General features: G+C 35.5%; 6 protein-coding genes and 1 non-coding gene across 8 annotated transcripts in view; 1 reads left to right on the forward strand and 6 right to left on the reverse strand.

Moving 5' to 3' along the window:
* Positions 1–15,139: 15,139 nt before the first annotated feature.
* Positions 15,140–22,424, reverse strand: LOC136808940 (coiled-coil domain-containing protein 122-like). The gene is made up of 8 exons (XM_067065502.1): positions 22,172–22,424; positions 20,640–20,713; positions 20,074–20,089; positions 18,155–18,222; positions 17,437–17,692; positions 17,071–17,180; positions 16,544–16,600; positions 15,140–15,359 (listed from the first exon to the last, which is right to left on the reverse strand). The coding sequence occupies exons 1-8, from the start codon at positions 22,311–22,313 to the stop codon at positions 15,237–15,239; spliced, it is 846 nt and encodes a 281-aa protein (XP_066921603.1). The 5' UTR covers positions 22,314–22,424; the 3' UTR covers positions 15,140–15,236.
* Positions 22,425–31,655: 9,231 nt separating this feature from the next.
* Positions 31,656–77,196, reverse strand: LOC136808942 (receptor for retinol uptake stra6-like). Of its 2 annotated transcripts, none has more exons than XM_067065505.1 (20): positions 77,112–77,196; positions 72,922–73,231; positions 72,506–72,596; positions 72,166–72,251; positions 70,733–70,893; positions 70,317–70,437; positions 69,885–69,963; positions 69,357–69,485; positions 68,657–68,763; positions 68,344–68,453; positions 58,613–58,674; positions 50,760–50,901; positions 49,749–49,824; positions 39,358–39,445; positions 38,870–38,918; positions 38,508–38,625; positions 37,808–37,906; positions 35,672–35,835; positions 34,292–34,426; positions 31,656–32,737 (listed from the first exon to the last, which is right to left on the reverse strand). In XM_067065505.1, the coding sequence occupies exons 2-20, from the start codon at positions 73,206–73,208 to the stop codon at positions 31,881–31,883; spliced, it is 2,961 nt and encodes a 986-aa protein (XP_066921606.1). In that variant the 5' UTR covers positions 73,209–73,231; positions 77,112–77,196; the 3' UTR covers positions 31,656–31,880. The 2 variants fall into 2 exon arrangements, with proteins under 2 accessions (XP_066921606.1, XP_066921605.1); XM_067065504.1 differs by having other exon boundaries at positions 31,730–32,737; positions 72,922–73,235.
* On the reverse strand, positions 59,721–59,839 carry LOC136808965 (5S ribosomal RNA). Its single transcript, XR_010846934.1, has one exon. It is a non-coding gene; the product is annotated as a 5S ribosomal RNA (ribosomal RNA).
* Positions 77,197–80,583: 3,387 nt separating the features above from the next.
* On the reverse strand, positions 80,584–87,197 carry LOC136808944 (large ribosomal subunit protein bL20-like). The gene is made up of 5 exons (XM_067065507.1): positions 87,020–87,197; positions 82,623–82,733; positions 81,848–81,925; positions 81,133–81,198; positions 80,584–80,773 (listed from the first exon to the last, which is right to left on the reverse strand). The coding sequence occupies exons 1-5, from the start codon at positions 87,101–87,103 to the stop codon at positions 80,714–80,716; spliced, it is 399 nt and encodes a 132-aa protein (XP_066921608.1). The 5' UTR covers positions 87,104–87,197; the 3' UTR covers positions 80,584–80,713.
* Positions 87,198–87,362: 165 nt separating this feature from the next.
* LOC136808943 (ciliary microtubule associated protein 1A-like) lies at positions 87,363–90,348 on the forward strand. Its single transcript, XM_067065506.1, has 6 exons — positions 87,363–87,502; positions 88,568–88,678; positions 88,948–89,061; positions 89,250–89,360; positions 89,531–89,764; positions 90,031–90,348. Exons 1-6 carry the CDS (start codon positions 87,457–87,459, stop codon positions 90,165–90,167), a joined length of 753 nt encoding a protein of 250 aa, XP_066921607.1. The 5' UTR covers positions 87,363–87,456; the 3' UTR covers positions 90,168–90,348.
* Positions 90,349–91,500: 1,152 nt separating this feature from the next.
* On the reverse strand, positions 91,501–105,567 carry LOC136808960 (carboxypeptidase B-like). The gene is made up of 9 exons (XM_067065533.1): positions 105,460–105,567; positions 97,380–97,458; positions 95,153–95,425; positions 94,730–94,831; positions 94,282–94,398; positions 93,664–93,868; positions 93,034–93,236; positions 92,700–92,784; positions 91,501–92,352 (listed from the first exon to the last, which is right to left on the reverse strand). Exons 1-9 carry the CDS (start codon positions 105,540–105,542, stop codon positions 91,859–91,861), a joined length of 1,641 nt encoding a protein of 546 aa, XP_066921634.1. The 5' UTR covers positions 105,543–105,567; the 3' UTR covers positions 91,501–91,858.
* Positions 105,568–132,170: 26,603 nt separating this feature from the next.
* LOC136808945 (cilia- and flagella-associated protein 53-like) overlaps positions 132,171–144,179 on the reverse strand; it is a 15,208-nt gene continuing 3,199 nt past the window's right edge. Inside the window, exons 2-11 of the mRNA XM_067065508.1 lie at positions 137,370–137,489; positions 136,897–137,006; positions 136,271–136,444; positions 135,783–136,005; positions 135,303–135,383; positions 134,883–135,002; positions 134,158–134,256; positions 133,553–133,769; positions 132,849–133,066; positions 132,171–132,431 (exon numbers count right to left, since the gene is read on the reverse strand). Coding sequence (XP_066921609.1) covers positions 132,315–132,431; positions 132,849–133,066; positions 133,553–133,769; positions 134,158–134,256; positions 134,883–135,002; positions 135,303–135,383; positions 135,783–136,005; positions 136,271–136,444; positions 136,897–137,006; positions 137,370–137,489 — 1,479 coding nt within the window. The 3' untranslated portion in view covers positions 132,171–132,314. The remainder of the gene's footprint in view (positions 132,432–132,848; positions 133,067–133,552; positions 133,770–134,157; positions 134,257–134,882; positions 135,003–135,302; positions 135,384–135,782; positions 136,006–136,270; positions 136,445–136,896; positions 137,007–137,369; positions 137,490–144,179) is intronic.

Raw genomic sequence — 144,179 nt, forward strand, 5'->3', positions numbered from 1 at the left:
GAAATAAAATTTTACATTCATGACTTAATGTTTTATACGGAAGCACTCAAAATACACGTTTTTTCTTTTATTAGAACCCAGTTTATAAGAACATTGAGGCTGAAATTCTTCGAAAAATTAAGAACATCGTAAGAACATGCCCAGCCTCAGTTTGGAAAAAAATGACAAGAAACTATATAGTAGAGGGCATTTTGTAAAATCGCTCGACTGTTTTGTTAGAAGCACTTGTTATACATTTTTGGAAAGCTAAGGGGTAGGGGAATCGAAATTACTATGTTTCCAATTTTTTTCGGACACTTTGGTGTGATTTTCGGACAAATATGACGGTCTCAGGCAAAAATCATAGGGTTAAAAATTAATGAAAATTTTAGCTCGAGAAAACGGAGACCTGTTGTATATTTTTGGAAAGCTCTCAAAAAATTAGGATTAGAGATATATTGCAAGTATAGGTGATTTCAGTACCTAACTCGAGATATTGAGCTTCAAAAAGCGCAAAAACTGGACAAAATAGCTGTTTCTGGCTGAAAAACACGGTTTTCAAGGGTTAATATCTCGAGTTAGGTACAGAAATCACCTATACTTGCAATATATCTCTAATCTTAATTATTTGAGAGCTTTCCAAAAATATACAACAGGTCTCTTTTTTCTCGAGCTAAAATTTTCATTAATTTTTAACCCTATGATTTTTGCCTGAGACCGTCATATTTGTCCGAAAATCACACCAAAGTGTCCGAAAAAAAATTGGAAACATAGTAATTTCGATTCCCCTACCCCTTAGCTTTCCAAAAATGTATAACAAGTGCTTCTAACAAAACAGTCAAGCGATTCCAAAAAATCGAACAAAATTCCCCCTACTAATAATTTTTTCCTCTTTTCAAGCAGTTTTAACCGAACTTAGGGACGGATTTTCTAATACCGAGAGTCAAATATTGTCCAATTTTTACCAGTTTTAAGTTCTCTTTTTTTGCATGATATTGCCGATTTAGAGTAGTCTGAAAAATTAAGAACGCATTTAAGAACATTTTATGCTGAAAACTGCGAAAAAAATAAGCACATCCAGGCTCAGCCAAATTTTAGGTGTTCTAATAAAAAAAGAAAAACGTGTAGCCCGGGTGTTTGGCACTAGTTTAATTGTGTAAAATTAGTGTCAAACACCCGGTCTTTCATGGGCGCTTCCTAATAAAACATTCCGTCGAGAATATCACGAATTTCAATCATTGTGACCTTGGTTTAGTTTGATTTCGCAAACCTACGATGTCTGTGAGTTTTCGCGAAATCGAAAAAATTTAATCTCGTGTCAACTTATCCGGTCAAGTTATAACATTACTTAGAATAGAAACACCATGGACGGAACAAAGAGCAAAACCGTCAAACTGTACATATTACACTTGTTGGGCACACTGTTTGACGAAGATTCTTTAACCGGCGTATCATCAAAAATTTCTTCACGTGTCGGATTCAAACACAATTTATCTCGACGCCTTCGAACACTGCGGCAAAATTTCTCTTCCTTTTTACTACCAGCACACTCACAAGTTTCTAATGTTCGCCCGACGGGATCATCATGAAGCTCTCTCTCTGCATCAAGGCATCGGAATGTACATTTATAGCCTGTAAACATGTCTTGACATTTTTCGAACCAGTTTTTATATTTTTGAAAACATTGTTTGTTTTGTTTACATTTCTGTGTCTCCAGATCACAGTTTAGTTTATATTTTAACGTTTGATTCATACAACGAAAGGTACGTTGTTGAAACCATATACAATCTAAATTATCCTTACAGTCACAGAAGAACAGATTTTTCCTTAAGCGATCGTGTAGAGTATTCAAATGTGTATGACATTTAGGTTTACATTCGGGCTCCTCGTTCTCGATCAAAAGCAAATTATCACATCTATTCATGAATTGTATTCGCCTCAAACGACAAATTTGCGGACCAGATGCACCGGGTGGTTTCTGTAGCAACGCGTAAACATCTTCACATGATTTTCCTTGCAAAGCACGAACGCATTTGCCTTGCATTGTGGGAACAGGGTATTGAGCTGAGAATAACAAAACAGCAAATGCTTTTGTGAACCAGTGAATCTCCATAACTTGGTAACAGTAGATTCGTCAATTATTTAGTTTAAATTTTTAGTTTACCTAAAAAAGATATAGGTATGTAAATTTCGAAGATTAAAAATTGAATTAACAAAAAAAAAAGAAATACCGTGGCAATATAATATAATAATATCGAAATAAGTCACTTCGCTCGTAACGATCTGCTAATCTGAAAATTCACTCACATACATATTTAGGTCTTTAAAATAGGGCTTTTACAATGCAGAAAAAATTTAGCCAAATTTGAGTAAATTTTGTCAGATAATGGTCCCTGTACTTTATTCTCTCATTTCGTACCTTACAGTGAATTTTGGGTTTCCATTAGATTGATAGAAATAATCTTTAAGACAAGAATCGTTTTCTTAAAAGGTTAAACAACCTAGAGTACAAAAAGGGTTGACAACTATCCCCGTCTTCTTACTTGGACTAAGTCCAATAACTTGTCATTTGATTTTGCATAAAAAACCAAACAGAAGTATCTTTTTTGACGGTTATTCAATTTTTACTTTTAAAAACTTCCATGAAGATGACATTTTGCGGTATTTTCTGTTGACACTGATGCCATGCAGCAAGGCACGTAATGTTGATCAAATTCTTAATATCTTGGTATCAATTTTACACACTTTTTTATAAGAAAATTAGGCTCAATTTTGGCCAAAAACTCACTTGCATCGGGTGCCTGAGTCCGCACAAAAAAAATATGATTATTTTTCTTATATATGGCCAAAGCCTGAGAGCAGATTATGAACTCAGCCTCACACTTCAAAAGTGGAAAATGCTGATTTTTAGCCTTAAGTGATATGTCAATACAGTGAGAATAATAGGATAATAGTGAGGAGCATTTTCAGAACATTCAAACCTACAGCACGAAAATAAGAACAGACACAGACACTGGCTCTAATAAAAAGTCGTGTGTCCCCTTTTATATTTCGCATAAATTCAAAATGTCGCTTAATTAATCCACCAGGAAGAAAAATTCAGGACAGTTAAAAATATTACCTAAACTGAGACCACGCTCACACGCTACGTTCTGTTTCGCTCCGAAACGAAACGATTTCGAAACACTGTGTGAACGTCAAATTTGGAAACGTCAAAAAAGACGTTAAAAAGTAAAACATATCGAAACGGTTTCGCTTCACTGTTTTTATCAGAACGGAACTGCTCCGTTTTCTTGCTCCAAAACGTTCTGAAATGAGTATGAACACTTCCTATCCGTAACAAATACCATAGCGGAGCGAAACAAAACCGTGGTGTCTGAACATGGTCTGATAGTCCATCTTAGAGATCAAAATCAAATTCACTTTCCAAAAACAACTAACTAGTATACAAAAATTTCTGTTTTCGCTAACTTGATGCCAACAATAATATACAAAGGAAATGCCTTATTTCATAAGTGGAAATTTTTTTTGCAAAATAAACATAACCACTTTATGCGATAGACGCAAATTGCATAAATTTAGGGTCGAATAATTTTGGTTTTCCTTTCTCCTTTGAACACTTATGAATTAAGAGTGTCTCTTTCTCGTAACCTAAAGAGCGTTTCTTTACATAGTAAAAGAAAGTGTTGCGTAATCTGGTAGACATCAATATAAAAATTGAAATTATCCTCTTTCTCAGAAGGTCCCATCTGCACCCAGAGGGTGGTGCCCCTTGCTGGGGGTGTTCCGCCAAAGTCCCTTAATGGTCCTAAAAATCCCAAATTTTCTACTTTTTTCCCAAAATTTCCAAACGAGGGATTATCTTTTCTACTTCAGTGTTTTTGCAACCCTACGTGGGAATCATGGAGGTGAAAATTGTTGGTCAGGGTCTAGCGGCATATATTCGTACCCCTTTTTGCCCAAGTACCCGGGTCGGCTTCACTTACTACACTCCTGTGGCACAGACCCGTGGGGACCTACTCCAATGAAAAAATTTTCTCAAAATTTCCTCCTCAGTAGGAAGAATATCCTACAATTTCATCCCCACTTGGAAATCGACTTGGATCTAATTAATCCCCTTTGAAATTCAATGGAAAGATTTCACTTTAAACCCATTCCCACTAGATTTTTGAATCCGCTCACTTTCCACTCGGCAAGAAATTATAAAACCTTGCTATGCTCGGAAAATTTGATCAAATTGGACCAATCGATCACAATGTTTTGAAATGTTCAGTCTTCTTATAACTTAACCAACGAAATTTCAATTATTCTTAACCACCTGTTTGTCTCTCACTTAGTTGAACATATGAAATGATACTTAAAGTTTATCTGGGGTTCGTCTTTTTATGAGGCTGAAATTTGTTTACGTCAACAATTTTTTGATAATGATAATTGCAACATATAATTAAAAACCGTTAATCTTACAACCCACAATTTTTCAAAGAAAGAAAAAATTCAAAAATTAAAATTTATTTTAGTCGTAAGCAAAAAGGTCAATTAAAGGGATCAAATTTTTTGGAAATGTTTCAATAATTAGATAATTGCCGTCTAGAATGGTAAAATAAGGTTGTCTACTTTCTCTCTAATTCGATCTTCGTGGGAGCAAAAGTTTATTTCGAACTAAAAAATAATGAAGCCTGATTTAACCTCCATTTAAGACTGGGTCCCAAAAGTGTCAAAACAGCCACGTGACAGACATTTCTTTTGTTCCAATCAAATTATGATTTCTCAAAAATTATTCCTCTGTAATTTCACAGACAGCCGAAATTATCTAGAAGAACTTTAGGTAAGGTCCTTTTATACTCGAGAGCTTTGGGCTTTTCCAGAAAAAAAAGGAGGATATAACAAAAAAAAAAAAAAAAAAACAAAGCAAAACAACCCCCCGGACAAACATCAGTTGAACCCCTGGACATTTAAAATTACCCTCAAACAGAGCAAAATACCCCCAAACAGAACAAGTTTTCCCCCGGACAAGGCAAATTTTGTATATTTTTCACTAGCCCCCCCCGGACACTATATCCTCCACCCCACATGTACGAACATTTTCTGGAAGAGCCCTTTATTATAAGCTTATTGTTCACCTATATATCTATAAGGTCCGTCAAAAGAAAAAAAATTAATTGCTCATCGTTGAGCCTTTCTTGTTCTATTGAGACAGGGGTGTAAGAGAATTGCAAAATAATTGCGGAACTATCTCATTTAGTTCAGGAAGGTAATTGAGACATACGAAGCCCATTAAAAACCGTTAATCCAGTTGACCGTAAAAAGGTACTTTATTTAATCCGCTTAAAAGACGAAAAAGAAATTTGCTTTTCAAAGCTTGCTGAGTCCATCATTTGAACGTTGTTTGAACGTCTTCTAAACGTCTCTGTGTATAATGGTGTTTGGTTTGTCTGGAAATGAAATTTTGTTGGAATTTTCGTATCACTGATCTTTGAGTGATTATAGCTAGTTTTTGCTAGCTCATTTTATCGTAAAAAATTTTTTTTCTGAATTGATAAAATAAAAGGACACCAAAATTACGGACATGATAACGATACATTGTATAGTTAATTTCTATAATTCAAACCTCTATAACTCGAATGTTTCCCTCCCCTTTGCAATTAGAGTTTTGAACACTACTCTACTGTAATTTTGAAACTAGCGGTAATTTAATCGACAGGTTACAGATCAAGTATTTTGTACCTTAAGTGAACTTAGAAACCTTTGCTTACAACCTATTCAAAATATTTGAGATGTAGTATAGTATCTTTAGGAAAAAGATTAAGAAAAATTTACTGTGACAATACCCCTTTTCAACCGTAGTCGCGCGGTCAGGCGCGTGCCACTTTATTATTTAATTTACCACCTTAAACTCGATCCAATCCTTTTTCTACACTTTTTTCTATTGTCTTTAGGTGCGAAAAAAAGACTGGGACGGTTTTAAGGTGGTAAAACGGACAAAAAAATACCCGCGCGGTAATTGGTGGCTACGGTCGAAAAAGTTTATATGCGTAAATTGACAGTGAAAACTATAGTCATCTAGTGAAAGATTGCAGTTTTTTCTCGTCATATTTTCCAATGCATGTTGAACCACTGAAAGAAGTATAAAGGCTCATAGAAACAATTTTATCAAATTATATACAGTACCTGAATTCAAATTCTAAAATAATCTCAAAACGTCAAGAAACCAACACTCCATTTTTAAATACAAGCTGCATCAAGTTATAGCATCTGTTTACATCCAGTTCCTCAGTGATTCTATTTTGAATACATAATCTCTCCTTTTTTTTCTTTACCCAACATTGTCTCACATTGCTTTCCTCTAGAACTGTTAGAAAATCTAAACAAAATCAAAACAAAAACGTAACATGAAAGTAAACTTGATGCCATGTTGACGAATGAGCACGCATAGTTGTTTATAAGAACTACTTCTTATTAGATACTACCCATACAACTTAACTGAGGGGACGAGAAAATTTGTTTGAGTGAAGGAGACATTCGAGTTATAGAGGTTCGAGTTAACGAGAGTCTACTATACTACGTCGTTTATGTGAGTTTATTGTTGACGATGACTTTCAATATTATCGAATAGTAGAATGTCGAATTATCCATAGAAAAGAATCCCCGCATAAGTACCCACCCTTTGTTTTCTCTACACCCCTTCCCTGCCATCAAAGTGTAGATACGTTTTATGGAACAGTAACAGCTATATAACATTGATTGCCCCCCCCCCCTAACCCAAATATAATATCGGGAAATATAGTTGCAAAATCGATCTTAATCGATCGGGGGAAAGCTTTATCACTTGCCTTAAAAATTAAACGGGGAAATTTCAGTCACTAGACAACAAAAAATCGAAATCGGGAAACGTCAAATCCCACTTAAGAGTCAAGTTTTTCAAATATCGGTACAGCTCCATCGACGAGCAAAAGAAGGCTAAATCTGCTTGGTCAATTAGGCTTTGAGGTTTTGTTTTTAAATAAGAATGATATATCGTTTGCTTACTCATAGATTTTAATTTACAAGCTTTTTGATATTAAGTTGACACGGATGTGGAGCAGGATTGGTCAGAAAGAGGAAAAGAAAAACATTTTTTGCTTATATCTGCAAAATATAACAATAGGCAGACACTAATGAAACAGGAAAAAGTAAAACATTTAATGAAATATTTTTACACACCTGCCTCACAGCCCAGGTGGAACGTTTTCTCACAGCGGGATAAAATTTCCAAAATCCCAAAGGGAATAGAAATTCTATTGGGACCAAATTTTCCTATGGGGTCGGGTCTGTGACATAGTGGTGTATTTTTAGGAAAACAGTGAAATATGCCTGTATTAGCGCAATTGTTCTTGTAGATAAACTTCCTTTCTGATAATATTTATGTTACGATTTTTTGAGTGACAGTAAAAAGTTCACTGCGTAAAAAAGTGAGTGTTGAAAAGTAGAAAAAGTAGAAAATAAACCTAACGGAGGAGTGTTTTCGAAACCATATTGGTAGTACTAAACTGGAAGTTTTCAAACTCCCCACCATGGTGTTAAAATGTGAGTGCTGATGTTGATGAGGCTGTCAAATTTGATCTTTAGTTTTCTTGGGTACATATATCATGTACACTGAGCCAACAGCTGGAGTGTTCAACTTCTATCCTTATTCCCTTATATGGAGCACTTAAACTCTCCATCCCATTTCAATCTTGGCGCGTGCCTACAGTAATCGTTTTCATGTAAAAACATGAAATTTTATTTTTGTATTTTTACCACTTGTTATCTTAAATTTCCACAAATATTTTGGCCAGGTCACACTTTTTGAACATTTTGACCAAAGCCTCTCAGGAAAATTTAAGTTCTGTTTCTCGAGGGTCTTCTCTGAAACTTATAGACAAGCTTATTAGTCAAAATTCCCAAAAAGTTAACCTTTTACAAGTAACTTTGGAAGTCTCCAACAAAGCCCTCAGTCCTTTTGTTTGCTTACAATTTTAATTTTAGAGGGAGGAACCGTCCGAGATTTTGGTATTGCGGGAATAGACTGTGTTCAGAATTCTTCCGAATTTCGGAAATCTTGCAAAATCTTTTCGGTTTTTCGGAATCGTGAAAGTTGTTCGTTTCAGAACCCATTTTTAAATTTCGGAATTTTGACAAAATGGATCAAAAGTAAACCCGAGTTGAGGAGAAGTACTTAGACAAAAATATGTGCTGGATATGTGCGGATGGCAAGGGTTGGTTTTTTAACATTCCAAAATCACCCTAAGGGTCACAAAAACAATTGACTGATTTTACGTCGCTTACAACCAATCAGCTATTGGGTCCATGATGTAATGTCAGAAGACATCGCAATGGTGTATATCATAAATAACATTCTTGGTTATCCACCGAGTTGACTTTTTTTTGTCTTACTTATTTTGCAATCTCAAACACCGGATATCTAAATGTGTTACAAAGTGTGGTCGGGATTTTAACAACCCTCTTCAAATTGCAGAATACAGGTCTTAAAGAACAAACCTAAGTTTTGTAACTTACATACACTTAAACTTGGCATTCCCCTCTTTTTTGTGGCTTTTTTGACTGAGCTAGCACGAGTATTTTTTTGATAAGCAAACTGGGATCAGCTGTTTGTTTGAAATGTTCAGAGCCGAATTTCAGCTATTGTGAATAATTTGTTTCTAGGCCTTGCATTTTGACTTTTTATGCATCCCTTTTTGCGGCTTTTTAAAAATACACGTCTTTTTTTTTTTAAGAAACACACTTTTAAGAAACATGAGGCTCAGAATGCCTAAAAACTAAGAAACATCTAAGAGACATGCTGTGGCTGAGAATGAGAAAATAACATTTTTTAATTCGGTTTTTTATAAGAACCTTCCAATCAAGGCTAATTATGTCAAAAAGTTTAGAAACATGTAAAAGGCCGATTTCTTAAAAAACATTGAGGCTGCTTGGTAAAACTAGTTTCTTAAAAAAAAAAAACGTGTAAGCTAGCTGAATGGAGATCTTTTTAATATAGGAAAATAATGCAGTACTGGGATCAACTGTTTGTTCGAAATATTTTGGATAATTTTCAAAAAGTGAATCAAATATTTTAGTTCCGACAAAAGGAGATGTTCCTAAGTTTTGGCATCCTTATGGTGAGAAACCTGTTCATACATCCGTAACATGAAATTTTAACCCTATTCAAACTAGGCTTTTAGGGGCGGCTCAGAACTAGGGGGGGGGGGCTTTTCCTGTACCACCCCTTAACTTTTGATCTAGTGGGTTTTTTTGGATGAAATTTGGCACACAAGTTCCTTGTAGTAACTTTTGACAAAAAATTTTTTTGATGACGTCACTTATCATGCCCAAAGTGAGCAAAAACCAAAAATTTCCTTTGTTTTTATAAATAGCTATTGTATTCCAACAAAGGTTTTAGAAAAAAGTTGCCTGAGTTCAAAATGCTTATTTTATCCTAAATATTCAATAAATTACGGTTTAAACGATATATTTGACATTAAAAATAAATTTGTATTGGAAAAGTGTCAATTTTTGTGACACCTTACTGTCAGAAATGTCATCATGTTCAAGGTGTGAAATTTTTGAGGTGTCAATTTTTTATTTATTTTGAAGCTAAATAAAAGTTAGAGCTATTACCAATAGTTTGACCTCCGCACAGAAAGAGCCCCCCCCCCCCCCTAGGCCGAATACACGCTTTTTTTTTATAAGAATGGTGTAAATCCATTTCATCATGGATATTCTTAACTTTTTTGGGAAAATCATCCTAAAATATTCTTACAACATTCTTAGGTTAGGATCCTAATTGACAATTTATAATTTAAAATGGTCTAAAAATGGCATTCTTAGCTTGAGTAGCAAAATTCTATGATGGTGATATTCTTAGCATATTCTTGATTTTTTGGCCATTTTCATCATGGACATTCTTATAAAGTGTATTCTTATTAAAAAAACGTGTAGGGTTTTAAAGGAATAAATTTAAAGAATAACCCAAGATATTCGAAACTGGAGTATAAAAGACCTCATCTATGCTCTGTGTTTGAGAAGCTCAAGTGAGATGTGAGTCCTTAGGTTTGCATTCGTGCAGGATTAACAAACAAGCGTTCAATTTCAAGCTCATGTAAATAATACGGTGTTTATTATAAATCCGATAATTCGTCAACACCGATTATTTATAGGTATTCCTTGCCTACGTAACTTGAAACATAACCGCGAGATTGAACTTTCGACCTTCGGTAGGATTGTGACAAGCAACAATTTCTGATCGTATTTAGAGTTTGGTAAATAAAACTCAAAACTTATACTCTTCCGCTTTCTACACACGAGCGGTAATTGTTTCCTGATTTTTTAATAAAATTCTACAAAGAAACCGCAAATCCTTTGAAATTCACAAAAAACTCTAAAAGACTTGAATTTCAGGCTAATTCTTTGAAATGAAGCTCTTAAAGAATAACCCAAGTTTCCTGGAAATTCGAAAGTTCAACCTTGAGATATCAACATTCCTGTCTCGGGCACACGGGATGAGTAAAGATATGATTTGTTTATAAAAACCTATAGATTTTTACTAATTCTTTTCAATAGACTGCCATTTCGGTGTCTGTACTGTAGCAGTATTGGTTTAAGAACAAATTAATATATTTTCCAAACTTCAATCCAACAAAACTTTTGGAGCAAAAGAAATATCAACCTTCTAAAATGCTCAAATAGTAAATACTCCAAAGTTACTTTCAAAGCTTAACCCTATTAATCCGAAACATGACATAAAAATCACTTAAAACTCTCTGCAAAATTTTAAAGTGCTGATAACTTCTAAACTATTTATTCAATAATTTTCAAATTTTGACACGTGATAGGCATTGATAATATCAATTTAAAAAATCAAAAAAAAATTTGAAAATGATGACGTCGATCAATTATGATGTCATCAAATTTTGAAAATTTTACTCATCTTCAGCATAGATTTTAAGAAGTAATCCTTATGGAAAATGAAAAACCAGCAATTATGTTAAAGGGCAGCTTTTTGTCTTTCAAAATCTTCAAACAGAATCTAAATGTCTTTATTGGTTCGACCGTGACAGATATTTGAGCTTTTTTCCGACAGGTGGAAAATTTGTGATGACGTCATCGCTTTTTGAATGACGTCATCAATTTTTTTTTACCTGGAAATTTGTGTCATGAACATCTGTCCATAGCTCCTCTAGATAAAAAATAATCGAGGGTGGTAGATTCTACTCCCCCCCTCCAAAAATCAAAAAAGCTTAGGGTAAATAGGGTTAAATATGCACTCGTTCTTTGCTACCATGTAGAAACCATGTCAGCTTAATTTGATTAATTTCCTTGGGACCAGTTTCCACACGGTTGCAAAAAAAGTGTGCAGATGAACTTTAATAGACCAATTTCGGCAAAATCCAGTTAGGCACTATCTTCAACCAAACCTCAAGCAAGCTGCCTGTTCGTAACTGACACAAATTTCACCCGCGAAACAAGAACAAATAAAAAACTATGGGCAGGTCCAAACGGGAAATATTTGAAGAATTTGAGCTATCAAGGTGTTACTAAATCATCCTGTACATATTCTTTCTACCATTTTGTAGCTAAATGGCTGATCGTGGGTGAAAATGATTTCACACAGAATCGGTCTATACAAGCTACCAAAATAACAAAACACATACTTCCAATCCAACAGAGAAAGAAAGAACTCAATAACATCCCAATTCATTTTTTTCAGTTCATGGCTACTAAGTGGAGCCACTCACCATATTCAATCAATTTTGCCTTATCATTACCGACTTTTTTGCGGTTTTAAAAATTCTTTAATTAGATTTGTTTTTAATTGTGTTTAACGATGAGAAAAAAAATCCTGATCGCAGTTTAACTACTGTTCCTTACTTCAGTATTGTACACTAAAATAACACAAAATTCTGAATTGGATTGAATTGGACATTTTGGAAGGTCTGAAATGCAAATGCAAGAGACAATCTTGGTGTCTGGAACTATTAGAAAAAAGTGGGAAAGGAGAAAAGTAGATTGCTTCATGATAACACACATCCTGCCTCAGACCCGATTGATACAACAATTATTAAAATCTTTTGACAAAAAAATTCCTTTATATATACCCAATAAATCTCATTCTTATCGGGAAATTGCATAAAATGACATCCTATAAATCGAGGGAGAAAATCAAACTTACCATGCCAGTGGCTCTCTTGAACTTATCTTAAATTTTGATTATCTTATATCTATTATTATGGGAATTATACAGTAATCTTTAAAATTCTCATTCCATCCCACTGAGCCAAAAATTTTCTATCAGGGCACTGGAGACAACGCTGTATTAAACGTTTCTGAAACCATCGATTCAGTGTCACTACATTCGATATTGGTCCTTATAATAAACAAAACGAACGAGACAGTATGCAATATTATGTGGTTTTATGCGGTGAAAGATCAAAGGAAATTTCGTGTGGGAATGAATAACCCTAAACTGACTGATAAAAGAGGAAGTTAGATGGATATCTTGAAATATGATATGTAAAGAGAAGCCAGTTAATGAGTCTTCAATAAAACTCTTTGTTCATTCATGCTTTGGGGTTGATGGAAACCATTGAGTTTGAAGCCCGAAGAAAGTAGAGAAGAATATTCTACCTTTCTCAGGTTAAAGTGAAGCCACGTTCAGAATGACGGATTGAATCTAGTGTTTCTTTTGTTTTCAAACGGCATACTTTTTGCAATACGGACGTAGGTGTGAAACTATATAGGGGTGCATAAGTTTCATACATTTCCGTTTCTTCTCTAGCTCTTTCGGGGCTTTAAACTCAATGATGAAGATCCGTCTCCAAACAATGTTTCCAATACTAAAAGAAGACAAAGGACATAAATGCATGTCTTCCAAAGCCCAAGGGAGGGGGCTAGAAAAAAATGTATGTGCCAAATTACATAGGGTCTAAAAATTGGACCATTATAGTACAGAGAAAATCATTTTGTATTCAAAAAATATCTTAGTACCTTTATCAACTCTGAGACTAATGGACATTTTAATCATCACTTAAAATGCCCTTACAATATATGCAAACTGCTAAAGCATTACAGAGAAAAAATCCAATGCAAACATTATTACACCACCATTGCTGCCACGTCAACAGAAAATCCTTTAGTTACAGTAATAGCATCTAATTTGATCTCACTTCAAATATCCTGTATATCTATATTATCTGGACACAAATCATTTCGCTGACATGTTACAGCCACAAATAAGACACGCTTGCCTTCCTTAGCACAGGAAAAAAATTTCGATTTCCAAGGTTGGAAATTTCAAGATTTCTTAGTTGGAAAATAGATAAAATCCAATGGAAAATTCAACCTGGAAACTTGGGACACTCTCCAAGGATGGAAATTTTGCATTTTCCATGGCCTGGAATTTTCAAAAATCCAGGTTGAAAAAAAGCCACAATCCAAAGTAAACAAACTTGGAATTTTCAAAAATCCAGGTTGAAAAAAGCCAAAATCCAAAAAGTGATGACAGAGATGTGGAAAAAAAGATACTAAACAAGGTTTTTTTTATTTTGTGAATATAGTAAAGTAAAGCCTAGCTCGATGGCTCCCGGTCAATCTCTCGTTAATGCACAGATACGTGGTTGATGTTAGATCACTCTCAGCAGGGCCATCATTTGAAACTATGACAAAACTTATCCATGTCACAAACTTCACTGCACAAACTGAATTGCTCAAACTCACTGCCCGACCGAATCCGAGTGCCTTCCGATTGACGCCCCCGCGAAAACTTCACTGCGACTGACAGCTTGACTGCTCACATTATAGCCTAATATCTAGGTTAGCTATACATCACGACAGTTCTGCGCGAAAAATCGCTTGTGGTTTTCTCAAAGGACATGCGCAGAAAATGGTACAAAAGCGTAATTTCCACATGGGTTTTTACCGTTTTCCAAACTGTTTGGAGAAACACACATTTCCAACGCAAAAAGACTAGTTTTCCAAGGAGGAGTCTCAATTTCACAAAAATGTTATTTCCACATGAATTTTTAACGTTTTCCAGACTGTTTGGAGAAACACAATTTCCGACGCAAAAAGACTAGTTTTTTAATCCGAAGTCTTAATCTTAAAAAAAATCCTATTTCCAACATCGATTTTTGACGCTTTTTTCAATTCCCAAACTGTTTGGAAAAATAAAAATGTCCCACCTAAAAAGTTATCTTTTCCAACCAGCCTTGGAAAATTGTCATTTCTACATTTTTTTTTTCACTTGATTTTTCAAGGGCATTGGTTTATTCTACAAAAATGGGTAATTAACGTTTTCCAAATCAGCTTAAGGTAATTGCTCAAATTTCCAACCTTCAATTATAAAACCATGATGACTATGAAACCATCTATGACTACTCGATCCATACCCCCTTGGCCTTTTGAGTTATGGAGACTCCCCTGTATCTTTAGAATAAGGCGAGAAGCACTACGTTGTTCTCTATTTCCTGCCAAAATGAGGGTAGGGAAGTTCTTATTGCTACAAGTCTATTAGTCTCGATCTAGCTTATAGTTACCATAAGTATCACAGCATATAAATATTACGCTGTGAAGAAAGAAAATCCCGATTCTATTCAACGCACACTCAGCGAGAACAGAAGTAACTATGGCAATCATCCAGGATCTTGGATGCAGCCGTACCAATCAAATCACGAACAAGAAACATATAAAAGATTCAACTAAATCTCAGAAAAAAACATACATATCTTTATGTGATTCGGAATTCATCAAAGTGGGTTAAGTTCGAGCATCTTCCTATTCTTTTTACTAGGGGTACTATCTTGGGGGAAGGGGAGGCGGTCGATGCTTCCCTTAAAATCTCAAGATTGACAAGTGCTATGAGCTTCAAATTTTGACCAGTGGATGGATCATTGTAGATGATTTGCAAAATTTTGACTAGAATGCAAATTAGTCTAAAATCAGATATTGACCGTTTCTGCATATTCATGACGTTATCTTTTATATGGAAACACCCGAAATATTCCATATTCCAACACACTTGATTTGAAAAAGACCGTCTAGTGCAAGTAGCTGTAGAAATTTCAGCTTTCAGTACAAACAATGGCACGTTTTCTAATTTTTCTGTCCGAGAAGCTTACAAGGGAGAAAAATAATCCAAGTCCGAATGTTTCATGATAAGCTCTTTCTTAAAAAAAGACTTTCGATACCTTTACAATTCAAGCGCTTTTCTTTCGAAACATTCCTGTCATCTTTCCTCGGCTCTATCAGAAGTTCTTCTTGGCTAGCTGTAGTCTCATTTCATTGTTTTGCTTCTCTATCGTCAAACTTTGTTGTTGAATTTCATTGATTTGTTGCTTCCAACGGCTTGTAGATGACGAATCACGTTTCTGAGAAAGAATAGTGATTTTATTAGGCTTCTGCTCATGCTCTAGCTAAAAGGTTTCTTATAGTATTTCTTAAGTATATCTATAGAGGTCTGCGATTCAGACTAATATAGTGTACACAGCAATGGCTTGAGAAATAATTAAGAAATTATATGTAACTTCCGGGTTTTTTTCTATCCAATTAAATCCCTGTAAAAAATCGTATTTTGGTCATTTTCGAAATTAGATCCACGCCATAATAAGGCTTCTTCTCTTCCTCTAGCGAAAAGGGTTCTTATATTCCTATCTATAGAGGTCTGCGATTCAGACTACCAGTTTATGTATGTGTGTTTCTCTTTGACGTAGACGGTTAGGTTCTGATTAGTCTAGTCCCTGATAAACTGAGGAATACAGTATACAAGTACTATAACCGTCCTCGATTTTGCGGGTTAAAACTGCGGGATGGTCCAGACGCTTTAGTCACTCTGCCGTCCTCAAAAGAGCAAATACATAACCTCACTATTATGAATAAAAAATTATTTCGAGTAATAAGACCACATTCAAAAAACTTAGTTGCCCCATGGTATCCAAAAAAGCATTTAAACTACACATGTTCTACACTATTTTTACCATCTCACAGCATATAGATAGAAATACTGTAATCTAACTGTTATGGTAAATCTAGAGGTTCAAACTTAACCCGAAGGAAAATGAGCAAATTCCATTAAGCCCAGGGGATACTATGATGCAAGCTGGCGAGTATGTTTCACTCACCAGAATTTTAACCCGTAAGGGAACTTCAAAGTTCCAAAAAGACAGATACCCATATCCTTTATTTACTTAGGTTCCTCCGGGTGGTTTTAGCTCACTTTTCAGGTGCCCCATTGAAGCATGGCGCCCCAACGAGTTAGGTCCCCTTGAGAAATTGCTTCGAGTTAGGTACCCCGATTCAGCCGATAATTTTTTTGAATTGACAACTTTTGTTCTTCTGTCATTCCTAAAATCTTAATGATTTTCGGGGTGGTTTGGGAATCACAAAATCATCAAAACAGCTAGGTACCCCCAATGAATAGGTAACCCCAAAGAATTGCAAAACATTAGTCCCTCTTAAACTCTTAACCTGGCCTAGAGGTGCCCTTCAGATTTCTTGGGGGGCTGACATTATGCCCCGGGTCAATCAATTGAGAGCCAAGAAGTGTTTTTCCTACCTGTATAGCTATATTTTCTTTTTCCATCATTTTGTAGTTGTGTTCTTCTTTATTTACCTGCAAAAACAAAGACAATTATCAAATTGGCATTGACAGTCAGTGCATGATTTCATGTTAATGTGTTTTAAAATTTTGATCTGAAGTAGACAATTTTATTTATTTCCTAAGATAGAATTGAAACCCTTTTGTTCAGCAGGTTTTAAAAAATAAGTTCGGTTGGGTGATGACAAACAAACATCTTTTAAGGTTAGACCTAATATTTTGGAATTTTCGAATACACGTTTTTTTTAATAAGAACAAACTATATAAGAGCATAGGGCTTCGATGACCAAAATCTTAAGAATATTTTGAGGCTTTGTGGACTCTAAAACGCCCAATTTCTTAGGAAAATGGACAAAAATGCCCAGAAAATGGCGAAAATAAGAATATGTTAAGAGCATTTTTAGGCTTAAAGATCAAAAAGTTAAGAACATCCAAAGGCTTCAAAAATTTTGGATGCTCTTATAAAAAAACGTGTATATCATTACCTGGTATTCAAGGTCGGTGATTTCTGCGTCAAGTTTTTCTTTGAATTTCTTGAGGTCACAAGTTGTTGTTTCGATTTCAAAACATGATTTCTCCAATGATTCCATATCCACTGAAATGAGATTATTAAATATTCATGACATAATGTTTTAATTGTAGTCAATTTAAAAGACCGCGTGCGTGTTCGGGTTTAAGAGAGACTCTTATTTAATAACTAAGGGTAAAAAGTCGAAAATTTTCTACGTCGCCCAACCATGGTGGGCGACACATTTTGGCCTTCGCACGCCGGGGGCCATGTTGCAGATCTGCCTGGAAGAAATGGAAAGGCTAGACCATGCAAGATTGATAATAAGTACCATGAAACTTACAATTTTCTTTCCCTTTTGCAAGTACAGTTTCCTTTTCAACCACATCTTTCTGCAGTTGACTCTCATCAAGATACGTTTGAACTGATGCTCCAAAAGTTGCCATTTTCGAACGATACTTTTTCAATATTTGGCGCTCCCCGATTGCGTTCCACTTGAAATTGGAGATGTGCTCGCGCAGTGTTCTTTTTTGGGATAACATAATTTTTATGTCTTGTTCTAGTTTAGTACATGTTGATCTTGTCTCTTCCACTCTTTCCTGGAAAAATACATAATTTCAACACAGTCACTTGAGCGAGCTTCGAAATCATATTGTCTTTAAAACTTGTACGTACAATTAACTCCTGGTTATTCGAACCCCTAAGTTTTCGATCAGGCTAACGTTATTTGGACTTCAGATAGATAGACCAGGAAACCTTGAAAAAAGTTGCGCGAATAGAACCCCGGGGGTGCACTGACCTTGACTGTCGACGGGGACGTGCCACTGGAGCTTGAAAAGTGGACCCCGTCATATAAGAATTTTCGGAAAATTAGGACCATTATATTCTTATTAACTTCCACCCTAAAAATTGTCTAAAATAACCATAAGTCGACCCTGTTAGATTCACATCTTGAAAATTAGTAAATTTTTAGGACCCTGGTGCCTAAAAAAGTGACCCTGACCAGCGGCACGTCCCCGTACCCAATTTTGCCTAGGTGCCCCCCCCGGAATATAACAAACCTGTATGAGGAAAATTTGTCTGTTGACTGATTCTACTTCTTTGACAACTGATTCAAATGAAGTTTCTCCTGAAAAAAAGAACCGTTTTCAAAATTGAAAGCTAGTGTGATTTTTAAGATAGAAACCCCCAGCAGATTAAAGTAAGACTAAAAGAATTTGGTGTCAGCAGTTTGAGAACCAGGGAGGGTAACTTAAGGTCAAGTTTTCAGCTAAGGTACACTGTAAAGGTTGAGAGGAAGAAAAGCGGTGATCCACTGCAAGGGTGTAAAAGATAAAAAAAAAAAGGTTGTTTCGGGAAAAATCCAACTATTATACCTCTTTGATTAGACTTTCAAAAAGATGCATTAAAAATTACAAAGTTTGATTTTTTGCTCAAATTAGCTGTAAGGGTTAGGCTGTACGCATCCGCTCTGATATGTTTTGATAAAGAGTGCGTATTGTGTATAAAATTCCGGTCTGAGAGTTACCCCAAGAGTTATTGGGGTAACTTGTTTCAAGGTTCACAAGTCATTTTTGTATTAGCATAGGGTCCTCCAGGGTTCAGGTACCCCCAAAAATTTAGGTACCCCCAATCATTTTGGTACCCCCAAAATTTTTGGAATTCTAAAGTAACCCCCCAACTTTGAGTTACCCCCTTTTTGATTTTTTTATTGTTAAAAATACAAAAAAGGATTTTTTGCTCTTTTGTCATTCCTGGGAAAATACTTACATGGCGGCCAGTACTTTATTTTCAACAAATTCAAGGGCGTCATTTTTGACTATAATTTTCCAGGGTTTCAAGGTATTTTTATATACCACAAACTTTCAAGGGTTTCTAGGGTTTTTAGTTGATCTTTGCTAGTTTTCAAAGATTTCAAGGAAATCTGTCGACAAAAGGAGAAAGGTTGAATTTTCAATTTTTGTGTAAAGGAGGGCCCTTAAATTGGTAATTTTACAACCACCCATTCTATCACCCAGACCTGCCAATCTCATATAATTCCAGTGGCACTTAACGGGTTAAAAGGTAACCCCCCTAAGAATGAGCGTGGAATATCCCCTTGAGTCTCAGGGGTTCCAAAAGTATGTTTTCTCATTTTTAAGTCACTGCGATGTTTGTACGCAATGGGGAAAATTTTGCATTTCTGAAAGTTAAAATGGCTGAAAATGGCCACAAAATTTGGCATTTCAAGGGTTTCAAGGGCATAAATCTTGCATTTAAAGGGTCCCCAAAATAATATTGACTTTTCAAGGGTGTTTCAAGGGTTTCAAGGAATTCAAGGGTGATGACTTCATACAAAACAACAGCCCCCGCCCCCACTAATGAAAATGCAGGTACCCCCAAACATATCAGGTACCCCCTAAATTTAAGAATACTTCCAGGTACCTGGCTTTTTTAACACTTTTTTTTAGGTACCCCCAAATCTCTGGGGGGGGTGGATCCTATGATTAGTAGCCTCTAGTACATGTTTTTTCTTTTATAAGCATAACGTTTATAAGCATATGCAGGCTCAGTTTTTGGTACCTAAACAATGGCTCTATTGTTTGAGAACAATAGAATGCTAAGCATAATGCGAGCCTGACATAGGCACAGACACTTGCTTATAAAAACATGTACTAACTAACCTCTTGAATTCAAAATTCAAATTAAATGAAATTTAAAGATCCCTCATGTAAAACAAGCTAACCAAGTTTCTAAAACTCAATAACACAAAGACGGGGGTAACGCTCGGGCAGGAATTTCATAAACGATACACATCCCCTATATTAAAGCATATCAGAGGGGATGCGTGCAACCTATCTAAGGGTCTGATTAGCATTCTAATATTTTTCTGACATATAATCGTTTTCTAATGTAGTCTTCCCAAATAGAGTCTATGACATAATATGAACAGATTATTGCCAAGATTTCCAGTAATCAGAAATTTGAAATCAATCCTTACCTTCTTTTAGCTGTACCTAAATCGAAAAAGAGGTTAATTATTAGAAAGCAAGCATACCGACGAGCAATGACCTAACACTAAATCACCAAGTTAACAAGAAAAAGGTAAGAAAGTTTTCAGATCTATCATGTTTAGAACTAGGACAATGTGGTTGAATACAGCATCTTCTAATGAGTTTGTTTGTCATATAATTTACTACTGTAATTTCTCGAATTTAGGGATTAAAGAGCACCCGCAGACCTACTGGGACCCCTTCCACAAGGAAAAATTTGCCATAATATCGCCCACAGTGGAAAATTATACTCTCATTTTTGTCTCTTAAATAATCAGATAAGCAAATCCTCAGTGCAAAATATTGTGCTATTTTTTTCTGGCTCGAAAACAATGGAATTAAAAGCCACGGCCACAAAAAGCATGGAAAATCTCCATCAATTTTCAATACGTTATTTTTACCCCCAGTGGCTGAAAAATTCCCGCCGGGTCTGTGAGAAGAAGGTGTTATAGAGACCATTGAAACAAAATTCTAAGTTGAAAAGCTACTATGAAAACTAAAACCGTAGTTGTACTTGTAGTTTTGCCAACGTTTTGCCTTTAGATTCCAACTCAGTTAATTGACATTTCTGGGCTTGTAAGACTTCACCTGATTCAAAAAAAGAACAAAAAATTAAGATAAAATGCTTCTTGGTATGGTTGCAGTACTGTAATGATGGTATAGCACTAATAATAGTGCTACTTCGTTAATGTTAAAATTGCATAAAAATACTTAAATATGGAGTATACGTGAAAAAAAAAACAAGGGGAATTATAGTGAGTTATTTGTGGGTAATTTTGTACAGTTAAGGCGTAACCCCGGGGGGGGGGGGGCAGCTGGGCAAAAGGACCGACGGGTATGTGCGGGTCCTAAGGGTACCTTTTCCAATATGTTTAAAGTGCACTGTAAGGGTCGGAAAAACTAGAGATGCACTGTAAGGGTAGAAATTCCAGAAAATTCTTGAAAAATCTAGGTATTTTGACCAAAAATGCTAGAATTTTGACCATTTTTTGCACGAAAGGGATCGAAAATTTGGGGGAAATGCACTTTAAGGGTACGATTTTCACTGATTTTTGCTGCACTGTAAGGGTGCAATTATAAAAGCCAATTTTTGGCCCGCACATACCGTCAGTCCGCAAACCGAGTGCCCCCCCCCCCGGGGGCGTAACCTCCTGAAATCAGATCGTGATTGCTCTCTTCCAACCACGCTGAAGCTCTCAAGGGTCAAAAGGGATGGGTGAAGAAAACAAAAAAATCTGACGAATAAGGGGCTACTAGAGTTGCGAGCTGACGGGGGGGGGGTGGTGCCACCCGACTTTCGAACTTTGGACCCTTACCGGGACTAAAAAGGAGAAAACAAAGGAAAATTTTGAGAATATTACGAAATCTGACCAATTTTGACCAAATTTCGATCTTTCAGGGGGTAAAAAGTTGCAATTTTTCCGACCCTTAGTGGGACTGAGATTTAATTTTCTGATTTTTCCGACCCTTAGCGGGACTTTGGAAATCCAAAAAAGGTACCCTTAAAGGCGGCACATAACCTCCATTGGCCTAATGACCCCCCCCCCTCCCCGGGCAAATAAGTAATCTCGAATTTGTAAGGAACACGCTCGTCTAATAGGACTGGGAATGACAACAAGGTTGCGTGATTAAAAAATAGTGCACCGTATCAGGAAAATTGAGTTTTTGACTTTCCACAAATTTGTTTGATTAATTATGGATATTTCGATTTGTGGAGTAAGGTTTATAAGGCATTTACCTGAAGGGATGAGAAAACTTGTTCAAGTTATGTAAGGAGGCATTCGAGTTATAAAGGTTTGAGTATTGTATTATTGATAACAGAAGTCGAATCTCCTGCGGTTTTCTATTATTTAGAAGCAAAATATTGAACATTTGCCCATCATGGGAAGGGGTGACCTCGAAAACCTGTTTCGGACGCTGCCTGGTCTATTAGAGATATAAAGAAAAAGAACAATAGTATTTAGAAGTACCCAAAAGAAAGTGTTTCTAGAGGAGAAAAGTCCTAATAATCAAACAATCCACCCAAAAAAACAACAAACAACAAACCTGTCAAAAGTGAAAGTGATTCGTCTTCAAAATCGTGGAAACTTTCTTCTCCACCTCCTAACAATTCGAAAAGTTCATTCGTTCTCTGAACATTTCCAAGTCGTGTAGGAGTTGGTGGCACACTGAAATCTAAATCGTCCATATTCTTTAGTTTCTTTATCAGTCGAGACTGTCTACCTGTCTAACAAAAAAAAATAGTTCAAGATTCTTCGAATCTTCGAATGTTTACATTTTGTTTTTATTTTTCCCGCCTAAAATTGAAAACATTCGAATTAGATAAAACGTTCGAATCTTCTTCAAAGGTCTGTCTACACGATGTGATGTTATCTACTTCCAGGTATTTTAAACGTTCGAAAAACTAAAAACGTTCGAATGTGGTTTTAAAGGTCTGTTACACAATTTCATGCAATCTACTTCCGGGTATTTTAGAAGATTCGAAGTCCCAGTTGTATTATATCGCCTTTCTTCCAACGTGTTCTTATTAAAGCCTGGGATACATTGGCGAGGTTATATTTCTTAGGAAGTATATCTATAGAGGTCTGCGATTCAGACTAATTTTCGCGGGGATTATATTTCACGGATTCGGGTGTCATCCGTTAAATTAAGTACCAATGAAAATTTAAAAATAAAAGGTACATCCGAAAAAGTTTTTTGAAGCCATCCTCGAAAATAAAAATTTCGTGGACGACATCAATTGTGAAATTTAATCTCCAAATTTATCCTATTAAAGTAGTTTTCAAATTGTACGTTCTCAAATTTCCATATCAATATTTTGGAAGAACAGTTCAATTTAATGAGGAGGTGAGGAATCATGACACATAATGCTTTTCGTTTGAAAACGTTTAGTAAAGCACGAATATCGGACGTTATAAGAAAAAGAAATAATGTCGTGATAACAGTCTAGACCAATTTGGCAAATTAACTTCAATATCAGTATCCTATTGGAGTTGACTTAATAAACTTGTTTTGTTTTGATGTATATTCAAATCACCAGAAACGAAGTGGATTTGTTGTGCGTATTGTGTCAGATTAATAAAGGAATTCCGGTGATGTGTAGGTGTTTTTTCATTAACTTGCGGGAAAGGTTATAAGTTCATCCTCTGCATGTTCTCCATCACGATATATGAACATTTAAAATTTCCTGAACGACAAGGAGGTTATTATCTGTTCAAAAACAAACAAAATCTACCTACTGGAATGTATTCGTAGAAATATGCTGTGCTCTGCATAACTCGAACCTTACAGGACCTTACAGAGAATGTTTGTGAGCTGAGGTTTAACATTATGCGATACAGGGGTGTCAGTATTATGGAGCATTTTTGGGCATGCATTTAGAGTTTGTAAATAATTTACAGTGTGTCCGAAATAAAAGAAGGAGAACATTATTTCTCGAAAACTTGTTAATTGCTTAAGGATTAATTTAGACGATGTTATCGTCCGTTACAGTGATAGTAAAGGCGGGAAAATATGGCGGTGTGGCGTTATGGCGGTATACGGAAAAAATCGGTGGGAGAGTTTCGAAGAAACGACTGGCAAACTCTACCAACTGTACAAACTCTTTTCGGCAAAAAACCCGTTTGCGAATTTTCTTCTGTTTGGGCTTTATTCTTAGATAGGAGTGTGATTATTTACGTGGGTCCCGTGCCCTCGTGGGTCCCGTGGGTCCCGTGCCCTCGTGGGTTCGTGCCCCCGTGGGTCCAAAAAAAAAACCCGTGGGTCCAAAAAAAAAACCCGTGGGTCCAAAAAAAAACCCCGTGGGTCCGAAAGAAAAACCCGTGGGTCCAAAAAAAAAACCCGTGGGTCCGAAAAAAAAACCCGTGGGTCCAAAAAAAAAACCCGTGGGTCCAAAAAAAAACCCCGTGGGTCCGAAAGAAAAACCCGTGGGTCCAAAAAAAAAACCCGTGGGTCCAAAAAAAAACCCCCTGGGTCCGAAAAAAAAACCCTGGGTCCAAAAAAATATATTTTCGCTAGCGATTTGCATGATGGATGGCGTGACCGGGGAGTTTTTTCAAGCGTGATGGCGCGATTCCGAATTTTTTTGGCTTGATTGCGTGATTGGAAGTTAGAACGTGATCACGATTTGACAAAATTTTGGAGCGTGATGCGTAATTAAACGAAATTTTGCTCTGTATGTATTGCCGATAATTGCGTGATGAACTTCTATTTGGTCATTTTTAGTGATGAGTGATTGAACTTGAAAATTAGCATGATCGCATGATTTGGGTCTGATTTTGGGTCTCTTCAAAGTTAATGAACTTTACTTTCGATTAAAGCAAAAATGAAGCAAGTCTTTTCAACAGTTAGAAATCGCCCTGCAACAAACTTTCTCATTTGTCAATTGCTAGAATCCGGAAACTTTCTCTTTCTGGCGGTATTGAAAGAGTTGATATTCGACTGTTTTGTCCTACCTTGAACTCGAGAAAAAGACTTTCGAACAATTAGTCTCCCGCAGACAATATCTAAACTAAAACCGACCCACAGTTTAAAACACACAAGCAAACAATAGAATGTTTCGAGACATTTATTTTTCCGGAACCAAACCAACCAATGAAATCCACGAAGTTTCGGGGTTTTTTGTTGGACCCACGGGATTTCTTTTTTGGACCCACGGGATTTTTTTGGACCCACGGGTTTGTTTTTTTGGACCCACGGGATTTTTTTTGGACCCACGGGTTTTTTTTTTGGACCCACGGGTTTTTTTTTTGGACCCACGGGTTTTTTTTTTGGACCCACGGGTTTTTTTTTTCGGACCCACGGGGTTTTTTTTTTCGGACCCACGGTTTTTTTTTTTTTTGGACCCACGGGTTTTTTTTTTTGGACCCACGGGTTTTTTTTTTGGACCCACGGGTTTTTTTTTTGGACCCACGGGGGCACGAACCCACGAGGGCACGGGACCCACGGGACCCACGAGGGCACGGGACCCACGTAAATAATCACACTCCTTAGATAGTGATTTGTAGGATTAATTGTCAATCGATTGAAAAAAAGAATTTCCACCGTGTATTATCATTCGCTCTAGCAAAGCGATTTAAAAAAGCAAAAAATAATGGAATTATATCTATATTAGATCCTTTTTTTTTGGACACCCTGTATTTATGACAAAAATGAAACTCCTATTTGTAAAAAATAGTAATGTTTTTTCTACCCAGGATCACTTTCAGAAACTGTAGTTTTGTGGCAGGGGGTAAAAGGATATATCGAATTCTCAAAAACCTTTCTTTTCATTTAAAAACGCTTTATTTTGTGAATTGAAAACATTGTTATTTACAGGTATGATTTCTATCAGTAAAAATTACGGAGTAAGTATAATAACCTAGATGATATATTGGACCAGCCAAATAACATCTTCTTTATTTCAATATAAGGTGGGGGGACTTGCCTTTTGTTGTTTAAAAAATTTCTACATAAATAAACAAATTAATATCATGTTATATTACAATTTCCTGTTTTCGTGAGAGCTTGTTGACAATGTCTGATTCGGAGTTTCTCTACATTATAATGATGTAAAACAATACCTTTTACTCGTCCTGAGGTGTGGTCATTGATGTTGAATGGGGATTTCCCCTAACAACTTTTGCATTAAATCAATTGAAAAAATATACAGAGCGAAAATCACCTCAAGGGAACTAATTTTCGAAAACAAATAAATCCGAAATAAACGTAAATAAATTTACAGAACGAATTTAAAGTCTAAATACCCTGAATTAAACACCCCTGTCTCACAGCCCCGATGGAACTTTTTTTCTCAGTGGGGATAAAAATTCCTTTTGAAATCCCAATAGAGATAGAAATTCCTTTCTTCCAAGGTTAAAAAAGTCAGTTGCGATGGTTTTGAAATAAAAGCTAATTTCCAAGTGGAGCTGAAATTCTAAGGTAATTTCTCACCGGGGACGAAATTTTTGTCAATCTTTCCAGTGGGGCTGGGCTCCAGTGGGTCTGTGACACAGGCGCATAATTAAAGTCAAATTTCTAAGAAGATTTCAATAGCAATCAGCAAATAGTATCGTTCTTGTGAATTTTCCGCTTGTGATCGTCCTCTACTAACGAGAAAAGGTTTTTTTTTCATAGGAAGTCTTAAATCCTTGAGGTTGACGGGCGGCTACTGCCTCTCATTCATTGCTCTCTAGATTGATTCTCGTACTCCTACATCCAGAGTTTCATTTTCCACTCAAGCAACTTCCGCGGGAACTTTTATTACTGCTTGTATAGATGGTCATCGTATTTGATGAGAGAACAGGTTTCATTTTTGAATAGTTTAATTTCCCGTTGCTACCGTTACTGGATGCTGATGATGGTTTTGTTTTGTTGACGATACTGGACGAGAGGGATGAAAATGATTTGTAAGAAAAGCTGGAACTCATTTTTGGTGTTTGTTTTTGTTGATTAGATCGGATTTGGTGTAGGTTTGATGCAGTTACGTGTGGTGTGCGTGATGTTAGATTCCTGGAAAAAAACGTGGGAACGATTACATTTCGATTTGATTGGCAGTTCAAATTGATTGGAATTTTCTGAAATTACTTTCTACTATCAATTTGAATGTGAAAACTGTGAGAGTGTCAAAAATGTATTGTTGAAAAAGAATTCCTAAAATATTTTATACCTAATGTCTAAGTTATCTAATGTCTAATTTCTAATAGCCTTTCAAATTTGGCCAAATAAAACTTAGCTGGATCAAAGTTCCTTGGCTAAATTTACATAATCATTTACAAGATAGATTTTGTTAAAAGTATATTCATGATAAAATTGGCCAAAAAATTAAGAATATGCTAAGAATATCACCATCATGGAATTTGGCAACAAAACCTGAGAATGCCATTTATAGAGCATTTTTATCTGTAAATTGCCAATTATCCCCCAATAAGGCTCAATTCTTTCACAAAAATGCCATTTTATGCTTCAGATATGCGTTTTTTGTTAAATCTAGTCTGAATTAGGATCCTAACCTAAATGTACCTAAGAATATTTTAAGGTGATTTCCCCTAAAAAGTCAAGAATATCCATCATGAAATGAAATAACGTGTAAGCGTGTGATTGGAACGAAAGCGCCGACGTCTCTTCAGCTTTGCTCTCTAAGTTTCAAATTTTTTCTTAGAATTTTAAGTAAAATATTGAGACCTATCGAATTAGAGAGAGTGTAATAAAATTAGAAAAATTAATACCACAGTTTTTAATGATTCACTTACCTTAATGATATATACTTGGTGAATCTTCCAAACAAATTATAATTGATGTTTAAAAAGTACGACTCGGCTGGATCTCTGATTAATGTTAACTGATTTTCTTTGTTCTTCAACATTAATCGTACAGCATTTTTATAAAACAAGTCAACCCACATATTTCCGGCCTTTTTGACATCATTTCCGATGGACGGTCTATCGAACAATCCGGAGCGAGCTTTCCCCAGTTACCGTGGTATGGAAATTGAGATCAACATAATTTTCGATGTAATTAAATACTTATTTAACACTACTTGTGATGTGATCATATTTATTGGGGCGTTTATTGTGGATAGCAGTCTACTTTAATTTCAGAAAAATTTAATCAATTCGCGAGAATAAAATTCGCTTGAAAAGTCTCAAATTCAAAAAAATTTATTTCACTGAAATACACTCTTTTTTTATAAGCATGCGAGAAAATCGGGTCGAGGCTAAGTATGCTTGGTAAAATCTCCTTTTCAGCCTTAATTTATGTTTATTTATATGCTTAGACTTCGATTTGTTAATTTCCTTGGTTTTATGAAAATTTCGAATTTTTTTAAAGAATGAAAGTTTTCTTTGTAATTTGGCACCGCAAGCGAAAATCTGTGGTCTAAAAAGCTAAAACAGCTTTTTAAGTATTCCTAAAAAGGTCACCCACAGTGATCTTTCATTGGAACTTTTGTAAAATCGGGATTATTTTGGCTAATATCCCTTGTATCTCCTTAAGTAGTGCTCATAAGGAGATGAAATTTGGTATATAAAGTCTCCTTATAGCAATGTAAAACCATAGAGGTATAAAGAAAGACAGGAGATGAATTTGTCGGTAATTGGTCGTTAAAGTCTTTTGATTTCTTTTATGTAATAAATCAAAAGAAATTCTAGGCTCGCCCGATGAAATACGACTTTTTAGTAGAACTTAAGTTTGCTCTGAACATTCTTATTATCAGCATTGAAGATTTCTAGCCTTCTAATATACGAGAATAAAATGAAATTTAGCTCCACGAAATAAGTTTGCGTTCAATTTTGTCATCCATTAAATTTTGTTTTGAAAAGATATTTTCTCCAGCCAGAAAATAAAAAGTTCTTTATAAGCACACACAATTTCAGACCCAACTTGTAGACAAAAGGTCGCTGGAGAATTTTGGAGGAAAGTATTAAGCAATAGAGTTCACCTTGAAGAAAATGTTGATCGAAAAATCTTGTCATTTGATGAAGGATTGCAAAGTTTACAGGCCCTTTTTTAGTCCAAATATTTTCTTACGCCGATGTCAGAAACAATGAATCTCGTCTCATCTTATTTCCGACACTTGAGTTAGCCAATAAGATTTCACCTATCAACAAAAGAGCTCATTAAAAATGCACGATATATGAGATTATGAGCATGCGTACCTCGTAATTTTTTTAATCGTAGGGCGAGCATGGTTACAATAGCATACTTCTCCTGTTTCTTTATACCTCCATGGTAAAACTAGGAAAATTTTTTTTCGATACATCAAACTGTTCACCAGTTATTGGGCACTTTCGTTTTCGAGAGATCCCTCTATCCCGTCCTCATCCCAGTTGAGATCCCTCTAAATCGGAATCACGATAATCCCGGATAGGAAAGTGCTAGAGACTTTAAATTTTCACATAATGTAATTATATTTGTCCTCTAAAGGATAAAAGAAAAAGAAAGCATTTCTTCTCAGTTAATTTCCTAAAATTTGGCTAAAACAAGGAAATTTGAATCCGATTAATCCAATCAAAGATCGCCGTGACCATTTTAGAAAAGCTGCACGATTTTTTTTGGATTTGAAGGTATGCTTGGCATTATGCTTATTTTTTTAAGGGGTTTGAGCCTTAGTATGTTTATAAACGTTATGCTTATGAAAAGGAGTGTAATGACCGAGAAGAACGTATCAATTTACTCGTTTTTTATAAGAACAAAATATATTAAAACATAAGATTTCGATGGCCAGAATATTAAGAAAGAGTTAAGAGATTTTTTAGGAAAATTGACCTAAATAATTTTAGGGAAAATTTCAAAATTTTGAGGTCGCCTAAAGCATATTTTAATTTCGATTTGAGAAGTACAAAAATTACAATAATTGCGAAAAATCTACAAAAGTGGAAATATATCCTAAAAATTGTGTGCGAATAATCTTAGAAATCGTTACTTTAAATAAAAATTACAATGTTCAACAAATAATTCGTAAAATTTCAAAGATTTTGGAAATTGTTGATATAATTTAACACAATATTCATTTTAAATTTATGACCGGTGATATGTGAGCGCTGTTTACCGCTGATTTGTGTCAAATCCGCCCGTCGATTAGTCTTTAACGGATATAGTCTAGATAACCACAATCTTCCTAGGGTAGATTCCTGTTTACTTCATTTGTCTGAGCAGGAATTTCGACTGATTTCTAAGCTACCGTGATTCTTTATGAATGACGTAATCTTTTCTACGGAAACACCCGAACACACCGGCCGGCACGTTTTATTGTAAGACTTTGGAACCAGTGGCTATATTTTTCGGATTAAATCATGATACTTTATAGCCAATACTTGACCTTTTTCTGACTTTCATTAAATGATTAAATGAACTTTCGATGGATGATATAAATCAATAATTGAACCGGTAAACTTTTAACTTGTTGTAGGGTAAAAGTGCAAAATCAGTATTACTAGTAACTCTTAAAGGTTTTGTTTTTAAATAAGACTGATATCGTTTGCTTACTTGTCAAATTTTAATTCACAAGCTTTTTCACATTGAATTGACGCGTATGTGGAGCAAGATTGTTCCAGAAATAGGAAAAGAAAAACCTTTTTTTGCTTATATCAGCATATTATAATAATAGGCAGACACCGCCCTTATATGTATCTGATATGAAACACTTATGTAAAAATAAAACCTTTAAAATTTCTTGAAGATCGTTTTTGAGATTATTACGCTAGATCCTCATTATTAAAGATTTTCTTTTGTTACTTTTGATCGGCTGCCAACCCGACTAGAAAAAGTAGTTAAGTCAACGGCGTTACAATCTTATGAAATGCGGTACTCTAAAGAAAATTAAAGGTCAAAAGGTGAAAAGTAAAAAATGCCAAGCTAATCATAGTTAATTTACGTGACGTTTCCTATGAAAGATAGTTGTGTCCCTTCCTGGATTATAAACAAGCGAAAATTTTTGATATTGAGGTATTTGTTTGTTTATTTACAGGGTGTGGGCGTTGTCCCAGAAATTCATGGAAAGTCAAATTCAATTCTATATAGGAGATCAGCCTCCTTCTCAAATACCAAACGAATACAAAGCATCAAAATGTCCATTCAACGTTCCATAGTAATCATATAGCGACATCAGATGAACGTTGTATGGACATGATGTGTTGTGTCTGTTCGGCATTTGAAGGTGTCTGATTATAGACGTTTGTTGAACATTATATTTACGAGTTGCGTCTGCTTGAAGGTTAAAGTACTCTTATAGCCGTTGTCGTTCTATCTCTCTACTTATTTCTAGCCTTATTGTTTGTTTGTCTGCCTACTAGTGTCTTCTAGTGGGAGTTTTCCCGGCGTTTTACTGACCAAATTTCCCTAGTATGATATTAATGTCTCCTTAAACTCGTCCCCAGTTCCTTTGCATTATAATTCTGATAGTCATCATGGAAGTACCACGCGCTCATCATTAAATCAAAATATGAAAAGTCTCCTGTTTTCATTAAGACAGGAGAAAACTTTCAGGCCAAACCATACTAATTCATTTTGCCATCAGTATATAAGAGAAGAAATTATAGGGTATATCTACAGGCTAGTTTTCATATTTTTTATTGTCCTTGGTAGGTGTACTCAGAAATCTACACGAAGCCCGGGGGGGGGGCATTGACCTTGACGACTGACGGTGACGTGCCGCTGGAGTTTGAAAAGTGGACAAATATGAATGCTAAATTTGGGACCCTTTCAAAACGAGAAATCGAAAAATTTTCCCATTTTAACCCTAAAAAGTGGCAAAAATGCCTTAAAGTAGACGAAAAAATTGAGAAATTTTCTAATTTCCACCCTGAGAATTGTCCAAAATGACCAAAATTGACTCTGTCAGGGGTACATCTTGAAAATTAGTAAATTTGGGACCCTGTCAGGGAAAAAAAGGGAGCCTGATCAGCGGCACGTCCCCGCACCTAATTTTGCCTAAGTGAACCCCCCCCTCCCCTGGGACAGGAAGAACTTCCTTAAATTCACCACACCTGCACTACTTTCTGGCAAATTAAGAGGGGGTCTTGTCACACCTCACAAGTAGTTTAATAAGCAGAGCGGTGGTTAAAATCGTCTTTCGGGTTTGGTGTGAGAGGAAATGGGCGGCATAAATCAAACTTAAACTGAAAATATACTTAATATAACTATTTCTCATTCACCTCCACCAAATGTCGGTTAAGTTCGCCTAGCAGATTATTGAAAGTGGTTGAATATAAATCAAAATCGTGTAAGTTAACCCTTACTGATCCATAATCATATTATTATTACCTTTAGCTAAGAAGTCTTATTCCTTAGCGCTGAAAGTTTCATTTGTGATACCATGTTTAACATTTTTAGCGTCCTCTATTTTCTGTGAAGGGTTTTTCCACTCTTCCGTTTTTATAGAATTTTCATTGTTTATAATTTGTTCTTGCTTTTTATCTCCAACATCGAATGTCTCAATTACATCATCATCAATCAATATTTTCGTTTCACTAACCACGATATTATCTCCATCATTTTCACTTCCATTATCTCCCAAATCATCAACTTTACTTTCTTTTATCTCCTCACGATGAAGCCTACTACTCAACCGTCGATAATTAACCAACTCAATATTATTACCATTCTCTTCTGTATTATCTCCCGAATAATCAACATCGTTTGTATTATCTCCATAATATTGTAGCACTTTTTCAGAAGTGTGATCCAAATCTTCAGGAACTGCGTGATGGAAGGAACGTTTCTTTTGTTGTTGGGCGTCTTTCAAAGAATAAATGACTTCCAAGACGGTTCCAGTTCTACGGTAACGGACATCTACTTTCTGATCGCCGACATAAAAATTTCCAGACATTTGGTTCTCATCCTCTACAACAACAACAGACTGGTCCCCGGCCTCTTTTTCGTCTTCCTTTTTAGCCTCCTCTTCAGGCCAGTACAGAGACGGATTCAAACGATTGAAAAAATCTAAATTGAATTTCCGCCTTTTGACTGCATTACGGAATCGGAACTTTAAAAGGGTCGGGTTTAATGATAAAGTTATGTAAAGATGCCATCGGATAAGAATCCGTTTCTTTCTTCGGATTTCGCGTTTAATGTCCGACATATCGGTTGTGTCCAGAAATCCAGCTGGCATTAACCCTCTCTTTGTTGTCCCGAAGTCTGGAAAATGAAAAAAAACGACGATTTAAAAAAAACTTTGCCATAGTAGAAGAAAACATTCGATTTGAAGATGCAAATGCTAACGCAATTTGAAATAAAGCAATAAGAAAATTATTCAATTTCATGATGAGGTTATATGCTTAGAAGATGGTTATAAATATATGAGTGGTTTAAAAAAGTGGTTTCGAGCCATTATTTCTAGCTAACTAGGCTAAAGTGAACAATTATTTTCAATAAAACCAAAAGTGATTTCTTTGCGAACACTTTCCATAAGAATTGATTCCTAAAGGCTTTAAGTTTTAAGCTTTAAGCTTTAAGTCTAATAAGTCAATTTTCAAAGCGCCATAAATCCAATTTTTACTAAAATGAAAGGAATTGCTCAAATCCTCTGATTTGAATTTGAGGAATATCTGGGGATTTCACATCCTCGATATTGGAAAACTGTCTGATGAACTCTTAAGGCTGAAGAAATGTTTCATAATAGTTATGGGCAAGTGACAAAATTGTTTAGTAAATTAGATTTAACCAGAGATATTTTTCCTTTATTTGACTGAATTTAGGATAGTATTTGATTTTCCTTGATAACAACTTTCATTAGCATTTGTGTGTAGGAGTTGGTTAAACCGACGGGATGCGAATCTAACCAACGTACGACATATATTATATCCTTTTCCTGAAGAAATGTTAATCGGATTAATCAAATTATTGGAATTCCTCGGTGGCTAACTTGTGTTCGTGAGTTTAACTTCCTGAGCCGATTAGCACAGACAACCTCGGGTTTCCGTCTGTGATTAATAGAAAGAACTGCCCTGGGTTTCCGGATAAAGTTCTCATCTGTAAAAACAAACAATCTCCCCGTCAGCAGTAATTAGCAATTATCAGTATCTTTTACATTTAGACGGGATCTGCCTAGAAAGCTACAAACAATCTGTCAGGGTGAAGCAAATCTTCATGTTGACTAGGAATTAGGCCAGGCAGAACCAGTTTGCTGTTTTAATTTCCTCGTAGGACAACGAATGATGCAGAGCCGAGAGGCTATTATGTCCAGCTGTAAGTTTTACCAAGCAAAAAAGCTATTATTGTATTTTTTGAGCCAATTTTTTTTGATTGAATCGTGAAAATTTAATTTCTGAAAAAGGAAAGAGAGAGAAAGAGAGAGGCATTATTGTCAAATCAAATCATGTGGCGCTGAAAGGGGAAAAAGTAGTTTCTATTTTTTGAGAATGCTGTAAACGTTTTTCTTTTTTAAGAAACTAGTTTCACCACGCAGCCTCAATGTTTCTTAAGAAATCGGCCTTTTGAGCCTTAAATGTTTCTAACATGTTTCTAAATTTTTTGGCATAATCAACCTCATGATTCTTTTGATTGGAAGGTTCTTAAAAAAACCGAATTAAAAAATGTTATTTTCTAATTCTCAGCCTCAGCATGTTTCTTAGATGTTTCTTAGTTTTTAGGCATTCTGAGCCTCATGTTTCTTAAAAGTGTGTTTCTTAAAAAAAAAACGTGTACAAGCAAAATGGTAGGAGATGAACAACGTGACAGTTGTTAACTTACAATTTTGGGGGTCACTACTTTGTTCATTGTTGATTTCTTTGCGAACACTTTCCATGAGAAGTCTGGTGAAACATTGAATGACTGGATTTGCATGTTGATGCTCCAACAGAATGTAACCCAAATATGCAGAATAACCTGAAATAAAGAATACACGTTTTTTATAAGAACAAACTAAATGAGAACATAAGGTTTCGATGGCCAAAATGTTAAGAACATGTTAAGAACATTTTTAGGCTTTAAGCTCAAAAAAATCCTAAGGCTTCAAAAATTTTGGATGTTCTTATAAAAAAAAGGGTGATGAAATACTTTATTCGCTAAATTGCACTCTTTTTTTTGCTACAATGTAGAAACCATGACAGCATGGAAACCATGTCTTCTTTGAGTGGGATAAACAAAAACCGCAAATTTAACGTTTTTCATTTTTTTTTTACTAATTTGGTAAATCAGTGGTCGAAAAACATTACTTTTATCCTGTTTACGCTTTAATATTCAAAAAAACTGCAAAAAAACCGCTAGCCATTATTATCATCAGTTGCCAGACCGCAAATTACCGGAAAGGGAAAAAGTCCGTGGGTTTTGACTCAGTTCCTTTTTGGAACAGAGGAATTTCATTTCCAATACATTGATTCCGATATGAAATTTTTAATGAGTCATTTGAAAATTCCGATCATCCATCACGACTGGCACACAACGTCTTTATGTCGTCCACCTAACGTTCATAACATTCACAAATAACGTTATACGAACGTTGAGAAAACGTTGTCAGGAATAGCCATTTCCCATCCCTGACTCGTCGACAGAGACATCAATCTCATCTTCCCCTTGTTATAATGATGAAAGTCTTTCGGATAAATTCACTTTCAGTGAATATTGTAGATAAAAACGACGTGATAGAGAAATTGAGAATAACTGTAGAAAGATTACCCCCTTGTAGGACACAATTTTGGGTAATTTAGTCAAATCCATGACATCTTTTTTGTAAAATTGCTGAAGTTTTTTGAGTGCATTTCAGTTACGTAGAAAAGAAACCCTCGACTTCCTCACACACAATTATACTCAAATTACCGTATTTCTTCGAAAAAAAACGCCCCCTTCTTTTAAACAGCCCTCAACCCTTGAATAAACGCCCCTCCTAAAATCCAAAAAATTATAAATGCCCCTCCCTGAAGGAAAGATTTTTCAATACATGCCCCCCCCTCAAATAAAAGCCTCCCCGATTGCCCCGCCCGTTTAGGACATGAGATAAGCGTTGATCAATGTTGTGTGCCAGCTGGGCACGAATGGAATTTTTTTTAATAGATAATGAAATATGTGTCTGGGAAACTTATGTAAAAATAAAACCTTTAATAGAATATTCAGGACAGAAAATAGAGTGCCTACCTGGATCAATAAGTTCAGCCGCTCTTGGTAAAGTGCTTTTTTGTAAACGTTGCAAAAAGATGATACCAAAAAGCATGCCGAAGATGATGCGAAGTAAACAAGACACCAAACCAAGGAAGATGTTGAAATAAAACATCGAATATGAGATGATATGGTACACACGTCTAGAATGGAAGAAGAAAAGATGGGTTTAATTAAACGATTGTTCTGTTATAAACCATGCCTGATACACGTTTTTTTTATAAAAACATCCGAAGGCTTCAAACATTTTGGATGTTCTTAACTTTTTGAGATTCAAGTCTAAAAATGTTCTTAAGATGTTCTTAATTTCACCTTTTGGTGAGGATTTTTGGGCAATTTTCTAAGAAATCGGGAGTCGAGATTCCAACAAGCGTTATGTTCTTACATAGTTTGTTCTTATAAAAAACGTGTGTGGGATACATTTTTCTCGTAAGAATAGGCGACATTTTAGTTCAGGCTCGGGTGTTCTTATTTTTTGCAGTGATTTCAGCCTCAAATTCTCAGTTTTCTCTGTTTTCTTTTTTTGCTTCTAAATCTTTACATTTCAATCCTTTAAAAATTCGAGGCATTAAAGTGCGAGTGTTGTTTTCTAAACGCATTTATTTTCTAGCAATTAGAGCCCCATCTTCATTGTTAAGGAAGAAGTATGCATGGTTACACATGTGAAAGGTGACTCAGAGACCGAAGTTGCAAAAACCGGAATCACGACAAATGTGACGTCATAAGTCTCAAATAATGACGTCATATAGGGGCTTTTTTAACTCGAAAAAGTTATTTACTACAGTCATGTAATGAATTTTTTTTAGTATTTTTTTTTCGAGTTGCGTAACTCGAAAACTAAAACCTGAAGAAAATTCGAGTTAAATGGATAAACATAATTAGCTTTCTCGAGTTACAAAATGATGAATATTTGTCGTTGTAACTCGGATTTTCGTAACTCGGGTTTTTCGAGCCTCTGCTCAATGGGAGGCGAAATGATGAAATATTATTCCTTCCTAAGATTCTTTCTTTTAAACGAAAATTAAGGATAGGAAAAGGCAGCAGTCCGGAGTCAGTGGGTTGTTTTAATATCACTTTGATATCATATCAAGGTCAAAGGTGACAATAATTTTGGCGAATAGGAAGAATCGAAAATACTGAGTAGTGATAAATGATAAAAATTAGCATCGGAAGCTTTGTTTTGGCGAGGCAATAGAATTAAATACTGATTCAGTACCAACTGAAACGCAACGTTTATTTAAAAGTTTTATGACGAGTTGGAGGTGTTGTGCCATTTGAGTCCTCTTCCAGAAACAGTAAAAAATGTCCGTAACCCCTTTGGTGGTTGATATGAACACTTGTGAACAAACAGTTCATAGATTGTAAAAGATTTGAATTCGCTGTCGCAATATTCGACGAGTTAAAGCGAGGGTGCTACTAATAACTTTAGGGCCGAATGATCAATTTTCGACAAAAGTTTACATATAAGTAAAGAGAAAGTTTTTTCATTGTTTCTTCATCAGTTTTTGAACGATTTGAGTTTGTTTTTTGTTCAGCTGGACGCTTTGACCTTTAGCGGCTGTATGGAAAAGTAAAGGGCTTCTATCATTTCATGAGGTCAGTAAGTCAAGAATGATATACCTTATAGCGGAAAAAATATGTCCTGTTTTTTGATGATTTACAGGGGTCATTGAATTTCTCTTTGACATGAATTTCAACATGTGAGCAAAAAGGACATTCTTCTTACAAGAACTAAAAAAATTTTGTGGAGGCTGGCCTCCTCTTATTCTGTTTTTTTCTTGGTCCTTCAAATTTTTCTCATTTCTAGAGCAAACTTGAGGCGTTTTTTACTCTTCCTGTCCTATTTTTACGGGCTCAATGTTGTTCATAAAGTGATCTTTTTGGTGTTTTTTGAGCCACACTGGTTTTATTAAATTGTTCTTATAATAGTAAATAGAGTCTTTCTGGAATACTTTCAGGTACCTAATAAACGGGGGCTTTAGAATAAGCGGGGAGGGAGCTGGATTATGAATGTCCTGGGTGGAAAATTTAATCGAAAAATTAATTAGCGGGGGGGGGGACCCTTATTAGGTACCTGAGAGTAGGAGAATCTTGATTTCAAAACTATGATGTTACCTGTTATCAACTTGAAGGGTCATTTTATCAAAGAGAAATAGTTTAGTGGCCATCACATACTGAATGAGAAAGACACCAATTGCTATCACTATTGTCGGCCTAAAAATGAAATAGTGAAAACAGATTAACAATGATACAGTTGCGTTCCATTATTCGACATTCTACTATTTGATACACTCAATTTTTTTGATAATATTGGCAGTCACCGTCAACAAGAAACTCTCCTAAACGACGTTCTACTGTTCAATACGCTTCTATTATTTGATAATATTGAAATTAACCGTCAACAAGAAACTCTCATATTCGACGCTCTACTATTCGATACGCTTCCTAATTTGATGAAAATCCAATGCCTTTTGTAAATCGAATTAGAGACTGTCAACTATGTTCTACTATGTAGTTAAAACAAAACGTCAATTTTTGACATCTATCCCAAAAATAACGCTAGAGGAACGTTGAAACAACGTAGTGTCCATGCCAAGTTAGGATACCTACCATCCTCGAATGTGAATTCTTGGTATGCGTTAGTCAAGATATGTTCTAACGGAAGCACCCGAAAAAGCTGGATTTTGAACACTGTGCTCTATTTTCAGTGACAGACATTGGTCGCATCCCGGATTTTTTCGGGTGTTTCTGTTAGAAAAAAATGACTTACACAATTCAAGAATAAAGTATGGCTTAACATATGATCTACACTCACCAGATGGAGAGCATAAGCTGTAAAAGCATGGTTAACCTTCCATCTCTGATCGCGAAGATTATCTGAGTGATCAAAATCCAATACGCAAAGAACAAGAGAAATGCTAACACTAAAAACCCTATAACAGAAAAGAAAAAAACTGTGTATAGGTCTTTGGTAAGTTTTCATAACATATCTTGTGAAAAATAGAAGAAAATTGACTGTTTGCCTTCTCCAATTCGATCCTCAAGGGTTCAGAAATTTCGAATAGCGGAGAATACTTTTAAAAGGCTTTGAAAGCTGAAGTAAAGTACTGTTTCGAATATCTGATAATGAAGGTTCCTATTCAATTATCGAATACGCGTCAAAAGATTGGTTCTTACCCCAGCAGGCATATGCAACTTGAAAACCAGCAAACTTCATACTAGCTACCTGAAATATATAAAATGAATTATGCGTGACGTTTCTTTTGTCTGATTCAAAGGGGGTCTGAGTAATCAACCGGGTCACAGACTTATGAGCCGCTAAGAGTCCTAATCTATACTTAGTCGGGACGTATATGGTGATTTGAACATTTTAGGTTACATATAACCTGGAGATCCATGCTATGATTTCTTCTTTTATATACTGATGGAGAAATGAATAGCATGATTTGGGCTATGAGTTTGAATTTCCCAACTTCAAATGACAGTTGAAAACACAGCCAATCAAATATTGTTATTTTTTCACTGGTCACACTTTCTTAGAAAAAAACGCAACTTTTTATAAACTTTGTTGTTATCTTAGTAAGTGAGGATTATAAAAATACAGGACGGGTCAGTCGGTTGAAAGGGTTAACGACGCTATCCGTACAGAAAATAAAAATGCTTACCATAAAAGAAGCTGAATTGAATTTCTTCTTTCGAAGAGGTCTTGGAAGGAAACTATAATCACCTTTTCGTAACATCAACATATGTTTCCTAAAAAGAATAGCCTTTATCTACGTGGGTATTTAAGTAGAAGGATCACGAAACAAAAATTTCGAGAGCATAGTAGCTAAATAATCCCTAATTATTCTCTACAGTAATACATAAAATCCTGCTGATATAAAAAATTAAAACAACGTAAAATTAATGTAAAATCCAAAAAGGGTCCCAAAAACCCAAATTTCGGCTTACTGTATTTTAAGAAATAAAATATTTCTACAAATAAAATATTTCTAATTTGTAATTTAAGAAATATTTTATTTCTTAAAATACGAAAATGAGAAATACCCTTATAACTTATCAATGGATGATCCAAATGACATAACACTCCACTGATGTAAGGCACAGGTATTGACAGTTTAGAACACAAAAAATTGACTTCATATGCTGACGTCAGCAAATTCTGCTAGAACATTACTTAAATTACGAAAATGAGAAATATAATGAACCCAAATGGTATCTGCACGAAATTTTGCTCACAAACTTGTATTGGTAGGAGGAGGGCTTCTGAAAAATTTCATCTCGTTTTGCTGACGTTAGCACTTTTTATAAGAATATTTCTTAAATTCGTAATTTGAGAAATAAAATATTTCTCAAAATACTAATTTAAGAAATATGCTCGTAACTTTTGATTGGAAGATGACAGCAAATTCAAATTTTGCAGTCTTGTACTACATCATACTCCGGAGTCTCGGTCCAAATTTGAAATCAATCCGATGACGTCATCGATTTATATGGCAAAATCATCATTTTCGACTTATGCAGCCAAACGTGTAAGCTTGGCCAAAAGCTAGAACGGCCATAAATTCTGAACTAGGAATAGCCAGTCGCCTAAATTTTGCTCACAAACTTGTATTAGTAGGAGGAGGGCTTCTGAAAAATTTCATCTCGTTTTGCTGACGTTAGCACTTTTTATAAGAATATTTCTTAAATTCGTAATTTGAGAAATAAAATATTTCTCAAAATACTAATTTAAGAAATATGCTCGTAACTTTTGATTGGAAGATGACAGCAAATTCAAATTTGCAGTCTTGTACTACATCATACTCCGGAGTCTCGGTCCAAATTTGAAATCAATCCGATGACGTCATCGATTTATATGGCAAAATCATCATTTTCGACTTATGCAGCCAAACGTGTAAGCTTGGCCAAAAGCTAGAACGGCCATAAATTCTGAACTAGGAATAGCCAGTCGCCTAAATTTTGCTCACAAACTTGTATTGGTAGGAGGAGGGCTTCTGAAAAAATTCATCTCGTTTTGCTGACGTTAGCACTTTTTATAAGAATATTTCTTAAATCATAATTTGAGAAATAAAATATTTCTCAAAATACTAATTTAAGAATATGCTCGTAACTTTTGATTGGAAGATGACAGCAAATTCAAATTTTGCAGTCTTGTACTACATCATACTCCGGAGTCTCGGTCCAAATTTGAAATCAATCCGATGACGTCATCGATTTATATGGCAAAATCATCATTTTCGACTTATGCAGCCAAACGTGTAAGCTTGGCCCAAAAGCTAGAACGGCCATAAATTCTGAACTAGGAATAGCCAGTCGCCTAAATTTTGCTCACAAAACTTGTATTGGTAGGAGGAGGGCTCCTGAAAAATTTCATCTCGTTTTGCTGACGTTAGCACTTTTTATAAGAATATTTCTTAAATTCGTAATTTGAGAAATAAAATATTTCTCAAAATACTAATTTAAGAAATATGCTCGTAACTTTTGATTGGAAGATGACAGCAAATTCAAATTTTGCAGTCTTGTACTACATCATACTCCGGGAGTCTCGGTCCAAATTTGAAATCAATCCGATGACGTCATCGATTTATATGGCAAAATCATCATTTTCGACTTATGCAGCCAAACGTGTAAGCTTGGCCAAAAGCTAGAACGGCCATAAATTCTGAACTAGGAATAGCCAGTCGCCTAAATTTTGCTCACAAAACTTGTATGGTAGGAGGAGGGCTTCTGAAAAAATTCATCTCGTTTTGCTGACGTTAGCATTTTTTACTTTTATAAGAGTATTTCTTAAATTCGTAATTTGAGAAATAAAATATTTCTCAAAATACTAATTTAAGAAATATGCTCGTAACTTTTGATTGGAAGATGACAGCAAATTCAAATTTTGCAGTCTTGTACTACATCATACTCCGGAGTCTCGGTCCAAATTTGAAATCAATCCGATGACGTCATCGATTTATATGGCAAAATCATCATTTTCGACTTATGCAAGCCAAAACGTGTAAGCTTGGCCAAAAGCTAGAACGGCCATAAATTCTGAACTAGGAATAGCCAGTCGCCTAAATTTTGCTCACAAACTTGTATTGGTAGGAGGAGGGCTTCTGAAAAAATTTCATCTCGTTTTGCTGACGTTAGCACTTTTTATAAGAATATTTCTTAAATTCGTAATTTGAGAAATAAAATATTTCTCAAAATACTAATTTAAGAAATATGCTCGTAACTTTTGATTGGAAGATGACAGCAAATTCAAATTTTGCAGTCTTGTACTACATCATACTCCGGAGTCTCGGTCCAAATTTGAAATCAATCCGATGACGTCATCGATTTATATGGCAAATCATCATTTTCGACTTATGCAGCCAAACGTGTAAGCTTGGCCAAAAGCTAGAACGGCCATAAATTCTGAACTAGGAATAGCCAGTCGCCTAAATTTTGCTCACAAACTTGTATTGGTAGGAGGAGGGCTCCTGAAAAATTTCATCTCGTTTTGCTGACGTTAGCACTTTTTATAAGAATATTTCTTAAATTCGTAATTTGAGAAATAAAATATTTCTCAAAATACTAATTTAAGAAATATGCTCGTAACTTTTGATTGGAAGATGACAGCAAATTCAAATTTTGCAGTCTTGTACTACATCATACTCCGGAGTCTCGGTCCAAATTTGAAATCAATCCGATGACGTCATCGATTTATATGGCAAATCATCATTTTCGACTTATGCGCCCAAACGTGTAAGCTTGGCCAAAAGCTAGAACGGCCATAAATTCTGAACTAGGAATAGCCCAGTCGCCTAAATTTTGCTCACAAACTTGTATTGGTAGGAGGAGGGCTTCTGAAAAATTTCATCTCGTTTTGCTGACGTTAGCACTTTTTATAAGAATATTTCTTAAATTCGTAATTTGAGAATAAAATATTTCTCAAATACTAATTTAAGAAATATGCTCGTAACTTTTGATTGGAAGATGACAGCAAATTCAAATTTTGCAGTCTTGTACTACATCATACTCCGGAGTCTCGGTCCAATTTGAAATCAATCCGATGACGTCATCGATTTATATGGCAAATCATCATTTTCGACTTATGCAGCCAAACGTGTAAGCTTGGCCAAAAGCTAGAACGGCCATAAATTCTGAACTAGGAATAGCCAGTCGCCTAAATTTTGCTCACAAACTTGTATTGGTAGGAGCAGGGCTTCTGAAAAATTTCATCTCGTTTTGCTGACGTTAGCACTTTTTATAAGAATATTTCTTAAATTCGTAATTTGAGAAATAAAATATTTCTCAAAATACTAGTTTAAGAAATATGCTCGTAACTTTTGATTGGAAAGATGACAGCAAAATTCAAATTTTGCAGTCTTGTACTACATCATACTCCGGAGTCTCGGTCCAAATTTGAAATCAATCCGATGACGTCATCGATTTATATGGCAAAATCATCATTTTCGACTTATGCAGCCAAACGTGTAAGCTTGGCCAAAAGCTAGAACGGCCATAAATTCTGAACTAGGTAGGAATAGCCAGTCGCCTAAATTTTGCTCACAAACTTGTATTGGTAGGAGGAGGGCTTCTGAAAAATTTCATCTCGTTTTGCTGACGTTAGCACTTTTTATAAGAATATTTCTTATAGAATATTTCTCAAAATACTAATTTAAGAAATATGCTCGTAACTTTTGATTGGAAGATGACAGCAAATTCAAATTTTGCAGTCTTGTACTACATCATACTCCGGAGTCTCGGTCCAAATTTGAAATCAATCCGATGACGTCATCGATTTATATGGCAAAATCATCATTTTCGACTTATGCAGCCAAACGTGTAAGCTTGGCCAAAAGCTAGAACGGCCATAAATTCTGAACTAGGAATAGCCAGTCGCCTAAATTTTGCTCACAAACTTGTATTAGTAGGAGGAGGGCTTCTGAAAAATTTCATCTCGTTTTGCTGACGTTAGCACTTTTATAAGAATATTTCTTAAATTCGTAATTTGAGAAAAAAATATTTCTCAAAATACTAATTTAAGAAATATGCTCGTAACTTTTGATTGGAAGATGACAGCAAATTCAAATTTTGCAGTCTTGTACTACATCATACTCCGGAGTCTCGGTCCAAATTTGAAATCAATCCGATGACGTCATCGATTTATATGGCAAAATCATCATTTTCGACTTATGCAGCCAAACGTGTAAGCTTGGCCAAAAGCTAGAACGGCCATAAATTCTGAACTAGGAATAGCCAGTCGCCTAAATTTTGCTCACAAACTTGTATTGGTAGGAGGAGGGCTTCTGAAAAATTTCATCTCGTTTTGCTGACGTTAGCACTTTTTATAAGAATATTTCTTAAATTCATAATTTGAGAAATAAAATATTTCTCAAAATACTAATTTAAGAAATATGCTCGTAACTTTTGATTGGAAGATGACAGCAAATTCAAATTTTGCAGTCTTGTACTACATCATACTCCGGAGTCTCGGTCCAAATTTGAAATCAATCCGATGACGTCATCGATTTATATGGCAAAATCATCATTTTCGACTTATGCAGCCAAACGTGTAAGCTTGGCCAAAAGCTAGAACGGCCATAAATTCTGAACTAGGAATAGCCAGTCCCTAAATTTTGCTCACAAACTTGTATTGGTAGGAGGAGGGCTCCTGAAAAATTTCATCTCGTTTTGCTGACGTTAGCACTTTTTATAAGAATATTTCTTAAATTCGTAATTTGAGAATAAAATATTTCTCAAAATACTAATTTAAGAAATATGCTCGTAACTTTTGATTGGAAGATGACAGCAAATTCAAATTTTGCAGTCTTGTACTACATCATACTCCGGAGTCTCGGTCCAAATTTGAAATCAATCCGATGACGTCATCGATTTATATGGCAAAATCATCATTTTCGACTTATGCAGCCAAACGTGTAAGCTTGGCCAAAAGCTAGAACGGCCATAAATTCTGAACTAGGAATAGCCAGTCGCCTAAATTTTGCTCACAAACTTGTATTGGTAGGAGGAGGGCTTCTGAAAAATTTCATCTCGTTTTGCTGACGTTAGCACTTTTTATAAGAATATTTCTTAAATTCGTAATTTGAGAAATAAAATATTTCTCAAAATACTAATTTAAGAAATATGCTCGTAACTTTTGATTGGAAGATGACCAGCAAATTCAAATTTTTGCAGTCTTGTACTACATCATACTCCGGAGTCTCGGTCCAAATTTGAAATCAATCCGATGACGTCCATCGATTATATGGCAAAATCATCATTTTCGACTTATGCAGCCAAACGTGTGTAAGCTTGGCCAAAAGCTAGAACGGCCATAAATTCTGAACTAGGAATAGCCAGTCGCCTAAATTTGCTCACAAACTTGTATTGGTAGGAGGAGGGCTTCTGAAAAATTTCATCTCGTTTTGCTGACGTTAGCACTTTTTATAAGATATTTCTTAAATTCGTAATTTGAGAAATAAAATATTTCTCAAAATACTAATTTAAGAAATATGCTCGTAACTTTTGATTGGAAGATGACAGCAAATTCAAATTTTGCAGTCTTGTACTACATCATACTCCGGAGTCTCGGTCCAAATTTGAAATCAATCCGATGACGTCATCGATTTATATGGCAAAATCATCATTTTCGACTTATGCAGCCAAACGTGTAAGCTTGGCCAAAAGCTAGAACGGCCATAAATTCTGAACTAGGAATAGCCAGTCGCCTAAATTTTGCTCACAAACTTGTATTGGTAGGAGGAGGGCTTCTGAAAAATTTCATCTCGTTTTGCTGACGTTAGCACTTTTTATAAGAATATTTCTTAAATTCGTAATTTGAGAAATAAAATATTTCTCAAAATACTAATTTAAGAAATATGCTCGTAACTTTTGATTGGAAGATGACAGCAAATTCAAATTTTGCAGTCTTGTACTACATCATACTCCGGAGTCTCGGTCCAAATTTGAAATCAATCCGATGACGTCATCGATTTATATGGCAAATCATCATTTTCGACTTATGCAGCCAAACGTGTAAGCTTGGCCAAAAGCTAGAACGGCCATAAATTCTGAACTAGGAATAGCCAGTCGCCTAAATTTTGCTCACAAACTTGTATTGGTAGGAGGAGGGCTTCTGAAAAATTTCATCTCGTTTTGCTGACGTTAGCACTTTTTATAAGAATATTTCTTAAATTCGTAATTTGAGAAATAAAAATATTTCTCAAAATACTAATTTAAGAAATATGCTCGTAACTTTTGATTGGAAGATGACAGCAAATTCAAATTTTGCAGTCTTGTACTACATCATACTCCGGAGTCTCGGTCCAAATTTGAAATCAATCCGATGACGTCATCGATTTATATGGCAAAATCATCATTTTCGACTTATGCAGCCAAACGTGTAAGCTTGGCCAAAAGCTAGAACGGCCATAAATTCTGAACTAGGAATAGCCAGTCGCCTAAATTTTGCTCACAAACTTGTATTGGTAGGAGCAGGGCTTCTGAAAAATTTCATCTCGTTTTGCTGACGTTAGCACTTTTTATAAGAATATTTCTTAAATTCGTAATTTGAGAAATAAAATATTTCTCAAAATACTAGTTTAAGAAATATGCTCGTAACTTTTGATTGGAAGATGACAGCAAATTCAAATTTTGCAGTCTTGTACTACATCATACTCCGGAGTCTCGGTCCAAATTTGAAATCAATCCGATGACGTCATCGATTTATATGGCAAAATCATCATTTTCGACTTATGCAGCCAAACGTGTAAGCTTGGCCAAAAGCTAGAACGGCCATAAATTCTGAACTAGGTAGGAATAGCCAGTCGCCTAAATTTTGCTCACAAACTTGTATTGGTAGGAGGAGGGCTTCTGAAAAATTTCATCTCGTTTTGCTGACGTTAGCACTTTTTATAAGAATATTTCTTAAATTCGTAATTTGAGAAATAGAATATTTCTCAAAATACTAATTTAAGAAATATGCTCGTAACTTTTGATTGGAAGATGACAGCAAATTCAAATTTTGCAGTCTTGTACTACATCATACTCCGGAGTCTCGGTCCAAAATTTGAAATCAATCCGATGACGTCATCGATTATATGGCAAAATCATCATTTTCGACTTATGCAGCCAAACGTGTAAGCTTGGCCAAAAGCTAGAACGCCCATAAATTCTGAAACTAGGAATAGCCAGTCGCCTAAATTTTGCTCACAAACTTGTATTGGTAGGAGGAGGCTTCTGAAAAATTTCATCTCGTTTTGCTGACGTTAGCACTTTTTATAAGAATATTTCTTAAATTCGTAATTTGAGAAATAAAATATTCTCAAAATACTATTTAAGAAATATGCTCGTAACTTTTGATTGGAAGATGACAGCAAATTCAAAATTTTGCAGTCTTGTACTACATCATACTCCGGAGTCTCGGTCCAAATTTGAAATCAATCCGATGACGTCATCGATTTATATGGCAAAATCATCATTTTCGACTTATGCAGCCAAACGTGTAAGCTTGGCCAAAGCTAGAACGGCCATAAATTCTGAACTAGGAATAGCCAGTCGCCTAAATTTTGCTCACAAACTTATTGGTAGGAGGAGGGTTTTCAAATTTGGACCGAAACCGAGTATGATGTAGTACAAGACTGCAAAATTTGAATTTGCTGTCATCTTCCAATCAAAGTTACGAGCATATTCTTAAATTAGTTTTTGAGAAATATTTTATTTCTCAAATTACGATTTAAGAAATATTCTTATAAAAAAGTCTAACGTCAGCAAAACGAGATGAAATTTTTCAGAAGCCCTCCTCCTACCAATACAAGTTTGTGAGCAAAATTTAGGCGACTGGCTTCCTAGTTCAGAATTTATGGCCGTTCTAGCTTTTGGCCAAGCTTACACGTTTGGCTGCATAAGTCGAAAAATGATGATTTTGCCCATATAATCGATGACGTCATCGGATTGATTTCAAATTTGGACCGAGACTCTGGAGTATGATGTAGTACAAGACTGCAAAATTTGAATTTGCTGTCATCTTCCAATCAAAAGTTACGAGCATATTTCTTAAACTAGATTTTGAGAAATATTTTATTTCTCAAATTACGAATTTAAGAATATTCTTTAAAAAAGTGCTAACGTCAGCAAACGCGATGAAAATTTTCAGAAGCCCTCCTCCTACCAATACAAGTTTGTGAGCAAAATTTAGGCGATGGCTATTCCTAGTTCAGAATTTATGGCCGTTCTAGCTTTTGCCAGCTTACACGTTTGGCTGCATAAGTCGAAAATGATGATTTTGCCATATAAATCGGATGACGTCATCGGATGATTTCAAATTTGGACCGAGACTCCGGAGTATGATTAGTTACAAGACTGCAAAAATTTGAATTTGCTGTCATCTTCCAATCAAAAGTTACGAGCATATTTCTTAAAATTAGTATTTTGAGAAATATTTTATTTCTCAAATTACGAATTTAAGAAATATTCTTATAAAAAGTGCTAACGTCAGCAAAACGAGATGAAATTTTCAGAAGAAGCCCTCCTCCTACCAATACAAGTTTGTGAGCAAAATTTAGGCGACTGGCTTTCCTAGTCAGAATTTATGGCCGTTCTAGCTTTTGGCCAAGCTTACACGTTTGGCTTGCATAAGCGAAAATGATGATTTTGCCTATAAATCGATGACGTCATCGGATTGGTTTCAAATTTGGCCCGAGACTCCGGAGTATGATGTAGTACAAGACTGCAAAAATTTGAATTTGCTTGTCATCTTCCAATCAAAAAGTTACGAGCATATTTCTTAAATTAGTATTTTGAGAAATATTTTATTTCTCAAATTACGAATTTAAGAATATTCTTATAAAAAGTGCTAACGTCAGCAAAACGAGATGAAATTTTTCAGAAGCCTCCCCTACCAATACAGTTTGTGAGCAAAATTTAGGCGACGGCTATCCTAGTTCAGGAATTTATGGCGTTCTAGCTTTTGGCCAAGTTACACGTTTGGCTGCATAAGTCGAAAATGATGATTTTGCCATATAATCGATGACGTCATGGATTGATTTCAAAATTTGGACCGAGACTCCGGAGTATGATGTAGTACAAGACTGCAAAATTTGAATTTGCTGTCATCTTCCAATCAAAAGTTACGAGCATATTTCTTAAATTTAGTATTTTGAGAAATTTTTATTTCTCAATTAACGAATTTAAGAAATATCTTATAAAAACGTGCTAACGTCAGCAAAACGAGTGACATTTTTCAGAAGCCCTCCTCCTACCAATACAAGTTTTGGGAGCCAAAATTTAGGCGACGGCTATTCCTAGGTCAGAATTTCTGGCGTTCTAGCTTTTGGCCAAGCTTACACGTTTGGCTGCATAAGTCGAAAATGATGATTTTGCCATATAAATCGATGACGTCATCGGATTGATTTCAAATTTGGACCGAGACTCCGGAGTATGATGTAGTACAAGACTGCAAAATTTGAATTTGCTGTCATCTTCCAATCAAAAGTTACGAGCATATTTCTTAAATTAGTATTTTGAGAAATATTTTATTTCTCAAATTACGAATTTAAGAAATATTCTTATAAAAAGTGCTAACGTCAGCAAAACGAGATGAAATTTTTCAGAAGCCTCCTCCTACCAATACAAGTTTGTGAGCAAAATTTCGTGCAGATACCATTTGGGTTCATATTTCTCATTTCGTAATTTAATTAATATTCTAGCAGAATTTGCTGACGGTCAGCATATGAAGTCAATTTTTGTGTTTCAACTGTCAATACCTGTGCCTTACATCAGTGGAGTGTTATGTCATTTGGATCATCCATTGATAAGTTATAAGGGTATTTCTCATTTTCGTATTTTAAGAAATAAAATATTTCTTAAATTACAAATTAGAAATATTTTATTTCTAGAAATATTTTATTTCTTAAAATACAGTAAGCCCAAATTTCTTTACTCAAAGATATACGGAAAACCTACCAGCAGCCCCCCCTGGGGAAGGGATTCTTACTCTCTTTATCCCTGGGTTACTTTATTAATCAAGGAAGATTACTTTGATCCTTCACTGTTTAGAAATACATATACAGTTTTAGCTTACCGATACCAGCTAATGGAGTTAGACATGACCAAAATACTGAAGACGAGAGCAGTGATCAAACCAAGCCACCATGATACTGAAAACAATCAAAACAAAATTAAATTGTTAAAATGTCTATCTACAGGGATTTAATGGCAAAAAGCTAACCCGGCTATGAAAATGTCATGAAAAGACTAATGGATGACTAGCTAGAAAGAAAAGCTGTCTCAAGAATAGCTGAATAAGATGATTGCAATATTCGAAGGAAAAAGTGACCCAACAAATTAATTGTAACTTGGTATGGCATTATGCTTTTCAAAATACCCACTGTTGAGGAGGTTCAACCCTTTGTGGCTGGAAAAGCTATAACAACCTGGAATTCCAGGAAATTTCAGGTTTAAACCCATCTGGAATTCTAAATTTTGAAGGATATAGTTATTTTTGACAAATTTTGTATATCTTTGTGGAATTCCGCCATATATCAACATGGGATCATCCCCCCCCCCAGGAAGATGGGGGGGATCAGATTTTGGTGCCAGGGGGGGAAGTGAAATTTTCAAGCTTGATGGGGGGAGAAAGGCGAATATGGGGTATATTCAGTCCTCTACCTAGTGGGGGGAGTAATAGGATAAATACAGACCTTCCTGGTGTGTTTGGGCATTCAGGCTTATGAGCCTGTCATTCTAGGGATTTTGAGAGTCTTTTTTTTGCTATAGTAGCTTGCGAATTGAGGCGAGTCTGGATCATCACTTCGCAACCCTTATACAATACGGCCAGGGGGATTTCCCAATTGGGGGGAGCACGAATTTTAAAGACAGGTGGGGGGGAAGGCCAGATGGGGGATTTTAGCTCTTATTAGGGGGGACCAAAAAGCTGGAGGACGCCATGATCAAACAAAACTTACCACCTTACCCCTGGGAACGGAAAAGAACCTCCTCGACAGGAGTGTACGGTTTCTTTTTGGAAAATCCCATTTCTAAAGTTTTTAATCAAAATTTAGTCTGGCGCCTAAAACTCCAACGTTCAACTTACAGCCAATAGCACTGATATATTTTTCGATGATACTGATTTCCAGACCGATCTCTCTTGCTCCTTTTTGAATGAAATCCAAATCAAATAAGAGATCGAACAATAGGAATACAACGTATCCATACATTGCAAAGAATATTGTAACCTGGAAAATATGACATAGATTAAAAGTTTTAGTGATACGGTAGTATTTATCGACCGCCGGAGGCGGTTTCTTTCATAGTGGTACGCTAATCTCGTTTTGCCTTGGCTCATTACTTTGTCTACCATTTACTTTCGGTTTTTTTAACTAGATTACCCAGGTGTTTCTCTTTTTTTTCCCTGAATGTCTTTTATTCGGAATTGAATAATCGAGACATGAAAAATGACTATATTGTAATCTGTTTTCAATGAATAATCTAAAACGTACTGGAGATGACATGTAGGCGTTAATAACGTGCGCGCGCTTTTTCGCGTGATGCGTGATGGAAGGCGGTCGTTTCAGTGTGGTTTAGATCCACACTGTGACCTAGTTTACGGGTAGGTAGAAAACCTGGCCCACCTCTCTGGCCCGGGCCATATGGCCTACCCTTGGCCTACCCTTTGGCCCACCTAACAACTCTAAAAAAGATTTGATTCTTATCATTCTGAAAATCTGCAAACAATTCTGAGGTTGGACTTTGGTTTTTCTGGCATTTAGAAAAACAACGAGACTGAAATAAACAAAAAAAAATAAAAAGTTTTGAGTCTGCATTTTATACGTACTAGTTATCGCATGACTTCGAGTGCAATACGAGAAATATTTTACGAGTTCCGAGATTTTTCCGTAATATTTTTCCGAGCCTTTAGGCGAGGAAAAATATCGGTAAAATTTCGGAACGAGTAAAATATCGAGTATTGCACGAGAAGTCATGTGATAACTAATTTATTGTCGACTCAAAAAAATTGTCCTGATATAAATTTCTTTTTGTTTTTGTTTTAAAACTTACTTCCGCCTTGCTTCTTTCTTCTGTGTAGTTTCGAATGTTTTTATTCGAAAATCTAATTCGAACGTTAGATTCGAACAATAAAACATTCGATATGTTCCCGCCGAAAATTCACACAAAAACAAACAGAGAAAGCAATTTCGATCATTTCGACCCAGAAGTTGTGTTTTGAGAGTTGTAGATTTTTCAGATATGTATTTGAAAATTTCTAGATTGATAATTCAAAATGCAGATGGTGTACAGTATTGTTTCGAAAGAGAAGAAACCCTTCATCATTGGATTAATCAGATTGATCTTATTGATAACATTCAGTCTTTTTCTATGTTTTTGTTTCGATGCATGAAAAAGAATAGCAGAGGAAAGGAGTTCCATATGATGGAAATGTATGCTTGTAATAATGGTTGAAGAACAACATATTTTCAAGAGCAAAACAATTTGGATATTTTCTTGATTATCGTCAAGCTTTAAATGTTTCGAATTTTAGAAGAAAGATGTAAAGATTGTTGAGTTGAAAATTCAAGGACGTATCTTGTCGAGAACGAGAATTAGGAGAAAACTTTTATAAAAAATCACTCGTCATTTGGTTTAATACAAGACATTTCACTTCCCTTGCTATTCCTTTGCTATATGTTATGAGAAATCTTATTGGCAAACATTCAAGAATCTCAAGTTTTTTTGTATGCATTGATAAAAAACTGTTTGGTTATCACACGGACGAATTTTATACCAAAAGCTGAAAATATTTGGGTGGTGTCAAGTAGTTTTTGCCCCCGCAAGGAGCGCAGCGACTGAGGAGGCATTCATAGCTTCACGCAATATATTGGACTGGAATCTCGATTTTTTGCGAATTGTTTTTGTTTTTGCGTCGTTATCGGCTTTCCGGCCAAATAAGTGTTCCGCAAAAATATGGCGGTAAATTATACAGCGGTAAATGTTATACATATTTTCATATTACGTTATATGCTATTACCATTATTGCGTATTACATTTTATTAGTTTTGATTTAGGATTGAAAACCCGAAGCGAGTGTTATAAATGCAAATTATAGAAAAAGTATAGTGATTACACCATAACACGAATTACAATATTACTTGTTCAAATCAAAACAAACAAAATGGCAGACTGGTTATGATGATGAGCTGATTCATTGACTGGAAAAAGTGTTTTGTATGTTAAATTTTGTTTCTTGTCTTTCAAACTGAATACTAAATATTGTAATTTAGTTAGAAGTTCATTTCAGCAATGATTTCAATTCTTTTCTGGAATCTTTAAAGAAGTTTGCTCAAGTTTTCAAATGTACATTTGATATTTTTGTTCAAACTGTAATTTATCTTTGTCTGTTATTATACTAATAACTAGCTTTATTGTTTATAGAGCTTCTTGAGCTTTAAAGACCATCATATGGTCGTAACTCGAGAAAGTCCTTCTTAACTTGGTAAAACAAGATACCGGCAAAGTACAAAAAAGTTGAATGTACACATAAGTAAAGTTGAATCCAAAAGTGGTTGAATGTGTTGAATGTCAATCGATGTTTTTTTTTTGGTCTTCAAAATAGATTTACCTCACTTAGAGTGTTTTCACTGTTTGTTCAGTGTGGTAAATCTATTTTAAAAACCTGAAAAAAGTTTGTTTACATTCGTTTAACTTTGCATGCGCACGTTCCACTTTTTCATGCAGTTGTGATAGGGGCTGTCCATATAGTACGTACGCAAAGATTCTCCAAAAATTTGATACCCCCTCCCCCCATGTACACAGAGAACAATAGAAATGATGTCATTTATACAATAGATGTACGCTTTTGCTAAACCCCCTCTCCCCCTTCACTGCGTACGTACTATATGGATGGCCCCATAGCCTAAATAACATACGCTCTAGGGGTTTGGTGAAATAGCTCCAATTCTACCTTTCCAAGTTAAGGCATTTAACGGTGGTTAGACTAGGCACACAGACAGTCATACAGGAACACCATAAAGTGAGAGTATATAGCTAAAAACTCAAAAATTCTAGTTTCCTGAAAGCCTGTCTCTTCATTGTCTGCGCTGCAATCATATCTTCAATCCTTTCAGCTTGGAGAAAAGATTGCATCATGAAAAAGTACTATGCACTTGAAAAAAAATTAGGCACATTTCAACTTTTCGACTGTACGTCTAAATGGACCACAATAACATTCCTTTATTTTTCTTTTGACTGCAATCACAGCGTACGCAAGTGGAGCCTGGGCCTTAACTAGGATTGGTCTATTTCAGATGGCGCAGAAATTTTTGATAAATTTTATACCTTAAAGGAAGAAATTTTGGCAGGAATTTAATTTGGCGGATGGCCAAAAAAGTTTTTTCAGAGGGATTTAATTTGGCGGATGGCGGAAAATTTCTTTTTTCCGCCATCCGCCAAATTAAATTCCCGCCAAATTAAAGATGGCCAAAATTTCTTCCTTTAAGGGGGCTATTGTTTACTAGGCAAAGTAGCAATAGAGAATTGTTGAAATATATACCAGCCAATGAAAAATAAACAAGCTATTTCTGATTGGTTACCTTGTTGAATTATTCAGCGCTATATATTTTGCCTACAATCTAAGATGTCTGCAGCATTATCGGAAAAGGTCTATTTAGTGAATGATCATGACATATATTGTTGTAAGAAAAAACAAACAAACAAGGAGATGTGAATGTCAGTAAGATAATGATACTATGATTTTCGAAATATGTTTTTGAGAAGCTTTTCAATATTTTCCTTGAATTTCATTAAATTGTCAAGCTGCATGAATTCTTCAAGTATTTTGTTAATGGAATATGATTTTTTTTCAACCGATAATTAAATCAATCAATTATTCCTGATTATTTTTTATGCTTTAATTTTTAAAGCATTAATAGCTTTGTAAGTGCATGAGATGACCTTTCTGTGGGGGCATTTAGTGAAAGCTATGACTAGTATAATTTCTTAGTTTATCAGATTTGATTTTAGTGTTATTGCCGCCCGTAGCGAGCTTGCGAGCGTAGGGTGGCCTACATAGCTTCACGCAAGGATATTGGACAGGAATCTCGATTTTTGCGTTTGTTTTGTAATCGATCTTCCGGTTAATTAGTGTTCCGTAATTATCCGGCAACGTTTATAGCTTACCAAACTAGCAAGTAGCTTTCGCTAAATGCGCGGCGGACGTTTTTCGTTATTCTTCCCTTCGGGGTTTTTTGTTTTTTTCTGTTGTGCGTTAATTTGTGGATTAAGTTTTCAAACGCAGGTAATTCTATGCACATTTTCGATGAACAATTATAGGCATCTACTTTATAAGAATCAAATCAATAACTCTTGATTGAAGGCAATATGCCTTTCGGTAATTAGTTCTCACAAAGTAAACAAAGGATGGCGAAAAAGATGAGCATATTTATTTTTATTATAGGCATGTGCTTTATAAGAATTAAATCAATAACTCTTGATTGAAGGCAATATATCTTTCGGTAATTAGTTCTTACAAAGTAAATAAAGGATGGCAAAAAAGATGAGCATATTTATTTTTATTATAAGTGTCTACTTTATAAGAATCAAATCAATTTCAGAATTTTTTGCGTTTTCACTGTGATTAATGTGAGCGATAACTTCTCATTTTGAGATGTGAGCGACCATCTATCCCATGTCATCTCAAAAGTAAAGTTGAAACCAAGCTTTCTTCCTCCAACTTAAATTTTATCGATAAAACGAATTTAAAATCTACACATGCGTAATTTTGCTTACTTAGGGATATTTCGATAGGAAGCTCTGCGGGGCATTCTTAGCGACAGCTACTTGCTAGTATATGTCGATAATGACCTTCATTTTTAAGGAAATATTTAGTTGCAATTTTGCGATTCTTGTTCCTAATAATTTTCGAAACATTCACTATAAAGCATTAAAAAGCTTTAATCAGCATTTAGTCGTTATAAGCATTTGTAGCGGGTGGCAGTTAGTGAAAGCTATGGCTAGTTTATGGAAGAACTCCAAAGTAAAAGTTAATCTGAAAATATTTTTGTTGCGTTTTTCCATTTGACTCCCAGTTTCTCCTAGTTCTTTTCGGCTGTTTTGTTTTGATTTTTCTCCTGCCGCTTACCCAGTCCCCCAAAAGTCAACGCGGTCATATTTCCATACTAGAGAAATATGAAATATCGCAAATATCTCGATGCTCTCGACCAATCAAAACGCTGATATTTTTTTAGGTCGGCAATAAACCTGACATAGATTAAGGGGACCCCCGGTAGAGGGTCTGGTTAAGTCCTGTACGGCGGGTGCCAACAACCCCCGTAGCGCTGTTTCTTCAACTTTTCAGGACTTCGGACCCCTTTATTCGGAATCTTCACCCAAAAAAACATAAAGTATCAAAACCTGGCGAAAAACTTTGACGTTGACCCGAACCCGACTCGAACTCGGGATCCCTAGTGCAAGAGCACAATGCGCTACCATTAGGCTGACTTCTGTTAATATAAATTAAAAATTTTAAGGGTCTTATCCCTTGGTCAGATAGACAAGACCTACGTTAAGAATATTTCACCCTCAATTTTGGCACTTTCTTAAGAATAATTGACCCTCTCATCCAAAGTACACTATTCTTATAAAAAAAAAGCGTTTAATTCTTAAAGCATTTAGAAGATTTGACCAATTGTTTGTCGTAAAACGGCTGATGCAATAACGCCAACGCGCTTTATGATGAAATCATAATGAAATTATAGCGCATCCCGACGCACACATATCATTATAACCTGGTTGTCCGAGAATAAAATCGGGGAAAAAAATGTTTGAAGGTGGGCCAAAGGGTGGGCCAAGGGTAGGCCATATGGCCCGGGCCAGAGAGGTGGGCCAGGTTTTCTACCTACCCCCTAGTTTACTCTTAGTGGAAATATTTTTGTAGGGATAAACATTTTTAATTTCGCCTTAGCGAAAGTATTACGATAGGCATGGTGTGATATCGGACGAAAATTTAGAAAACGAAAGTACTTGATACGGTGGTCAAACTCACTAAAATCAATTTACAAATTACACGCTCGTATAACCACGGAAGATCTTCGCAGGTTTTCTTTGGATTACGTCATTATATCTTTGCGTCTCTTTAGCTTCACAGTTTTGATTTTTATTTATTTTCTTATAAGCATATACTTTATAAGAATCAAATCAATAACTCTTGATAGACGGTGATATACCTTTCGGTAATTAGTTCTTAGAAAGTAAACAAGGGATGGGGCACAATATGAGCATATTTATTTTTCTTATAAGCATATACTTTATAAGAATCAAATCAATAACTCTTGATAGACGGTGATATACCTTTCGGTAATTAGTTCTTAGAAAGTAAACAAGGGATGGGGCACAATATGAGCATATTTATTTTTCTTATAAGCATTTACTTTATAAGAATCAAATCAATAACTCTTGATAGACGGTGATATACCTTTCGGTAATTAGTTCTTAGAAAGTAAACAAGGGATGGGGCACAATATGAGCATATTTATTTTTCTTATAAGCATTTACTTTATAAGAATCAAATCAATAACTCTTGATAGACGCTGATATACCTTCCGGTAATTAGTTCTTACAAAGTAAAAAAGGGTTGGTGTACAATATGAGCATATTTATTTTTCTTATAAGCATATACTTTATAAGAATCAAATCAATAACTCTTGATATACGGTGACAAACCTTTCGGTAATTAGTTCTTACAAAGTAAACAAGGGACGGCGCACAATATGAGCATATTAATTTTTCTTATAAGCATTTATTTTATAAGAATCAAATCAATAGCTCCTGAAAGATGGAGATATACCTTTCGGTAATTAGTTCTTACAAAGTAAACAAGGGACGGCGCACAATATGAGCATATTTATTTTTCTTATAAGCATATACTTTATAAGAATCAAATCAATAACTCTTGATAGACGGTGATATACCTTTCGGTAATTAGTTCTTACAAAGTAAACAAGGGATGGGGCGCAAAATGAGCATATTTATTTTTCTTATAAGCATTTACTTTATAAGAATCAAATCAATAACTCTTAATAGACGGTAATATACCTTTCGGTAATTAGTTCTTTCGGTAATTAGTTCTTACAAAGTAAACAAGGGATGGGGCACAAAATGAGCATATTTATTTTTCTTATAAGCATTTACTTTATAAGAATCAAATCAATAACTCTTAATAGACGGTAGTATACCTTTCGGTAATTAGTTCTTACAAAGTAAACAAGGGACGGCGCACAATATGAGCATATTTATTTTTCTTATAAGCATATACTTTATAAGAAAACTCTTGATAGACGGTGATATACCTTCCGGTAATTAGTTCTTACAAAGTAAACAAGGGTTGATGTACAATATGAGCATTTTTATTTTTCTTATAAGCATTTACTTTATAAGAATCAAATCAATAACTCTTGATAGATGGTGATAAACCTTTCGGTAATTAGTTCTTACAAAGTAAACAAGAGATGGCGTGTAATAATAGCATATCTATTTTTTATAAGCATATACTTTATGAGAGTTTTTAAAAATCAAACGACAATTGTTCTTAAATTGGTCTTATTTTTTTAGCGATTTTAAGCCTCGTTGTTCTTGTTGTAAAATTGTTTCATCAAGGCTCGATGTAAAGTAGATTTCAGATTAGCTTCATCTACTTCTTGTTTTCCCATGTAGTTCAAATTCTAGGCGAAATTTTCGACTTCAAGTCGTCTTGTTGTTGTTGTTAAGGGTCCAGCCCTGAGAAAGGCCAAAGAATTAAGCAACTTAGCTTTAGCAACCTATCCCTGAAACTGAGCAGCCAAAAATACCTGATCTGGCATTAAATGTGTATCAAAGATATATAAGGAAATGAAAACGTTGGACCTCGTCAACATGAAATAGCCTATTGGTTGACAAATAAGAACAAAAGAATCATACTTGGTACATTCCAATATAAGTGACCAACACTGAAGACATCATTCGTGTGGAATATTTGAATTCTGAAGAGAAGAAGAGAGGTAAATATTCAAAAAAATTTAGGCATAATGCCACGAAGTTAAAAAAACTAATATAATACCAATGACCAACTGGGTATGAGTATTTATGGTCATGAATGTAGGAGTGTAATTTATGACGCGCCTAATGTTGCAAAATCATATCATCTTGGCTTTCAATAAATTAGCTTTTGCTTCGATCAAAATGAAATTCTCGCTCAGGAAATGGAGTACTTTTTCGCTTAGAAAAACTAATTTTTTCGCTTAGATAAACTCACTTTATCAGCTTTAATAAACTCACTTTTTCCATTTAGATAAACTCACTTTTTTCGCTTAGATAATAACTTTTTTTTCGCTTTGATAGATTCACATTTTTTCGCTTCTGATTAACTCACTTTTTTCGCTTAGATAAACTCCCTTTTTTCGCTTAGATAAATTCCTTTTTTTCGCTTAGATAAATTCCTTTTTTTCGCTTTCATAAATTCATATTTTTTTCGCTTGGATAAACTCACTTTTATCGCTTTGATAAATTCACTTTTTTTGCTTTGATAAATTCTTTTTTTTTCGCTTAGATAAACTCACTTTTTTCGCTTTAATAAACCGACTATTTCATCGCTTTGATAAACTCGCATTTTTCGCGGTGGAGTGATGAAAATTGGCATGCTTTCCCCCTTCAATATACTTTACATTTCCAGAAAGTTTCAAACCGTGAGACCCACCCAGTTCGGCGCTAGGGGAGGGGGTCCTTTACGGTCCCGTGGCACCCTTCTGTCAACTTTTCAGGACTTTGGACCTATTTTTTCGGAATCTACACCCAAAACCTGGTCAAAAATTTCCAAGTAGACCTGAACCGGATCGGATTCGATCAGGGGATCCCCAGTGCGGGACTTTGGACCACTGGGCTAACTGCTGGCCAAGCGCTGGGGTGTGAGGGCTTGTTAATGAGCCCTAAAGGGTCTTTAGAGCATTCTTGAGGTGCAAAAGTAAAGCAGCACCACCCAAAAGCATAGCATAGCATTACTAGCATCACTAGAAGAAAAACCTCCACCTCCGCTCCACGCCACCAGTAGTTCCCAGGCGGTCCCCCTTTCAAGTACTATCCCGGCCTGACAATGCTTAACTTCCGTGATCTAACGAGAACGGGTGCTTTCATCGTGGTATGGACGTGGAGCATGCATGGCTATCTATACCTTGCTCGCAGCCGACTAAGCAGTCAGGCAAAGTTCTCCGGTGGGACCGACTAAATAGTCAGGCAAAGTTCCCCAGTGGGACCGATTGAGACCTCTACAGCTCTCCACAGCCCTTCAAACCCCTTCGGATACCCTCTGCCTTGCTCTCCCTCATAGCCAGCACCCTCCATCAGTCATCTAAAGCCTTTAAAAGGCTTGGAAAGGCGGAAAGGCTTGAAAATTGGTCAAAATTGGAAAAAAATGACCTTCTTTGGGTACCACCGCAGACGACCCCTGGGGGTCCCGGCCGGTGTTCCAGGGGGTCCGACTGGTGCCCACTGGTTAGGGGAGATGTGAGGGTACACGCCTGCACCAGTGTGGGTCCTTCAAAGTTCCTCAAAGTATCGTCCAAAGCCGGCAAAAGCCGGAGATTTAAAAAGTTAGTATTAACGGTTTTCCGGATTCGTTCCGGACTTTCGCCGGGCCTTCGGAAGGCCCAGCCGGGCTGGAATGGTCGAAGGCACCCTTCTGCTTTGCTCTCAGACCATTTTCAACCTTAAAGGGGAACTCAACAAATTTTGGATTTTTTTGTTTCTATCCTGAAATGGTTTGTTTCAACAACGACCTAATAAAATAGATAGACCAGTATCCTATTGAAATGATCCGCGTAAGAATGATAAAAAAATTAATGATTTTTTGCATCATTAAAATGTCATTCCGCGTGCAAAAGTATTTTTTTAAGATTAGCTATTGGTTGATATTGATCACATGACCTAAATTTTGTGAATATGTTCTTAATTTCAAGTCAAACTTTTAGGCTTAAAAATTAGTAAACATTGTTAAAATTATAACATTTGTATTTGGATAGTGTTTGTTAGAGATGCTTGTAAAAAGTCTAATTTCTTTGTAATATGACTTAAAAACGCGGACGGTGGAAAGACGGCAAGATGAGAGAATACAAAATGAATAGATAACAAAAGATTTTTAAGAGCCATTGTATGAAGTTCTTGGTCTATCTATTTTATTAAGTCGTTGGTTTCAACGATAAGTTTCAAAATTTCAAGGTTGCAACTCTCCTTTCACTCTAAAAATTTGTTTAATGAGCTTTTAAAAAGAGGCTCCCCTCTACTAAAGTGAAATTGTTTATCAAATAAAAAAGACGCACTTTCAGCTGTTTTATGACGTAGCTGTATTCAGAAAGAGGAAGATGCTTATCTTCTCAGGCTAAAAATCAGTGAAGACAGGCCCTTCAGTAGAGGGTTTGTGACTAAATTTTTGTGTTTCTTGTTGGATTTTTTATTGTTATTCAGCTAAATCACCCACAATTTACCAGGAATACTTTTCTATGCATTTATTTCTTATTTAAAACAGAACTAAAATATACTGTAGTCATGACTGAATTTGTTCTGTTTTCTGAATGCAGTGACGTCATAATCCAAAGAGAAGTCGATCTTTTTTTAAAAGAAAGGGGGTGATTTTTTAAACATATTTTTAACTGAAGTTAAGAGAGATTTTTCATGATTTTTATTTGAGAGATCGGACTTATAATACTTTCTTTCTCATTTTTATACTTAATATTACCAAAAATCAGTAAAAAAATAAAAATGTCAAATTTGTTGAGTTCCCCTTTAAGGAAAGCTTACAAGACTTTTTGGGGCCTCCAGACCATTGAGTTTCAAGCCCGAAGGGCTAGAGGTCAATCTCCTTGGTAGGATTTGAAGCCAACAAATCCTACCAAAGCTGCACGGCCTTGAGCGACCCGCCTGGTTTTTACACAAATGACAGATTGAAACTAAAATTTACCGCTTCATTTTGAAAAATATATCACTCGAAAACAAAGGAATTGCTAGATTCAATCCGTCATCAAAAATACGGCGCATATTTTAAGGCTTCAATTTTTCTTGCCTGAGAAAGGTTAGAGATTGACCTCTAGCCCTTCGGGCTTGAAACTCAATGCTCCAGACCAAGCTATGGTTACGGTAATCTTAAAAAGGGCATTTCCAGACTTTCCTGAGCCGGGAAAAGCCGGTATAGTGCCCCAAACGACCCAAATCGCCGGTCTTTATGCCCGGACATCTTTTCCACTTTTCGAGTTCATTATAACAAGCCTTGGGGGCCTTGCAGAAGCCCCCCGAGGGTTTCAGAAAGTCGCGAGTTCCGGAGGTTTTCCGGGGAGTTCCGGAGGGGTCTGAAAAGTTCGGAACACCCGGATTGGGTCGGGCCACATCCAAGGAAAGTGTGGTCCAAATATGAAGCATAAAGGACTAGTGGTTGGTGAACTACGGTCGATAGACCGTCTGACTACTTTGGCTTACTTGCCAATTCTATGCTCCACGCCCTACTTTGAGTGGCTGTAACGTCATTTTAAGGCTTTCAAATATAGACGTGAGTTTGTGGAAAAAGTGAGTTTATCTAAGCGAAAAAAATGAGTTTATCTAAGCGAAAAAATGTGAGTTTATCTAAGCAAAAAAAATGAGTTTATCTAAGCGAAAAAAATGAGTTTATCTAAGCGAAAAAAGTGAGTTTATCTAAGCGAAAAAAGTGAGTTTATCTAAGCGAAAAAAGTGAGTTTTTCTAAGCAAAAAAGTATTCCATTACTGAGCGAGAATTTCATTTTGATCGAAGCGAAAGCTAATTTATTGAAAGCCAAGATGACATAGTTTTGCAACATAAGGCGCGTCATAGTAATTTGCGCATTATTCGTAATAAGAATTTCTGCGTTTTCCAATAAATCAAGTTATCTCGATTAAATCGAGTGCAGATCGACAAAATAACTCTGATCTTTCTAAGGCCTCTCAAACCTCAGAGGGCTTTTCCAGGAAGGGGTACAACTACAATCGGTGACGAAATACTTGGCACAAAAAGGAAATCCACCGGGGTGTTTTGAAACCACAATCGATTTGCAAGTGCTCTAAAGTAGGTTCGAAGGGTAGAGTTTTAACGCTAGACCAAAGACTTCAGAGCTTAGGATCTGAGGATCCAAAAGTTCAAAAATGGTCCAGTAGGGCTTGAAATATAGCCTAGAAACCAAAAAATTCCTCCCAGATCGAAATAATCGTTGAAATCAAGTTGAAGGCCCGAAATTGACATTCTCGCTCGAACTTCAATTTTCGAAAAATGGTAAATTAGCCAAAAGTGCCAAAATGTTATGGTACTGATTGTAGTTAAAAATCTATTTCATCCGATCTCGAAATGTGTATAAAACATGAAGAATGCTGTCATGGGAACAGACAAACAGAAAAAGTATGTGCAAATATGCCGTAACCAGAAAAAAGTTTTAGGTTTTTGTTTGGCTTTATAATGTTTGTGTTTATAGAGTTCTTGCTTTGAGAGGTTTGGTTTTTATTTCATGTTATTTTTTGGAGTGGGGAGCAGGGAAAGTGAAATAATATAAAAAACAATACTTGAAAAATTTAGTAATTTTGGGCTGAAAAATGTATACTACAGTTTAAAAGCGATTATGAAGTAGTCTTTCTATATGAAAATGTTTTGGGAAACTTTTAACGTTTTGTTGTTTATATTTTCCTTCAAGAGAAAATAGTATATTTTATATCGAGTTAGATCATTTAATGTTTAATCCCTCGGATCTTGACCCTATCATTTCGCATTCTAGACGATCAACCTGATATAGTTCTATAATTATTCACAGCGTGTGCTCTGTAATAATAAATAATATGGTATAGAAGATGTAGTCGTGTGATTGTTGTTTTTGTATGCCAATTTTAGGCTTGTCTGACGTAAACAAGGCTTCTTAATTAATTTTAATTGCTTTCACAAGTTTGAACTGGTCATGCAGTAGGATTTGATTTAACCAAACTTATGCTCGGAGCTAAAAATCGCAGGTAGTATTAGAAGATAAATTTCTTATTGGATCCTATCAGTCTACCTGGGAAAAATACAATTTAAAAGTGAGCTGGCGGAAAGGATGTTCAGGATTTTGGGTTGTTAAAATTCATTGGTCATTTGATTGTTGTCATATTATATGATGTGGGAAAAGTTTTAGGTTTTTCTGAAATTTGATTAGCTTCTTCAGATATAAGATTTGTAGCTCAAATGCAGTACTGTAACTATGAAAGTTTTTTTCTTAAAGAAGTTTCGTGTCTCCGCACCCGACGATGTCATTTGTGTTACAATGTTTTCTTTTAACTTCCATCGATTCAAATCTTTACTTAAAAATAGAAATTTAAAGGTCAAGTTTTCGTGAACCACTTTGTCTTCCTGTTCTTATCTTACACGAGAGAAGCTCTTTTTATAAACATGGCTTTAGGTGGATTTTGAAATGGAAAGTAAAGATCCTGAGAGCCCTTTAAGGAACCGACATTTAGTTATAGAGTTTCAGTTTTACGAACCATCGAGTTTACAAATGTTGTTGACCTTGAATCTCCTCATCGGGGGAGGAACACAAAATAGAACGTTTACGTAATCCACTTGATACACTTTTCTTGATAAGAACGTCAAAATTTTTCGAAGTCTTCGAATGTTCTTAGCTGGTGGGTTTCAAGTCTAAAAAAGTTCTTAAAGTGTTCTGATTTTCAGTATTTCGAGATTATTTTGGTCTAATTTTCTAAGAATTGCACGTTTCAGAGTCTGTAAAGCCTTTAAATGTTCTTCATTTTTTTTAGTCAAGAAGACTCAAGCTCTTATATAATGTGTTCTTATATGATGAAAAAGGTTTAAAAAGTAGTCAAGGACTCTTTAACATATGTTTCTCTTTGTGTTTACTTTTGATTTGCTATATCCTGCTTTTGATATCACTCAAAACTGTTCAGTTTGTATTGCTAGTTTGAAGTCAAGTCTTGACCTAATGTGAAGCCTATAATGTGATGTTTGGATCATAAAAAACATTTCAGGGTAGTTTCCATTCAACGATGAATAAAAACTAAAAATTAAATACAATCTCTTTGAACAATGTGTAATATGTTTTTCATCGTTTTTCATGGTTTCAATGATGGTACTGAATGATGACCATTTGGTCGAATACAAATTTTTTGGAGAGGCGTTAAGAGAGAACTTGAAAGAGTACGTATACATAATTCAAAATAAAGCTTCTCTGTACTCTGAGATGGTACGAAATTTGTTCAGATTTTTTTGGACCAAACAGTATTTATAGTATTGTACAATCATGGTCGAAACATATTGAGATTTTAGCGTATTTTAACGTTTTTCAGAATTTAAAGTTCGGGCGAGAATGCTATTTTAGTACTTTCACTTTCTTTCATTGAATATTTCGATTTTCGAGGGATTTGGTGGCTTCTAGGCTATATTCCAAGCCTTATTTGAGCAAGTTTGTGCTTTTAAATCCTAAGATCCTTAGATGTTAATTCTTAAGTCTCATTTTAAAACTCAGAGATAAAATTCTACTTTCCAACTGTAGTTTAACGCGCTTAAAAATCATTTGTGTGTTTAAAATTTCACATGGAAATCCCCTTTGTCTCAAATGTTTTGTCCGTGATTGTAGTAAGAAGTAAGAAATACAAAGAAATTCTGTAATTTGTGGATCGCATTTAATTTTTTTTACTTCCCTAGTCGTTGCAAGCATTAGAGCAATTTCTATCTGACGTGCATAAGACTTAGATGTGAGTGAGCGCAGCGCGCCAGTTGGGTTCATCCCTCTAATGTCTTCCTGAATGATAATATGCTTTTGCGTGATCGAGTTTGTTTTTTTTTTTTCAAACGAATTAATCTATTCTACTAATTCTCATCTTATCAATGTTTAGGCCATCCGTTTCTTTTTTAATCTAATCAAAAAACTTTATTATAAAAAAAACTCTAATTGTAGTTATTATCATCACTCATTCATTTGTGAAGTCTTAGTCTGTTGCTATGGCTGATAAAAACTTTCTTACGTTATTCTCTACACATTCTGGTCTTATTAACGAGGTTCAGCCCTAGAGACATCAGTGTGAAATTTGAGCATTTGCTCGGGCTACGTTAGTTTTAAGAAGCTAACGAGGATTCCGTTTCAAAGTCAATGGTTATATATATTTTCTGTATCTTACACGGGAGGCATATTTTCCCTCTAATTGCAAATGACCTCTGACCTTTATAAACACTGGACCTGGCTATATCAGCCATTTTCAATCGGAGTTTTTCTGAAAGTAGTACCCACAAAGAAGTTATTGTAGTGTTAAAACTCTGGCAAACGTCAGACGGAGCCTATATATATAAAGGTCAGTGGACGGAGCTACATTTCAAGTGTTCAAGGAAAAGTAGTAGATCTAGTGCTCTCGATGTGGGTTTATTGTATTATGTATGTATTATTTAAAAAGATTTGCTTCAAAGTAGGAGTCTAATATACCAATATGCAACAGGTAGGAGGTTCGCAGGAAAACAGACATCGTTCAATTTCTCCACTTTTTTCGTTTCAGGTGACCACCAACAAGAGAAAAAACAACATCCAATAACCATGGACATTACTACCAAAGAAATCGCATTCGTGGTCAGCTTTACTATAATATTCTTAGTCGCAGTATGTGGAAACTCAATAGTTATCTACGTTTTCAGAGGTCGTCCAAGGATGATCAGCTCAATGGAATTAGCAATCTACTATCTAGCTATTATAGATCTTATAGCAAGTATATTCAATCCTGTCTTATACATATATTGGCATTTAGTTGGATTTCATAGTTGGCATTTTGGAGCATTTTTCTGCACGCTGTTCCCATCGATCATTACAGTTTCATTGACAATGTCTTTAGGATTGATTCTACTTATCACTATTGAACGATGCCGGCTATTGGTGAATCCATTTAATAAGATTTTCACCAAGAAACGAATGAGAATGTTGGTCTGTTTAGTGTTGGTGCTATCGATTTTAAACGAATTACCGTACATCGTTTATAATCGAGTACAAGAACAAGATCTGGTCGAGAATCGATGTTTTAACGAATCGAGGAATACGACTTTCAGTGCGGAACGGTCTTGTTCGATTCATTCAGATTCGAAGCCATTTAACCTCACCATTTTGAATGAGACTTTCCAATGCGTGCAAACGGAATGTCACAAATATTCCTTTTGTGCACCGTTGAATACCATCAATTACAAATACCCAAGAATCGTAACTCTCCTGTTACGAGATGTTATCTTTTTAAGCACGTTGGTCGTATCCAATATTCTGATTTACCGAGCGCTCAAAGACACGGAGCGCGTAGAAACCTTGAAACGGTTGAGCGCAACAACGGCCGACCCTGACCGGACCTTGAAAATGCTTTTCTTGAACGCCCTGGTATTCACTTTCCTGGTGTTACCGAAAGACCTTTACTTCATTGTTTACACACTGTCGAATTTCAATAAAGAGATTTTAGACCGTGACACGGGAACAACTATCAATTCAGCATTGAAGTTATTGCAACAGTGTAATTGTATTGTGAATATTTTCATCTATTCCAGACTTCATGCTTCCTTTCGTCATAAGATTAAACGAACGTTCACGAAAAAATGAAATTGCTTTGGAACTGTTTGATATGATGTAAATGTGAAATAACTTTTATACAGCGTAAGAAAGTCATAAGATATGGACAATGTTTATAGCTTTAATGTCTAGTCTCAATAACTTTGTCGGATAAAACAATTAATGCCATACATTTTGCTTTTAGTGAAGCTAAATTTCAATTTATGAAATACGGTATAGTCTCCATAACTTGAACGCACCCACGGGGAACATAAATTTCGAGATATAGAATAAGGTTATAATAGCATTGTTAACTGAAGGCACCATACTACTTATTCCAAATACGGAGAAATTCGAGTTATAGAGGTTAGAGTTAACCAGACCAGACCAGACCAGACCAGACCAGACCAGACCAGACCAGACCAGACCAGACCAGACCAGACCAGACCAGACCAGACCAGACCAGACCAGACCAGACCAGACCAGACCAGACCAGACCAGACCAGACCAGACCAGACCAGACCAGACCAGACCAGACTCCACCAGTGTACCTCAAGTTTTTTACACCAATATTTTTAAAAGGTTTTTTCGGTTGCCGGTTATTTTGATTAACGAATAAGTTCCTGAAAGGAGAGTTCTGCCAACATAATCTACAGCCAAGCTGAGAAGATCTTTTCCTATGTGAACGTCCCGTCCCGGGTACTAGGGTTGGCGAATGAGCGGTATGTGCGGACGGGACCTCCGAAAACCGACCCTTAGAGAGACTGATTTTTGCTGAAAAGGTGACCCTTAGAGAGACTTTTTGAATTTTTTTTTTCGATTTTTGAAAAAAGTCATACCCTTAGAGAGACTTTATTACAATTTTTTCTCTAAAAATCAAAAAATTTTCTTAAAATCCTGAATTTTCCGACCCTTAGAGAGACTAATTTAAAACTTTCTGATTTTCCGACCCTTAGAGAGACTTTGAAAGGTGAAAAAACCGACCCTTACCGTCCGCACATACCCATCATCCATTTTTGCTTAAGTGCCCCCCCCCCGGGTGAACGTTCTTAAAACTGTGTCGTATACACGTGACAAATCAAAACTTTAAAAAGAAGCAGATGAAATAGCTCTTACCAGGTTTGTACTGATACAAAGAATTTCGGAATCTCTCTTGTGCTTTTACAATTTGGTTCCTGAAGCCTTTCTCCTCGTCAATTTGTGCTTTCTTTTTCTCCAAGTGCTCTCTAAAATATAAACGTTAACACAGGAGGTTAGGCCATTACTGACTGACTGGTAGATAATAGAATGTGGGCCCTTGTAAGGTCAAGGGGCTATTGTAGGCCAACGCACCTCATATAATTGCCAATTAAAACTATTTGAATTATTATAAATTTCATTATTTTCCTTCTTAAAGAACGACTTAGAAAGATATTTTTAAAAAACTTACGGTATGGAATGGTTTTGTTTGGGGACTTTTTTCAATAAATTTTTGACATGGAGATACATGTATTCCGATTTCCAGTCTTCATCGTTAGCAAACATCCAATGCACGCTCTTATCGAACAAAAGAAAATGTTTGAAAATGTTTAAACTTTTATCTTACAGGTAGGCTACCTATTAAAACCTCATATCATCTAGTTGTAATAGGGTGACACAATCACAGGCACGGTTTGACCCCATCCACACTGTTAAAAAGATTGACCGAAAAACTACATCCGGTTAAAAAATCCATTATAAATTCTATCCTCATAGAAGAGCTTTCACCCAACTGGGAAATCCACTGCTGTTTTGTGAACGCTCACTGGAATCCTAGTTGATAACTACAGAATTCAAAATCCTCATAAATTTTAATATGTGGTTTTCTGTCTCTATTAACATTTGCTCCTTTCATATTATAAACCCTCCGCTAAACAAAATCCTCACTAAGACTTAAAATAGGTGTAAAAAACAAATTATATATACTTCGCCCAGACGTCTCCTGCGTTTTTTTGCTTTAGAGTTAATTCAAAATCCCCACAAATTTTAACATGCGATTTCCCGTCTTCATTACTATACTATTTACTTCATTCATATTAGAAACCCTTAGCCAGGTCACTAAGAATAGAAAAGGGATGTTACATAGGTATCAAAAAACAGAGCATACATACTTCGCCTAGAGCTCTCCTGTGTTTTCGTTGTTTGAGAGTCTTGATAAAAGTCCAGACGAACTTGACGAAGAGTAATAAGAGTGAGATGTACGTTGGATAATCCACCAAGGATAACAAGGTACCCACTACCTGTGCAAGATAGAAAAGGAAGTGGTGTTTTAAGATTTCCAGGATTTTTCAATAATGTAGTTTGAGCTTAAATTTTAACTCTCCAGCAAACCCAGATACTGAAGAATCGGGCAAGACGCAACTTCACTATATTATACTTCAATTTTCCAGCGCGCAGGTGGAAGTAAATAATGCGCAATCTTTTTGTAAAAAAGTAGACCACCGTTTGCCACCGGCATATTGTTCAATTGAAACAAACAACTTTAACATAGCGAGAAATGAGCAGGTCAAAGAGCGGTCTCGATCAAGCACAGTGTCAACGCCAACTGTAGATTACTTTAAAATGTTGAATTAATCTGCATTACCCAGGGATTTAGAAGCCTCATCTAGTATTCAATATACCATAACCGTAGACCTTACCTCTCCGTAGCCAACGAAAGCCCAAATCTTGAAACATGTTGTCATGAATTGAAAAGCACGGTATCCTTCTAGACAAATCCTGTATAACGGTAAAAAAAGTTTTTTAAGTAGCTCATATTTTCCGTAAAATTAAGCGTCTTACTTTGAAGCTTACAGGAGCTGATTACAGCGTCGAGTGAGAATTCGGAACGTCAAACAAGGATTAAAAGCTAGTTGCTGAAATCACGTTTCCAAAGCGACCATCGATATACAAACAAATGACCAGTTAAAAATTTACAAGACAACAGATTTTAAATCACCTATATACCGGTAACTCAAAATAAATGACGGAGTCTTTCTTTTGCCATTAACCTTTTTTCAGAATATTTGCTCTCCATAAAAGATTTTGAAACCTTTTGAGCTCAAACGGGAGTAAAGACCATTATTACTTACCAAATAAAAGTCAAGATAATTCCCAATATCGAACCCACAAGCCGATTCTTCATATTTTGGCAAACGAAAAAAGGATATGCCACGATAGAGATGAAAAATGCTGATAAAATCTTCACGAAAACTGAAAATACAGGGAAAATAAGTTTGGTCGTTATTAAAGGCCGTACTGAGAATTATAAAATTTCCATCCTTAAACTGTATAATTAGTCAAGAAATATTGAATGTTGAAAGGTTTTCGGATAATTCGTCAGCCATTGTTGGAAATAGCAAATTAATTGATGAGCAATTTAAATGGTTTTAAAAAATCGTATACACCGAAAAGGCTAAAGACAAGTCAGCAAATACGGTAAAAAACATACAGTGTCTGAAAACGCTGAAGATAAGCATAAATATCATTAAAAAGTAGAGAAGCTTACTTTGCGTCCACGCAGGCCAGTTCATGATCATAAAACCAAACTCGATTCCATAAATTCGATCATAGTTCGATAGCAGGACGTTCAAACAAAGTGTTGCCACTAGACCGAAGGATATTGCGAACCCCTTTCGATTCTCATAGCTGTCCAACATATTTAATGGTCTGTAAAATATGAAAGTGAAGTGATAAAATGTTATGATAATTTAAAGTCTGTCCTTCACTTAAGAGAATGAAGTTTCGGTTTCAAAAAGACTTCACATATTTGCCAGTACCTCGATATAGTAAAGAACCCTCCGATAGCTTTCACGATGGGTCCTACAACCAGGAAAGTAGGAGATGCATCGCTGAGAGACATTGTGACTTAGCAGATGTAGGCTACTAGACACGTACCATACCATGATATTCGAACGAACGAACGAACGAACGAACGAACGAACGAACGAACGAACGAACAAACGAACGAACGAACGAACGAACGAACGAACGAACGAACGAACGAACGAACGAACGAACGAACGAACGAACGAACGAACGAACGAACGAACGAACGAACGAACGAACGAACGAACGAACGAACGAACGAACGAACGAACGAACGAACGAACGAACGAACGAACGAACGAACGAACGAACGAACGAACGAACGAACGAACGAACGAACGAACGAACGAACGAACGAACGAACGAACGAACGAACGAACGAACGAACGAACGAACGAACGAACGAACGAACGAACGAACGAACGAACGAACGAACGAACGAACGAACGAACGAACGAACGAACGAACGAACGAACGAACGAACGAACGAACGAACGAACGAACGAACGAACGAACGAACGAACGAACGAACGAACGAACGAACGAACGAACGAAGGGAAAGCGTTGCAAAGGGCCACGACACATCACAATATATTTCTCATCTACCTACACTCTTTATATAAGTAGTGGTACCTAGTTCCCTTCGCAATAAACAAAAGTACATTAGCTATCGCTTGCTAATAAAATTGCAGTGACATTGGTCAACACTGGCCTCCAAAGCGAAAATCGAGAATGCTAAGCACAATACCACTAACACTAGCCAAGAAACCTGGCGACGAAAACCCGTTTGCTGAATCCGATTATTCCGATTAGGCAACACAACCCCCTGATAACATTGAATATCGAGTTTATGAATCAGAGGATATCGAGGGCGACGGTAAGTGAAATCTATACAAAACAAAGTCGATGGTTGATGTACGGCTCTATATCGCCTTTGCTCACCTAAACAGACGACGGTATTTTGGTGTTTTTACCGTCGTCGAGCAAAGTGGACAGTGATTTCGGAGACATGTCAACTTTGTTTTATAGCGTCCCCTCGATTTATCTCGAATACATAAACTCGCTAATGTAACAGTATTGGAGACTTATCACACATTACGCTAATCAACTTACATGACGGGTCCTGGATAGCCAAAACAACATCCAACCCACAAATTATGTCTTTTCCTTGTAAACATCATCACAATTATAAATGCCGACTGGAAAGAAAACGAAAATAATACTAAAACCAAGTTGAATCATACTTACCAGACTTAGAGTAGAACTGACATAAAACCTTGGGAGTCAGAAGCTCAAAAATGTTCCAATAAGGCTTAGAATATATCCAATGAAATATAGTAAAAGTAATAAAATCGTCATTCTCACCCGAACTTTCAAACTCTGAAAAACATTAAAATACTCAGAGTTCTCAATATATTTTGACCTTGCAAGCAAGTCATTGTGTTCTACTTACACCTATTATAAACATGACAGCAAAATTGATTCCACTTAAATCTTCATTGTGGCACACTAATGTAGTTGGTACTAAACGCTCCACGCCAAAACTGAAATGAAGAAAGATAATACGATAAACACGCTGACGGTATAAGCTAAAAGTCAGATGTAAGTGATACATTTTTTGATTAAGTGACTAAAAATTTATCCTAGATAAAATATACACCGACGCTAAGATAGATCTTGATAATTTTTCACCGATATGGAAGATTTTTATTGTGAAGAAAGGGCCCCCCCCCCTACATAATGCTGTCTCAAATTAGCGAGCTTTCTGAAAATAGACGGTCACAAAGCCATTTTTCAAGCAAACTTTTAAACAAAGCATTAAGACTTAATTTATGGACTTCCGATTAGCATAGAAAAGGAATTACTTACCATCTAGCCCGTATTCCATCCACTACAAATATGGACGACAACAGTCTAGTTTTCGGTATGTTTCTTTCTATATCTTCAAAACATTCCGCTGCGTTTTCAATAAAAGTCTCGATATGTTTTTTACCAAGTTTTGTAACTTTCTCAAGTTTTTCTAGTTGTTCTGGATTTGTTACAACTGCTAATAGTTCTTTAGCTAGAACTTCTGGTTCCAAATTACCACTGAAGATTCCCGAGGAAATGAGCGTTGTTAAGATGAGGGTGGCGTTGGCGGATGATAAAATGATCATGGCGGCGGGTCAAGTTGGGCGGTCTGTCTAGAAAAAGGGTAGAATTGGTTCTAATGAAATCTTAGAAATTCAGGTCAAAGTTTTCAAAGAATAATTTAACGTTACAGAGTACTGCCTTACAATACATCAAAATGGAAATATTTGTCAACAAGAAAAATAGCCCCCAAAAATCACAAATGTAAAGAAAAAGAAACTAACGAAGAAATTTTTGCTGGTGAAAAATAATTAAGAGAAAATACACAGTAGTTCATGGTGTAGTGCGAAAATTATAATCAAAAGTTGATTCATTATAGGATTTTCATTTTCCTTTTTAAGCTCACTGTTAATGTCTGAATATGAAACGTCTACACGATGGTATGGTAGAATCTTTTATAGGTTGTGGAGAGAAAATATCTGTAGACAATGATTTTTTATGTTTACAGGGAAACGGCATACCGGATAAGTGGGATGGGGGAACCCGGGAACCTAAAGTGGGAACCTAAATGACTACCTGAAAAGTGGGATGGGGGAACCCGGGAACCTAAAGTGGGAACCTAAATGAACACCTGAAAAGTGGGATGGGGGAACCTGGGAACCTAAAGTGGGAACCTAAATGAACACCTGAAAAGTGGGATGGGGGAACCTGGGAACCTAAAGTGGGAACCTAAATTTTTATTTTTATTTTTTTTTTTTTTTTTTTTTTTTTTTTATAGCAATATATTTCGCAGGTCTATTGACCTCTATGAAACAGAACTTTTGATTTTACATTTTATAAAGTTTTTTCTCCCTTTCTTTTATCAAACGCTCTTTGAAGACTTGTAAGGATGGTGCTTCAACAATATCTTCTTCTAGATCATTCCAAGGTTTCACACTTCTGTAAAAAAGAGAGTTGCTTTGGTAGCCTCTCATACCGTCATTAGCAAAGTTCCTTTGAAGCTCGTAATCATGCTGACGTCGTGGTCGTGTTCGAGGAGTAAATTTCTCTGATCTTATAGACTCGTCATAAATGTGGAGGTTCTTGAAAACTTCCACCATATCACCAACTTGCCGCCTGGTCTTTAGGCTAGGTAGATTGATGAGTCGTAGCCGATCTTCGTATGAGTAGTTTCTATAGCAACTAACTAGCCTTGTAGCTCTTCGTTGGACGCCCTCGATTGCATTGATATGTTTGATTAGCCTTGGAGATCATACTACATGTGCATATTCCAAATGGGGTCTGACAAATGCAATGAAAAGCGTTCGAAACATATCTGGTGAGAGAAATTCGAAGCTCCTGCTAATCAAGCCAACGATAGAGTTAGCTTTCTTGATTTTACTGAATATATGGGCTTCAAAGGTCAGGTCACTATCGATTATCACTCCTAGATCTTTTTCTTGGTCAACATGTTCTAGTACAGATCCTGCTATGGTATAGGGATGGACATATTTGATGTTCTAAAATTTACCCAGTGTTAAAATATGACACTTGTTCGGATGAAATTCTAAAAGCCAGTCCTTGGACCAAATTTTAAACCCTTAGAGTGCACTTATTCTCATTTTTGCTCATTTCCACCCTTACAGTGTACTTTGGGAAGCTTGGAAAAAAGGGCCGCACGTACGGTAGGTCGTTTACCTTGAGTCCCCCCCCCGTGGATCTATGCTTATGTGTATTGAAACGTGGCAAGCCGTGCAATATGTTCTACACGTTTTTTCTTTTATTAGAACCCAGTTTATAAGAACACTGGGGCTGAAATTCGTCGAAAAATTAAGAACATCGTAAGAACATACCCAGCCTCAGTTTGGAATAAAATGACAAGAAACTACAATTTTTTCCTCTTTTCAAGCAGTTTTAAACAAACTTAGGAATGGATTTTCTAAATCGAGGGTTAAATATTGTCCAAATTTTACCAATTTTAAGTGATCTTTATTTTGCATGATATTGTCGATTTAGAGTAGTCTGAAAATTTAAGAACGCATGTAAGAACATTTCAGGCTGAAAATTGCTAAAAAAATAAGCACATCCAGGCTCAGCCAAATTTTCGGTGTTGTAATAAAAAAAAAACGTGTATTTTACTATCAAACATTTTTAATTAATGAAGTGTATTCACACGCTGTACTGTTTGGTTGGTACAGAAAGAAAAACGAGCTAGAAACCGTTAAATGCCAAGCGACCCCAGCCCTGACCCGAAAATTGGAGCTTCTAATAAAAACAATGTGTATTGCATCAAGAGTGAACAAAAACTATATCGTAAATAATGTTTTACTAGATTCTGTATTCAAGCAAATTAGATCCGTGCAAAAGAAAGAAGAGGCTCTAAGTTATCCATCGAGCTATGAACGAACTTCTAATTCCTTCTAGATTTGAAGATATGACGGTTTAAAGTTTAAAGTTTAAAGTCAATTAAGTCAATTTACTAAAAAGAACCTTTCAAAAAGATGCACTATAAAACTGCTGATAAATAAACATGCTTTTTTGAGCTAATTGAATAAATAAATTCCCTTTGTTTTATTTTCAACATTATTGTTTGCGAACCGTAATGTAAAAAGTAAATAACGGGAGTTTCTAAACATCGACCAGAAATGGCGACCACGACCAGCGACCACGACCGGCGACCAGATAAGTTTGGGTTACCGAGTTTTTCCTCTTTCTCCACCTTAGAGTCTTTCTTCTATGATCATTTATTTATCGAATTGAAGAGTAAAGCTCACCCCTGTCTCACCTACAGTAATTATAAAGCCACGTGCAAAACGTGTAGAACAGCCATTTCAACGCTCTTGGAGCTTGAATGGGGTGTCAATTTCTATCCTTTTGTATTTTCGGCATCAAATTGATTAGTGGCAAATTTTTTGCTGAAATTCATTTAAGAAGCTTTATATTTGATCAGCAGATCATTATTTGTCAAAATAGGTCATTTTGACAATGTAAGGACAATAGAATAATTGATGAGATTGATATCTCTAAAACTGCCCTTCCCAGCTTTTGCCTACTGACAATTTCTATCTATTCATACTAAAGGCATCTCATTCAGCATAATTAAAATATTTGGTGTAATAAAGTTTACAGGCATCACACTTAATTGCCTTGTCGATATTTTTGTCAAAAAGTGTCACTTTGTCTAGAAAATGACTGGTAACGTCAAAGGTCACTTTTAGTATTCTAAGCTAGAGTAATTCTCAGCCACGTGCTCAGTGGTTCATTTGAAAGCCACACCAGGACTCGATGGGATGGATGTTCTCTACGGTGGAAAGAGCAGATAAACTCGATAACCCAAAATTATCTGGTCGCCGGTCGTGGTCGCTGGTCGTGGTCGCCATTTCTGGTCGATGTTTAGAAACTCCCGTAAATAACTGGTGTTCTTATTATGATAAAAGGTTTTTTCTTTCATTGCATATATCTTTCTTATCTTTATGTATTTGTTTTTAAAGAAAAATATTTCAATTCTATTAATAATTAAACAACTTAGGTTCCCACTTTAGGTTCCCGGGTTCCCCCATCCCACTTTTCAAGTTCCCACTTTAGGTTCCCGGGTTCCCCCATCCCACTTTTCAGGTAGTCATTTAGGTTCCCACTTTAGGTTCCCGGGTTCCCCCATCCCACTTATCCGGTATGCCCAGGGAAACAATGTTCGAGGTAGAAATTTATATAATGATTTATGGGCAGCCTTGACTTCTATCAAAAAGGCTTAGCAAAATACTGTTTCTGAGCCTCAATACACATTTTTTGTTGATAAAAACACCAAATGTTTTTTGAATTATTCGAGTTTTAGGCCTAAACATGTTCTTAATTTCACCATTCTGTGAGTGTTTTTGTGGAATTTTTTAAGAATTTGGGTGTTTCAGAGTCCACATAACCTGAAAATGTTCTTAACTTGTTCTTAATATTTGGGCCATTAAAGCGTTATATAGTTTGTTTTATTAAAAAACGTGCATGGTGGTTTACCTCACCTTATCAACAGCCTGCAACAGCCACGAATTAGGTTGTCTTCTCTTCAAATCCCCCAAACAATAAACTTCGGTTTCAAGTTATTCTCTAAGAAGAAAAAATTTATTACTTCAATAATAAGACTGACTAAACTTGCAAGTGATGGTGATAATCATAAGCTCTCGAGTAAAAACAACAAAACGTATAACATTGCACTTTAAAAAAATATACGCGTTTGATGTAAATTTAGGAAAAACTCAAAATAGATCGAAATACTGTAGCATTAAACGTTTTTAAGCCGGCGTCAGTCAGATCGTGTAAAAAATTTCCTATAAATCTCAAAAGTTGACATTTTCATGTTTAAATTGTTTATAGTTCAAACCTTATAAATCAAAGGTCATACAGAGATAGATACATACATTTAAGGGCCTATTTGAGATCTTAAAATAACAACAAAATTTACTAACAAAAAAGATCTGATTTTATTCATGTTTAAATGACATAGTAGATAATAGAGTTCGTATTCAAACTAAAAATCATCACAGCTTCAAAATTCTCTTAAATTTTAGAACGAAGAAATCTTAACGCTATAAATGAGCTTCAATAAAAGCGCCCCGACCACCCTCAAATAACACCCCCCCCCCCTGATAGGGGCAACACTCAATATCAACAAAGGGTGACACTAAAAGTGGAAAACGGTGTAGCTTTTTAAAAAATGTACCCTTACAAAAAAGCAAGCAACAAATAAAATCTTAAACACGATACGCATTAAAGTTGAAGATTTAGAAAAACACAACACAATTCATCATATTTATAGCACAGTGTATTTGACGAAAAAGCACTTTGTATCATCAACAAAATATAGTTGCTAAGTCTGTCTCATTTTACACGAAGTATTTTTCATGATGAAAGTTAAGAATTTGATGAAAATGTCAATAAAAAACTTTTAGCAAAATAAAAATACATCTTAACTAAATCTCAGTAAATATCAAATTTCTAAGATCAACACAGAGAAGGAGTGTCTTGAATAAGCCATAATAAGGTTCCTAAAATCATTACAATTACCTCCTTCATAGATGCAAAACAGCAATCACATGTCTAGTATTAAAATAGTCGGTCAATAAGACACCGGTAATATGAAATATTTAACTCAATACTGTAATCAATGTAGTATGTTTTGAAGACAGGCTCTAGTCTTCGTGATAGAAGATCCTAAGGATCATAAAATCTCGAAGCCATAATAAAGTTCCGAAGAGGGTGAAGTGCAAAACTCGATTTCGAGAAATGCTTCTTTGTTCAAATTTAAGTACATATTTTTTTATGAGAACATGTAAACATTTTGAAGCCTTCTTAATTTGACCATTTTTATGTGAACATATTTATGCAATTTCCTAAGAAGTTGGATAACTTATCGGCCCTTTTTACGCCAGCCCTTATTGGCGTTATTTTCAGACTCTTGGCGTAATAAGGGCCTTCGTTAAAAGGGCCGATGTAAAAAGGGCCAAAATTTTGCAAATTTTACTTGAAAGTGGCGTTAATTTTTCACCATTTTTCTCTACTTTAAAGGATTTTGGGTATACGATTCAAAGATAAAAAGTTACCCATTGTTTTACTCCACATCTAAAACTTCGCAAAAATGAATGATTTTCAATGGAATTTTCAACAGTTTACTACTGGAAAAATGATATTTTAATGTAAATTGAAGCATAAATAGCCATTCTAACAAATTTTGGCCTTATTTTACGGGCCCTAATTGGCGTAGTCCCAAAGTCAGGCTGTGGCGTAATAAGGGCCGGTGTTAAATTAGGCCGGCGTAAAAAGGGCCGATAAGGTATTTGAAAGTTCGCAAAGCCGTAAAATATTATCAATTTCTTGTTAATATTTGGGCCATTGATGCCTTCCAAGAAACACCTACTACAATAAAAAAAATCCATACACAACCGACTTCAATACCTTAACGGGGAGAAAAATGTGGGAGTTTTATTTAGTCGGGGAAAAATTTCGTCACCTAGAGGCATTTTCGTCACTTTTCCCCGACGAAAATTTCAAATTCGTCACTTTCCCCCGACTAAACTATCCAAAAGAAAAGGTTTCCTTCACTAGCTCGAAAATGAATTTTGTAATTCGACGTTTTATTAAAGCACTAATTTCGGTAAATAAAGGTGTAAAAAAATTAGATTTGAATTTTGGTTGCGGTATAAAATTTCGGGTAAATGTTTTGGTCGGAACAAAAAGTCGGGTACAAGTTCTGGTCGGGTGATAAAATATCGGGGAAATATTTTGTCGGGGAAAATTTTCGTCACTTCCCCGCAACATTTTTTTCCCCGATAAAGGTAATTGGACATGGTGTTCAACCCTATGGGAACCTCTAACAGGCTCCACCAAATGTTTTGTTATCTTTTGAACATTGCCATTTTTTCAAAGAATCTTCCATCCATTTTCGAATTTATTTCTGATTTAAAGGGTCTGAATATCAAAATCTGATTAATTTAAGTATCCTATATGTAGAGGGCGATTGCACTACCCCGAAACACAGAAAGTACAAGTAAAGAACTTACCGAGTGCCTCTTTTTCTATCGTGTTTGATTTCAGGATAGTGTGTCAATCAATGAAAGAGGGTTAATCTAAAAATAAATGGAATTGCAGCACGATGTTAATCAAAAATGAAAACTGCTGACTGCTGACAAAAAGTGACGGATGAATCACTATGTGCATTCAACTCGAGATATGTTTTGCAATCAAATTACGTAGGTGTTAAGCAATAGGAGGATTTTTAAAAGAAGGCACTTTGAGACGTCAAATAATAACAAAATAACATTTCTTGGGAAATACCTTGACGTTATTTCGATACATTAGCAATAGTGTTATTTTATACCATACAATCGAAAGATGCCTACCTACCTTGTATATTTGTATTTCCTGAATATGGTTGGCAACTGTTTCAAATTATACATAAATTTTCAGCCAAGGAAAAACTGCAAAAATATTTATTTTCTAAGGATGAGGCATTCGAGTATGCAGTTAGTTCGGCACTTGATAAAAGAGATATAGAACCTAAACATAGGAATGTATTGTACCTTTAAAGAGAAGAAATTTATGCGGGAAGAAATTTTGGTGCAATTTTGGTGCAATTTAGCGGAATTTATTTTGGTGATTTAATAAAATTTCGAAATTTGACGAGAATTAATTTTGGCGAACGACCCATTTTTTGTTGAATATCTAAGCTTAAAAAGGACGAAAAAGGGGTTTCTAGGAGAAATAGAGATCAGTGTGAAAGAAATTTAAATTTGGCGAGAATTAATTTTGGCGAATGGCCTATAAATCAAAATTTGGCGGGAATAAATTTTGGCGGGTTTGGCAAATTTTAATTTCTTCTCTTAAGGCACTTTTAAATCCGGTACTAATAACTGAAAGACAAAATCGAGTCAAGACCTCTTTTTAAGATAATAAATTTAGAGTTAAAGTGACAAAGTGTAAGAACTGACAAACAGAAGATTGAAAATTAGAAATCTGGCATTTTTCAAACGAAAAAAAAATACAAAATATATACAAAACAGATCTAGATAAAATTTAAAAAAGAAAAACACTGAATTAAATACAGATACCGAGAGTCAAGATTTGCATATCAGTCAAGAACAGCAAGTAAGCCATCTTCTTTTCTCTTCTTCGCAAGATGAGCTAAAGACTGAAATAAAAATACAAAAGAATTTCATGACCAAAAAATAGGAACATGTTTTTTATAAAAAACGTCTGTTTGAAGCCTTCGGGTGTTCTTAACTATTTGAGTTTTAATCAAGTCATTTGCACCACCAAGTCAATATGTTAGAATCAAATTCATAATTGAAAGCAAGTTGAAAGCACTTTCCTGGAAAACCGTTATTTCCTCCTCTAGTATAGCAGCCAGACGGGAAATTCCAGGAGCAGGAAGAGATTCGAAAAGAGATCAGGACCCTACAATGTAAACTTTGTATATAGCAATTATAATGGTGATTATAGATTCAATCAATTAAAACCTCCTGAATAATCAAAACGAAAAAAACGTACCTGGAAAGTCCTAGGTTCGTGGATTGCAAGCTCAGAAAGCACTTTGCGATTTAACAACACATCATTCTGTATTGAATAAAAAACAAAGAATACACCATTATGGAACCATCCTGGGTGGACTTGGAACAAAGGTTCAGTCGTGGAGGATAAAGCTTTTCTGGAGCCGTGGGTTACTTCAGGAGAAAGACTTTGTGAAACCAGGAGAAATGTAAACAATGTTTGGCACCAAGACTTTTGCTTGGAAGCCAATCTAAGGTGGGATTTTTTGAGCCAGGCAGACAGTAGCGTAGACAGGGGCGAAAAACGATCTGCTTAGAAGAGTAGATTTTAACGACAAAGGCACTTACCTATACGTAGTATAAAACATAAATACTGTGTCGTTTCAATCTGCTCTCCTATGCAAATGTTCCTTCACCCCTGCCTACGCTACTGTCAGGATGGGGAATGCTGAAGGGAGCAATCGAAGCATCACAAGCCTTTTAAGGTCTTTTAAGGTTTTCAATTGTAGGAGAGAAAACTGCTAATCTAAGTTAACCACTGCGATTTTAAAGGAAGAAAAGAATTTTCGTCGAATAGTAGAATGTCGTTTATGAGAAATTCTTGTTGACGGCGACTTTTAATACTATCGAATAGAGGAGCGTATCGAATAGTAAAACGTCGAATAAGAGAGCGTCAGCTGTATATCACTTGTGGTACGCAAAATATTGAGACTTACATTGTGCAATTGACTGATGACGGTGGTGTAATTTGTATTGTGTTCTCTTGCTCCAATGTTGATGCGTTGAATCCACAACTATAAATCAACCAAGAAAGATTTATTGATAGAGAATTATGTTTAGAGTAGTGGAACTACTATATTTTCAAGAAAAAATAGATCCCAACTACTGTAATGGTTCGAAAGCTCTTTCATTTTCATGATTCGTTTTAACAATACAATGCTTATGCCAGCTCAGCTATTTTCAGCGATCCAGACCTCTATTCAAATATCATCAACCTGACTTTAAATATGGTGAAGACAAGAATCTTCGTTATGGCACTTAATGAATACATTTAACATTTAAGACATCTCTGGCACAAGTCTGAATAATATATCATAATCCATAACTAAGGGTCCTTATGATATGGTATCAGAAGAATCAACTTGTTTTCTTGATGGAATACTCTTATGAAACCATTTGACAGGGAGATGAACAATGCGAGTTTTATGATCTTTCTAGAATCACTAGAATGGTTGGTTCAAGTCAGTTTAAGTCAACTGCTTTCTTAAACTGATACAAATTATTGTTTTCGAGTCTGCAACAAAATATATGGATAACGGCATTTGATTTTATGATCAAAGATAGAGAGTCTACCACTATTCATTACCCTAACACGCTGCCTGGAAGTGTTTGGGTTTCGAACACAGTCCATTGTTGCGCATGTCTTTGGTCGAAACCTTCACACTACCATTCCGTAGATTGTAATGAGACGCAGCTTTTACTTTTGTTTACCTTGCGCATATCTCTCTTCTTTAATTTTCTGCCAATGTATTGATATTGAAGTGACTTGTGAACACTTCGTACTGCCAAGCTATAACAGTTCTTCCGTCTACCTCTGAAACCCTAACAAAGAAAAACATATCAAAATGTATCGCATCAAATCACAGGGGAGTCCTTTAAGAAAGAGTCATTACATTCATTGAATTGAATTTGCCTGCAGATTCAACGAGTTTCTTGTTCAGGTAAATACAGGTTGCATTTATCTTTGAAATCCACCGGTTTTTCCACAACACTGAGTTGGATTTTTGTTTTGTTCACTTATTAAATTCATTCTCAAATAGTTTGAAAACTTCAATCACATTCATAGATAGACCTTCTGCTAGTCAGGATACCATTTTAGTGGTGAAAAAGAAATTTAAGTTAAATGGTATTCTGACTAGCAAAAGGCCTATTAAACCCTGTCTGTGCCCAGTGGAGATCCCATCCATCAGTAGCTTTAACTCTTCATACAAATTCTATGGGAAACGCAACGTGAAGGGTGAGATTTTTACCTGCTATTAGTTTTGGAACATCTTCATAAAAGCAGATAATTTAGAAGTGTTCACTGCCGAAAGTTTGTGTGAAAATTTCAGTGTTGATTTTGTTGGTTGATGGCTTATAATCTGGCAAGAATGATCTGGCAAGAATATTTCAGCCACACTGACAGGGATTAACGCCTGTCAATGTGTTGTGTCAACTTAACAGCATTGTATTTTCAGTGCAGCTGGAACTTCAATATTTCCAGGATTAGAAAATGCTATACCTGTTATCTTTTTTCTTTACTAAAGAATCAAGAAGCTATCAACGTCAATAAATCCCACACATTTCCTCATCAAAACTTTTAAAATTATCTGCCATTATGACTTTCTTGAAGCCGTTCCAAAATTAACCAATCTGATTATGTATTGGAATTCCTATGGGAGTTCTTTTCCGAGATTTGTAAAAAAGCTAAGTTGGCAAAAAAACTTTTCCCAGGGGTTTGAGGAGAAAACAAAACTGCTATCATTTGTTTTTTATTTAGCCATATATTTAAATTTACGCTATCACATGCTTGAAATGAATAAGTAAATCATATCAAATATACTATTTGTATATTTCAGAAAATAAACAACGAGATAGTTTATCATTGTAGATGCCCCGTGAAACTAAGTAGCACCCTCGTCCATATTTCTCAATATACGGGGGTTCATTATTCTTCATTATTCTTTTCTTAATCATGTTTCGCTGCTAAGAAAACAATAATATTAAGGTTTCTTTAATCTCATGGGTGTTTAAAAGTTGCACTTTATAAGAAGCTGTGTGATCTGTAATATGTAGTCTGTTAATTTTAAGGATAAAGGAAATATTTTTTCTCAAAACCACTGTAAATGGAACTCCCTAAACACATTCGAAGATTAGTTTTCTTGGATTTTCATAACAAAGGAAAGGGGTTTTGGGATAAGTAATTTAGAATGGCTTTGTTTTTCAAATAGACCTTGTGGATGATAGCAAAATCTCTTGAAATGACTTGAAAAGTACCCTCTACAATGTGCATCACCTTTCATATTGAAATGTAAGAACACAATAATATTTTTATTAATCTGTGTTTTATGATAAGGCCTGGGCCACCAATAAGTTGTGTTTGCATTCTCCGACCACTCACTTTCTATATTAAAAATCCGACCCTTTTTTAGTTGGAAAGTTGGAAAATTAATTTGTCGGGATTTTTTAGCAACATTATTCAAAGAATTCTTTAAATTCAGCGTAGTAGCCAGAGTTTTGATCATCGAGTGTTTTTAAGATTTTTATCTGCAATTTTTCAAAGATTTTTTTGGTTAAAAAGCGCTTTAACTGCTTTTTGTGCGGTCGCAATATGCAAAATAATCACATTGCAGCTTGCGTGCTCTATGATTCTTGTTGCCTGAACAAACTTATCCCCAGAGCGCATTTTTCCGATGATTTAAGATGGCAACCGACCAACTCACATTTCGGGGCTGGAAATGACGTGAACACAACTTATTGGTGACCCAGGCCTAACCTTAGGATCGATCACTCTCATGAAAATCCCATGTAAAATCATCTGTTGATAGAGGAAAGCTATCCAATAGTATAGACCTAACTCTTCATACAAAAATTACTGGAAACGCATATTTGGACTTTTTACCCTATGGTGCACACAAGCATTTAAGCCAAAGTCTCGCAAAGGCGGGACAAAAATCAGTTTTTTGAAGTTTACAAAAAAAACCCCACATAGAAGATCTTTCAAAGACAGTATGTGAATAGAGCAGTTAAAAATACAACTTTTCTATTTTTCCATTTTTTTGCAAAAGTTCTAGGAATGAAAATAAAGGGATAATGATAATTGAATAATATCCACTGATGATCCGCGGCACTATCGTAAAGCTTGAATCGCTACGCGTGCTCTTTCATCCGCGCGAGAGCTTGCGAGGCGTTCTCTGCTCAATCCTCGGAGCGTGCTAAAAATGGTATACTCAGCTGCGACAGGTCATTTCAATGGAAGTTGTTGGAATGTTTACAAGACTCTTGACAGGAAATACTTTGTTTTATTGTCAATAATGACAGTGCCGTTATCACCAGACAGTTAGTCACACTAGCGTCCCGCCAAAATGCGTATCAAAGATTAATGCTGCGAAAGCGCTATGTCGTTTACTTGACCCTCAAGCAAAAAAATGCACTGCAAAACTTCTAAAGGGATTCATAAAAAATAACCCGGTGCTTTTTAATGAAATTAACATTTTCAAAAACTTTGAGAAATTGCCTAAAATTTGAGCCATAGATGAAAAAATTTCAGCCAAGCCAACCTTGAAAACTAATTTGAAGATCAACTTCCCAAGAAAAAGATCAGAAATCGTGCCACGACCCACAGCAGGGCTGCAAATAAATATTTTTAGTCAATCGGACATCATGTCCGACAGAAATGAAATCCTGTCGGTCAAACTCAAAATCCTGTCGGTCATTCAGTGTATATTTTTTTTTTAAGTTACGGAGAAAGCGAGTAGGAAAAATAAAAGTTACCTTTGAACAGTTTGTTACTGGATATAACAAAGAAATTGATTCGATAAAAGTGATCTTAGAAATACCCTTGGAATTTACGAAGAAAGCCAGTTGATAAAAGTTAACTTTGAAACACTCTTGAAAGTTACGAAGAAAGCGAGTCGATAAAAGTTGACTTTGAAACACTCTTGAAAGTTACGAAGAAAGAAACACCCTTAAAAGAGTTACAATAAGAAAGCGGGTTGATAAAAGTGATCTTAGAAACAACAAAGAAAGTAACGAAGAAAGCAAGTCGATAAAAGTTAACTTAGAAACACCCTGAAAGCTACAAAGGAAGCGAGTATTAAAAGAATAGGCTAAATAAGAGACAGGGGTGTAAGAGATTTATTTTCAACTCTCAAGTTAATGGTTTATTTCTTTTTCCATTCGGACATCATGACCGACACAAAAGATTTTCAGTCGGTCAAATAGCTTTTTCAGTCGGACATTGACCGATACACGCTTATTTGCAGCCCTGCCACGGCATGACCTGAACACGTTCGGACCTGTTCGGACCATGCTCGGGCCACAAAAAAGTATTATTGAATCGGCCCGAACATTTTGTTCGGACCATGTTCAGGCCATGTATTTACAATTGATACGGATTTGCCTTACCTTTCCTGGTTTATCATCATCCATTGTTAAATATTTTCATATTAGACAAATTCAAAGTTCCAAATACCAGTTTGATTCACAAAGTTGTATAACAGTACAAAAGACGATCCAGAAAAATTCTGCTTCGAATAGGAAAAGACCACGAGAAAAGGGAACGGGATAAAGAATAAAAAGACCATATTATGTAAGATTCAAATCATTCTTTTTATTTTTCCTAACTTAATTGGAAAATAGATGATTAACTTTTATATTTGAACAATATATATTTGAATAAAGATGAAGATTTTTAAATTTGTTTGCTAAAATAAAAAATTTAAAATATAAATATATTGGGTCCTGAAATTACACGCGCGATTGTAGCAAGTTTTCGAAAATCTGGCCCGAACATGGTCCGTAACTGTGCGGGCCCGCACGTGGCATTTTCAAAAAGTATTAATTAAGAGGCCCGAACGTTCGGGCCGTGCCGTGGGTCGTATCGTGCCGCCTCCCGTTATATTCAGTCCCGTTATTATTTCCATTTTTTGCTTGTTCCACTTTGTTGCAAAAACCCGTGCTAGGTGAAGCTAAACTTTTAGCATTTTCAAGTCTGCTAAATTGTATGAAGTTAGAGAAATTTCTTGAAATAACTTTTCCAGTGCTGAGTGGATTTCTGTTTTGAGGCCTTCATTTTTCAGCATATTTTTTGTAAAAAAGATTAAAAAGTAGCAACATAAAAATGATACCTTAGCAAGTGCAAAGACCTTTGACTTCTTGATAATCCTCTTGAAGGGCCCTGCCCTAACCATATGAGCGAATGAAAGAAACATTTCCTTTGAAACAAGGTTCCTGGTATGGAATGAGAAGAAACCTCTTGACAAGAACGAACCCTGAAACAGTTTGATGTTGTGGTACTAAACTCGATGTGGGTGAAAATGACCCTCGTGGGTGAGTCATTACCTGTTGATGAACTCTTATCCTAAAATGGATTGCCGGGCGGTTTTTGACAGAATCTTTATTATTGTCACGTGATAATTACTATGGCGACGTTTGTATTACCCCTAACAACAGAAAAGCGCAATCAACATCTTTTCTTTTCAGTTACATTTTGGTAAGCTGGTCGTCTGGGTGTGTTTTCCCAATCCATAGGTAATTTAGGGTAAATCTTATAATTTTATAAAAAATGGGAGACGAAGAACAAAAAGGAGTAATAGCTGCTCGAGAAACTGGTAAGTTTTTACTTTAATTTTGAATTTCCAAAAATCTTCCTTCCTCAAAACCCTACGCTTCGTTTCGATCGTACTGTCGTATGGATGAGGGCAAAATAAATCAACAGTCAAACCAATTTTGATTAATACTTACTCAGCTCAGGTTTAGTTAAGGTTTGAGAAATCTCAGAAATAATTTTTTTTACATCCAATGCAGATTGAGTTTTTTAAAAACAAAAGAACACCGCAAAAATTCCTTGCTCTAACATCTGATGATAGAATTGCATAGAATCGCAGTGCTTCAGAATTTCGCAACTTTAGTGTTGTCAAATTTCACACGGTACTGTATAGTTAAATTGTGCAGCAATTCCTTTGCAAAATTTGAAAAGACTTACCGTGAAGTGAGGTAACTTGCATCAGTGGTGGGAATCACAAATATCTTCATTTCGCGTCCTTGTTGGGTCTAATAAGTGAGTCGGTCGGTCGGTCATAAAAATTTCCAGCCAGCCAGCAGCCAAAACAACCGCGTGTAATGGGTGGTTTAAAATTATGACCTTTGAACACTGTGACCTCCGACCCCAAATTGGCGCATGTAATGATAAACAAAGTCAAAATGCTGCGAATGCGCTAGAAATCGCTCGCAAAAATTCGGCAATAAGAAAATTTTTGAACGAAGGAAGGTCATTGACATAAAAAGTCCGACAAATTTACCGACTCACTGACTCAATTCTGGGGACGCGAAACAAAGGTGATTGCCGCCTTATGCAAGTTTCCCTCCACTACTACTGATGCAAGTTACCCGACTTCACGGGTATCCTTTGAACCAAAAGATACAGTCAACTGCTCTAACTTTGGACTATCTGACAAAACAGGAAAAAACTCTTGTATATTGATAGGAAATACAACTTGGAATAAATAAATTATAAAAAAATAACTTGCAGACTTCTCGAGTCTGTAAATTTGAAATTTAGCTATTCTGCATCTGGAGTTTTTGAAATATAAACAACAGAATGGTTTTCAGTGTTCTAAGCCTCCTCTTTCAAATATGACAGACACGCATAACAAAATTTTCTTCTTCTATTTCAGGTCCAGGGCCAGGAAGGTATGCTTTGCCATCAACATGTGGCTATGAAAAGCATGATATTACTAAAAGAATGCAACCATCATATTCTTTTGGTCAACGTCTTGAAAGTTCCAGTAAGTTGAGAATTTCAGTAGGGATTTAGTTTTGATATTTAGTTCTTTGTCAATTAAATATATACGCTCTTTAAAACTGTGTAATCTGAGCCAACTTTAAAGATCCACCTTTTTAGAATTTGTTTTCTCTTATATATTTTGAACATTTCGCCTGGTAAAAAAGGATTTCAGTTAATAAATAAAACCTTATCTGAATTTGTATAGCTGTAATAAAAAAATTATGCTTGGTGTATAATATGCATTGGTCTTTCTTTTTTATCTATTTTTAGTGTTCAAGAAAGACAGCAGCCCTGGTCCAGGATACATGGTCCATCCATCAATCACACGATATGGCAAAGATGGAACTCCTTGCTATTCAATATTAGGCAGAGCTAAAGAACAAAGTACGAATACATCCAACTATTCAGTTATCATCTTATTCATAAATCTATCAAAGTTTATATTAATTACCATTTTCAAAATTAAAGTCAAGATGAGATACATTAGATTGACAAAAAGAATAAATTTGCAATCAAAGTAACTGGATTTGTTATTGTATATCTACAGTAAAACGCTTTTTTCTTTTTATTAGACTCATTCAAGACTCCATCCCCTGGAGCTTATTCTCCCGAAAAAGTTCACCCGCAAGGTGAAAAACATGCACCTTCATACTCCATGGGTCAACGAACCAGATACCGAAAACGTAAGTTTGTATTGGAAATGTAATCAAAAGCAAAGCTTTCTGTTGTTTATATTTTATATATGCGTAAGTACTGTAAGCATTCTTTTTATATATCAAACATCTTTTCTTTACAATATGTTTAAATTTGCGAAGGTTTTTTTTAAACGTGATTCTCTCCTTTCTATTTCTAGGAGACACAACACCCTCACCTAATTCATATTCGCTTCCCCAATTGCTTGGTAACAAAGTTCCCTGCAAACATGCTTCCGCAGCTTTTTCAATGACTGGCCGTTCCAAAACTGGCAGCTTTGCTGAAGATCTGGCTAAAACACCAGGGCCAGGACATTATAGGATTTTGGATCCAAATGTTGTCAAAAGACGTGGACCAGCTTATTCAATCTTAGGACGAAGTTATATGCCTGGAGGTATGGACGCTTAATTATAAACTTTAAATTCTTAAGGGTATGAAATGAAACAGAAAGATATAGTGACTTGTGTTCAACAACGTCTATCTAAACATAGGGAAATGTTCTTGAAATCATATTATTAAAGCAGATCCCCGGCGGTCGTAACTTATTAAGCAACAAGCTAAATTGTCAACAACGATTGTGCGAGTTTAAGTGTAGAAAGCACCGTTTGCAATTGAACTTGTACCCTATCAACTTAACTCTTTTATTTTATTTTTTTTTAGACTCTACTCAGAAACCAGGACCTGGTGCTCACTTTCCAGAGCGTGTTAGAAGCAATAAGAAGGCTGCACCATCATTCTCTCTTGGTATTCGACATTCAGAATTCATCACACCTTTGATTATCGATGTCCATGACTAAGTACTATTTCTCTTTAACTCTATTATAATAAAACCTTTTTTTCATTTTTAGTAAAAATATATTTTTTAAAAACATATGGATAATTATTTTACAATGATCTTTTTTTATTTTTTATAATAGCTAAATTATCAATTTTATGGGGTTCCATTTTAAAAGAAATGCGTGTGCTTCTATAGTATGATTTTATTTGTGTACAGTATTAATCGTGTTTGGTATAATCATTCATTTTAGTTACATAATACTTAAGTGCAAACTAATTGGTATGACCCATAGAAATCTTATATCAAATACTAGATAGACCGTCCCTATTTGAATCGAGATCATCCGCCATCTTTGATAAGTAGACCATAGTAGTTCGGTGTCCGCAATTTGATTGATTTATAAAGCTTCGTCGCTTCGCGCCACTCAGGTTTTTTGCTTGGTTGAACAAATTGCTGGTACCGAACTGTAACCTACCTAACATTATTTTGCTTCACCTGGTGTTGCTTGGGAAATACCTCTCTAGTGTTATATATTAGATATCTATGATGTGACCCCGAAGTTTTAATTCTATAAGAGCAAGCTCTGTGCGACAAATTCTTTGTCAAATTATCTGAATCTAACTTCTTCTTCTTTAGGCAAGTCTCATCTAAGGCATAAACTTTTGACCTCTCCAATTTAGGCAATGAAGAATCTTTTGAAGGGCCTATAAATTCAGACTATCTGTTGCAGTTTTTTTCAGGCTCTATCTTAATTTGTATATACATTTTTTTAAGAAATAATGATTACTTTACGTCAAAGAAATATATGACTAATTTCAAATCTTCTTTTGTTCAATTTTATTTTTATGGTTGATCAAGTAGTAACATTTCCTGAAACTTGAAAGTAATCTCTTTAATTAATATTTTGCAGATTTTAACAGTAAATTGACTGCCGTGGAAAATTTTACCAAAGTTGGGTCCCAAAACAGTTTAAAGAACGATACTTCAGTTACCATGGGAACTAGAGGCCAAGTTTTCGGAGAAAATATTGACCTCGATATTTATTTGGACTGTGATACTACTTTAATTTTTCAGGGACAAAATGATAAACACATTTTTTATTTTCAGTCTCATCTCTTTTTGTCTTTCAATTTTATTTTCTGTTTTAAATATTTCTTTCTTCATTGAAAAAAAAATTTTCTGTCATCAATATATACAAAAATTATTTACATTTTACTCAAAAGAAATTCTCCTTTTAAAAACATTTATAATACTCTCAAAATATTATTACTTTATTTTTGGTGTAGAAATTAAAAAATAATTATTACTTAAGATTAGCGCGAGAAATCAGTCGAACAAAATCTTTATTGAAAGAAACAAAAAATCTCAAGACCGGACTCCAATTTTGTGCGCTGCAATTGCACCTTTTGGATTCAATTTGTTTTGCTTGGAAAAAAGGTTTCCTCATAAAAATGTAGCGCGCGTTCGATGAATACATTTCTACTTTTTTTCGACCGTTACGTCAGATCACGCCAATGGAATTGCTTCATTTTTTCATTCGACCAATAGCGTGGAAGCTTTGCTCAAAAAAGTGCTTATGACGTTTACCCTGTTATCTAAAGGATAAAATACTACCACTGGGTTGTAAATTAATCATCATACCATCAGCTAGATCCTCATCTCATTGCTGCCAGTCAATCTCTCATCACTCGTCTAACTGAAAAGAATATTTTAACGTCTCCTTGATGTCCTATAATTATCTCCAGAGTTGTTTGTTGTAGTATTTTCTAACGAACCAGAATTTTCTCGTTGTGGTGTGCTAAATAATTTACTTTCTGGAGTCTTTTGAAGAGAAGCTGCCGTGGTGGAATTCTCTTCATTTGGTTTTTCAGTTTGAAGTGTGGTCGTGGAAATCTTTACAGAAGGCAATGTCGCAGGAGTCGTTGTCAGATTTGTTGTTTTCGTTGTCGTAAAAGTCGTTTGAATTGTTGTTGTCGGAGGAACGGTCGTTGCTGCTTGTTGCCGAGCTGCTATATCCTCATCTATTCGGTTGAGAGCAGCGAGCATCGAACAGAAGACTTCTTTAGACACACTATCAATCTCCGTCTTTTGCAAAGCGAAGCCGAAAGGACTTTGACGACTCGGAGGAAGTTCGAGAAGATAAGAATACGGTATTTGTAGAGCGTCGTGGACGTAATCCAATGATAAACCGGTCAATAGGTTATCTGTAGATGAGATAGAATGCTTTAGTAATACCATATTATAGTCTGTGGCGCCTATACCTGTTTTTTTTTATGTTCAAGACACAGTAAAGAATTATAATGAAGAACGAACGCTTTACATGGACTTACATGATAAACTCGGATACAAACTACACAGTTTACAGAAAGATTTGGTGTGCTTGTCACTCAGATTTATGAAAAGTTTGTGAATTCAAACATTCTAAAGGCATCCTTTTTAAAGAGAATCAAATATACTCAAAAAACAGCAAGTTGATACTGGCACAGGTAGATTTTCATTAAGACACAAAGTTAAAGTCAGATTTTTTAAATTTTTTAAAAGAAAGACTTACTTTGGAAATCAATAGCATTGCCAGTCCCATAAACACGATTACTCTTTGAAATAATTGTTGTTACAAAAACAAATGCTGGTCCACCCTGAAAAAGATTAAGATGTTATTAAATAAGTGCAATCTATTAAAAAGTATCAAATACCTTTCCAATTCGAACCTAGACCCTTAAAATTTGCCTTTTTATGATTCTGATAGCTTTCACGAAAGTATTTGGCGATGGTAGTATCACGCCTATCGCAGTAAAACCAAAAGCTCACCTTTGGGTACAGCTTAGGGTACGATAATTAGTACATTTGGGTTAGGTTCTTGAAGCAACGCAGCTTTAAGTACTTACAAATATTCGAAAGGTAGGTGGTTTTTCTCGTTTATAGGAGTTTGGTGTGAGCAAGAATTGACTGAAAGAATGCATTGTCCAATATGTCTTCAAACGGGGTCGAATATATCTGAGAACTTGTGCGAATCCTCTGACAGCTGGGTCTTGTTCGGGGAATTCTCCAGGATAGATGGGACTGCAAGGATCATCGCTTGTACCAGCACCTACCAAAATACAAAATGACTTTCATGATATGAACCATTGCAACGTCTTCTACTTCTGACATTACATCCTAGACCTTTAACGGCTGGTGGTTTGTAATCGTAAAATCAATAGGTATGACATTTACAACGAATCAGCTGTTGTTTTCGTGGTGTTTTGTCAGAATACATTGAAATGATTCATGTTATGAATTTTTATTGATGTGTATGGGACGTCGGACGAACATTGTGTTCAGGCGAACAACGTTGTGGCTGGATATTGAAATTAAAGCCCTGAAGCGGCTAAAGAAGAATCTTTTGGATGGTAAAGGAAGCCATTTATTTGAACCTTGTTAAATAAAAAAAACATCGAGACAAAATTTTCCTGACAGAACTGTGGAGACATCCTGCAAAACTTGCAAATAACATAAAATCATTATATCAATAATACCTCCAAACTGTTCAGTATCCCAATTACGATTGGCATCGATTCCCAAGCAATCCGTTTTTTTGGTAGGTGTCCGGGTTTTACGCCATAACCGGGCTCCGGTAAAAGTGTACTCATAGCCGTCCGGATTAAACACCGGGGATAACATGATTTCATTTTCCATCAGTAAATTCGTTACATCATCGTCTTTTCCGAATTTTGTGACTAACTGTAAAAAGAATAGAAATCTTAATTATAGTTCCTTGTAAAAACGTTCACCTAACGTAAATTGGACGTTAAATGAATGTTATTCTAAAGTTTGACATCTTGCACTTTTACTCCTAGGGTTTGAAATTGAAAGAAATTATGAATTACGGTTTGTGTATTTCAGACAACTACTATAGCTCCTAGAGAGCCAGGATTTGAAAATCGTTTTTAGAAATTTTATTTTTGAAGTATTGGTCTATTTCAAGGGAGGTAGGTTATGTTAGTCTTTGAGTGATTTTGAACTTTATAGAAAAATGGATTAGAATCTAAATAAAATTGTTATTAAATTATTTCAGCCTCCTTGGTAACAACATACTATAGTAACAATGAGACTTCTCTATAAAACATTCGAGTTTGGAAAACTTTTATAAATACCTCTCTCAGAATCCACATAGGCGTTGCAACACTGATCCATTCTCGCGCATGCGTACCTCCATCGATCCATATAACTGGCTTTTTTTTACTTGAGCATCCTAGCACATTTTGAGTGATCTGAAAATTAATTGTTATATTTATTTCAGTTTTTTTGGTTACTGCTAAGGTCGAAACCAGTATGAAGAAGAAATCTCCCGGTCCAATTTAAAGTACTCGTGCAGCCTGGTGCAGCCGTTGTTGATGGAAAAGAGTTTGAAACATATCGTTTCTTCGAGCCGGGGCTAGGGAATGAAACAGGAAACCAAACAATAAATGATATTGAAATTCAACTGAAACACACGAGTTTTTTCCTTAACTACCGAACGGGGCAGATACAGAAGTGATCAAAGATCAAAGTAAATACAGACAAATCTTGAAGAACAATCAAATGTAGGAACAAATTCCTTACTCTGACGAGAAGAAGTGGTCGTTTTTCGTGAGAAAGTCCAATTTGAGTAACATCAACAATATCAGGATAAGCGCATTGAAGACGATATAATTCTTTAGCTATCTGGAAAGAAAATTTGTAGTAAGCTTAGTGTCGGCGGGGCTTGACTGAAAAAAGTTATCCCAACATTTATATAACGTTAAACGAACGTTTAGATAAGGGTACTACAGGGTATCGAAAGTAAAGTATCATCTTTATCAGACTATCCTTTTCGGGCTGATTTTTGGTATTAATTTTTTTCCAACTTTTTAGCTCGCTCTCAGCTAAGGATAAAGTTTCAGAATTGCTTGATGTTAGAAAGCATTGTTTGTTAACACCAACAAATGGGTATTAATGGGCCCTTCATCGTAGCTCGACAGATGAATAAAGAAATGTGATGCTTACGTCATCAAATCTGTTATATTCTTCATAATTAAACGGTTTCTGTTCTTGTTGTGGTCTACTGAACCATTCATCTGTCTCTGCTGATCTGGTTAAAGATCGTATGGCAGTCGGTGCATCGCGTTTCATATGTTCTGTAATTGCTACCTCCAAGTCTTCGATCATGACTTTGAAATCGATGTTATTTTCTTCACAGAATTTCTGTAATGGATCCACTTGCTCTCCCACGACGCTGACTTGGCAAGCTGTTGGTGTCAACGTCCAAACATCCATATCCTACGATCACAAAATTGATATTGAAAATACATGAAGCAGAGGAAAACTTCAAAAATGGTTGATTGAACGGATAGTACAAGAACGGGAGCATAAAAGATAGTTTCCAAATTATAGATAATGGAGTGTGTCCGTCCAGGCTCGTCCTCATGTTTTTTTACGTTGCCATAGAATAAATAATCTGCCACTATCAGTAATCATCAAAATGAAAGTTGATATAGCGTTTTGTGCCAGGGGCGAAGTTATAATAAACTTTTGCAGTCACACGATTAGTGAAACTGTAGGATTAGTAAAAGCCAAAGGGAACCTAGATCTGGAAAGAATCATACTTTTAAATAAAAAGTACATCAATCACAGTAAAAGGGAAGTCTGACCATTGACTTCTAGGCCTGAAGGGCTAGACTCGAGACTCCTGGATGGGAAATGAAGCCACTTATTTCCCATCCAGAACGCCCGCGTGTGGTTTTTGCACAAATGCCGGATTGAAACTAAAATCTATCGCTAGTTTTAAAAAATGCAGTCCTCAAAAACAAAGGAACCGCTAGATACAATCCGTCGTCATGATTACGGTGTGTTCTAGGCGCGTCTGGATAAAAAATAAATGGTTTTACTTTTTCTTGCCTAGGAAAGGTTAGAGATTCTACTCTAGCCCTTTGGGCTTTAAACACAATGGGTCCGGCTGCTCATACTTTTCAAACCTCTTTTGTTCTAGGGTAGAAAGTTTTTCAAAAAGTTTCTCATTTCGGATTGTTAGTAGATTGTGCTGAGTAAGACTTATATGCCACGTATTAAAATTTTTTGTCGATTCTGTCTTTAGTTCTCATGACATGATATTTTTACAGGAAAAACGTTATATCTCAAAATAATATGGTAACCCACTGTAATTATAGATGGGTGTTTCAAGGAAATGTCCTATTTATATGTGGTTAAAAGATGTTTAATTTTACTTAAAGGAAATGGCCCATCCACTTTAAAAATTGTACATCGAAAAAAGGAAATGATAGCTGATCACTGGTTGTTCTGACGTAGTCTAGGCTTTATGTCAATCAAATTTTATAAAATTGTTATAAAATTCTTTTAAGTGGCCGGATCACAGATTTAAAAGCCCGAAGAACTATATGTTGTGCTTTTAGCTCTTCCAAGCAAAAAAAGTAAATATCGCAAAAAATATTACTGCTATTGTTTTTCAAAGCCTGCGAAGTTTCTTATTGTTCAAGTGCTGAACTTTTATTGTAATGTCACGTGACCTAGGTAGAATTCCCTACCGAACTAAGGCACACTTTTAAGCAAAAGCTTGACATCTAGCCCTTTGGGCTTTATAAATCTATGGGCCGGATAGGTCAGCGTCGGTTAAGATATCTCCTTTGCATAGCTTAACCGAGGTCAAATAATCACATTCGCCGGATGTCCCGCTTTAGCAAAGAAGTTGCTGGAATCCACTAACGGATTCGTACTACCGGTGGTTTTGTAGAGGTCTACAAATCAAACTAGGGGTGTGGTAATGTCTGAATGAATTATCTTTTAACAGATTAACTCATAAAAACCTTTTCTTTGTGACTGGGTTCTGTTGCGATCATAACTCGTAAAGGCTTATTCACTATGGCTGAATCGGAGTTGGGCAGGGAAGTGGTATAAACAAATATGAATTATAAAAAAATTTGCAAGGACGTTTTCAGTATAACTATAAGTCATGGGGGTCAGGCAAGGCAGAAGCATGAAAAATACGAAATAAACGAAAAACTCAGAAGTTTTACGAAAATGCCAGTTTTTAATTCAGGTATTGATTACATGAGTTAATGTCCTAACCTAGGAATATCGTAAGGGTATTTTAGAGTTATTATTCCCAAAAAGGTTAAGAATATCCATGATGAAATGGAAACACATTTCCCAGAAAAATTTGTAGTTTGGGTAGAGAGGAGATATAAAATATGAAATAAAAGAAAAAAACAGTACCTACTTTGTTGTGGTTGTCAACATAAGCCCTCAAAAGGTTGGCTGTTGCTACATCTTTGGCAATCATCTCCACCACCTGGTGTCTATGAGAAGAAAATTCATTGGTCAGTATTGGAAGGGTTCCCCTAATCGAAACTAATTCGTTGGCTAAAAGGAAGCTTGAGCGCTAATGCTGTGGGGATGTGTGTCTTATGAGACGGGCGTTTAAGTGGGTATTTAGGGGTCATTTATCACCTTCACTGTCAGTATCAGAAGGGTTTCGAAACATATTTGTTGGTTCGGGTTCTAGGAATGGGTGGGATTTGGTTATTGGTGCTAAAGTGGATATTTAGGGGTCATTTAGGCCCATTTATCACCGTCCAGCAGACTTTTTATATTTTGGATCAGGGCCCACGCCATGAAATTGAAAGTGGGGGGGGCAATGAATATAGAGTCTAAGGAGGCGCAACCAAACATTTTTACTTTGCAGAAAAGCGGCGTGGGCCCTGTGGATACTCAAATTAGTTTGTACAAAAAATACAGCTGATCTTCTTTGGCGATACTCAAGAAAATTCTTGAAGACACGACATTCTCTCATAAAGGCAAGGATTCAAGTCTTCCATGGGTTCCAGCTTATCAGCAAAAGAACATACTGTGTGTCGGTGAATAATATGACTTAAAATTTTCTAGAGTAGCAACCTACTTAGTCTGTTAATTAATCATGTCAGAGAGCAGGAACATAAAGGTGACGGGCGTTTGCTAAAGTAAGTTGTTCACTTTTCTCGAGTGATACCGTTCCAGCCCGACTGGCGTGTCAGTCTAAAATTTTTCTTCCTTTGTTTTAAAGCAATGCTTTTGTTGGTTAATTGAGATCTACCTCAAACCATATACGTTTTACATTCAAAATAAGTTCTGTCTAATGTTTCATGTCAATTTGTTGTGTACGTTATATGGATGTTAAGACAACGTACTGTCTTGTTGATACACTTTTTAATGTCATTATTAGAAGCTTTTGGCTAAGTGGTTATCCAAAAGATTATATAATGTTTTTAATGACTTTGAATTTAAACTATTATGAATTTAGATTAATTCAGGACAATTTATCTTGTACTGACCGGCTTTAAATATTTTTCAACTTCTTTTTAATAGACTATGGTAGTAGTTCCAAAGGCGCTGGAGCTAGAATTTATGTAGCTCCTCCAAAGTCTCCAAAAGCTTATATTACTTTTTTATCCTAGTTAGGGGGATTAAAGGGATAAACGGCCAAATTGCTTGCCCCACTGGAAAATTTGGCTAGAATTTCAGCCCCACTGAGAAATTGACTTTGATTTCATCCCCATTCGAAATGTATTGTTTTGAAATTGTGCTCCAAAACCATCCCCACTGGATTTTTAACCTTGGAACAATATAACTTTTTTATCCCCCTTGAGTTTTCAATAGCGAAATTTTTATCCCCGCTGTAGGAAAAAGTTTCACCGGGGCTGTGAGACAGAGGTGTTGCACTGAGGGGAATGAATACTTTATTCGGTCTTGCTGATTTTTGTTAGATCCGCTTCTGTCTTTACCATCTGAAGTTCTCTTGCGCATGCACCGAGTCAATATTCGGACACCAATAGGTAAACCATTTGAAACCACTGAAAAATTCACACATTCTTTGCGTCAAAAACCACTCATCTAATTTCCACTAAAACTCAACCATGAGGAAGTGAAAGCTGACCGCAAATTACATTCCAAATGATATCTATAATAAACTAAATTGTACTTAATTACGCATATAACCTGTTTAAAATTTACTCAGAAAAATACTTGCCAAGTTGTCGATCTTCTTTATGCTTTTATCCACAAGATTTATAGATTTATAGATTTAGTGGTCTTAGCAAAAAGAAACATGTCTCCAATACATAAAACTTTCCCTACCAGGATATTTTTTGATACATTTTTCTTTGCCTTTTGCGTCTTTACCCACAAGGTGTATAGAGTTTGTTCGAATGACAGGCAAATTCAAATTGTTGGTAAAATGAAGCATGTCTCTACACTAACCCTACGAGTAAGTTTGAAATTCTTTTTTAGTCATTGTCTATAACTTTTGATACCACTTACAAATATCAAAAACACTCCATACTGGTAAAATTCTTTTTGAAGGATCAGATTCGGCCTGCAACTTTAAGATACAGATGGTCAAGAATTTTTAAGAGAGTCCGAGGAAGTGTAACTTAAGGGGTATGAGAATATGTTTAAATATGTTGAACTTTAGAATAACTGTTGAATAAAGGTGAAATTTATATTCTTGATATGTTTAAAAATAAAAAAAACACGAGTTAAATTCTGGCTTTTTGGGTGTTCTCATACCAAGGGATTACATGGGTATCCTATAGTTGAAAATTTTGTGCAAGTTGCGTCCATAAATTTAAAAAGAGCCTTAGGCACAACAAGAAATTGGTTGCTATGCATAAGTGTGTGAACCATCACAAAATATAGATTGCTTTGTAGTCACGACACCATTTTTAGATCATTAATTTTGAGCGTGAAATTTGTATATGTCGGTGTTTGTATGCGCCTACTTACCGCTTGTATTTAATCGCTCAAAAAAGCTTGAATAAACGGAAGAAGGCGGATCGTGTGAAAAAATCAAGCCGTTTCCATGGAAACAAACCAAGTTTTAGACATTGTTAATTGAAATGATTTCAAATATTGGGCCATCGAGACTAAATATGTCAATATCAAGATAATGACTTCCTTAAGTGAAGCAAAGTAACAAAGATAGACAAGTTTTCTTATTGAACACTTCTATCTTACAGCCCATTAGGAATAAAAGTTTCTGTCAAAATCCCAATGGGAATAAGAATTTTCTTGTTCCAAGCTCAAAAGTCAAGGGGGCGATGGTTTTGGAATGCACTTTTTACCAATGATTTTCAAGGGGATAAAATCGATTTGTTTTTTTGGGTAAATTTTCTTGTTGGGCAGGGGTGTTATTAAAAATGAAACCTTGTTACTGTTTCTATAATTTGGCTTAAGGAACTACTTGGTTATCTGGCAAATATAGAGGATCTTGATGTGAATTTTCCAAGGTATTCAAGCTTGACCATTGCTTCCTGGTGCACCCTGAATTATCATAAATTTCCACATCGAAAATTAGTACATGTCTCAAACAAAATTGAAGCTACGAAGCTATGAGAGGAGTGAGGTGAGAGGACTCCACCCTAAACTCAAAAACTACTAATTTGCCCGTTCCATTATTTTCCACTATGTCTGAATTATTCGTCTAGAAGCATGAGAACTATTAGGTATTATCCTATCCACCTTAAACTCAAAAACCAGGGGGAGATTTTCAAACTTGAACATATTGTCTTAGGGCAGATTGCGTTTTTTTACTGTGCCAGCATTTATAAAATTGTGGTAAGTTACAAAATGTAGCTAGGTAACTCTGTTGAAATATTGGAGGTCAATCTTAATCTTTAATTAGTGTGTTTGTCTGCTTATAAATTGCTGAAGCTATTACTTTTAATTTCTTCATAAATTTACGAGTGGAGACAAGTTCAATTTAGATATTGATGTCGGTTATTTAAGCAAATTTGATGTATTGCACAGACATATTTATAAGACATAGATACCGCAAAACAACAACAAATAATGGTATGCTATTTTAGAATTTTCTGGTCAATTGAGGTTCTGAGATTCTCAAAAGCAATATTCTTTGCTGACACAGAACAATATTTTATCTGGACTGGACTCGTTTATAATTCGTATTTACAGTAACATAGGTGCTGTGTGGTAATACGATATTTGTTCCTAGATATGTCCCTGTCAAACTTGATCTTTTACTTTTGCGTAAACTAATCAAATCAACCCATTTTAAAATCAAAGAGATAATACATACAATATAGTTTAGCATGCTTCTAGATGACTCATTCATAGTGGAAAATAATCAAATGGACAACTTAGCGGTTTCTGAGTTTAGGGTAGACTCCTCTCACCTCACTCCTCTCATAGCTTCGATAGTTTCATAGCTTCAATTCTGTTTGAGACGTGTACTAATTTTCGACGCGGTAATTTATGATAATCCAAAATACACCGGGAGTTTCCCAATTGAATTCCTACCAGGCTAATAATTTTTTTTTAAATTTAACCCTTTATAAGGTTCTGTATGGAATGTATTGGTTTTGATGCCAAAATAAAATCTAATGCCGCTTATTTCATATTTTGATTTATTTCAGGTTTATTTTGAGTGCCTTATTACACAGAAATTACTGTATTTAATTACAAGGAAATACAATTTTATGTACGATTTTAAAAAATACTTTAAGGTAGACGTGATTTTCTATAAATATGAAAATTAATACATCAACCTGTTGTTTCCTCATTTTATGCCGTATTTGCCATTTTAACCACAAGTGATTTGTGGCCAAAATATGTAACCATGCAGACTAAAGCAATTTAGAGAGAAATAGAAAATTGAGCGAGCCATTGTTAATTACATAGAAATTATTTGGGGAAAATTGTTACTTATCATTCAATGATTGCATTCAATTGAGATAATTCAACCACGCCCTTATTCGACAACTGATGGTTATAGCAAGATATAGAATACACCTTTTCGACCGTAGCCGCCAATTACCGCGCGGGCATTTCTTTTTCCGTTTTACCACCCTTCAACCGTCCCAGTATTTTTGCACCTAAAAAAGACAATTGAAAAAAGTGCAAAGAAAGAATTGGATCGAGTTTAGGGTGGTAAATTAAATAATAAAGTGGCATGCGCCTGACTCTGCGACTACGGTCGAAAAGGTGTATTATTTTCTACCAAGTTTAGAAGTTGTTTACTCACAGAATAAAATAAAGGAGGCGTTTAGGGAGTGGTGGCAAAAACTGAAATACCGACGAATTTTACATATTTTGTCACTGCCTGACATTTTTGACACCGAAATACTTTTTTTTCTTTGAACATCGAAACACCAATGGAAAAAGGGCTAATACTGTACCCGCCGCCAATCCCGTATCCCCCCCTATAGAAGGCTCTTCTCAATCCATGTGTACTTGAATCCCTTAATCGCGTTCAGCCTGGTAGCCCCAATATTAAGGTAAACACACCTCCTTAAATAAATTCAAAAGGAAAAACATCGACCTTTGACATCGTGCGTGGAAGAAAAAGAAGAAAGAGCAGAAGATCATTATCGGAAATCAAGAGCGGAACCAACCGACAAACAGCAATAACTTGATCACCATAGCAACTGGAAATACAATGTTTTGATTTCGATATAAGAATGAAGACTTTCTTGAAATATAAGACATCATTTCAATCAGATTAAAGAGTCAAGTATTCAAATTGCATCCTTCCACACATACAAGTATAATGTATAAGAGACAAGCTAATTTTCCAGCCTGGAAGAAATCTAATTAGAGAGATTACACCCAAATTTAAGGTATTCTGAAAATGTTCTTAAAGGAATATAAAATGTATAATTGAATGTAATAGGAAGAAGATGATCGACCACTTTTAAGATAATATAATTTCGAAAATGCCTTATTTTGGCCATTATTTTATAGGGTGGGTTACATAATGGGTTTAAAAGAACTTAGTTCCTAATGGTGTTTTTTAAGCACGCAATAACCCGTTAGTAATTTTTCCTCAAAGTGTCAAAAAAATGTCATATTTGAAAGAAAGCTGTCATAAATTCCTCGTGTTATGTTGGGTAGGCTGTCAATAATAATACCGTTAATGCATTTTCTGTGTGCCCTTTATCTTTCCTGTACATAACGGACAGCAATTTATCAAATATTCTTGACAGTTTTTATATGGTAAATAAAGCATATCATGTCATTTCGACTTTTTGGAAAATGGCTTATCTTTCTGCTAAGGTCATGGCTATGGATAGCTTGACTATGGGTTGAAATATTAACACAGTTGGTTGGTATTTCCAAAAAACCTAATTACGCTTTCCAAGACATTGCTGACTGAAAAGAATCCCCCAATACAATATTTTTTGCTTTGAGCATAAGCGGAATGTCATATGGACGTTGTTTTGACCTTTTATTCTTATCATATCCTTAGCGCTAATAACAAATGCAGTTTAAAATTGTCACAAATTATACCAGATTTCAAAAAAACAAAATTAATCTTCTCCACGCAAATTCTCATTTTCCACAAAAACCACTAACAATAAAACTTTATTTGTGTGCCTACAATCTCCATCAAAATCACTTCCATACGTCAACTTCATATTTTCTTCGATAAAAGATCTTCCTTAGAAACGCATGTCAAAACCTTAAATCCTATCTTCCTTAACGAAGTGACACCCTGATCTAATGCTTTGGTTCGCCGGATCTCACAACCTTTGAAGTGAGGGAATGAATAAATTACAGACCCGAAAGATCGGATATTGAGGGGCTTAAGTTTGAATTGCAAGCGTTGCTTATGCGAATCCGTATTTCTTAATATGGACGTAGATACATGAAAATATTTTTGAATTGCAGAAAAGAGAATTTTCTTTCCAACGCTTAGAGGATATTCAACTGATTTCTTGTTTCTTGATTTCTAATCGCTTTTGGAAATGAGTCATGAATATTTTTACATAGGAAACCTTTTCAATTTTTTTCTTCTTTTTTCCTGGTTCTTCCATCTCGTCTTTGCTTGTAAACTCACTTCATAAGACAGAGGAATTAAGGAAAGATCCCAACATAAAGATACACCACGAGTTTAAAATATTAATTTTCAGCGGAATGAATAAATGATATGCAGACTGTAAGCTATTTCTTATTTCGAAGGTTCAGCTTAGATACACGTTTTTTATAAGAACAAACTATATAAGAACATTAGGCTTCGATGGCCAAAATGTTAAGAACGAGTTAAGGAACATCTTAAGGCTTTGCAGACTCTAAAATGGCCAATTTCTTAAGAAAATGGACAAAAATGCTCACAAAATGGTGTGAATAAGAACATGTTAAGAACAGTCTTAGGCTTAAAACTAAAAAAGCTAAGAACATCTTAAGGCTTCAAAAATGTTCTTATAGAAAAACCGTGTATCCAAACAAAATTAATCTAAGCAATGCTCCATACTGTGATGTGCACGGTTTTCGAGAAAGTGACCCTACAAGAACTTTCGAGAAACGAAGGACTTTGAAGTGAGTTAAATTGCCAATAATTGCCGACTTCAGAAGGTCCAACACTCGTGCCAATAAAATTTCTTCCATAAGATTATTACTTTAGCTCTAAACAAAGCAACATGCTCTTATCTTTTCATTAGCCATTGGAGTAAATTACTTTTGCTGTGTTAAATGGACTAGAGCTGCATTTAGTAAAGGACATTAACTTTTTTGCTCCGTGTTCAAATTTTTTAAAGATAAAGCTTGTTCTTATAATATGGTTTAGAGCAAAGTCAAATAGTCAGTGAGCAATGTAGTAAATCGTAAACACTCTTGAAAAAGTCAATCACTCAAATTCTAGAAGAAAGTTATTCATTGTAAGAAAAGCTCACTGTATTGTCGAACTATGCCCTAACAGAACTTTTATTGTTAAGTCATGCTCTATAACGTTTTTCGAGGAAATGAAGTTCATTGGCAAGCATGACAAAGTTTGTTGTTTTATGTGTCTCCTCTATAGACTTTTTATTGACAGTGTAATTTGATAATGAAGCTAATCAACTGTTATACAAATTGCAATTAGCAATTTTGACCACACTTCTGTGAAGTCTTTGCTTTCTTTCATAGGCGAGCGAAACTTTACGTATTGCTAATTGAGATTAAACAGTTTCGCTAGCATGCTAAATTGTCATTTGAATATGTCATTATACTTTTACTTTCCTTCTGGTCGAAGATGAGGGCCATGAGGAATTTTTGATTAAATGATGATAATGAGTGTGAATTCTCCCAGAGCCAAACCTTTCCATTATTTTGTGATGAAGGAAAGAATCATTAGGTATTTTTACACTTATCTATATTAACCGTTTCACGAAAGGTTTCGTAAATGTAGATTACACTTGAATTTTTCAGGGGTCGAGATGTCTGAGGTCGTTGCATTGACACTAGAATTTGATGTCAATCAACCCTGGTAGACTCAGAATGTTGTGTGGGGGTTGAAGGGTCTGGTTAGACCAAAGTGGATATGTACTTACCCTCTATACTGTTCGGCTGGTCCACATGTTACCAACACAAGAAAATTCAAAATAGTCACAACAATAATTGAACACTTAAACATAATCAAATCATCCAAATAAACAAATCCGAAATAATAAAGTCAAATCCAAGCCCTAGATATAAAGATAGGGTTCATCCAAAATGATTTCCAGGAAAATTGAAAGCTGGAGGTTTTGAGCCTTCAAGCGCTGTTCTGGAGTGTCCAACTAACATACGCTAATGACCAGAGCTGCCAATACACCACACCACAACACTACCAGAGAGTTCTTAACTCGATGAAAGTAAGTAACGCTCTAAGGAAATGAACTACTTTTCTGAAGCTATTTATACCGAAATTTAAGAAAAACGTTAATGACTTTTTCTCTTCACGAAATTGACATAAGCACATTATGGCATTACTAATTGTAATTAGAAATGACTGATAACAAAAATTTGTTACATTTTACACTCTGTAGCAATATCGTAGAATTATTTTATTTGGGCGCAATTTTATTCAACGTAGGTGTTTTCTCTGTGCATGAAACGTTGTTTCGACGTTTATCTAATGTTCATAACGTCCATATAACGTTCGATGAACGTTGAAACAACGTTGCGTGCCAACTGGGGAAGTTAATTGGTCACAATAAAGTGTCAAAACGATTCACAAAAGAACTTCTTGGTCATGTTTAAAAAACCCACTCTCGATAAATTAATTAATCTCGATATATCAACGAATCTTGATAAATTTCTTCGTTTAACTTCTCACGTTCTTCTGGCCTGTGACGTTGAAAGGATTGTTACGCAAAATTCCACATAAATAAGTCATTCTGGAAGTTTTGAAGAACACTGCAATAAATTTCAGCAAATTTCCCTGGGAGAACTATTCAAAAACATATCCCAGCAGATCGCATTCACCTTTAATTCTTAGAAAAACACCAAGGGATAAATACTGGTACCCCAAGTAGCAGTATTTATATAGCTCTATTATATTCTACTATTCTACTATTTTATAGTTCTAAGAATAATTTTAGCTACAAGACATTCACTAAATTTTAATGGAGCTAAATTTTACTGTTCTTATAGAGTGTCATCGTTCTGTGCAAGCTAATGAGCTATTTATCTGATAAAAGACGGATACATTTAGCTTAATTGAAGAATTATCTTTTTAGGAGAAATTCAATGCGCGAATATTGCAGCGGTAAAAGACTAGACTGGAGTCGTTTATAATGCGTGTAATACTAATAATAATAATAATAATACGGGATTTAGTTTGTATAAACGACTGGAAGAATCCGGTGTTCCTGCCTTATAGATACAGGGGCTAGCTACGCAGAAACTTGCGTGGCGAGAAAACAATTTATCAAGCAACAACAAACTCTCAAAACGAAATCAACTCAAATGAAACTTTCAATCAATACACAAATCCACACATATTTTTTTTCTCAAGAATTATTTTGAGCAGGAAAAAATTATAATTGCAATATTGACACTTTTCTATTGTTTCGAGTTAGTGCACAAAGGTTTCTAGACGACTAAAATTGTTCCATTCATTACTTTTTGCTTTATTTCTACTATGTATAAATTAGTCGTCTAGCTTGCTAGACTAGTAAAAGACCAGTGATTTTTTTTCATCCGGAAAAAAATACAATTGAATCTTGTGACAATATCACGCAAGTACAATCTTATCCTGTACACTTTTTTTCATAAGAACAGTTAGGCTCAAAATGTCCAAAAAATAAGAACAATTTAAGAACAACACTGAGACTGAAATTACTCATTAAAGTAAATTAAAGTAAATTAATTGAGTAAAAAATTGGGTATAACGCCTATAAATAAGAACAGGATGAGAACAATTTGAGGCTCAAAGTGTCAAATAAATAAGAACAGCCTAGTCTCAGGAAGATTTTACTGGTTCTTATAAAAAAGGTGTAAAGGAGAATTCTGTACTTACCAATATTACTTTACTCGATTTGATTACTCGCTTTATGAAAGGGGCTATTGTGAGTTGATGAGACTAGTCTAATAATATATTTAGGTCATCATAATAATTATTAATGGTTTCAATTAATGAGAATGATCTAATATGGTGCTAACGGATGAAAAATCCATACAATAAGGAATGCTGATTTGACAAATCCGACAATCTAGTTGGAATCTCTCCATTACGATTCTTTTAAATGTTAAGAAACGTCTTCAGGTTTAATACACGTTGTTTCATATGAATATTCACGATGAAATTTGCCAAAAAAATAAGAACATGCTAAGAATTCCAGTGAATCAAATTAAACATGAAGTTTCTACACGAGGCCAAATAATTATATCTTTGATTCGACTTGACCACATATCCCACCTGAAGTAATTAAGAAAATTATTTTCAACCCCGCTAAAATGATAATCTAGAGGGACTAGAGGGAGGCTTTTAATTTTTAGACACAGTTGCGAAATCATTAGCAAAAAATCTTGCGCCTTTATAGTATTGTCAATATAAAGATGAAGTCATCAATTTCATCATTAAGCAATTCCGTTCAAATTTTCAATGGCTAATGAATTAAATTTAGAACTTTTTTCGACAGCTATCTACCCAAAGATATGGGAGGGAGCCATGCATGATTCTTTTTCCCTTGATTGATTCACTTACCTTTGATTTTTCATTTTAGCTGTCAAGAGAAGAGAGGTATCAAGTATTTTGGAATCTTTTTTATGACCTGTCCAAGGATGGAGCCACGACCTCGTGCATTGTTGCTGAATGCTACCGTTACACTAGTCTGAATCGCAGACCTCTACAAAACCCCAGGTATAAGGAGCACGAATCTGTTAGTGGATGCCTGCAGCCTACTGTTACACTTCATTCTTAACAGATTCACGACGGACATGTAATCTATCAGCAAACTTATTCGAATTAATACACCCCCTTCTCGCAGACCCGGTAGGGGTAAAAAGCCAGTGGGGATAAAAATAAAGGACCAAAGCTCGATGGGGATTGATATCCCGATGTTTTTTTATGGCTCTGGGGATTTGAATTCCAATGTTTTTGAGCCAGAAAGTTGGGGATGGAAAAAATAGCATAATATCTTGCAGTGAGGATGTGCTTATCTAATTATTTTCAGTGGGGACAAAATTTTGGCCAATATTTCCGGTGGGAAGGGGTCTCAGTTGATCTGTGAGAAGTGGGTGACTTAAGGACATATTCAAGTAAAAGGGGTTCGAGTTATGGAGACTCCACTATAGCTTAACGAGATCATTGTCAAAAATGCGCGCAAAACCTTCGAGTCAGCCAAATTAAAACATCAAACACGTGCTCCTAGAAGAAGTGGTAAAGCTCTCGCAGATGCGCAAAAAAGGCTTGGATGATGCTTACCTAACCGCGGAATCGCTTTTTATTCAGGGAAAGATTGACTCGATCAAAGCTTTTCACGAGTCAAAAAAACATTCCGCTTCTTGGAAAGTCATTAATGAGATATCTGGACATAAGGACTACCCTTCGATTCAACTAAAGGGAGGTTCTGCAGAGAAAAGGAGGACAAACTGGCTAAAACATTTTAAAGACTTGCTCGGAAATGTACCAACAGGTAATGCAAACGCACTACCACTTCATCAAGTCTTTGAAAATATAAACATTCCAACTAATACTTTTACCTTAGATGAGTTGAAGAAAACTGTAAAACTTTTTTCTAGTAATAAATCTTCTGGCTTAGACAACATTCCAACTATTTTATGGAAAGATCCTACTTTTTTGACACTTCTCCTCGAATTCTGTAATACCATGATCCTCCATCAGCTTGGCTCACAGGGGGTATCATCCCTGTGCCAAAGAAAGGTGATCTCACCCTTGCTTCAAACTATAGGGGTATCATACGTTAATGCCAATCGCTTCAAAAATCTATAACAAACTGATCCTGAATCGTATTGTCCCATATCTTGATCCTTTGTTGCGAAAAAATCAAAATGGATTCAGGAAAGGTAGAGGTACTCTTTCGCAAATACTTTCAATTCGGCGTATCCTTGAGGAAATGCGTAAATTAGACAAAGAAGTTATTCTCTGTTTCGTTGATTTTAAAAAGGCTTTTGATTCTATTAACAGAGAAAAAATGTTTGAAATCCTTAAACTCTATGACATTCCTGACAAAATTATTCTTGCCATCAGGGCGCCCTACACCTCTACCAAGGCAAAAGTTATCTCTCCTGACGGGGACACTGAAATGTTTGACATCCATGCTGGTGTTCTTCAAGGAGACACCCTTGCACCCTTTCTTTTTATTCTAGTTTTAGACTACGTTCTTCGTATTTCTGTTGATCCTTTAAACTACAAGGGCATCCAACTTACAGCCCAACAAAGTAGAAGAAATCCCGCCATTTTTCTCACCAATCTAGACTTTGCCGATGATCTCGCCCTTGTCTCTGATACCATTCAGTTCGCAGAAAACCTTCTCCACTCTCTCGAGAATGCCGCTTCAGGTCGGCCTTTTTGTAACGAGGGAAAAACTGAATTTCTGTGCACTTCTGACTCTGTCCGTACTCTGAAATCGCTGAACAGTGTCAATATCAAAAGAGTAAATGATTTTAAATACCTTGGCTCTCACATTAATGATTCCGAACAAGACTTTAATATTAGAAAATCTTTCGCGTGGAGGGCCTGCAACAAACTAAACAAAATTTGGAAGTCTAATCTAGATAATAAGATTAAGGTACAAACCTTCAAAACCTTAGTCGAACCTATTCTCCTTTATGGGTCGGAGACCTGGACAACGACGAGAGCCAGGGATATGTTATAGCGGAGCTGGATGAAGGACGAGAATTCCTTAGCGGATTGCTTCTTTGTCTTTTCTATTGTAAACTGTTCATAATAGAAATCCATCTCTGTCCCCTTGAGTGTTCTGTTTTTATAAGAAAAATGAAGCAGACAAAGTATTCATGCAGTACGTCAGTATATATTTTGCTATGATGTTCCCGCTTTTCATCAAAATAATATTTGCAAAAGATACCCCAAAAGCTTCTTTGTAAATGAAATCTAATTTTATCAGCGTGTGTTATGAATTTGAGAAGCTTTCATGATTTCTCTTTAAAAATTTCGGATGTAAATATTTTGACAAATATTGTTTCAATTGACTTGAAATTTTTTCCATAATCAGACATACCGACTTGCTATCTGAAAATATCAGTTAGAAAGTGAGGCACCCCGCGGTATTTCAAATGAAAAAGAGCTATTTATAATCTTACAGAAGAAATTTCTTATAACTTTACTAATGAAAACAATGTTTTTCATTTTTTTAAATTGTCATTCACCAATGTTTTACAGACCCTCTTGATAATTAAAAGTTTTTAATCGTGAACAATAAATGCAGCAGCAGAATCATTGGCTAAAAAGAAATCCAAATTTCACGAATTTGTAATTAAAAAAGTTTAATTTCATATCAAATTTTAATGTCAGGGACAGAGATAGAACAAGGCTTTTTCAAATGTGCGTTATCCAGCTCCGCTATAACATATCCCTGCAAGAGCCATGGAAAAAAGTATAGACGGGTGTTACACAAACCTCCTCAAAAAGGTTCAAAATCTAAACTGGGCGAACCATCCGAGCCTCAATCAAATATACAATAATCTACCACGCATCTCGCGTATACTCACCAATAAAAGACTTCAGTTCGCAGGCCACTGTTTTCGAGCAAAAGAAGAAATAATATCCAGACTTCTTTTCTGGTCACCAACGGGTCTAGTAAGATTAAGGAAGTTAACCTTCCTGGATACTCTGAAGAGGGAAACAGGTCTCGAGATTGAGGAAATAAAGACAGTCATGCAAGATCGGGTATTGTGGAAGGAAGGCTACGCAAATTTTCTGACGTAAGTCGAAAGATGATGATGAACGAGATCATGCATTTTCCAAGGAATTAAAACACCATAATGAGGCCTCGGTAGAATTCAAGACAAGTTTCGAGTTAAAATTAGCGAGAGATTTTCGACTTCAATGCTCAGCAGATCATTAAACTAAAAAATCCCACTAATACTATAATTGTTGTCATTAAGATTTTTTATCGTCCCACTACAACCTAAAGCAGGGCCACGCGTTAAAGTTTAAAATATTGTGAAACTTATGGTCGAGAAGTCATTTAAACGCTTCCGGAGTAATCAGATCTAATGGGGTCTAGAAGGAATTTTACGACCCCCAATATCTAACTTTTAAACGACATATTCTATGTGGGAGTGTTTAAATTGATCATTTGCTCTCTATGGCTCTTCTATCCGGGGGGGCACTCAAGGTAAATAACCTACCATACGTGCGGGTATATTTTGCAAGCTTCCCAAAGTGCACTGTAAGGGACGAGATCAGCAAAGATGAGAAAAATTGCACTCTACTAAGGGTACAAAATTCGAAAATCGGACCATATTTTGCCTGAAAATGGTAAAGAATCTTCAAGAAAATGCACCGTAAGGGTCAAAATTTTCGCTCAAACTTGCTCAAATTTTGCAAAAATTTTTCTGCACTGTAAGAGTCAGATTTCAAAGACCTAATTAAGGCCGCACGTATGGTAGTTTTTGAATCGAGTGTCCCCCCTGGGTCTTTTATGCTCCCATTGGTCCAATATGTATGTACAAGATTTTGAGAAATGTTAAGTACTTTTCAAAGGGTAATATGCTGACAATGTTTATTTCACTTCAATAATTAAGACAATGGAGTGTTTCCTTTTTAATTATCGCTCTTATGTTAACGAGATACCAAACGACTTTTACTGTCTTCCATGCTTTAAGCTGTGTAAAATTCTTACATCCCATAAAACGTGTATTTGCGTCTAAACTACAAAATTTCTTGCTGTTTTCCCACCCCGCTTTACCTCTTACAAAGCACCTATGATTAGAACGCCAGCGCCTTAACCACTCGGCCATCGAATCACAACTGCATTAAGGAGTTCAAAGTTGCTTATAAACATGGCATTTACTCCAAACTCTACCCGGGGGCTAAAACCCTAACCAGGGGTTAACTCCCATCCCCAACCCTAGCCCTAACCCTACCTGAAACAACCCTTTAATCTAACCGGGAATTTTGACTCTACTACCAATTCAATCCAAAACATAGGTCAAACATCGCGCGGGTAGGCGGGGCAAAAATTCTAGATCGGCGGTTGGTTTAGCCTGGACTTGTTAATTTATTGCGCGCACAGGCCCCGACAAAGACAAAACCTTTTCGATCAGTTGCTTTTTAAAGGTCCATTCTGCTGCGCGCTGGAACAACAATTGAAGGTCAATAAAGTAGAACTGATTATAAAGCCTTAAAAATAAAGATCAGCGTAAGGTTAATTTGAGGCCAAAGAATGAGAACAGTGGAGCCACAACAAAAATTTACTGAGTTTTATTTTTCATTTGAATTAGAGTAATCCTAAAAGAGGGTCAGATAGAGAAACTTGTAGACTAAGATTCGATACACAAAAGAAGTCAATAATAATTGCTAAAATGAACATTTTTTAGATTTTGATCACTTGTATGGCAACATTTTTCATCAACAAATAAACCAAAACCTATAAAAATCGAAGGGCTGAAACAGTACCGTGAATAGCACAGGTCAAAATCATATTTTGTACGCTGTGCCGACGAATCGAGATTCTATTCAGCGCACAATCAACGAAGACAAAAGTAACCATGACGACCATCCAAGATCTTGGATGAGGCTCAAAGTTGATATTTTTATTCCCGTCGTTGAAAACACAACTTACAAAAAGTCATCAATGCTTTGTAAAAAGAGTCAGTGATAGAGAATCATAACATGAAGTCTGTCTATTATTTTGATTCAATTAAAGTGACATTTCCATAATTAAAAGTTTAGTAATTACTGTTATACATTTGGGGATCGTGTAAAAGATTTCTTTCGAAAGAAACTAATTTCAATTACACTTGGAGGTTTCTGGGGAATTCGTAAATAGTAAACTGCATACTGATACAGTCTGCTAGACATTTATATGATAATATTTGCTCTTCATCTTTGATTTTTTCTACAGTGATTAGATTGACATATGCGCGATAAAATTTCTATTATTTGTCTTCAGAGGTTAATATATTTTTTGAAAACTTAACCTCTGATACTCAGGGTACTGAAACAGGGATAATAACCATTGGAAAAAAAGCCGAGAGTTAACTATACTATACGAACTTAGTGAACATAAGGCGACCGTTAGCTGCTGCGTCATAGGCAACTATCTTAATGGTCTATGATATATCAGGCAATCACGTACAAATATCCTAGCATAGGAAAAGCATGTGAATCTTTTGCGAATCTCAAAAGGATAGCACTTCTTCTGACGTTCGCCCGGTAAGTAATAGCTGCACAGTAACAAAAAGAAATGGAAATGCCATGAAGTAATCAGTCACAGCTTTCAAAGTAAAAATAAAATTTACCAATGAAGCCAAATTTAGTTTAATAACGATAAAACAAACCTGTTTTAGGTAATTTAGAAGGCTAAAATTCAAAAATTTTAGCCCGTTGACGCCAACCATGGTGGTGCCTCTTTTGTCAGTATATCATGGCCCTATCACTTTCAAAGTGGAGCCGTCACCGACTGGCACAAGGGCGCCACACTAAAATCCGTTCAGCATCCTTGACAAGCCGTTATATGAACGTAAAAGCAAACAGGATGATAAACAAACCTGACCGGAGTCACCGGAAATACTAATGAGGAAAATGCATAAATGGATTGTTCCTTTTGCGTCCGAATCTGGCTATTGCTCAAAATTCATCACTTATTATTTCAATATTTTGATCTTATGTTTGAAATATTCTAGTTAAAGTTATTGACGTACTTTTATTTTCCTATTGGAAATTCCTAACGGTTGTCCTCGATGTTTATCCTAATATCACAACAACTCCATGCTTTTCCTGTCGTATTTCCTTAATGTCAGGTAATGATTACACCTCAACCATCTGATATATTGTTGATCTTTTGGTATATGGAATTTAATATCAATGGGTAACCAGAATATAGAAAGGATAAAAATCCGTGTGTTATGTATTTTGATCCATTTAAATTCATTTTGTCAAAAAGTGTTTCCAGTCAAATCAAATCTTAGAGCCAAAACATTTTGGCGAAGGACTTTAAAAAAGGAAAACCAAATTTGGCAGATCCTTTGGTGAAGCCACAGACATTACAGATGTTGCAACCCCGTGTGCGTAGCGGAGCGGATTAGCCTTAAGATTGTAAAATCTTTGAAGTGTGACTGTATACGCATATTCGCTTCTGTTCTAGGAAATCAGGAAAAGGTTTGGAATCAGACTTCCATCATTTTTTGATGCATCTAAAGTTTACTGCATTCAATCAATTAGTCAGGAGTGTATAGCTGAATTTATAAGATCATTTGAACAAAATTCAAAACCTCTTTTAATGACATTTAATTAAGTCCAATTTCCCATAAAATCAAATAGTTAATTACTGACTGTTTCAGACGTGAAAATATATATCATTGAAATTTTATGATTTCTTTTAATTAAGATTTTGTAAATGGATATTGAATCTAATTGGAAGGTTTAACTGATACCTTCTTTCTTTAGCTTTAGCTGTCAGATTGATTGATCAAAGTCTCTGTTGTTCTTAGTTTGTTCTCAAATTTCAAGTTTAAGTGTCCTTAAAAAGTGCTTAAAGCATCAGTATTATAAGGTTATTTAATTAGCCATCTTTAAAATTTTCTTATTTTGCTATTGGCGAAATCGAGCATCGCGTTCTTACGTACAAAATTGTTCTTTTAAGAAAAGAAAGTGTGTAAGTGCTGGCTTTGTTTGTGTTTTGTGACTGTTTCCAGCTCATTAAGCTCTAAGGAAAGAATTAACATTAAATCACAGCTAATTCCAGTATTCCAATAAGGGACTTCACACAATTTTCAAAATCCTTGTACACCGTATTTAATCAAATATTCAAGGACCTTATTAAATCGGATAGTGCATTTTTGAGGGATTAATAAGCATTAAATTTTGAACCATGATGCTCAGAATTTGGGCGTATGTTTTTCTGAATACATGTTTTGGGCACAATAAGGGTACGGGCTGCTGACATCCACTAATGGATTCGTGCTCCTTAGAGCTCGCCTTAGAGGTATTAGATATTATACCTGTGGTTTTGTAGAGGTCTGCGATTCAGGCTAGGTACTGCTATATTGTTCACAAAACAGTTATTCTAAAAAAAGGTCTAACAAACGTCTATATGGCAAAATACATAGAAAGCGGAATATATCTGTACACCGCCAATCTCGTACTCAAAGCCACTTGTATTACTTTGATTTACTCACTAATGAATGGACTTGATTTTTAAACAAACGTTTGATGAGAGTTTTACAAAACGATTCCATTTTTCATCTGAATTGTGTAAATTATAATTTTTGCTTGCCAGTTAGGGTTGAAGATTCTCTTTAGCCTCATGCTATATCTCATCGCCCTTACTATTATCACTTCATTTTTTATTACATCCTTTATAAATGATAAAAAGTGTTGACCTATGCTCAAACATAAAAAAAATTATCATTATCGGGCTTGAAGAATCCAGGATATAAAAAGACGTAATGTTAACAGAAATATGGGTGTTATATAGGTAGTAAGTAATACGTAATAATTGTTACGGGATAATATCAGTTTGTATTAATAGACTTTGTCTCTTTCATTATATTTTGATTCTGTTTTTTTAATTATGTTTGAAGGTCTGAACGATTCGTCTAGCATGCTAGCATGTATTTAAAAAGAGTTATAGAATTACGTGGAAGGGTAGGCGAAAGTGAAAAGTGAAGTTTTTTTTCAAAAAAGGATTTGCCAGTTTAAGCTAATGGTGATTAGCTAATTAAAAGATTATATATTAATGAGCTTTCATTTCCAACCAAACGGAAATTTTGACATGCGTAAAAGTACGCATACAAAGTTATACAAACGATTTCCGTTGTTTCTCAGAGTGAATTTATTTTCAACTTTTGGTTGCTAGAGTACCGCACCCAATAGCTGCCGTAGGGTAAATGTAAATTTTCAGCTGTAGCACGCAAGGTTATAAGTTCAATGAATCAATCTCTCAGAGCTTCTTACATCAGTTAATTGGTTAATTTTACTAACTCTACTACTCTACTCTACGCATACAAATCGCTTTAAGAATCATTAAAAAGCAGACTAAGGGAGTTGGTTCGAGTTTGGAATTTCATCCCAACAAAAAATTGAAAAATGATTTTTTCATTTAAGGTAGAGGAGTAGCGGATAGCGGAGAGCTCTGTTTCTCAACATGGTGCAAATTTTTAACTTCCTCGTTCTTTACCAAAAAGTAGCAACCCTTTTTTTGCTTCCAGAGTAAAATCTGGCACTACAGATAGTTCGTACTTGTTGTGAGAGACGTTTGGTTAAATGCACTGTAAGGGTGCCTTTTTACTGCCCAAGGGCTGCACCGTAAGGGTCCGAAACCACATGCGGCACATACTGTCGTTTAGAAATCAAATTCCCCTGGAACTGTCCCTAACAGACGATAACATCGTCTAAAACCTATTTTATTTTACGTTGGCTTGTTGATAAAACAGAGATAGAGCGTTAATATTATCCAGCATGGAGCGATAAATCTAAAGCTTGAGATCCAATGCGATAAGTTTATGTAAAGTTGTTGTTTATTTTGATAAGGTTTTCGCACGGATATTGTTGTCTTATGAAATCTTCCAAGCAAAACAAACAAGATGTCATAAACAATATTTGGTTAAAACGGATACTCAGATATTCAATGTTTGCAAAAAACAAGACCAAATTGGACATGCCATAAGTTACATGAGAACAACCCGGAGATGTTGATGATGTTGATGATGACAATACATCAATCAAATGAGAACCTACGAAATTCAACCAGAATCTTTTATCATAAGTAATATTTGGTTAAAACGGATACTCAGATATTCAATGTTTGCAAAAACAAGTCTAAATGATGGCGTGCTTTCATGCCACCAACTTGGACAAACCCGAACAAACATGACAATACGTCAATCAAAAAAACCTGTGCAGAACGAACAGTAATGTTTTTATTTTTCTAAGTATAACGTTTATAAGCATATTAAGGCCTACATTTGATGACAAATAAGTATATTATAAGCATATCAGTGTTCTTAGGTCATTGGTCATGGGTTTTGAGCTTGGAAATATTCATTCTCCTTTTACATTTCAATTGAATCATTTTTTATTTCGGAAAAATAAGCTTATTACAACCAAAGATTTGCTTGATTCCAGAATTTAGCTAAGCCTAACTGAGCCTGTTCTCAAAAAATAATATGCTTATAAAAAAACATGTATATGGATGATGATGACGATGGTAAAAGCGATTGGTGAATAACCTTCATTTGGAGCAATTTCTTTTGAATGCCATAGTTTTTTGTTAGATTTCGTTTTAAAATCTAAGTTGTTAAATAATATCCCTTAAAAAAAGGAGCAGATCTCTTTTGATTTCATGAAAACAAAATCAAAAAAATTGCATTTCTAAAAAAAGAAAAAAGGTCAAGATAGATTAATCAAATTGCAAAGATAAAACGAACATAGATCAGCGTCATCAAGATTTAAAGCTCCAACTAGTAAACCAACTTCAATTCCGCTAAATGTATGAAATGCGTGCTTCTTTTCTAACCAGTTTCATAAAAAAATGAACCACTTGAAAACAAATCATTTGAACCACCATGGAGAATCTGATGAAATATGATGTACCCCATTTGCAGCTAGTCAGCCAATTTAGAGAAACTCTTAAAACTTTAGCAACATCTCACCTTTACGCAACTTTTACCGATTTTTATGAACCCTTTAAGTGCCATGAGATCACTCTATCTTTTTTAACATGTCCCGTATGGACCTAAAAGCGCCGCGACCCATACCCCCCCCCCCAACGAATAAAATAAGTCCAGATTTGCATTTTTTTCATAGTTGAAGTGTGTACGCGCATTCGAAACCTGTGTTCTGCTTGTGTTTTGCATGTATTTTGCATGTATTTTGCTTGTGTTTTGCATGTATTTCGCTTGTGTTTTGCCTATATTTTGCTTGTGTTTTGCATGTATTTCGCTTGTGTTTTGCCTATATTTCGCTTGTGTTTTGCCTGTATTTCACTTGTGTTTCGCTTGTGTTTTGCATGTATTTTGCATGTATTTTGCTTGTGTTTTGCATGTATTTCGCTTGTATTTCGCTTGTGTTTTGCATGTATTTTGCTTGCATTTCGCTTGTATTTTGCTTGTGTTTTGTCTGTATTTCGCTTGTGTTTTGATTGTGTTTCGCCTGTATTTTGCATGTATTTTGCTTGTGTTTTGTCTATATATTTCGCTTGTGTTTTGCTTGTGTTTTGCCTGTATTTCGCTTGTATTTCGCTTGTGTTTTGATTGTGTTTCGCCTGTATTTTGCATGTATTTTGCTTGTGTTTTGTCTATATATTTCGCTTGTGTTTTGCTTGTGTTTTGCCTGTATTTCGCTTGTGTTTTGCATGTATTTTGCTTGTGTTTTGCTTGTGTTTTGCTTGTATTTTGCTTGTGTTTTTTTCTGTATTTTGCTTGTGGTTTGCTTGTATTTCGCTTGTGTTTTGCCTATATTTCGCTTGTGTTTTGCTTGTGTTTTCCATGTATTTTGCATGTATTTTGCATGTGTTTTGCTTGTGTTTTGCTTGTATTTTGCTTGTGTTTTTTTCTGTATTTTGCTTGTGGTTTGCTTGTATTTCGCTTGTGTTTTGCTTGTGTTTTCCATGTATTTTGCATGTATTTTGCTTGTGTTTTGCATGTATTTTGCTTGTGGTTTGCTTGTATTTTGCTTGTGTTTTGCTTGTGTTTTGCTTGTATTTTGATTGTGTTTTTTCTGTATTTTGCTTGTGTTTTGTCTGTATTTCGCTTGTGTTTTTTCTGTATTTTGCTTGTGGTTTGCTTGTATTTCGCTTGTGTTTTGCCTATATTTCGCTTGTGTTTTGCTTGTGTTTTGCCTGTATTTCACTTGTGTTTTGCTTGTGTTTTGCATGTATTTTGCTTGTGTTTTGCCTATATTTCGCTTGTGTTTTGCCTGTATTTCGCTTGTGTTTTGCTTGTGTTTTCCATGTATTTTTCTTGTGTTTTGTCTATATTTCCATTGTGTTTTGCTTGTGTTTTGCCTGTATTTCGCTTGTGTTTTGCTTGTGTTTTCCATGTATTTTTCTTGTGTTTTGTCTGTATTTCGCTTGTGTTTTGCTTGTGTTTTGTCTATATTTCGCTTGTGTTTTGCCTGTATTTCACTTGTGTTTCGCTTGTGTTTTGTTTGTATTTTGCTTGTGTTTTGTCTATATTTCGCTTGTGTTTTGCTTGTGTTTTGCCTGTATTTCGCTTGTTTTTTGCTTGTGTTTTGCATATATTTTTCTTGTGTTTTGTCTATATATTTCACTTGTGTTTTGCTGGTGTTTTGCCTGTATTTCGCTTGTGTTTTGTCTGTATTTCGCTTGTGTTTTGTTTGTATTTTGCTTGTGTTTTGTCCGTATTTCTCTTGTGTTTTGCTTGTGTTTTGCATGTATTTCCCTTTTATTTTGCTTGGATTTTACTTGTATGTCGGTCGAAAAAAAAGGCGTCGATTATTCTAAAAATTTTACAATACGCATGGTAGAGCAAACATTCTTACCGAGCAGTGTTGTGAATTAATTTCTTCTGTAAATAAACATTAAAAGCGCAAATTTCCGTTATGTGTTTTAATCGCAGAAAATGTTTATTTTAATCCAACTCAGCAATGCCTTAGCAATTTATTAATAGAGTTTTAGCGTTGGCGTTTTGAGATGGTGGAATTACATCCCATTATTGAAGGAAATTTATATCTTTTAATCTTCTGTTTACTTTTCCGTTAAATTTATTATTGTTAATAATTTCATATTTAATCAATTCCTTAATTTCCTTTTTTCTTTATTTGGTGGACTGGAATAGCCAGAGAAGAAACGGTAGATGAGAGCTTGGCGTCTGCAAAGCGACTTCCCATAAAGCACATTAGGATTAACGGAAAAAGGAGTTAAATTATAGCAAATTTGAAACTTTGTAACTAATTTCGTTCAGAGGGTAAAAAAAGAAACCCAAATCCAAAAATGGTAAAGTTAGTATACCCTATTTCGAGTGGGCGGGACGCCCCGGGTGTCTTTTACCAAGATCTATCTTTGTAAACCGAACTGGCAAGTCGATATACCTTCGTTTGATGTGGAAATTGATTCCGGATGAGTATAGAGACAGTTGATCTTAGTATTTTTAAGGAAAATATTAAGCAGTGGAGACCTACACCATGCCCGTGCAGAAACTGCCGGACTTTTCACGGTGTCGGCTTTTTGTAATGGCCTTACAAATTGTAAAGTACAAACTTACAAATTGATTTTTATTAGTCTTTGTTGCTACATGTTCGTCAAATTGAAATCAACTATTACATACATTTGATTGAATATTAGGTATCGCAGAAAACCCGATAATTTTCGAAAGGAAAAATAAATTCTATTTTTAGCAAAATTCACCTCATCGTTACATCGAAATTAAATAGTCTTTAATTCTCATTAATGTCTCATTATGCGGGCTACTAATATGCCTTATAACCAATTTTATAAACCTTTGATCACTATTAGATTGCGTAATGCGGTGAATATCGTCAGATCTCCTTCCAAGAGAAAATTTGCTTTGTCAATCATCCTCCACCTTCAGTAAGATCGACTTAACTGCCACAGTCTGTGCTCCGAAAGTTTTTAATCCTTTCATACACCCAAAAATAGAACCATTTATCACCTGTATCAAATTATCATATTATCACAGAGACAAGTGGGCTGTCTGTGTCGTTTGTGTCATATGTGCGTTCAATTAGGTGCCGAATAGAATGTTTTGGGTGTATGTATCAGAGATATCGGTGTGTGATGGTGGCACTCATCCCGTTATACGCTCACAACGAGCACTATGCTCTTTGCGAAAGACATCACCATACATGATGTTATCTGTGTGCTACGCTCGCCACAGTATCAGGAGAGTCTTTGCACACAGTGCCATCCTTGGGTACTTGGATTAGTAAATAAGACCTGTTCCCCGATGGGGAGGACTTCATATCACATTTTTTGTGGCAGGTGGGTGTTTTCCAACAAATCACAATAAATTAAGACAGTACCCAACCTATTGCGAAAGGCGCTGTGGTATAGTGGCCATTGACCTTGGTTGCTGTACAGGCGACTGAGGTTCGATTCCCACTCTCAGCGGTTCACTTGGCAAGTGAATAAACCTTTGCCCGGGTCAACCCATGCCATGTGAGGGGAATTGGGTACTCAGTTCAAGGTGCTGAAGGGGCGCTAATCGAAAGCGTCTATAGTTGCGAAAATGGGCATCAAAGCCTCCTGCGACTCAACCAGATAAAAAAATAAATAATCCAACTGCTCAGGGAAAAATGATTGTATATTTTCTTGTGAGAATTTCCTCGTGGTGCAAGAGATCTGAAGGGTGTGAGAGGAATATAGATTCTCTGTCACGAGGGTGTGCTTTTCAAAATTACAATAACAATTGAAATTTCGAAATCCGCCTGAATGAATGAGAGCGTAGAAATTACTTTGCAACCACAGAACATAAAAAGCCATGGAAATATTGGATTGGATAGGGCTAATTTTCTCGCTAAACAATATTTGTTTCTAAAAACCTAGGCGACAAAAAATTAGCGCCGACGTGACATAATAAAATCTCAATTTTAATTTTAAACGCTCGAAAATTGAAAACTATTAAACAGGAAATTGAAACCCACTGTTACACCAAACCGGATCAATATTGACATTGCATCATTGATCATATCAGATTATATCTTCCGCCCTATACTCTGGTCACGGGGAATTACAATGAAAACGGAGGGCTATGACACATGCGGCTGGTCAAGATCGGCGCTCCCAGCTAGCACACAACGTTGTTTCAACGTTCATCTAATATTCATAACGTCCATATAACGTTAAATGAACGTTGAAACAACGTTGTGTGCCAGCTGGGCTGGTTTGTACTCTTCAGCAGAGTTTATTCTCACCCAGAAGAAGACTTGGACGAGAAGTCTAATTTTATCAAATCATAAAAAGATTTCAATTATGGAGAGCATCTTAGGAGAATTTTCCCTAGACTGACACAGAGACTTTTTTCGGTTATTATCGAAAATTCGAATAATAGAAGTTTAAATCAAGTCAATGCTGTCAGGGCTCAAATATTTTTTATAACCTGTGTAAAACACTTGAGTTTTCCTGTCTAGTGAAAGAATGTCGAAAAGATATAAAATTAGGCCTGATTAGATTTTTTTAAATTTACTCAACAATATTCAGGTAATTGGCAAACCAATTTGTCAAAATATTTTATTTGGTTCTACAATACCGGACTTCCTCTATGATCGATCTAAGTAAGACCGATTTAAAGAACAACTTTATTTGAACGAAAATAGCCGATTACGCAACCAGTCCATTATACAGAGTACAGTTTCTAACCAGAACCAATAGAAAAACCAATAAAGAATAAAGCAGGTTGCTATGGCCGAGATTCCTCTACAATTTGGGTGAAAATCAATCATTTTTTGCAGCGTCACTAAAGCATTCTTTCATAACATCCTACAATCTGTGTCAAAATATATTGAAAATTTTGGTTTCACTAAATTTGAAGTTCGGGCGAGAAAGTCTCTTTTGGGCTATTTTTTAAATGTTATCAAGTATTTCATTTTTAGAGAGATTTGTAGACTTCTAGGCTAAACTCTGAACCTTATTGGACCATTCTTGAACTTTTGAATCTTCAAATCTTAAAGTCCTAATTCTTCAATGTAGATTTAAAACTCTACCCTTCCAGCCTAAGTTAGAGCGCTTTTGACTATGAAATTTCATGGGAATTTCCCTTTTCTTATAAATATTATGACTTTGATTGTAGTTTGAATACAGACCTCTACAAAACAGCAAGGGCACGAACCCGTCAGTGGATACGTGCAGCCTAATAACACTTAAACTCTAAATTGTAATAAATGAAAGTGAATTATCAAAGAATTTAGAAATTAGATAACCTTGGGATTACTTCTCAACAGTGAATTGGTGGAGATGTTAATTCATCATGATCAAAGATTGATTTTACAAATAATACTGTAATGATTTTAATAAAAATCCTGCAGTTTTTGAACGTTTTTCTTACGTTTCATTTCAAAATTTATACGTTTTGTTCTTTGTGGCACCAACGTCTTTGAATACGTTTTGCTCATTTTGGCACCAACGTCTTTGAAGACGTTTTGCTCATTTTGGCACCAACGTATTTGAAGATTTTAGTGTTCGTGGACTAAATTTTCCATCAAATACCGGATTTAATTCATTCCCAAACTCATCAAATTAAAAAATTGATGTATAAGCTTTCAGATGATTACACCCTGTTCTCATAGACCCACCGTGACCCTCCCCACTGGAAAATTCCCCCAAATGTTTATCCTCAAATTTTTGCTCCCACCGAAAATAATCAAATAAACCAATCCTCACTGAAAAATATTATGCTATTTTACCCATCACAACTAAATTTTCTGACTTGAAACCAAAAGAACTTAAATCCACAGCCATAAAAAATATAGGAATATCAATCCAGATCGTGTTTGAGTCCGTTATTGTTACCCACCTCCACTGGCTGAAAAAATCCCACCGGGTCTGTGAGAAGGGGGTGTATGAATTAGCAGAACTATCAGTATACAAATGTTTGAAAAAGATAAAGACACTGTTAACCCTCCGGAAAATGTTTTGATTTGTAAGGAAGTCTTATTTCAAAGTTTTGATTGCAGCTCAATTTATACATTTTTATCCATTATTCTTGCACAATCTAGTTTCTCAAAAGAGGGGTGTTTGACCAATTTTAATAAATGAGAGGGGTCCTAATTGCCCGTATGAAATAGAAATCGTTTCTATAGCTACCCAAAATAAGATAAATGTAGACTAAAATCTGGCGGTTTACAGCAAAATAATGGAATGTTCTTTTGACAGCTAAAAACTCATGAATGGGGAGATAATGGGATGGTTGGAAAAAAATCGAAAGATTTACAAATGGGGGGTCGTATATAATATAAAATCTGTTCAACTTGTTTATGGACACAATCTGACTGTTCAACACTTCAATGGTTGCTTTTTGTGTTACCTTTAGACGAAACTATTACTACCGAGAAATTATTAAATGATGATCACAATTGATTTTCTAAATTGTAATATCGAATTTGAAACATACCGCGTTTAGCGACTCCCATGAAATACACCCGCATACATAACGCCACCCTCATACTTTGAAAATAAACAATGCAATTATTACTGAAAAATCATTTCCAACTTTTCCTGACATTACCCAATTATTATTACAAGATTACTTTTTTTCGCATTAAACAACAGGAAATAATAATCAATCCTCATATCCACACGAGGCACTTCAATAGACCCTATTTTTAAACAGGGTAATCATAGTCTTCCTGGATTGTTGAATAAGGATTTTCTTTTTTCGACACGTCATGAAAAGCCTCGTCTAGCCCGTCTACTGTGGTGTTTTTCCTGGCGCTCTACAAGTACAATCTTTTGCAAAATCATCAAAGAGACTTTCTCACAATTGGTAATCAGCTGTTATTTCCCCAACATTGTTTCTGGGATGCAGAAAGATATTTTTTGCTTGTGTTTTGAAGATTTTATCGCCCATCTTTCTGGCTTTTGTTTCAAATCGGGTGCAAAATAATTTTGAGTTCTTGCAAGATCTTGGAAGGTTGTCAAGATGACGTTTGTTTTGAATTAATAAACTCGCTAAAAAGAATAGCAATGTAACCTCACGGTATAGTATAGGAAGTTTTCCCTCATGAATTAAATCTACTCATAATTTCGCGAATAGGTCTTAACCTAGCAACTAATTTGAATTCCTTAAAATCAAGAATTAATAAAAAAAACCGCTGAATACTTTTATAGAGCCTATTAAAACCCTATAAACGGGGATTTAAAAACTTTTTCCATTAAATCTATTTCCTTCTGAAAAATACCGTAAGCAACCCATGATAATTAATAAGCTTTGCGGTACGTTTATAGTGCTTTGCATATCTTTTTAGAATGGGGTGTACTTTCGAAATGTCCTGATTAATATCGCTAATGATGTAAGAGTACGTGATGTGAACCAAATAAGTTATTTGTTAGAATATGCACTTTCAGCCATATCTTTCATTTATTGGGCCATTCCATTTCATATCCATACAGGGCGTGGACGAACATTTCCAGGGGGTAATAGGAGAAGAATTTCTAGGGAGTATTTTTTATTTTTCCAGTAGGTAAAAGGTTATTCTAAAATTTCCAGGGGGTAAAAGGTTATTCTAAAATTTCCAGGGGGTAATAGACTCACTTGTGTTCGTTCACCCTTACTTTTAAGGTATGAGAGTAATTTTTCCAACACTTCTTTTGCAAATTTTGACATTTTCCAGGGGGTACAACCACATTTCTAAAAATATTTTTTTGACTTAAAAATTTCCTGTAGGGAAATTTAATGGAACAGTCCAATCCTCTTCCTGGAATAAGATTTAATTTCAATCATTTTAACATGTCAGTAAATTTAGATACTTCTTTGGGATTTAAGAGACAGGGGTTTATTTAGGGGTACTTGGCAAAATGCGTACTGGGTACCCTTGATACAGAGGCCATGCAAGTTTTCAGCGAAAAATGTTAACGATATTTATTCAAGCCGTGGTACTAAACGGTAGGGTATGTGAAAGGCTTAACAGTCTATTTTTAGGTTTCGAAACTATTGTTCTAATGGTTAAAAGATTCTAAAATATAATTTGTGCCAAACAAGATCGACAAAATGTTGAACAAAACCCTTCAAAAACATTGTAAGCGGTCAATTTCAAAGAATTCAACAAATTTGCGACAGGTGACTTTTAGAGGGCAAATTTTTATAGGGTCTCGTTATAAAGCAAGAGTTTTTAAAAAGAATCAGTTGTTTACATGCAAACAAGAAGAAATTATTATGTTATGTTATTCAATTTATTCCCGATTTTCAATGTTTCATTCTGTTTGTTTTGATATTTAGGATACGCGTTTTTTTATATAAGAACAAACTATATAAGAACATAAAGCTTCGATGACTAAAATATTAAGAAGTTACCCGGGGGGGTAAAAGAAAAAGTGACCCTTAGAGAGACTTTTTCGAAAAATTTTCTCTGATTTTCAAAAATTTCCTACCCTTAGTGAGACTTTTTTTGTAATTTTTTCTCTCAAAATCAAATTTTTTTTCTAAAAATCGTGATTTTTCCCACCCTTAGAGAGACTACTTTGAAATTTCCTGATTTTTGTAACCCTTAGAGAGACTTTGAAAGGTGAAAAACCCGACCCTTACCGTCCGCACATACCCAGCACCTATTTTTGCCTAAGTACCCCCCCCCCCCCGGGAGAAGTTAAGAACACTTTAAGGCTTTGAGGACCCTAAAACAGCTATTTTCTTAGGAAAATGGGCAAAAATAGTTCAAAAGAAAGAAAATAAGAACATGTTTAAGTGTTTAAGAACATTTTTAAGCTTAAAACTTAAAAAGCTAAGAAAATACGATGGCTTCAAAAATTTTGGATGTTCATATAAAAAAAACGTGCATTCCTGATTCTCAATTTTTTCATTATGTTTGTTTTAATATTCCTAAGATTTAACAAAACACTGTTTCTTATCTCTGGTATGAGAAAATTGTATTTGCCACCGGATCCAAGAAGTTTCAAAACTTTAGCGAGCTTATGTATTTGCACTTTTCAAAACGGCGGAGTGACTGAGACCATGTTCAGACGTTACGGTTCCATTTCGCTCCGGTGAGATTTTCGTTACGGATCGAGTGTGTTCATATTGGTTTCTGAACGTTTCGGAGAAAACGGAGCAGTTCTGTTCCGATAAAAATAGTGGAGCGAAACCGTTTCGATCTGTTTTGCTGTGTAAAGTCTTCTTTTTTAGCCTATACTAGACGTCACGGCTTTTTTTCTACGCTGTAACGTTTATTCCACTTTGCGACTTTTTCGAATGTTTTGAGCCCAGGTTTTCGGGCTCTAAACATTCGATTTTTTGACGTCACTTTAAACGTTTGAAGCTCCTGCAGTATAAAAAAAAAATCGAATTTGCGTCAAAACACATTGAAAGGCTTCTATTTTTCAAAAATCGTCAAAGTGGAACTCACTAAGAAACGGGATGAGAAATCCCGGTTTTTGGTGAGGTACTCGCTACTTCTTTTTTGACGTTTTGATTTTTTACGTTCACACTTGTTTTTGAACCGTTTCGTTTCGGAGCGAAACGGAACCGTAACGTCTGAACATGGTCTGAAGTGATTTGGAATAACCCACAGTTCTGACCCGCAAAGTGGATAGTCCAAAGAAAGTCTCAAAAGTACGACGTATTTGTTATGTTAAAAATATTGCAAAAACATTTTCAATCTTTATTTTCCGATCTTTTTTGAGTATTTTTTTTATAATAATATTTGACTTCTGTTTGTCTTTTCAACGAGCACAAAACCGCTTCGCCTTCGGATGTTCTTAACTTTTTGAGTTTTAAGCCTAAAAATGCAATTATTAGGCTTGTTTTTCCATTCACAGAACTTTCTCATCAGGCCTTTCGAATTTATCAGATATATTTCGATGTTTACAATTTAATCGAATAATAAATATTTCTCCCCATATCTTAGTCATGTGGTCGCTAATTAAAGTTGAATTTTTCCATTAATTAAAAAGGCTAACTCATATAAGACGTAAAAACAAATTTGTATGCTTTTATCAGAAGCATTATCGTCATGCTAGCGAATGAACAGATTCGATCAAGTCATCGTGATTTTGAGAAGTAAACACTATTGTTCGACATGTAAAACTTATTCGAGGAGGCATGTAGTTTATCGCAAAATAGAACTTTGCTTAAATGTTTTGTTATCCTATTCCTTTTTGGTAAATTAATACTTCTGAGTCCTGTTTACCAGTCAGGGTTGAAGTCCTTCCTATTTGGGGAAGTTAAGTAAATAATATTGGTAAGTATTTGTGGTGAAAGCTAAAGCTGCAAAAACCCTGTTAATCATCGTTAGTTATCTACTCTTGTCTCCCGAATAGACGTCCACCCCCGCTAATTGTTAAGAGACAAAAAAATCCACCCCCCCGCTCTATTAAGACCCCCCCCCCCCCCGGCTAATTAAATTCGAATAATTCAATATTTTATTACAGTGTAGATAGACCATAAACTTGCTAAAATTTTCCTTTTTGTTAGTAGTGGTTCTTATTTTACGTGCTCATTTGTTAAAGTTTCTTTTTTGTTGAAATTGATACCAGTTAGAAAAAATTCTGTCTTCAAATTACCCCCCCTCTTATTCCATCCCCCCCCCCCCCCGCTTATTAGAATTTAGAAAATTTTCCTACCACCCTGCTTATTCGGACCCCCCGTCTATTCGGGAGACAAGAGTACGATACTAAAGCTCGATTTACCTGATTATTTCTTTGCAGTAGATAATGCTCAAAATACCTCAATATTTTGGTAATGAAATATGACGACAAATTCATTTGACAAAATTGTATTTCTGACAACACACTCCATACCAATTCTCTGCCACCTTATTGGAATCTATCTTCTCCGTACATCACCGTTCAAAACACACTGGCAACGAATCCAACGGAAGTATCTTCTCTGGTTAAGCACCATCGAAGTTATATTGGTCTCCCATGACATCATTTACCCTCATATAAAACATTATGGTAGATTACCACTTCATGCAAGTGCTCTCATAACAGGTGGCTTTGGAACTCTAATGCTGTTAATCTTGATGACAATGACCATTGATAGAGCTTTGTTCGTCTATTTAAGTTTCAAATACGATTCAAACAAAGTCACCAAGGCAACGCACACTGGATTTGCTTTCAACATATTGGTATCCATAATGGTGTCTCTAGTACTGCTGTTAACGCAACAGACTCAAGAACAATTTAACAACACCAAGACACTTTATTTTTGGCCTATATTGGATTTATGTACGATGGTAGTTTATGTGACATGCTATGCGTTTATTGTCAAAACAGTCCAAGAAAGGAGTCGAACCTTACATGGTGTGGAATCAGAAGTTTACAAAAAGAGAATGAAAAATGCAACCAAGCTTCCGAAACTAATCGTTTGCTCATACTTAATCTGTTGGACTTTTTTCAATATTATGTTCATTTTCTTCCACGTTGGATTATTAAAAACAAACAGGGAAAACTATCTACCATCTTGGATCATTCTTATTGCGAATATTTTTTACTGCGCTGGATATTCGACTGATGCCATTTTTTATATTTTCTTCATACGCCAGATTCGGTTAACATTGAAAGAGAAGTTGTACCATGTGGTTGTTTTATTTCAACGTAGACGAATTCGAACCGTTTCGAAAATATCACTGGAAAAAAATGACATTTGGAACGTCGAATCTGTTTTATAGACAGCTATTGTAAAATATTTCTCCTCCCTGTTTCACAGTCGAGGCGGGAGTTAGTATCCCATAAAACAAAGAACTTAATTTACCGGATATATTTTTTTTTTGGTCGATCCCAAAATTCCGACAGGACGACTCTGCTCTACTGCCTACCGTGAACCCCTCCTAAGTAAGTAAGTCTGCGACCATAGTTGGAGATGACCCGAATGCTCCTCTTTCGATAGCTATATCTACCCGAAGGTAGGGGAGGGTGCCACGCTTTCTCGGGGGCCTTTCTCTCTGGATTGCTCCACTTACCCTTGAGCCTTCTCTTAATTGCTGAGTATCAAGCAAAGAGTTATCAAGTACCATTTTGAGAATCTTTGGCATGACCCAGCTGGGAGTTGAGCCCACAACCTTGCGAACCGTAGCCGGATGCTCTACCACTGCACTACGGTCACTTGAATCCCTCCTACTAGAGTCCCTTGTAACCCTTAATAACTAGAAATCCTATACAACAATACTCCGAAGAGTTAATCTGGTCCTGGCTGGTTGTCTCTATTTTCAAAAATAAAATATTAAGCAGTGAATGAATCTTTTCTTTAAAACCTCTTTTTGACCATCCGAGACAGTCTTAAGACAAAACAATCTGTTTTATTTTCCCTGTGACAATCAAACATTCTGACTCTAATTCATTTGAATATTTTTTAATAAATTTTTCAAAATGGCTAGACACCAATTCTATATACGGTTTATATTTAGTTTATTCTATAGCAAATAATCAACGGAGCTTTGGTCTTGTAGACTGAATTTTTGTGACGTCTTTTTCACCCACGCTCAGCAATTTCTTTCTGAGAAACAGTATAAGAACATATACATGGTAATTTAGTTGAACCCTGAGCAAAGACTCTCTAAAAAGAGTGTAACGCCTCCATACCAACATCCCATTTAGTTGCACCCTGCTAGCTGAAGGGTGTAGATATTTCCCGTACGGACCTGTGCATAGCTTTTCTTTTATGGGTGATATTTATGTCAGTTAAGCACAGACAGCGCTTCCTTAAGTTTTGATTGAAGGTTGCTCGTAACTGGATTTTGTGGATTTGGTTTACTTTGGGTAATCTTTCCTCCATTCATCATTTGGTTATAACGAGATTTGAGATTTAACTGCACGATGGATGAAGATTTACAAAGTACTATCTTAACTTCTCTTCGAGTAATTCCTATAATCATTCACTTTCTTGGCATCTATTTACTATTAACAGTGAGATTCCAAAGACGCTGGCAACGTATCCAGTGCAGATATCACTTATGGTTGAGTTGTGTGGAAATCATGGCTAATCTAACGGCGATTGCACAGCTCTGCTATATCGGGGAAAATGACGTTTTTTTTCATTTGATGTTATTTCATATTGGGTTTTTGGATGTTCAAATAGTGTTAGTACTTCTAGCTTTAACAATCGACCGTGCTGCTTTTGTTTGGCTTAACATGAAATACGAATCTAGAAATGTTGACCGGATTATAAAATTAATTTTTGTTTTCATTTTTACGTTCGCTGTAATCACAGTTATGTGTTTCGCTTTAACACAGGATCAGAATTCGAACTTGGAAAGAAAAGTGACACTTTATATCTACCCAATAATGGATTTATGCATATTAACAACTTTTATTGTTTGTTATGGTTTTATAATTAGAACGGTACACAAAAGAAGCCGTAAATTATTCGGAATCGCGTCAAAGTTGTATAAGAATCGAATGCGAAATGCCACATTTGTTCCAAAGTTTGTTGTCATATGTTCAATTTCGTTTTGGGTGACTACAAATACTGTTTGTTTTGGATTTGAAATCACTGGGAGTGTGGTACCGGCTTGGTTGGATCTGATACTGGCTATTTTCAAATGTTTAGCTTATTGTACTGATGCGCTACTGTATATTGTATTCATTCGCTCAATCAGACGAGAATTGAGGAAAATATTTTGTTGTTATGATGAGCCTAAAATGTTATCCAGTTATCGACATTCTTTGGTACTGGCAAATCGATCGACGACAAACAGGAAAAACAGTGAGGCTTGGATTTGATTTTATGAATTTTATATTTTTTTCGTATTCATATATCGCATCTTGTAAATATTCATTTTTGTTGAAATATTGAAAAAGTTTTTAGTAATGTTTTGGTGGCCCCATTGGGCTTCCAATGTGTTGAAAGCCGTTGAAAGTACCTAGAGCTTCGAATTAATAGGTGTACCCGTTATTCCGTTGATTCTTGAATAATTTTGCAAACATTTAATAAAACCTCTCTTTCATAACGATATTTTCCGGCCTTAAAAAAGAAGTTAGAATGAAATAAACAATTTTATCAATTTACAGTGATTCGTTTTTTTAATTATGAAAAAATATATATTATTTAAAATACACTCGCAGAAAATATAATTAAATTAAAAGCATATCAGAAAATTTGAAGAGATAAATTTTATATATTACATACACCACCTAATATGCTGACATCAGCAGGTTTTGACACGTGAGATGTTGGCACCTGTAACACGTAACGGGTGAGGTCGATCAAGAGTGGAACTGTTCAACGCAGATCTCAGTTTTCTTTGATACGTTTTTTCAGCTTTCTAAAATACAAATGAGTAACAATAACAACAGACTTTTTCTAAATCGAATATGCGAATCTTGCTTTAACTCAAACTGAAGTTGCTGGTCATCATCAAAGAGTTTCCGAGTCTCTAGTAAAGTAATTGGGAAAAAAAGGGATGTAAATTTTACCCAGTACCCCGAAAGAAGTCTTTTTTCATAACTTTGAAAAGTAACTGGTACGTGTTTTTTTTAAGAAAACAGTCAAATGTGCGTACCAACAACCTGGTCCCAAGTCAAGTATTTTTCAACTATCCGGGAGCCTGATTGTATTAACCCGAGTATTTTTGTCTCAAGGCTGACCCAAAGTTTTTAGATATACCTAAACGCAATCTCAGCTTTAAGCTCAACTGAAGTTTACACTCACTTACACTCACTCACTCAAAAATTACACTCACGTGTGTGATTTCCAGCTCACGTCTCGCTTCATCGATTTTTTTTTCTTTTAGTTGTCGTTGGTAATTAATTTGTTGTTCCAAATCGTTTTGGTATTGTCGGTTCTCGATACGAATTCGATTGATACGTTCGCTTTCAAGTCGTCGGTGTTCGTCCATTTGTTCCAACAACTCTTGACGTTCTCGTTGTGCCGACTGTTGCTCCCGACGTAAAATCTCCTCTGATGAAACAATAAAATTTTGTTAAATTTGTTATTTCAGATTGGATTATTCCATTAATGACACTAAAGGCTGTATGGGAATCGGTAGAATTTTGCGAGTAAAGTTTGAGTGGAATACCACACCCGAGTGCTGCTACAATTACGTGCATAATATAATGAGAATTTTTGATTTTTACCACAGCTTGAACCAGTCTTCCCTCTCCCCCCCTTACTACAATGCTGAAGGAAGACTCTGCCGGTCGTTTTTCGCTTGAAAATTCATCCAGCATTGTAGTAAGGAGGAGTATTTCCGATAAAATTAACTGTGATTTTGAAAATTCTCAAAATTAATGCACGTAATTGTAACTCATACCAGAAGCAAAACCTGTTCATGATATTTGAAGATGGAGATTGTCAAAATGAAGATGAATTGTCAAAGGCAAAGAAAAAAATTCTACTTTTAGATGAGCGTTTCAAACTATCCAAAATGAAGAATTTCACTCATACCTCTCTCATGTCGTTGTTTTTCACGTGTCTGCATGACATTCTGCATTAATGCTTTGCGCGCTTCTTTTTCCATTCTCTTACGGACATCTTTGCGTTCCCATTGGTTCTCCACTTCTTGATTAATGTGCGCTTCCAGTTCGCGCTCTCGATGTTCGTCCGCGCGACGAGTTCGGTCCACGTAGTGCATGAATCGTTGCATTTCATCACGCATATTTTTCTATGTACGAAAAAAAAAAGAAGTTAAATTTAGCATTTTTTTAAAATTTATGTATAATTCATCTCAAATCTGGAAAAACAAAGATCAAACAAGTTCGCACAACTCGGATAGGTTCTCGTTACAAATACCAGCGTAAAGTTATCAAAATCTAACTCTGATTATTTAAGAAAATTTCACTTTGAGGAAACTTATTTCTGGCACACCTGGTATATGAAATTGCCAACCTTTGCACCAAATGCTAGATGATTAAGGGATTGGCCCAACTTCACCAGGGTCGAAATGGATCAAATGGTCCGAAGAAGATATGGCATTAATAGAAAATGCCGTCCTCATTTAGCCTTTGTTTATAATTGTAACTTGATCATTTGTAAAAAGAATACCAACAAACCTTTTTATTAGAATCTTCAGTGTCTTGTGCTTTTGAATCTTCAAGAATCTTTCCCAACATTTTCATATCCAAAGCGATTTCTTCTTGCCTCTCTTTAGCCTAAAATTATTCGAATATACAAGTTTTATCAAAATAGCAAAGCAGTTTTTCAACGCAGTCGAAAAGCCCTTTTGACAGTTATACACCGAAAGAAAGTAAAGGCACATATTTCTTTACACTAAAGTACCTTTGTCCATTCTTTTTAGATCTCTGGACAGAGATGGCAGAGAGCCACCAAGTAATGGATAATGTAAACAAAACTTCCATTTAGAATTTCCAGGAATGAGTTTTTTGCATATTACAATACACGAGTTTCCTATTAGCAATTCATGAAAGAAAGTCACGAAAAAACGTCAAATAAAGCTCTGATTGACTGAAACATACAAAGTATGAGGTTATATCTGAAGAAGCTAATCAAATTTCAGAAAAAACTGAAACTTTTCCCACATTATATATGACAACAATCAAATGACCAATATTTACTATAACCTTATATTTTGGACATTTTTTTTTATGTTTATGTTTGCAATTGTCAGTCAATCAGAGCTTTATTCGACGTTTTTTCGTGACTCTTTTTTACATGAATTGCTAATAGGAAATTTGTGTATTGTAATTTAAAAAATATTCCTGCAAACCATTGATGGAGGTTTTGTTTGTTTTGTTCTGTATTAAGTTAGCCTGAGTACCTCTTTCTTCTCCTTCAATTTGAGGGAGATATCTCTAGCGCGTCGAGCGGCTTTTTGTTTTCCTTTCTTCTCTTTCAGCATCATTTCTTCTTCGTATTTTCGTAATTCCTCTTCTTGTTTCTGTATCGAACAGAAAAGAAAGAAATGTCAAGTGATTTATAAACAGGAAAGGTAAATCCCTTTGCTGGATGAAAAAGGGCGGAAAACTGTCCGGAAAATCATAGGGAGAGGGTTTTGAGAAATTAGAGAATCTTTCAAGTTAATGCTAATGGTATGGTAAACAATCAAAATACGCAATATTTTCCAGGCCTTTCTGAAAGTTATTTACAGAAGTATCTATGTAATTCGACCCTGTTAAGAACTCCAAAATCCATTGTGGCGGGTTAGGGTGTTGTTAGGGCGTATATAGAGCAAACGTACCAGCCATTCGGCTTCCATTTCCTTCATCTTCTTTTCTTCTTCACGTTGCGCTTCTACTGCATTTCGTTGAAGATTCAAAACCTTGAAGAGGAAGAAATGAATAAATAGAAATTAGAAGCTTTAAAGGTTTTATGGTAATATGCAATGATCCCAGGATCCTTATTCCAAATTAATTATTACATTCACATTATTGATTGTGTAAGCCGGGACGATAATCATTTGGGAGTTATGAATAACGGACCCAATGATATCAGATGAGAAGGTAAACCAAACCGAACTCACTTCTAGTGGATTTTTCATACAAAAATTAAATTCGGGTTACCTCCTCCACGCTGAATATTCCTTTTTAGGAAAATTTTGATTCCCTTTCTTCACTTTCTGGGAAAATATCTCCCCCCTTAAGCCCTCTTATAGGGGGATCTTGAATTCACAATTCAACAAGATTTGCCATTATAAAAACTCTCAATTTAATAAACATACATCAAGTGTAGATCGATTTCTGTCCATTTGTTCTTGTGTTTCAAGCTCCTCTCTATCCGCTTTTGCTATTCGATCTTGTTCCCAGAGTTGTGCGTAAAATCGTTCACTTTCTGCATCCCGAATTTTTCGGTCTTGTTTAATTTGGATTTGGTGCTCACGATCACGAAATATTTCGTCACGAAGTTGTTTACTTTGTTCTGAACGCAGTTCTTCGCATTCTTTTCTGTAAAAATGGATATGGAACAATTTACCTTGAGAGTGAGAGGGTTAATTTTTGTGTGATAATTTTGCAAAATTGCCTTTTTTGAGTAGGATTATAAAATTTGGAAATATGGAGAATCGAGGCACTAAACGAAAAGTATATACTGAACTCTTAAGTAGGACAGGAGTAATTTTCACACATTTAATACACTTTTATTAATTATATTATGTTCTTGCTTTGGATGGCTGAGCCTTGGCATTTCGAAGCAAGATTAAAATTTACTAACCTGAACTTTTGGTCCATTTTGAGGGCTACAAATTCTTGACGTTCTTTCTCTCGTCGTTCTTTTAACTCTTTAGCTCGTTCTCTCATTCGTTGCTGTCGATGTTCTGTTGTTTCTTCTTTCATCTCCAACTCGTGAATGTATTGTTCTTCTTCTTGAAGTAGCTTTTCTCTCAATCTAAAGAAAATTGTGTAATAATTCTATGAAGATGACCTGCCAAAGATATTCACTCTCTAATAACCTAATAATCGATAGGGAAATCGAAAAGATAAGAGGTTGAGATCGACTTTGCATAAAAGGCTTTTTTCATTGAGTCAAATAATGCAAATGTATTAAAGGCATCTTAATCTAAAGTAACTCCTACATTTGACCCTAAATTTAAAGCAAAACTCGATCTGCTGTGTGGTATTAGGGTTGAAATGTATACAAATAAAAATGATATGTCCCGTCTGTTTCAAACCAACCATCTTCACCTGAGAAGCATTTAACTGCCATTTCATTGTAGATAGAAAAAAATTCAGAGTAGATTTTGTAAAGATTTAAACTCAGCAGGTATTGTTTTAAAATTCGGAACAGTTTAATTCTAACGGTAAAATAATTTTGAAAACATCTTGAATCGTTTGACATACTTATCTCTACGTCTTTCCAGGATCATGTTTGCATATGAGAGATTCTTCTCCACTTCTCTCTTGATGCGATTCTTTTGGATTTGCCTGTCTGTTGTTTTCTCCCATTGTGACTGGAAAACAAATAAGAAATTCAAAATATTTTTCAATCTTTGACTCATTTTTACTGTATTACACACCTATACTATTATCTTACTATACACCTTGAAGACCTTAACATAAAATTTGTAATATATTTTATACAATGTATAGCAATGTGCTCTCCCGGTTATTACCATAATGGCTTTATGGCAACTCCTGAACTTGGGCACAGGATGTAATATATTTTATATGAATGTAAAGTTTCCAACGTCACGCTTTGGTTCTTTTTGCAAAAATAGAAACCTTGAAAAACTTGTAAAATTTCACAAGAAATAGATTATCCCAATTGATAAGATTTGCATAAAAGGTTATAACATTAAAGATATACAACCAACCATGAAAAAAGCTTGTTTGTTATTTTTTGTATCAGCAATTGATTTTTCACGTAGATCTTCAATACGTCGTCTTTCTAATATGAGATGTTCAGCCGGCACTTTACTTGGTGGTTTGGCAAGCTGAAATGAAAGGAACAGTAGAATGAATGTTGAATAAAAAATGATGTGGATACCTAAAAGCCAAATCTTTAAAACACAATGTTGAAAGTTGCATGGTGATCTGTAATTCACAAGATTGGATTGAATAGGAAAAAATTGCGATCCTAATAGAAACAAACCATTCAAAAACCCCTGTTTCAATCAAACAAATCGAATGCCAAATCAATTGGACACAATCGAATGCAGTCAAATAATTACCATTTGATTGTTGAACGCAATCGAGATTCTATTTTCGAACGCAGTTGAGTTGTTATCCACTGTTACCCAGGATTTTCAGTTCAATTGCTTCTATTACGTTTGATTGTATTCGATTATGTACAATTATGCTCAATTGATTCAATTTTATTTGCTCACTTTATTCCCACTCATACGGTACTTATGCCCTCACTCCTTATCTGATTTTCTGATGGCGTATTGGCAGCCACCCATGCTAAAGCTCTTAAAGAAGTGGACCAATTCGATTGCAATCAAACTTTTTGAACATATTTGAAGAGCAATGTCATTTAATTGACAATCAATCGAACCAATTATAAACGTTATTCAAATGCAATCAAACATGATCGTCGAATATTACCCAGGAATGGGCAGTTCGATTGAGATTCGAATTCGAACGTACATGTACGTTACACCCCTAGGGTTCGGACTAACCCTGGTATGTTAATCTGTAAAATATACACTATAACTAGATTGTGAAGTTAATTAATGTATTATGTATTATCATGATATTGAAAATAAAAGTAATTAACTTCACAATCTAGTTATAGTGTATATTTTACAGATTAACATACCAGGGTTAGTCCGAACCCTAGGGGTGTCCCTACCAGGCCTTTGAGACCTAAATTTTCCTACACCAATATTTACTCCCAACCCTATTTTGACTAGCGAGCTCCATCCAACCCTGATCCTGACCCTAACAGATATAACCGATTTTCATCCATACAGGTTAAAAAACAAAAAATCTACTTTCATCCGTGCGAGGAAGTCAGCGCCACGCGAATATCACACACAGCCATACATATACCGTAACTTGGTCTAATGTCAACACCCCTCCTCTATTTCCGACACCCTTTTTATCCGCTTAAGAGCCATTTTCTGTAAGAACCAGGCAGTTTTGGACAATTTTGATAGTAGAAAAATTTAAATTCCTCCATTTTTGGATATTTGGTAGACAATAGTGAAAAACTTAGAATCCCAAAATTTCAGGTCCCCAAAATCCATAATGTCAGATTTACAGCCAATCAAAAATTTCACTTTATTTGGCCGTTTTCTTTGTTACAACTTTAAGAGGCATTTTTTCAAGTTGCAACTAAGATCACATGGGTTTTTATTAATTTTCTTGAACTACCCAATTAGTATCCAACAGGACAAAGCTAAAATTGATGCCTTTGAGCTCCTCATCAAATCAACAGGACTGTGGACTAGAGACTTTTGCCAAATAGTCCTCCCAATGAGATTTAGAGAGAGACAGTGTGGTTATTTTGGCAAAAAAGGAATGACACTTCACATTGTATAGTGGGCACCCCCCCAGGATTCTGGGGGTGGTTGACGATTTTCAAATTTTTTGAATCAGGTGGGGTTGAGTTGATGAAAAAATTCAGGTGGGGGTAACACTATACAGGTGGGGGTGGAAATTTTCAGGTGGGGGTTGTGTAGTTTTGAGTGTATCTTTCAGTTGAACAAAAAAAGAAAAACTTTGAAAAAACTATATATACAGGCTTGCAAGAAAAAAAAAGTTTATTTCTTATCCTCCAATCTCCTCCTTTCCAGTTTCAATCAAATCTATTAATGAAAACTTTTAAATTTTGAGAAACAGATGAAATTGGATTTTTCAGGTAGGGGTTGGGAGATTTTTTAAATCAGGTGGGGGTTGCCCAAGAAGGTGGGGGTTGAGTAGTCTTCAATTTTCAGGTGGGGGTAAGCCTATGCAGGTGGGGGTTAGAGGGGTGTTGCCCACTATGAAATTGATGTATTTCTTTACCGAGATGATGATGGTGAGATAACGAAGAAATCTTATTTTATGGCTGCGTTCAGGAGTGACCAAGACTATCAGGATACTCTATCATTTGCCGGCCATGTGATCTTGCAAATTGCAAAAGATTTCCCTGGCATCAAGGAGCTGTACTGGTTTTTGAAACTTTAAAGCTGTTTTTCTCAAAACTTTGTTTTCCCCTTGTTTAGACGATAACCATGAATCTCATTGTAACATTTTCAGTTAATGATCATGAACTGAGCCTTACCTAGGTCGGTAAAAATAGTTTTTTTGCGTCATAAATTGAAAAATATCACTTTTTTGAATGATTTTTTTGAAGCCTCTGTACGAAATTCACCGAAAAATGACAAAAATCATGGAATCTTGGATATATTCAACTGAAATGAATTGTTTGGAATAAATACTAGGTCATTTTAGGAAATATTGATAAAATATTTGTAAAAAATTTATTTCCAAGCTGAAAAACCGGTTTTCCAGCTTGAAAACAGGCCTAAAAGACTTTTTTATCGAACTTAAGAAAATTTTTGATCCTTTTTTTCTCTTTCATGCTTATAGATCACATGGATTTTATTTCACTTTCTTAAAATGTACATAGTCTAGGCTATCAGATCCAATTTTTGGTTTTACCCGAAACAACTCTGAAAGATTTGAGCCGGATTTGCTACTTTTTAAGTCCCAGTCTGCTTTTAAAAAAATTTCCAAAATTGCTTAAATCTGCTGTCAAAAAATTGCTTAACACATTTCCACAAAGAAATCTGGCCCAAAAAAGTCTTGGGCTGAGTAATGGCACCTTAAAAGATGGCTGAAAATGGATTTTGGAGCATTTTTAAGCCGCCATTATGGAATTTGCGTTTAAGGTCACATGGGTTTTTTTGTTTTTTTTGGAAGCACTAATTGAGTACTCCAAGAAAATTAATAAAAACCCAAATGTGATCTTAGTTGCAACTTGAAAAAATGCCTCTTAAAGTTGTGACAAAGAAAACGGCCAAAAAAGTGAAATTTTTGATTGGCTGTAAATCTGATATTATGGATTTTGGGGACCTGAAATTTTGGGATTTTGGGGACCTGAAATTTTGGGATTCTGAGTTTTTCACTATTGTCTACTAAATATCCAAAAATGAAGGAATTTAAATTTTTCTACTATCACCACCTGCCTGGTTCTTACAGAAAATGGCTCTTAAATTTATAGAAAGGTTGAAACTGGTTTTCTTTGCTTAGTAGTCAGGTTGCTGGACCACTTTTTTAGAAATCTTAGTGCGAAGAATCTAAAACCTTTTGGAACTTGTTATATAACATCAAAGGATTCAGAAAAGTTTTACTGGCCATTTTCTATCCACCTCCTTTACTCGTTTCCAGGCCTTTTTAAGATTTTGTGACGTCATCAGGGTGGTCAAGCTAAGGTGAAATTTGAACCTCCACAAATATGGTCATATTATACATTGTTGGATCGGAAATTTGATATAGATTTCAAAAAAGGTTTATCTCATAGGGTAAAAATCAAGTGAAAAAGGATTATTAATGCAGAAAGTGACCCTTATGATGTCATAGTTAATTTTTGCTTTCAAAATCACAGAATGAATATTCAATGTTCTTGAATAGCTTAGACCTAGACGTTATACTTGGAAGTCAAGAGTGTTTATTTATGGTACGGCAATTTAGCTGATTAATCAAAGGGAAGGAATTTTCACTAAAAAGCCCTTTTCTTTTTATTTTGTTATCAGTATCATTCCTTCCATTTGGGCTTAAGATAGATACTTTATCATGACTTTCTCAGCCCGGAGAGCATTCCAGGAAAACGACATACCGTAAGTGCGGCCCTTAAGGGTTCCTTTTCCAAGCTTTCTTTTCAAGTGCATTGTAAGGGTCGAAAAAAAATGCTCTCTAATTCAAATTCAAACCCTTTTTTACCTTAAAATGGTAAAAGAATATTCAAGAAATTGTCCCGCAAGGTCGATGTGTCGCCCAAATTTACTCAAATCTGCATAAATTTTCTCTGTACTGTAAGGGTCAGGATTCAAAGCCCTAATTTTGGGCCGCTCGTACAGTCGTTTTTTGAAACGAATGGCCCCTGGGACTATCAGGGTATTTACGGACCGGACCGGTCCTCTGACCTTAGAAACGCTAAACTTTTGCGAAAAAGTCACCCTTAGAGAGATTCTTTTGACACTCATCGCTTTTCGTATCCTTAAAAGGACCCAAAATGGGAGAAATCCCAACCCTTCGAGAGAATATTTTGACTTTTCGTAACCCCTAAAAACCCCTGAAAAAAGTGATATATACAGATTATCGGATTTCGATAAATCGGTAAAAAAGTGACCCTTTGAGAGACGATTTTTCTCGGGGGGGGGGGGGCAATGGCGTGTCTTGGACTTGCAAACTCCCATTAATGGTTGCAAAAATCACAAACTCAAATTTTAGTCCCACTATGGGTCGGGAAAATAGGAAAATTTCAACTTCTTGCCTCTAAAATGATCAAAATTTGGTCAATTTTTCCCCTCCCTCTAAGTCCCGCTAAGGGTCCGAGGGTCAAAAGTCGGGTGGCACACCCCCGTCGCCTTGCAACCCTAGAACACCCCGGATGTGTTCTTATCTTCTAGGATACCACATGCCATGATTCTAAAAGCCTGAACTGTTCTTGTTAAACAAGAAGGGTCGTAAAAACAGCTAAATCCAATTTCTTGACTCTTGAAAGCCTAATCCTAATAATAAGCTTCCCAAAATTTAAGAAAAGTCGGGTTTAGAGGCCCAACCTTAAAGGATTGGATTTGATTTTTATAAGCACATGGTTGATTATAAAAGATGTGTCTCCTCTTCGGCGATTCATATTTTGTTTTATATGTTTTTTTTGACTCGTTGTCGGACAAAATTGTTGTCGGAATACTGACGCATTCGTCAAATCAAACGTCAGGCATTTTTACTGTCGGACTAGAAAGTGTCGGACTACTGACGACCTCCCATCAGAATATATCAATACGAAAAAAGCTCAATCGATATTAGATAGCTATTCTTCTGCAGCTATTAGGGTTGACTTTGTTGCCCGCTTTGTTGTTTATAAAAAAAAGCTTGAGCTACCATTTCGCATTCGAAAAGTTGTATGTATTGCTACACATTCGTATCTATTAAAAAAACGGGGGTTTGATAAATTGTAAGTGTTTTTGAAAATGTTGTATTTATAATAATTTCTAAATCGTATTCTGATGAAATCCAATTCTTTTGATCAAGAATTAATATCAAAGCGCTTTTTGAGTTTTAAGTGCGTGTAATAAGTATCAAAGGTGTGTTTGTGTGATTTCTTACCCCCGTCTAAGAATTCGAACGTTTTAATGTTTACATTCTATTCTATTACAAAAGCAAAGAGGGAAGACAACATGGCGTCAGAAAGTTCACTGACAACACTTTAGAGTATTTGGTGTAAAACTTTTATCTGTAACTTTGGATAAAGGTAGAATTAGAATGTCCAGTAAAGGGAAATGATTTAAGTAAAGTATGAAGAATAAAATGTGCATCAAATTAGATTCTTCGCAGTGAGGTTAACTAAACTTGAAATTTTTGAGGTCCAGCAACCTGACTATAGTGGTCAGAGAAGAATAATCCTTTTTTAATCAGTGATTCAAGCTTTCTCATATTATTCCTTTCTTTAAAGAAGGGTGTCGGAATTAGACGAGGGATGTCGATATTAGACCAACTTACAGTAGCTAGCCAAGTTTCAAAATATTTGGAATGTGGGAGACAACACGATGTGAGTGAAGCAAGTGCAAAATTTTATCCGGGAATTTTGGGGGGAAAGGGCCCCTTGGAAAAATTTTTCAACATTGACTTGATGGGATTGTAAAAACGTATCTAATATTGTACTTTCTTATCATCAATCAATCATTTTCCTCGTCATCATGTGACCATGTGTTGTTATTATACATTATTACAATGGTTGTTTGTCATTTTTGCGTGACGTTACCGTAAGAGCATAATTCTACTAATGAATCTTTGAAAATATGAGAGAGGATGTGTGTGAACAGCGGGACAGAAGGTCCTTACGGCTTACATGTATGCGGGTGTGTCAGTATATGTTTTTATATATACCAGGCGTAGTTAATCGATATAATCGATAATCTTGAGTAATCGATAAATAATCGATAAGTAATCGATGGATTGGATATCGATTAACCGATAGAATCAATAAGTAATCAGACCTTCAAAAAATCTTGAGTATCGATCAGCGATCGATTACTTATCGATCACATATCGATTACATACAACCTATCGATTACTTATCAATCATGTATCGATTGTTAACAATCATCGATTACTTATCGTTCATGCATTGATTACAGTACTTATCAATTATTTACTTATCTTCGATCACGTATCGTTATCGATTATATATATATCGATCGTGACCGACTATTGACTAATTACCGGCCCTTTTTACGCTGGCCCTTATTACGCTGACCCTTATTCCACCAACGAGCCCAAAAATAACGCTAATAAGGTCCGGCGTAAAAAGGGCCAAGATAAGGTATTTAATGAAGTAAAGAAAATTTCTGGAATTCGCCAAATCTCATACCGATCGTATTACTTTGAATAAACGCCCGCTTTCGAATTAATAATGCTCCTCCAAAAAGGCAAACCATTCAATAACACCCCTTCTCTAAATAAAGGTAACT

Source organism: Clytia hemisphaerica, unplaced genomic scaffold, assembly GCF_902728285.1.
Source record: "Clytia hemisphaerica strain Z4C2 unplaced genomic scaffold, Clytia hemisphaerica genome assembly, whole genome shotgun sequence".
Taxonomy (NCBI): Eukaryota; Metazoa; Cnidaria; class Hydrozoa; order Leptothecata; family Clytiidae; genus Clytia; species Clytia hemisphaerica.

Coding starts and splice junctions, on each gene's coding strand:
- LOC136808940 (XM_067065502.1), bottom strand. CDS start 22,313: ATGGACGATTTAGATTTCAGTGTGCCACCAACTCCTACACGACTTGGA. Junction 20,714..22,171: donor ATCACTTTCACTTTTGACAG/GTTTGTTGTTTG, acceptor TTTTTGAATCAG/GTGAAGTCTTACAAGCCCAG. Junction 17,181..17,436: donor TGCAAAAGGGAAAGAAAATT/GTAAGTTTCATG, acceptor ATCTCATTTCAG/TGGATATGGAATCATTGGAG.
- LOC136808942 (XM_067065505.1), bottom strand. CDS start 73,208: ATGATCATTTTATCATCCGCCAACGCCACCCTCATCTTAACAACGCTC. Junction 38,919..39,357: donor TCAATTCAGCTTCTTTTATG/GTAAGCATTTTT, acceptor TATATATTTCAG/GTAGCTAGTATGAAGTTTGC. Junction 35,836..37,807: donor ACCCTTCAAGTTGATAACAG/GTAACATCATAG, acceptor CTTCCATTCTAG/ACGTGTGTACCATATCATCT.
- LOC136808944 (XM_067065507.1), bottom strand. CDS start 87,103: ATGTTTCTTTCATTCGCTCATATGGTTAGGGCAGGGCCCTTCAAGAGG. Junction 82,734..87,019: donor AGGTCTTTGCACTTGCTAAG/GTATCATTTTTA, acceptor TTTCTTTGTTAG/GGTTTCAGAGGTAGACGGAA. Junction 81,199..81,847: donor TCATCAGTCAATTGCACAAT/GTAAGTCTCAAT, acceptor TATTCAATACAG/AATGATGTGTTGTTAAATCG.
- LOC136808943 (XM_067065506.1), top strand. CDS start 87,457: ATGGGAGACGAAGAACAAAAAGGAGTAATAGCTGCTCGAGAAACTG. Junction 88,679..88,947: donor TCAACGTCTTGAAAGTTCCA/GTAAGTTGAGAA, acceptor ATCTATTTTTAG/TGTTCAAGAAAGACAGCAGC. Junction 89,361..89,530: donor ACGAACCAGATACCGAAAAC/GTAAGTTTGTAT, acceptor TTCTATTTCTAG/GAGACACAACACCCTCACCT.
- LOC136808960 (XM_067065533.1), bottom strand. CDS start 105,542: ATGTTTAAGTGTTCAATTATTGTTGTGACTATTTTGAATTTTCTTGTG. Junction 97,459..105,459: donor CCAGCCGAACAGTATAGAGG/GTAAGTACATAT, acceptor TTCTTCTCATAG/ACACCAGGTGGTGGAGATGA. Junction 93,869..94,281: donor CTATGTGGATTCTGAGAGAG/GTATTTATAAAA, acceptor TTCTTTTTACAG/TTAGTCACAAAATTCGGAAA.